Raw genomic sequence first — 123982 nt, forward strand, 5'->3', positions numbered from 1 at the left:
TATTTATTTATTTATATATGATTATTTAGTAAATATTTTTGCTCTAGCTATTCCTATTTAAAATAAAAATCTTAAATACATACCTTACCCCTGTTGTAAGAAAGAATATCCATGAATATTAGGGCTTTATGTGTCTATTACATTTTTTAATGCGCACTAAAATAAGTGCATAAATATTGAAATATATCATGTCTACACTACTACTATCTAAAATCACCTTGTATATGCCATGAGAAATTCTAACAGAGTGGAATAAACACAGGCTTTGGGGTGAGATGAACTGGTATTCATCTTTGCCACTTCCAAGGTAATATAACCTCTTTATATGAAGCAATTATATCAATGATTCATATATAGAGAGAGATAAGACCAGCCTCAGAAAATTTTTGTGAAAATTAAATATGTAAATCACCTCATGGAAGCCCTGCATAGATTATTAGGTAATCCACATTATAGCTGCTAAAATGATACATGATACATACGTCTCACCTTTCAGGACAGACTCCACTCCCTCTTTCTCCACTTCTCACTTTCTCTAATAATCTGTTGGCCACTCTTATTCTAAATATAGCCTCAAAGAACAAGTGGCCAGATGTTTTTTGTTTGTTTTGAGAAGGAATATTGCTCTGTCACCCAGGCTTGGCGCGATCTCAGCTCACTGCAACCTCCGCCTCCCAGGTTCAAGCAATTCTCTGCCTCAGCCTCCTGAGTAGGTGGAATTACAGGTGACTGCCACCATGCCCAGCTAATATTTGTATTTTTAGTAGAGAGAGGGCTTCACCGTCTTGACCAAGCAAGTCTTGAACTCCTGACCTCATGATCCACCTGCCTTGGCCTCCCAAAGTGCTGAGGTTACAGGTGTGAGCCACTCGCCCAAAGTGGCCAGATTTTATGCTAAACAGATATTACTTATAGCATTGCATGGGATAAAAAATAAATATGAACAATATAGTGTAAGAGCAAGAGACAGAATTGAGGCTTCTTCTCCGGGTGCTGCCTCCATAAGTTATCTGCCACCTCAAATATATCAAATGGGCTCTCTGAACCTGTCCCTTTATTTAATAAAATTGAAGGAGAAAATTCTTTTTCTATTTAAAAAGTTAATGAAATGTTTCAATGTTCAACATCGTTTTGCTTTCTTATTTTTTCTCTCTTCAATTTTTTTCTTATTCTTACGTGAGAGTATTTGTGGGACAAGGTTCACTGTGAAATGAAAAGCCTTCTACTGAAGTTTCACAAAAGGGTTTTGCAAGTTGAAACAAGTTTTAACTTCAGGTCTCTTAACCCTTCTCCTATTTAACCATCAATTGAGACTCTTCTCAGGGTGTTCTAACCTCCGCCTCCTCTTTAACTCAGGTGGCACTGACTTGCTTATACTTATTCTTCTCTTGTTGGAGGACTTGCACTCTCAGAGAGAAAGTCAGTTAAAAACAAGAGCAGAAATCAATAGCTGGAATCTTACCAGTGGACAGGAATTTTAGTTTACTTTTTTTTTTTCCCATAGGGAGAAGAGTGCTTAGAGTTTTGATTGTATGGTAGAGACCTCTAAAGCATTTAATTAAGATGTCTGAAGCAGATAATAACAAATTTAGAGGGCTCCATGAATGATCATCCAGCAGACATCCTGGAGACAAACACACACCAAAAGCAAAAACATGTTTCTCCTCTGCCTCTTCATCCTGTGGACTCAGCAGGCTGACCAAGCATGTCCCCCAGAGGTCAGTCCACTGTGGTTAGAAGAACATCGATTCTTCCTTAAGGCAGACCTGAATTATTATCCCGGATCTACCACTATCAGTTGTAAGACTAAAAGTTACTTAAGTTCTCTCGCTCTCAGTTTCTAACTATAAAAATTGAGTTCAGAAATAAAAATAAGATCCCCCATCCCCCAACCCACTGAACAGACTCCCTCTTGGCCAAGGCAACTCCAGAGAAACCTTCAAAACGGGGTTCCCGGCTGTAACAGGACCAGAGGTTTGATATGTATCAGTATGCCCCTTCCTCATTAAACTTTAACCAGAATTCTTTCCTAAGAAGTAAGCAGACGCAAACTCTGGAAAACTAGCAATAAAGGATTCATTTCTTTATTGCCTTTAGTTAGTCATCTCAGGCTGCAACTGGACGCCCTATCCCTCTCTGTGGTTGCAACATGACCGCTCACTGGTTTCACAATGCATCCCTTCCTAAAAACTGACACCACTATCTCCAGACTGGTTTGGCTGGCTCACAGAGGATGGACAGCGATGGTTTTCGTGTCCCCTGCTTCACCTTTTGATGTCAGAGGGCCAACCCAGCTCCCCCACATCCCTGCTGCAGATCATGCTAAGGCTGCCATTTTTTAAGCATGCAACCCATGAAGAGGCATGAAGCTCAGTTGTGCATGCCCTTGTCTCTCCTTTCATAAAATATTCATGACTTCTCCTATAGTCTATTGACTATGTAAATTCAGCCACTGCTCAGCATAAATTCCCGTTCCCTTTACCCCTCCCTCAAAGTGCTTGCTCTCATTTCTGCCAGAAGTGATGCTTCCGTGTAGGATGACCAGCCTGCAGACTGCAACCCTTTATGAGAAATTAGGCTCTCCCTTCTAAATGCATGAACATTGTCATTCTTCAGCTGTCAGAGATGATGCAGAGTTTTATGGTTTACTAATCAAAACAGTTTACTGATAAAGTGTTTCAATTATTTATTACTACATAACAAACCACTCAGGAACTTGGTATAACAATGAGTATGTTATTATGCTCATGAATTTTTTGTGTTAGGAGTTCAGATGACATAGCCAACATGGCTTGACCATACTCCACAATGTCTGGAACCTCAGTTTGGAAGACTCCAACTTGAACGGCTGGAGGCTGGAATTAACCGGAGACTTCTTCACCGTCAGGTCTGATGCCTGGGCCGGGAGGACTCACAGCTAAAGCTCACTGGCATCTCTCAATGTAGTCTCAGGGCTTCACCTTGTGATTTCTCCTCCAGGCCTCTTCATCATGTAGACGTCAGGGTGGTCAGACTTCTTATATAGCGCTCAAATGCCAACAGTGAGCGTTTCAGAAAACAAGGTGGAAGCTGAACAGCCCATGATAATCTAGCCTTGAAAATCACATAGCATCCTTTTTACCATGCTTTATGGGTCAGTGCAGGTTCTAGCCCTGAGATTCAAGAGGCACATACATACTATATTTGAAAGCATCAGTCTCACTACCTGGAATATTGTTGGAGTTCCAGAAATGTTATAGATCATATTGCCATAAACCAATTCTCTGTTGTAATAATACTGTAATAAATAAATCATAAAATATGTGAGCCTATACTTTATAAGGCACTTTTACATTCATTAACTCATTATGTCACAATGCTCCTCTCTGGCCAGATAAATCTTTTTCCTTATTTTGGAAATAAACAAAATAAAAATCCAGGAGGTTAAATTAGTTTACTAGAATCACGACAGCTAATAAGTGGTGCCATTGAGGACAAAACCCAGGATTTCTGTGGCATGGTGTGGTGGCTCTTGCCTGTGAGTCCAACGCTGTGGGAGGCCAAGACAGGGAGAGTGTTTGAGGCCAGGAGTTCGAGACTGGTCTGGGCAACATGGTGAGAAAACATTTTTAAAAACTTAGCCAGGTCTGGTAGCACACACCTGTCTTCCTAGCTACATAGGGGCTGAGGTGGGAGGTTTGCTTGAGCCCAGGAGTTACAGTGAGCTATGATCCTACTATTCCAATCCAGCCTAGGCAACAGAATGAGATCCTGTCTTTTAAAATACCACCACCAAAAGCAGAAACAGCAACAACAAACCCAAAACAAACCAGGATTTCTAATTCACGAAGCAATCTGCTTCACTTTGTAGAGTGAATGGTAAATAAAAATACATGCCGATATGGAAGTATACAGTGTCTTATATTAGGAAGATCTGGTAATCATCGACAATTTCATCTCATCAGCTATAAAACTTGCTCTTATGTGTGTGTGTATACTTATATATAATGCAAGTTCTTTTTATTTACGTTTCTTTTTACTAAGTTGTTAGAAAAATAAAGAGGTAACAACTCACATTTGTAATATGTGACAATATGTTCTGTGAAAATATTCTTTGGCTAAATCCTCCCCTTTTTGCATTACAGGAGACAAAAATTCCTGACAGACAGCCTTCTAGAAACCATTAACGGTTATTTATATGTCAACACAAATTAGTTTCTCAGGCTTCCTCTCGCTGTGAGTTATGTACCTTGAGGGTGACACTCAGTCGTCTATTCCTCTTCTCCCTCAGTGGGAACCGATCTTATATCAAGGTGTGAAACTGATGGGTAAACATTTAATCCCATCCTCCTTATTAAAGAAAGTTTCAGGAATGATCATATGACCACATTTTGGCTAAGAAGCAAGAGAAAGTTTGTTGGGGCTTCTTAGAAGGTTTTCCTCTTTTGAGAGACTCATGGGAATTTTCTTTATCTCTTTTTTTATTTTTATTTTTTTTGAGACAGAGTCACCCAGGCTGAGTGCAGTGGAGGATCTCAGCTCACTGCAACCTTCACCTCCTGGGTTCAGGGGATTCTCCTACCTCAGCCTCCTGAGTAGCTGGGATTGCAGGTAGGTGTCACTACACTCAGTTAATTTTTGTACTTTTAGTAAAGATGGGGTTTCGCCATGTTGGCCAGGCTGGTCTCTAACTCCTGGCCTCATGTGATCTGCCTGCCTTGGCCTCCCAAAGTGCTAGGATTAGAGGAGTGAGCCACTGCGCCTGGTGGACTAGTAGGAAATTTAACACTCTGACTCCCTCAGGATCCGCATAAGAAAAGCAGGTTTTCCAGGTGAGAGGGGAAATGCTGAAGATAAAATCCATGCATAGAGAAGGACATGTCCAAGACAATCAGAAAAATGCAGCCATATTAGATGCTGCGAGTGCCTCACCCTGATCTCCTAACAAATTAAAGCATACCGCTGCTAATAGCTGTTCTTTCCGCCCAAGAATTGCTCCCTTTAGATAAGAAGCTCGACTCCCCTCTGCTGGAAGTTGCGCACCTCGTTCATCCCTGAAATAACCCTCAGCAAATGTCTGACTGCCACAGGAGTACAGAAGACCACCATCCTGTTTCAAGGTGGGACTGGCTTTGTGGTGCAATTCATGCCCCGAGTTCCCTGTGGAATTAGGCGGAAGCCGATTCCAGTTGATAGCACATCTTTGCTTCACTCCTTCTCTGCCCCATCCTGTATTCCTCACTCCCTTTCTTCAGACGGCTTTTCCTCCACAAACTACATAGACCCAAATACCTGTCTTAGAGTCTTCCTCTTGGGAACCCCAACTTAAGGCAGTGCCTGAAAGCATTATTCGGCCATGCATGGCACCTGCCCTGTCTGTGTTCTGCCAGTTGTGTGCATTAGTACAATTTCTTGTGTTTGAAGACAGTATGTATAAGGTTTTTCGGTAACTTGTAGCCTGAAGTTTCCTAAGGAATAACACAGAAGTGAATGGTCTTTGACGGGGAAATCTGAGTCAGAAAAGGTACATAGCATGAGCTAGGTATTAAGGACAGGATTTGACTTTTAGTGTAGAACAGAACAAAGAATCCTGCACTCAGTGAAGGGTAAGGATGTCTCTGAGATAAATATTACTGAAGGTATGCAAAATATGTGTTTCTGTGAGGTAGTATTTGCGTGTACACCTTAGGAATTCTAGGAAGTCAAGCCAAGTCATATCCACTAATGAAACTGTAAGACAACTGAGAGAAATGAAGCAGGAGGAGTTGACTCAAATGACCAAATATCATTGCCACTATCACACATTACAATGAAGAGACAACTTAATCCCTAAAGGTGTCATTTGGGATATGGAATTTTAAGGACTGATCTTGAGTCACAAGACCCATGTCCCCATCTTTAGGGTGTAGATAGATGTAAGATCTGGGCCTGTGCTGACCGATACAATTGCCATTCATCACAGGTAGCTACTGAGTACTTCAAATGTGACGTGTCTGAATTAACATGTACTGTAAATACAAACTATAAATGAAAATCAAAGACAGTACAAGAAAATTAAAATATCTCTAATAATTTTTTAGTGATTTTTCTTTTGAAATTTTAATGTTTTGTGTATATTAGGTTAGATATTATTGAAATTAATCTTATGTTTCTTTCTATATTTTTTAATGTGGCTGTAGAAATTTTTAAATTACAACCGTAGTTTACCTCAAATCGCTATTAAACAGCACTGATATGAATAGTTTAAGGCACAAGTCTGTGTCATGTCAATAACATGAAGTTCAGGTCTGCATCAAGATACTAAAATTTCCTAAAGAGAAGCAGCTTGTATTTATAGGTAATATTAGCATGAAGACATCATGATTAAATAGATAACTAAAAGCCACACATCCAGGAAATCTAGTGAAGATTAAATCATAATATGTTCAGTTGAATACTTTACAAAATGACGTGCAATACGTATAAATGTGTCTTTTTGTGGCACAGTAAAAATGGCTGAAATAACATCAAGGTACAAGGTAGCAACAGATTAAAAAGCATTTGTCAGTAACTTACTCAGAAATTCACAGAAGACATTGCCAAATGTTAGAGCAAATCGCACGGTGTAGGAAGATGATTTACAAGCTGAATAAAAATACAGATGTGTTAACTCATCTCTACTAAGATTAGTCATTAAATTTCCTTTGTGCTGTACCAATGCCTTGAAGAAATACATTTTGGAGATTGTTAAAAGGAAAGATGTGCATAGAGGAAAAAACATATTCTTAAGATATTTTAGCAAAGCATTGTGACTGCTTGACAATTAATAGAAAAAAGATTCTGAAGCAAAATGGCAGAAACAGCATTCTCTTCTTCTGTGATAGCTGGATAATCTTCAGCTAAAAGATTATATTCCCCAGTCTTCTTTACAGCTGTGTTATGGTCAAGTGATTAGATTCTAAACAATTAGAAGTTATTGGATGGAATCTCTGAGAAGTCCCCTTAAAAGGGGAGAACACAGAAATAGGATCCTTCCTTTTTTCCCTTCTTTGGCCCAGATATGATGATCAGGGCTCTGGTTGCCATCTTATCACTTTGAAAGGGGAAGCCATATGAGAAATATGGGGACGGAAAGGTATAAGGAGCTTACGACACCATGGAGCCACCATATTGGCCCTAAAGGTCTTATTTTATATAAGGGAAAAAAGTTTGTATTGTCACATTTTATAAACTGATAAAGGCATACAACCAAATATTTTTGGAGATCCCTGGCCTGTGAGAAAGCATGGAGCACCCATGATTGGTGGTAAGGACTGGATACAGCAAAGAGTGAGTAAACTAGGTCACAAGGGAATAGGAAAAAGTTTAGGGAGGAAGAAAAATGCCTTTTAGAACTGCACCAAGCTCCACTAAGGTAATAATTGAACCTGAAAGCCAAGGAGCTCTCCTTTGCTTAGGTTCCTTCAGAGGCACACTAGAGCTTTCTTGAAAGAATAAACTTCTTCATCAGCCTTGGTCATCACTCTATTCTCACTTCCTGCCACTCCCCTTCCTCTCTTTTGCTCCACCATTCCTTTTGAAGACTTGTTCAAACATTAATTCTTCATCAAAAGGGCAAAGTCCAGCGGAAGAGTGAGAGAGATAAAAGCAGATAAATGTAGACAGGCCACATTAAAATCATTAAACTACAACTTATGATCAAGACCAAGTAGTCATATTATTGCCTGACAGTTAAGTTTTGATTTAAAAGGTTGTAAAACTCAAGAACCAAGGCAAATTTTTATACAGACAAATAGAAGAGTCCATTCATTTCAATGCATTGTGACAGTAACTTCAACAGAAGTCTCATGGCTATTGAACTCACTTTCAACATCATAGTCAAAGAATGAGTTTCTGTACTTTTCTCTCGATTCCTTGCCTGTTAACGATATATGGCATATGGTTTCAATTTTTGAATCAGAATATTTAAGTTGCATCTCCACTTTTTCACCTTCAATAAATAAATTTTTCCAAAAGCAGATTTTCCATATAACAAATTGACTTTGAGTCCTTTTTGAACTCCTTATGAAATCTTACCAAAAATCTTTGCCATATTTATTCATTCAACAAACGTAAGGTCAAGATCTTAAAAGCTCAGACTTGTGTCTTCATAAAGAAAACATAAATCTCATAATCATAAATATATATATATATATATATAATATGCACACATAGATCATTTCACAAAACATTTCATTTAAGGAAACTGAGCTCGTAGGGCTATATGATTTAAGTTTACACAAGGATCGTCATGATTTCAGAGTCCTAGCATTAGCTGCAATGAAACATTGGTCTTGTTTCCTTTTAATACAAAGGATTTGTATTTATACTCAAATCATGATTTAACTGACAACTAAAAGCAAATTAATTATACAGAGACAAAATTTTCTTTTTTCTTTAATATTCACATTTACCACTTCCTAAAATTATTAAATGTTTTGTAGCAAGCAATGTAATATTAGATATACAATTGTCATGCTTTAAGAATGTAAGTAAAAAGGAACATAGGTAATCAATGCTGTTATTATTGCTAGATAATGCAGACTGGAGCCTATATTTACCTTATTTGCAGTGTGGCATTTTATATAAAATAGATTTTAATTTAAAAAGTAATTCAGATTTTATCAGTAAGGACCCTTCATATGCATGTTATAGAAACCCCTATTCAGATTGATTACTATAAGGAAATGTATTGACTCATGAAGTTGAAAAGTTCAGAATTAGGGCAGCTTTTAAGTTTGACCCAAAGGTCCACAATGTCATCAGGTCTCATCTTCCTGGAATTCTCTTAGCTTTACTTCCTCTGTGTATTTTCTTCATCCTTTAGCTGGCTTCCCTCATGTCAGAATGTGAAGAAGAAAGCTGCCAGTGACTTCTAGGCCTCCTTTTTCGGTGGAGGAGGTTACTTTTACCACAACCATCAATTAAAAAATCACATGATTGTATCATCCTTCATCATATTATGACTTTCAAACTAAAGATGTCAGCAAAAAAGATGGAATTATCTTGATTGACTTAGGACAATTGTGACTGCTAGAGTTAGGGGTGTAGTCAATCTCATGAGAACCTTATGTCTGTTATTTGGGGTAAAGAGTGAAACAAATCTTTAGATGAGAGAGCATGAGAGACCATCAGAATGCTTCCTGCTAAGGAGATAAGCAGTATTTCTAAAGCATACTCTTTACTTGCCCTAATATTATGTCCAGTCATATGAAAACATATGGTTCTTACACCGGAAGAAATCACAATCTAGACTGTATAAATTTTACCTATAAGGAAATTACAGTCCAGGAGAGGAGATAGTGAAGTGATCAATAAATGCAATATTGTGTGACAAGAATTGCATAATCAAAACATAATCTTGGAATGACATCGAGCTTTAACTCAACCTCTGCTATACTACTGTAGATGTGAGGCCGTAAGCACATTCCTTGTGCTATACTGGTGTTTGCCTTCAGTGTTACCTTCATGTTTGCCAGATGGCTACAGGGGATGAACTATCTCTTCATACAGCCATGTCAACAGACCTCAAAGAGAAAGTTAAGAAGTTAATTATAGGGGACAGTGGGTGGGGGTGGGTATATGGGAACCCTTTGTACTGTCTTTTCATTTTTCTATAAATCTGTAACTGTGCTAAGCAATAAAGTATATTTTTGAAAAGAAAAAAAAGGAAGGTATGCATCTGTTGTTAAGAGCAACAAAATTCTGTCAGAATCCACCTCTCCCATTGACCCACTATTAGTCCCAAGCACACAGTAGGTATACAACAAATGTTCGTTGACTAAATGAATGACATACCCTAAATAAGTGGTAGCAGTTTGCACTACAATTAGATTCACTTGGGAAGGTAACCAAAATACGTCCTCCTAAACCACCCTCATGGTTAGTGTGTGGAAGGATCTTAGCATAGTGTATAGTAATGCAAAAGCTCAATCAATGGTTATTAATGTTATCTTAAAAATATTTCATCTGATCAGGGAAGCTTTCTGCAAGATGAGTCACTCTGACCATTGAAGACAGAGGCAGTGTGAAATTTCCCAGTTGAGAAATGACAAAAGAAGGAAGCCAGAATTAGTGAGTGTGGGGAAGGTAGACAATTAAGAAGATGCTAAGTACTTAATTTCCAGTTTGACATCATCAAGTATAGAAGAGGAGTCTAGAAAGACCTCAAGCTTTCTGGCATGATGGAACTAGTGTTGGTAGATGTTGGTGTCATTTGTTAAGAAATGAATGCCAGAGAAGTGTCTGGTTTGATTGCAGAGGCAGAGGTGCCAGTCCCGGGAGGAACATGATAAATCAGAGGTGTCTGCAGGACACTCTAGTGCAGATTTAATTGTAGTGCAAACTGCTACCAGTTATTTAGTGTATGTCATTCATTCAGTCAACAAATATTTGTTGTAAACCTACTGTGTGCTTGGGACTAAATTGAATCATTGATAAGCCTTCTCTTTCGTAATTTTTGCGATAGGTGGCCAGTGACCTCCAGCCATCACTTTTGAGGCCAGTTTTGGAATCCATTCACTGCCACATCATTGATAATAGTTAACTGTCTTGTTGGCAGCAACATCCTCAGACACAAAGGCCACATTACATGTGTTAACCCAGGAGTGTTTTTATCTACCTCTCATTATAATTAGAATCAGGCCTGCATCCTCATTAACTATTTCTCTTTCCATAGATGTTGGAGAACCTGACAAACAAATGCTTGAAAACGCATTGAGTGCAATTGACTGATGAAATAGCATATTCAAATACCTATTTTAAAAGCTTAATGTTATATACACACATATATATAAAACTTTTGTTATATACATGTATGTATGTGTATATATATATGTATATATATATATATAAAACTTAATATGCATCCATGCTTTACAAGTTATACAGAGTTTTCATAGATATGATCACATTTGATTTTCAAGAAAACATTGACAGGCACGATTTTTAAATTAAACTTTTATTTTGAGATATTTTTAGATTCACATATAAAGAAATAATGCAGAGAGATTCCGTGTACCCCAACTGAGTTTTCCCTCAGTGATAACACTGCAAAATATGCAGTGCCATATCACAACCAAGATGATGATATCCATACGGTCAAGATACAGAACATGCCTGTCACCTTAAGCTTCCTCATGTTGCCTCTTCGTAGTCACACCTGCTCCCTACTGCCATGCTCCTGCCTTAACTCTTGACAACGACTAATCTGTTCTCCATTTTTATATTTTTGTAATTTCAAGAGTATTATAAATAGAAGCATATAGCATGAAAGTTTTTGCAATCGGCTTTATTTTGTTGGCATATTTCTCTGGATATTTATCCAGCCTGCTGGTATCAGGCTGCATGTATCAGTAATTCATTTTCTCTTATTGCTGAGTACTATTCCCATGGCATAGATGTATCACAGTTTGTTTAATCATTCACTGGTTGAACAACATTTGTGTTATTTCCAGTTTGAGGCTATTAGAATTTATCTGCTATAAACATTCTTGTCCATTTTGTGTGTGGGGGGGGGGGAACACACATCTTCATTTTTCTGGAATAATACTTAAGTCTACTTTTGTTCTCCTATTTCTTCCGGTTCTTAGTACTCTGTTTACATTTTTCTCCTTCACTCAAACATTTTTTCCAAAAATTATATTTTGCCTGGTCTATAGCATTTTGAGCGCATTTCTTTGTACAGCTTATTTGTGGTTTTACTGGATATATACATAACTTACTGCAGTCTCCTGGTGCCACTATTTCATCAATTTGAATGACATATAGAACTATCACTTGTCTTTTTATCGTTAACCCTTCGTTGCAATAATTGTCTTAAATATTTCCTCTACATACATTTAAAGCCACATCAGACAGTGTTATATAATATGACGTAGAAAACTCTAAAGGAGAAGGAAAATTTACTGTGTTTGCTCACATTTTTACTCTTTGTATTGTATTTTTTCCTTTTCTGATTTCCAAGTTTCTTTTATCATTCTTTCTGTTTTAAAAACATTTTTAAGACTAGGTCTTTAGGCAAGACATTCTCTTAATTGTACTTCATCTATGAATGACTTGATTTCCTTTTGTTTCCTAAAGGATATTTTTATTTAATATAAAATTCTGGGTTTAAATTTTTTTCTTTGAGTGCCTGAATATATTATGCCACTTCCTTTTTACCTTCATAGTTTTGGAAGATAAATCTGCTATCATCCTTATTTTTCATCTATAAGTAAGACGTTTTACTCTGGCTGCTTCAACATTTTTTTTTTTTTTGTCGTAGGCTTTCAAAATTTTAATTATCATATATCCTGACATCAATTTATTTAGCCTTATTATTTTCAGGCTTTGTTCAGCCTCTTGAATCTATAAGTTTATGCCTTTTCCAAAAGTGGGGAGTTTTCAGCCATCATTTCTTCAAGTATGTTTGCGGTTCCTCCCTCTTCCTCTCTTTTCAAGACCCTGGTGTCATAAGTACAGACATATTATTATAGTCTCACAGGCCCCTAAGGATCTGCTTTTTTATTTTTCCTGCCTATTTCTCTTTTTTTGCTCAGATTGAACAATTTCTATTGTTCTGTCTTCCAGTTCATCAATTCTTTCCTCATTCCTCTCCAATCTGCTTTTCATTCCATCAAATGATATCCTTACTTCAGTTATTATAGTTTTCATTCTAAATGTCCATGGGTTTAATTTTTATACTTTCTGTTTCTTTGCTGAGATTTTCTATTTCTTGGTTGAGGTTGTAGTTTTGTTCCTGGCATTGGTCCTAATTGCTTGTTCAAACATTTTTATCATAGGTGCTTTAACATTTTTAGCAGATAATTTTAACATTTCTGTTTCTTGGTGTTGAAATTTATCGACTATCTCTTTTCATTAATTTTGAGATGTTCCTGGTTCAGGGTATGATGAATCATACTCTATTGAAACCTGGACATTTTTGCATCATGTTAACATGATTTATGATTTATTACAAACCATTTGTTTTAATAATTTTGACACTGCTTCAGTGAGATGGGAGGCACCACTTTTTTACTGCTTGTAGTGACCACCTTGTTACTGCCAGAAGAGGTCTGGGCTCCCCCCTTGACATCCAATGACACCTGTGTGGTAGAGGCAGGGAGGAGAGAAGCATCTCACTATTTCTGAGTACAGGTTGGAGTTCCACCTCCCCACGTGGTCTCCACGGATGTGGTAGTGGCTTCATTACTCTAGGCAATAGTGACAGTCCTGAATTTCCAATAGGTCTCTTCTGATACCACCACAGCGAGGAAGTATAGAGATACCTCGTTACTGCTGTATGTGGTCCAAGCTGCTCATGTGGACTCCACTGGCACCATGAAAACAGAGGGAAGCAGAGTGGGGATGTCATTACTGGCCAGTAGGGATGAAAATCTTTCCTTCTAACTTGGCCTTCTTTGATGCTACCCTACTAGAAGTGTTAGGGGTCCTCATTGCAGACTCAAAGGGTAGAAACCTAGGCTCTTCATATGTCTTTTACTGATATAGATAGGTGTGAGGCCACAGTATTTCACGTGGTATTTTGTTGGAGGACTTACGCTGTAAAATGTTTCTGTCTTGATAGGTTGCCTTTTTCCCTAATGTTTTGGCTAGAGAGAAGAGGCTTTTGTTGGAGCTTAAATTTTATTTACTCTTGCCTCTTGTGTTTATAGGTTTCTGGCTTCTTCAGCTTCATGTCTGAGATATGTGAAGCAAATAGGAAGCCCACAACAATTACTGCCACGTGCTTTCCCTCGGTCCAGGCATCCCAAACTGGCTTGTCTTTATCTTTCCTCCTTTTCTCGTCTTCTTCCATGTGCCTAATACATAATGTCTGGGGTTTTTATTGTACTTACCAACAGGAATAGGAAAAATGTTCCTATGCCATCTTCATGGAAATGAAAGTCTGGCATGACTATCAAAAATAAACTGGACTCAGGAATGTTGAGTAAATTGCTCAGGGTCACCCACTTAGAAAGTGAAAAATCAAGAAAGAAGTCAATAATGAGCACTCTAGAGTGCAATGGCCGGAGTTTGGATTCTAGATCTATCACGCACTCTAAATATTATTAGCACATTTTTTTTTGACCCCAGGCCCCTTTGAGAATAGGGTAAAAGCTACAATCTTCTAGTTTGAAAAACATACTTATGTAGATACATATAACAATTTGCACTTCATTTGAGTTCCTTCCATGAATCCTAGCCTAGGATCCCCTGTTTTGGAAAAAAAAGCATATTATAGGCCTGTAGGTAGGGAAGAGAGAAACCACATTTATAAGAACAGGACCGAGAAACATTCTGAAAGGCAGTTTCCTGGTTCAAGTGTGGCTGTCGGAACCAAGAGGCTCTGAGGCCTTGAATGAATGGAGAATGACCACAGGGGCATCAAGCAGTGCCAAGAGCAGTGGTTATACTACAAGACGCTGTCCTCATCCCCGCCCCCTCAGCGGTGATTCGCCTGACCAGGCGGCTCCACTGGGCTCCTCTGTATGTATAGATATCATCTGCTGACTGATGATTACCAAACTAGAGAAGCTGGAGCAATGTGCTCAGGGCACCCTGGCTCCAGGACACTTCTGGACCCTTTCTGGATAGGAAGCAAATGATATTGCTTGGATACTGATATTTCTGGATAGGAAGCAAATGATTTTGCAAATGGACTTAAGCACACCAGTGTACCCTGAGCTGGGGACAGAGATAAAAGACTGGCATAGAGTTTGACATACAGGACAACAGAAAAGAAAGGTTAAGAAAGCTATGAGGAACAGAGGAAAGAACAGTCAGACAATCAATTTGTATTTTGGCATTTACTAGCTAGGTGGCCTTGGACAACTCACTAATGTCTTTGAATATCAATGTCTTCATCTGTAAAATGTTGATAACATAAACAATAATAATTATATATTAATAATTTTCACATCATATGGTTTTTTTTTTTTCACATCACATAGTTTGTATGTGTAGCAAGATCACATACGCAGAGCTTCTTTGTGAATTGGAAAACACTATACCAATATTATTTTCTAGGTCTAGCCAGAGATTGTATACTTCATCCAGGAGCAGAATTTGATGTACAGAATTGTTACCTTTTGTAAGATATTTATGTAAAGGATTGATATGAAAACACATAACAATTCTATGGTAAAATTGTGATCTAGTTTTCTCTACTTAGAGAAAAATGTCCTAGGGAACATGGGTGCTCCCCATAAAGAAAAAATATGTTTTATTGGAGCCGATGGCTGAGGAAAAAAAAAGTAGAGTGTAATAAAAGCTATCTATACAATTAGTCAAATAAAACATTAAGTGTTACAAACATAGTTCAATGTTTTAAATGTCTTTTAAGGGTTTTACATGTGGAGGCAAAATGATGATGATGAATATCAAAGGTAACCTCTCTGAACTATTTTCTCTGCAATCCTAAAGAACTGGCAGCATTCTAATAGTCTTTAGGTGAGGAATGACTAAGTGAGGAACAGATGATTCAGTTTTATTATAAGTTGGAGACAGGCATTCACCATGGCAATTCTAAGCAATAACCAATGAGTCCTTTGTCAGATTCAGGAAGGAGGTAACCCTTTGAAATGCCTGAAGGCAAAAGTGGCACAGGGTGTTCAAATGATTCTGTGGGTTAATAATTAAAAACCTCTTGAGACTTGTGCAAATGATTATGCAAGAGCACCTATCACACTGTGCATTCCTAACCTCTGACACACTAAAGCATAAGTGTTTTGTTACCAAATAGTACTTGCAATCTTTCTTAGCCATGTATCTAAAGTTTCTGCATTTCGAGAGCTGTTGTGAATTGACAAAAGTCAATTTGTCATTGATAAATATTTAGTTAGCTTTCGTAGATGGGAGGAGTTAGAAATGGATAAGAACTCAAGGTCTCCCCACATCCATGATACCCAGGTAACGTTTAACTATAAAAATAAATCTCAGATTGAATTTTCTACATGTACAAATGTTTATTGGCAAGCCCACATGGACCTCTTCTGTAAACTAAGTGAAGACTTTGCTCTTGATCCTTCAGCATGCTGTGACAGTATTTTGCAGGAAATCACCACCGTAGAAAAATGTGAAAAATGTTGAGAAGTAGGATACAGTTAGTCTGAGATCAAATGACAGACTATTACAAAAATGGCATAAGACAGGACTGGATGCTTAGGCCTAGATTACTCCAAAGGATATAAGATTGTATGTCCTTTTCATGCCACAGGAGGCGTGCCTGTACAATCCTGTAAGCCAGTCTATATATTTTGAGCACAAATCATGTCAACAATGAAAATTTATTTCTGACCTCCCTTATGCGAATTAACAAAGTTTCTGAAGTTAAAAAAAAGAAAAGGATTGGCTGAAACAATTGCAGAATCTTTCCAGGGGTGCAGACTTTTGAGAAGACTTTCCCAAATGCTACCACATCTTTGAAATATTTATTTTTGATTATGCTACAAAATTTCCAGTAAATCTGAAGTATTTGTTGATTATAATTAATATGCACTCATTGTATATGTTTTAAGATGTATAGTATCATGAATTTGAAGTACATACCCATTAAATACAACTCTTAAAACTGTTATAATCTTTTCTCTGATAGCAACTAAATAAATCCACCTTAAGGTAAATATTTTTAAGTCCATTAACCTACATTGGTAAGTGGCGTTGTACTTTTGAGAAATGAATAATTAAAACAATTTGTTGTAATTAAAGGAATTAATTATGTTTGATGAAGTGTCTGACTTCCAAGGTTTGTGGCCTAGTTTGTTTAGTAACTATTAAACTGAATGACTGTGGCACTTGGAATGTAATGTCCAAATGGGAGTGTCATCCAGTATTTTTAAGGAAGCACATATTGAGTTAGAAAGATTGAAACTGTTTGTTGTAATATTCCTTTTTTAAAAATTAAGAATTTGAGATGAATGTTTTACCATGATGAAATTTATTAACATAACTATCAAGGATGTAAATTCTCTCTCTGGAAATGAAATCTGTCTTCATCTGCTTGTGCCATTTTCAATTTTACAAAGCATATTTCAGCATTTTAAGAAGTTTTGTGCAGGTGTTTAAATTCTGTGATGAGCATTATGACCCTCATTTTGCGATCAGGCATTGTGGGACCAATCCAGATTTTATTTCTGAAATTCACAACTTTCAAAGTCCCAGTTCTTAAATATTACAAATGCAATATTGATTATTTCTCATAGTTCTGCAAAGTGGGATCATCTTGCTAGTTCTCCTCTCCCTGGTATTTGCTGGGGCTAGAAAAATCCAAGATGGTTTCTTCACTCACATTTCTGGTGCCTCAGGTAGGAGGCCTAGAATGGTGGGTAGCTGGCCATTTCTCCACGTGGCCTCTCAAATGGCTAACTTGGGCTTCCAAGAGCCATGATGGATTCTGGCTATTCAAATTTCTTATGTGGTAACTGATTATATTTTTTAAATTGTATTTTGTTTATTATTATCATTATTATTATTTTAGATACAGGGTCTGACTATGTTGCTGAGGCTTGACTCGAATTCCTGGGCTCAAGCAATCCTCCTGCTTAATAGCTCCCTAATGGCTGGGACTCCCTAGTCTCCCTAATGGCTGGGACTATAGGTGCACTCTGCTGCATCTGGCAAAACTGGTTTCTGAGAGAGGAGGTCTCTTTTTGAGGCTAGTCCCAGAATTGGCACTAATGGTTAGTATCACTTCCACTATATTCTACTGGTGAAAGCTAGTACAAAGCCAGCACAGATTCAAGGAAAGGGAAAATAGATTCCATTCCACCTCTCATTGTGCAGAACAATGTGTGAGTACAGTGAAACAAAGAGGAGATGGTGGCTATCTTTACAGACTATCCACCATACTCAAATCATGTCTGTATTGAGGTAGTTGCTGGTATTGATTCAGTGGTTCTATGCTGATACTTTGGCCTTCTTCTCATTGTTGACAGGTGATTGGAGCATCTCAGACTGTTTTATCCCTTGCAATTATGTTCAAAGGTAGGAAACAGGTGAGGGTGAGGGACAGAGTCCTTTTCCTTAGGCACTTCTTTTTGAACAGGTAGTAAAAGAAATTTCCCATGAGCCCCCATCAGATTTCTTCTTGCAGCTCACTGACCAGAACTGGGTCATATATCCACCCTTAGACAAGGACGGGGCATTTCCTTAAGAGAAGCTGTTTCCAAATCCTAAACAAAATTAGTGAACTAATGGCAAGATGGGAGAGAGAGTGGACTTTAAGTAAACAAGGAAGGATGTTGGACATACTCTTTAACTGTATGTATAATTTAATTTGTAGGTAACCCTAAAAGTCTAAATTGTAGTCCCACTGCCTTCCTTATCTTCAGCCCCCACTACCAAACCTCATGGTAGTTCTTGTCTGCAAGAAGCTTTGTAGTTTTACCAATTGAAAATTATTTAACCTTGCTTTTCTATGATTCCTTACCCTTTATATCCCTTATATCTCTTAGCTATTGCCTCGAAAGTTCTAGATAGCAAACCAACCCAAATTTAGTGATTTAAACAGCATTGACTTATTCTTCCGCAGACCCCTATGGATGGGCTAGAGGTAGGCTTGAGATTGGCTGATGGAGGTCTGGCTGAGATTCAATCAGGAGGTTGGTTCACGTAGGTTCCACATGTCTCTCATCCTCCCTGCATTTGCCATTCTTTAATTGCCTTCCACTGAAAATAATCAGTATACCAAAGCAGCGTATTCTGGGGTGGCATTTCCTGAAATCCTTCACTGGTCAGGTGGCAAAGATGAACCATCTGATCAACTTGTTCTGGAGAGTGAAACAAGTCTGGAGCTAGACAGGACTAAGTTCAAATCTGGGCTCTGTTCTTTCCCTAGCTATGAGACCTTTGCCAAATACTTAATCCCTTTAATCCTCAAATTCTTCATTTGTAAAGGGAAAGATTAGAATAGTATTGCAATGACATGCTCCAAAATTTAACAAGGATTATCTTTGGATAAGAGGGTTAAGAGTCCTTCTAACTTCTGCCTTAAAAAAAAAAAATCTATATTTCCTACCCACAATTAACATATATTATCCTTGTAATTTTCAAAAAGCTATTTTTTCAAAACATACTATTAATGCTTTCTGTACACATGTGACATAATTGCAAGTTCTATTAATATCTGTGAAGACCTGCAAACAAGAGAATGGATTAGGAAAACTGATACTATTTTTCTCTCTATTGAAGACAAGAAACATACACTGACTATTATCTGTAGAGCACTGAGTGTGGTTCTATGTTGAAAAAGGAATATTTTGTGCTTTCAAAAACTTTACAATTGGTATGGAAGCATTCCAATAAATAAATAAATAACAATAATGCACTCCATGTTAGAATGGGGCAAACATTAAAAAAAATGCCTGAATAAACTAAATGCTCCCTGGGTTATCCCTGGGAAAGGAGTAAGCATAGTAGGTGAAGCATCACAAAATACTTCCTGGAGGAGCTGGCATCCTGGATGACCCACAAAAGGTGTATGACCCTCACAAACTAACTACAGTCTCAGTAGCTTATTGGTTTGCTTCACAATAAAAGGAAAACTGGTCAAGAGATAAGGGCTGAGAATGAGACTGGTTAATTTATAAGGAGAAGACTCTCCCTGTTAACTGCTCTAGCTGACAGTAACCTCAACAGCCACATGACAAAAAGCTCAGAGATGTAGGAAGTCCTTCCCTCATCACAACTGAGAGATGCAAGGTTTAAATAAACCACACTTAGATGCAGTTCAACTGTGTGCGTGCGTGTGTGTGTGCACGTGCACACGGGTGCGCACAGAGTTTGTAAAACTGGTAAAATAAAGATTGCCAACTTTTAAAATTTCTGTTCAAATTGATATTTACTGTTTTTCAACTCGTTAAGGGCTTAAAAATTATCTTCCTTGTTTTTCAAACCCTGAATCAGGCTATTATTCTTTTGTCCCCATTTGCAAATGGCCCGGTTTTTTACATGTACACATTAACTGCTGATACGAATGCACAAAATATTACACTAAAGCCTTATGTGGGAAAACAATGTCTTGATTGAGGGTATCAGACATTCATTTCAATAAGAATTTCAAAAGGAAGGGCATCATGACACTTTCTTTTTCTTTTTTTTTTTTTTTTTTTGGTTTTGTTTTTGAGACAGGGTCTCACTCTGTCTTCTAGGCTGAAGTGCAGGGGCACAATCATGGCTCACTGTGGCCTTGATCTCCTGGGCTCAAGTGATCCTTCCACCTCAGCCTCCTGAGTAGCTGGCCCTACAGATACACACCAACATGCCTGGCTAATTTTTTAACGTATTTTTAGTAAAGATGAAGTCTCACTATGTTACCCAGTCTGGTCTCGAACTCCTGGGCTCAAATGATCCTCCCATCTAGGCCTCCCAAAGTACTGGGATTGCAGGTGTGGGCCACTGCACCCAGCCTGATGAATTTTTAAAATTATCAAATTGCAGTGTACCTGAGTTTACATCTCTATTATTTTTATTATGATGATTTTCAAAAGACTAGTTTGCACTTGGCAATGCTGAATTCTGATTCTTCTTAATTTCACAGGAGATTAAAGATTAAATCAGAAATGTTAAGGACAAACAAAATCAAAATCAATGTTAATGATGTACGATGACAAAGAACACCAGTTAAACATTCTATGATGGATTCAAATACCTAGCGTCCAACAATGTAAAGCATCTGTCTTTGTGAAAATTATGGAAAGGAAAGCCTTTGGAACCTATTGGACATTTATTTGCCACATTGCATTTTGAGGAGAAAGAAAGTATATGTATGCAATCCAGAGGAACTTGGGCAAATGTAAGAAAAAACAACAAAAACAACAAAAAAGAAAGAAACCCACATACTTCTCCATTCTTCAGAAAAGGAAGTAATGGTGACATCATTCTCGGCTAAAATGCAGTCTGTTTATAACTCAAACTATTAGGTAACAATGTCTTCTCCAGAGCTTTGAAGTAACTAGAACGATCAATTTCCTTCTAAATTTTCTTCTAAATCTTTATTGCTTGATTCATTTATTCATCTAACATATATTTATCAAACATCGATTACATGTTAGATGCTTAGGAACACAATAGTAAGTGGAGGGAAAGATATATCGTATCTGCCCTCAAGAAATTTGGAGTTGAGCGGAGGATAGGAATAGAAATTAAAGAATGACACAAATAATTATAAAGGGACAGCTGTAGTAAGTGCTTTAAAAGAAAGGCATATGGTGCCATGAGAACCTAAAATAAAAGATCTACTCATGGAGGTCAGGGAAAGTTTGCCCATCAGAGAAGTTATGATTCAATCCACGAAGACCAGGAGTTGGCTGGGTGAAGAAAACAAGGACAGAGGAAGGAAGTCCATACTGGGGAAGGCTCTGCGCATAAAGAGTAGGAGGGATACAGAGACACATTCATGGAATTTGGAGAAGGCTTTCAGCAAGCAAGGAGAAGCCAAAGGAACGTTTACAGGGGAGGTGGAGGCTTGAAGGCACGTTCAAGTATCTGGTTTTTATCTTCTCTTTATCTCAAGAACAGTAGGAAGCCATTAAATGATTTTAATCAGAGGGTTGGTATAACCAGTTTTGTATTCAGCTCTGGATTGAGAAACTGAGTGAAAGAGCCCAGAATGGCCGTGGCTGAGGGTGACTGGTGAGAGGCTCCTACGCAAGGGATGGTCGTGACATGGGCTGGTGGCAGAAGCGGCAATAGGGAGAAGATCTGGAACTCAGTCTTCCTCTATTGCCAAAGAGGAAGGCAAGGCAATGAATTGGTGGGAAAGAAGATGCCTAGCCCTTCTGATTTCACTGCACTTTTTGCATCTTCAACATGAGAGCTGGGATGTGTCAAAACAAGCAGAGGCAGCTTGGGTGTTAGGTGGAGCAAGAGTTAAAATTCCAGGATGAAGCAAATGAACTCTTAGAATCACAGGGAAGATTTGGGAGTCGGCTTTGGGGGAGGGCTATTTACCTTTATTCCCTGGAGACCGTGGCACAAACCCTGGCCTCTTAGGTAAAGGAATTCATTGAATGAGTCGCCGGAAGATCTGACCAGAGGGCTGTACAGAATCATATCTTTGAGAGCTGGAAGTACGTTGATCACATAGTTTATTATCCAGTCAGGATGTATCTGAAAGAGAAAGGGGGTTCTATTAACATTTAAGCTATAAAACAAGTACACAGAGGAACGTCTTGGGCAAATCTGGTTGTCCTGGCAAGAAAGGAAATTGGAAAGTTTACGCTGTCCCGCGCCCATGTTACTCCTTTTGCACAGAAGGGGCTAAGTATTCTCTTTCTTGACCTGTATTAAGGGAATAAAAGCACCAGCATTCAGGTGACTCCCAAGCCACTTTTAATTTTACAGTTTCTGCTATACTGCATACATTCTGAAAATTACGTTTGCCACCATTATTGCTTCGTGATAGGTGATCATGTACAGTTAGCCCCAGGAAGAGGCGGTGCAAAGTGGGAGGCTCTATCCAGGTGCTCATTAGAAAAGCAGAATCTCAACCTGCCTCCTAGACCTACTGAATTAGAATCTGCGTTTTCTTTTAACAAGATTCCCAGGTGATCAATATATACATTCAAATGAGAAAAACCTCTAGACTTTGACCTACAGTAAGAAAAAATTTTACTCCTTGACAGCGTATGCACATACATGCATGGCTAGAGACACAACTGAAGCAAAAGTTTAATGAAGTCATACTTACCGTTACTATTTTATTCGGGAAAGAAATGTGCCCCCGACTCACTAGATTTGACTATTCACTGCTGGATCTCAACGTGTCATTTGAAAACGCATCTCTCAAGCACTTAGGGGCAGGGCAGGCTGCAGACAGCTGAGGGGAGGCGGCCGATGTTCTGATGGACCAGGGAAAACGTGGACGTTTTCTGGTGTTACTTTGTGACCTACGTGCACTTAGTCACTCCTGAGTAAATCCTTGGAGCGAGGCGCTCCTGAGTGGGGCGGGAGGGCGGTGAGGGGCAGCGGAAAGTCGCCAAAGCGCTCGCAGGGGCTGGGCTAGGAAGCATGATTGGCAGCTGCGAGAGCGCCGGGGCCGGGCGCGGAGGAGCGCAGAAGGCCGCCGGCGGAGCGAGGTCCTGCCCAGCTGTTGGCGAGGAGTTTCCTGTTTCCCCCGCAGCGCGGAGTTGAAGTTGAGTGAGTCACTCGCGCGCACGGAACGACGACACCCCCGCGCGTGCACCCGCTCGGGACGGGAGCCGGCCTCCTGCGCTGCTTGCCTCGGCCGCCGGGGGCCTCCCCGCGCCTCGCCGGCCTCCAGCCCCTCCTGGCTGGCGAGCGGGCGCCACATCTGGCCCGCACCTCTGCGCGGCCGGCCCGGCGCGGGGTCCACGGAGGGCGCGGCCCGGGGGCGCAGCCAGGGGTCCGGGAAGGCGCCGTCCGCCGCGCTCGGGGCTCGGTCTATGACGAGCGGCGGGGTCTGCCATGGGTCGGGGGCTGCTCAGGGGCCTGTGGCCGCTGCACATCGTCCTGTGGACGCGCATCGCCAGCACGATCCCACCGCAAGTTCCGAAGTCGGGTGAGTGGCCCCCAGCCCGGGTTCGGCGGGGCGCCGGGGGTCTTCCTGGGCTCCCCGCCCCTCCGCCGCGCTTGACAGTCGGGCCCGGCCACCCGGCGCCCGGGCGGAAACCAGGAAAGTTTCCCCCGCGGCACCCGCGCAGCCCGACTCCCGTAGCCGCGGGGATGTGTGAGTTTTTCTTGAGAAAGAGAAGGAAAGTTCAGCTGCCAGGGGCGCGGGGCATGTTCGGTCCCCTTTGTGCGAGCAGGAAAGGCGTTGTGCGGGCCGCGTTCGAGGCGAGCCCCCACCCCCGGAAAGGGAAGTTTGAGAAGTTGGTTATCTGAAGGCGGCCGGGAGCCGCGGCGCGGGGCGGCAGCCTGAGCTGCCAAAGCAGCCAGCACACCTGGGCCCCTCCGCCCGTGGCGATGCCGCGCGCCCACCCAGCTCTTTCCCTGCCGCCCCTTCCAAAGGCCACCTCCTCAGTCCTGAGCGCCTGGACACGGCCACGCATGCCCTCAGGCCCGCTTCTTGGCCCGGAGTTATTGGATACAAGTTTCAAGAAAATAAGAGATTTCCAAAGGAAAGTTAGCTGGCTCCACTGACGCCTTGGCAGCACGGATGGGTAGGGAGTGGAGACGCTTGGGGAAAACCGGGAATCCTTCACTAAATGCCTACTGGGTGCTAGAGGCTGGAGATTTTGCCTGCAACAAGACAGTCCTGTCTTCAGGGAGTTGATGGTTCTCTGCAATGATCGTTTGTTGGAAACCGAAGGGTTAAAAATCCCAACTAGGCTACCCACCTGACCGCTGTCCCTGAAGGTTTTGAAGAAAAAAACACAAAAAACATATATATGCAGGAAAGGGTGTTCTTAATGATTTGTTATGGAAAGTGTAAAACTCCTAAGACTTCAAAAGTTAGACTTTTTTTTTTTTTTTTAAAGATTGAGTCGCCAGGCTGGAGGGCAGTGGCACGATCTCGGTTCACTGCAACCTCTGCCTCAGAGGTTCAACCGATTCTCCTCCCTCAGCCTCCTGAATAGCTGGGATTACAGGCGCCCACCACCATGCCCAGCTAATGTGTGTATTTTTAGTAGAGACGGGGTTTCATCATGTTGGCCAAGATGGTCTCGATCTCTTGACCTCATGGTCGCCTCTGAGTCCCAAGGTGCTGGTATTACAGGCGTGAGCCACCGCGCCGGGCGAAAAGGTAGACTTTGCAGCTGTGAGCCATATAACAGTATCTGCAGCTGGTCCGCGTAACCGCGTATTTAGGCAAGTCATAGAACTTTTTCTAGGCCTTAGTTTCCTCATCTGGAAAATGGCAAGGTTAAATCTGAGTAATTTTACATCATCTTCATGTTTAATATATTATGTGTCGTGCCCCTCCCCTCTTTTCCTCCTGGCACTTCTGGTGACTTGGAGATGAGCCATGTAGACTTTGGGTGAAATGGAGAGGAGCTGATAGTCCACATCACCCTGAGGTGCTCATTTTATCTACCCAGGGGCACATTCATCTTTAGGTTTGTCTAGAAATGTTGTAAATTTCAGAGTACATGAAGTAGATTGAGAGCTTTTTAAAAATTATTGCTTACATTAAAGGTGACATGGAGATGGAAGTTTTTAATCAAATTATGAAGAAGCACTATTGCAAGCAAAAAGTCTTAACGCAAATTTGAGTCGTATGGTTTTAATAAAATCTGAGTGTTTTGTTCTTGGCATTTTTCCTACATTGTAGTACCAGAATGTTCAGCTGTCTTTCATTTTCCTCTAGACTCTTAAAACCTGAATTATATTTTGCTAATAAATATTTAAAATGGCACCCTTAATTTTCTGTGAATGTTAAAAATCATTAAAACGTTTGTTCCAGTTTATAAAAGAAGGAAATTAGCAGGCCCTGATGTTGTTAGTTAGGTTCTGTTTACAAGGATAAGATTTATGATTTGCAAATTCCAGACCCAATAGTCATGAGTCAGTTTCATTTCATCTGTATACACACTTTTAAACAATTAGCTTAAAAGTGTGGTGGCTTTTTATTTGGGTTTTTACACAGTTTTGCAAGGCCAACGGATTTCATATTTTTATAGAATTGACGTTTCAAAATGGTTGAATTAATGAATCATTTTTAATTTGTATTCATTTGATTCGAAGTAAACTTTCAAAGTTGGCTGAAGGTTAAAGACAGATATATTGAACACAAGAAACCTAATTCTACTTACATTTTAATTTTTCACGTAAGGAAATAGTTTTAGATTTTTTCTGACAATTGGTAAACTGAAAACGTTTTTCAAAATATCTTAATGCAAGATAAGATGTGAGGGAATGAGACTGTTTATAAAACAACAAGCTCCTTTTATGTCACCTATAAAAGCCGAAAACCTGTCTTCTGTTTAGTAACTTGACAAGTATGCAGAGGATTTAAATATAAGAACACATTTCACTAAGAAATATATCATAATTTTTTTTTTTTATATTTGTTTTTGACTTTGTTTAGATTCACTCTTCCTAAGTGATCAAAACTGAGAAATTACTCTTTTGGGGAAAACTGTAAAGTGTACAGTAACTCTTCAGGACTGAAAAATATGACTTTTACTTTTCAGCTTCCTAAAAGTAGATTCTTATTGAGGACAGAGAATTTGTATAAGTGTCATAGAAATACAGGTTCTTCATGCTATTTTTTCAGGGGAAGAGACTAGACATCATTAGGCCTCAAAGCTGATCTTCGGTCTACTTGTGCTTGTTTTTCCCCCTCATAAAATACATTTTCACCTTTAGGCCACTTCCTTTAACAACATCTTATTTTTAATGAGTTATGGTGTATACAAAATACTAATCACGTTTTCAACTCATTGCCTTCCTTTCAATGTAGCAGCTCCTAATGATGACTGTTGTCCGTGTAGTCAACATAACTGCTACATGTTTTCTACTCAGTTATGAACATGACTTTCTAATTTTTTCTGTAAGGTTAGTTTTTAACTCTGGATCAATACGGCATCTCATCGATATCATTGCAAAAAGTGGCGACTTTTTCTTCTACCTTCTCAATCGTATTTATTGAGTATCTCTTGCCAGGCAGGACGCTCAGACCTGGAACGTCATCTGATGGTGAAAAAGACAGACCTGGTCTTTGCCTTCATTGAATTTAGCAGCTGGGAGCATGTTATAAGCAAAGAAAAGGATACATGTTTTAAACCTTTTATCCTTGGAAGCATTATCGAATACTGGTGTTTTATTTTCTACACCTCATTTTCAAAACCCTGCTTTTTATTGTTGCTGTATACACTAGGAGGATGTACATGTTGAATGTTTCCTTCTTGGTACCCCTGAATATATTTTTGAATCCATTTATTTTCAGTTTCCTATCCCTGCCTTATTATGGAGCCTGAGTTGAGCTGCCTTTAATTGCATTCTCCATTCTGTAGCCGGCATGATGGACCCGATGCGTTCATTAATGGTTCTCTTTGAGGATCGTCTGGTGGTAGAAGAGTGAAGGGTATAAACTTTGGAATCAGGCCGTCCTGGTTCCAAACCCACTTCCCGTTTACTGGCTGTGCAGCCTGTTGTAGTTACTTTACCTGCTAGTTGTCCCTGCTCTCATTTGTAAAAGAAAATTATGGGCTGGGCGCGGTGGCTCACGCCTGTAATCCCAGCACTTTGGGAGGCCGAGGCGGGTGGATCACGAGGTCAAGAGATCAAGACCATCCTGGTCAACATGGTGAAACCCTGTCTTTACAAAAAATTAGCTGGGCATGGTGGCGCGTGCCTGTAATCCCAGCTACTGTGGAGGCTGAGGCAGGAGAATTGCCTGAACCCAGGAGGCGGAGGTTGCTGTGAGCCGAGATCGCGCCATTGCACTCCAGCCTGGGTAACAAGAGCGAAACTCCGTCTCAAAAAAAAAAAGAAGATTATGGAGTTATGGTGAGAACTAAATAAAATATTGTTTTAAAATGTTTAACATGGTGCCTGCAACATAGTAAGTGCTCAATAAATATCAGCTTTTGTTATTACTATTATTATTATTATTATTAACTCCTTAATTGGGCTTACCAAGGGTCTCCAACCTGGTTCTGATTTGACGGCTGCTTGACATCTCACCACAGCTCACACTTTCCCAGTCCGTTTGTGTCACCGTACATATACATAGTGTGAGGGATTTAGGCAGCTCTGCCTTTGTTCAGGATGTCTGGAGCTCCTGCTACCTGGCTAACTTTCACTCATCTTTGAGAGTTAGTTCAAGTGTCATCTTCTTGAGGGTGCCTGCTTTGAATGCCCCAGTTTGAGGTCAATATCTCCTATGAGATACAGACCTCTCACTTAGCTGGTAACGGTATCAAACTGAAGTCATATCTTTACGGAACTGTCTTGCCCATTAAACCTTTAATCCTCTCAATTTTATTCAGTTCTCTATCTCCGGGGTCTCCAGCAGTGCCTGACACATCATTTAGCGCCCAGGAAATGCTGAGCTGAGCCTCCGCTTCATCCTACTGTATCGAGGGCGAGCATTGAACTAAGCAGTCACTGTTTATTAGGTGTTTTTACTTTCAGTTAGAATAGTTTTAGCTCTGATCACAATAAGTAGTTTGGCTGTTTTTGAACTATGGAATTGGTTCTTGTATTCCGATGAAATATGGAAAAAGATGTTTCAACTTCTGAAAAACATGATGGAAAGCTGCTAGAAGTTTTCATGCAATTCTTTTAGCCATAAATTTTGAACTAGCATAGGACCTTGACAGCCACTGCAGAACATTAGATAAATTCACCAGAGAAATTATCCAGTAGCTACTGATTTCTCTTTTATTTTTATTTTATTGTTTTCTAGAAGGATGTCGGGGAGATAATTTTATTACTAATGAAGTGCTGCAATCTGAATTCAGTTTTTAAGTTTCTTTCTTTGTTGGGTTTTATGTTTTGGTTTACAAGGGTGAAGCAGAGATGGGTTGAACAGAAGTGTGGTCCTCTAGCCACCACTGCCTACTCTAGAGTAGCGTGGATATTACTTAGGTCTGATGCAAACCACCAAAACAGTTTTAAATAGGGTGCAGGGGAAACATACTTTCTGACTACAGCCATGGCATTATTTGGCCAAGTTCCATGTGAAAACATAACTCTGGTACCTTGTTAGCATCTACCGTCCAGATCTTTACCTACAGCTTCAGCAGATTTAGGTTGTGATTTTCAGTAGAACAGATATGCATTTGCAGCAGGAATTCCCATCGCTTATTTTGCAGTCTCTACTTTCCTGGTAATATTTTGCCCCACAGATACTTGTTGCTTGTGACTGAGGCAAGATAATGACTCTTAGACTTCTTTGCTTGGCATGCCAAAAGGGTTTGGAATGCTGTACCAGCAGATTGGCTCTTCTCAGGGAGAAGTCGGGGAGAAGGAAGAGAAAGAGAATTGACGTTTGACAACCTACCCTCAGCCAGCCACTTCACATTACTTATCTAATTTAATCCTAGGAAGAAATCTCCAAGATAAGTTTTATTATCTTCATTTTATAAATGGAAAGATGGATCCTGCTCAAGCTCTCTCTGGAGATTTGCGTGGTTGTATGTGTGTGTGGCCCAAGCTTCTCCGGCTTGTGTGCTGCTAGGTTCTTTTCTGTCGTCTCTCTGTGTGTATGTGTTAGGAAGGAGGCTGAAGAAGGGTGAATGGATATCAGATTTGAGAGCGGGGAAGCTTCCCATCTAATGTCATCAGTTCAGTGCTCCTGATGTCATTGATTTGCTTTGCTTGCATCATCTGCCTCCTTCCTGACTGTCTTTGTACCACAGAAAATCAAGATAAGGCAGAGTTTCTTTGCATAAGGAAACGCTACACCCCACAGTTTGATAGTTTGATAGTCCTTAGTGGCAGGACTCATGGTAGGGGTCCTGTGGTTTAGCCACTTATAGCAGTTGGACATACCCCATTTGCAAAGATGTGTATTGTAAACCCCAAATTCTAAGCATGTAGGAAAATCATTTGTGTACAATCACATGTGTACATCTGCTGATGAGGGCAAGAAGAGCCATATCAATATAATAGGAAGAAAGGGACAGTTTGACTTTTGAAGGGGACAATTTGAAGACTTGTAGTAGGTTAAGATCCTCTTCCTTACCCGTGACATCAGGATTACTTCTGCCTTTTACTTGCCACAGTCAACTTTTTAGGTCTTAGCATCCAACAAGGAGCAACTGTCCTCTTGGATGCAGTCAATTTAGTCTACTTAATGGCCTCTTGCTTAGACTCTTAAGGGTTCCCTAGCATCTGTGTTTTGTTTGGAGGTTTGAAGCTATCATTATTAGAAGAGATTTAGTTTCAGGGCCTGTACCTATGACTGGGGAGATTCTATCTGGGAAAGGTCAAGACATGCAGCTCTTTTCTTTTTTCTCTCTCTCTTTTCTGATGGCATATTTTCCTCCAATTTCTTTCAGCTCTACAACTAAAATACAAGCCTATTATATAAACACAAGTGGCCTCTGTCCTGGGCTTTAGATGGCACTCTGCTGTCATTCTTCTCTGGTCAGAGCCGTGCCTATGGGGTGAGGTGACTTTTGGGCCTTCCAATCTGACTCTCTTTTTATTTTTAGACTATGATTTGGTTACCTGGGAACCCAAATCCCCTACCCAGAAGCCCCTGAACTGGTATCTGCAGTTTGCATGGATCCTTGGAGCCATCCTCCTGAAGGCATTCATTGCTGCTGGTTGAGCAATCAGCAGGCAGTGGAGATGTAGGCAGATTGATTATCAGGGCGCAGGATAATGTCTCTCTTCAAACCACCCATTTCTCAGGAAGGACTAGGAATATTGTAGGAGTTCTAAAGTTGTACCTGGTCTTCCAAGCCACTGAAAAGACAGATTTGTCAGTCAAGGCAGAAGGATAAAACCTATTGTATTGAGCAGTTTGCTAGCTTGATTTGTAACTTTAAATGTTTTGACTTATGGTAAATGGGCCTCTGTTTGCTCACTTGCCTTGGGCCTTCCGATATTAGGGGTGGGTCTGCAGCAGCAACATTCCTTTGCAGAGATGTTAGGTAGAAATTAGTTTGGTTAATTGTATCATTTTTTTCCCTGGAATAGACAGCACTGAACATTAAAGAAAAAGATAATGGTTACTTTGTAGACAGAGCTGTATTTCCTTTGGGAAATATAGTTTTTCTTAGTTAGCGTTTTGATCTAGCTGCTGTTTCACTGATCTTTTTTTTTTCTTTTTTTAATATTTCCTAATGTCTTAGTTTCATTTCTTTGTGTATTGAGACCACGAGAGCAAGGAGAAGTTTATCTGAATGTTTTTTCCTCCTATTGTAAATATTTTATTTGAACCATCCATGGTTCAGATAAAAAAGAGGCTTGCTTCTTCTCAAGCCTCTTTATAGAAAATAAGGAAAAAGTCTTCCCAATGCTTTAGAAGATGTAAGATTGTCATTGCTTCATTTTAAAGAACTAGGGACTTGGCTGAACTAACATGAATGCCTTTGAAAGAAGATATGGGTTGGGTACATATTTTTAGTATATGATGTAGCAGCTCTTTTTAAAAATATAAATCATTACAAAGTCTTCATTTCCTGTGGGGGGCGGTAACATTGCTGCTTTGCGGATGACTACCTGTCATGTCCAGACTCTGCAAACTTTTCTTCATAGGGAAATGGAATTGGCCTTATGCCCCCTGTAGCTTTACTCAATAGACTTCATGGACTAATTTCCCAATAATCATAGTAGCTACCACTTAGTGAGATCTTGCTACTGCCTGGCTCATGCTGAGTACTTCAAATGTATTGACCCTCAAAACAACTCTACAAGGTAGGTTGTATTATGCTTGTTATAAATCTTCCAGAGTTGATAAACTTGCCTACATCCACCTAGTTAGCAAATGAATAGGCTAGGATTGGAACCAAGATGGTCTGTTTGGGGATCTATACTCCTAATTGTTATACTGTACTGAAACGAGTCTGCCTTAATTGACATAAACTACTTGTCCATTATAGCATGGGTATTGGAAGACTAGGGGTTAAGAGAAATAATAATATCCAACATTTTTCTAGTATTTTAGCATTCTTCCTGTATTATCCCATCGAATTTCCTTAGTGTAATAAAATAGCACTTGGTTCATACACCAGGTAGTCAAGCGTCGTGCCTGTCTTGTGACCTCAATGGGAAAATGAAGTATATACCTCAAGTGATACAGTCTTGACTGAATCACGGAACAATTATGCCATCAGGGAGTTCCGAGTAAAACAGGCGATTTATTTGAAAGAACTGGGAGAGTTCAGAGATGCATCAGATATGTTGGGGGTATATATGCTAGGGTCAGGTGGATTTGCTGTGAAGTGTTTGAACTTAATCTTCAAGGCTACCTATAGCTTGATATAGGACTTTCTCCTGGTTCTCGGGGAGGTCCTGGCAATGTGCTTAACAAGTGTAATCAAGTTAAACATTATTTACGAAATCTTGCAGTGCTCTGAATCTTACAGCTCACCTCTAAAATTAACCTGATAAAAGTTTTCCAAATTTGGCGTCAATTCAAAAAGTTTATATGACATTACCTTCAATGAGTTATGAGACTAAAAGGAACGTTTCCAAATTATTCAAGAATATATTACAAATTCTGATCTACAGTTCTAAAGAGAAGACAATTATTTTTCTATTCCCTCAATAGAGAATATCTAAAAATGTTATTGGAAGAGATGATCTAAGAGTGTGTAACCAAAAAATATAGGAAAAGTACTTCAGAGGTATGTCAGTCAGTTAAAAATATTTGTTTTTAAAACCCTTCATATTTGTAGTTTTTACAGCTTTTAAAAATTTGTTTGTATGACACTATTTTATTTTTCCTTTTTTATTTTATTTTTCCAGAGATGAGATCTCACTCTGTCACTAAGTCTGGAAAGCAGTTGCGTGATCATAACTCACTATAGCTTTGGATTCCTAGGCTCGAGTAATCCTCTAGAGTAGCTGAGACTAAGGGCATGCCCCACCATGCCCAGCTAACTTTTTTTTTAATTTTTTGTAGTGATGGCATCTTACTATATACCAAGGCTGGTCTTTAACTCTGGGGCTCAAAGGAATCCTTCCACCTCTGCCTCCCAAAGTGTTAGGATCACAGGCATAAGCCACTGCACCCGTCCTATATACCATTTTGATTTTAAATAAAGATTAACTTTATTCTTAATTTTGTATTCTTCTTAAAGAGTGCCCCTGTAATGTGCAGGCTTCAGATTCCAAAGACCTGAGTCTTTGACTAATGGTAGGATTTGTTTGTTGGTTTAGAAAATAAATGTTAAAAGATGCCTCCTCCTCCTCCCCCTGATCACAAACAAGACTGAAATCTGCATTGTTATTTCACAAAACCAAAATATTTTTCCTCCAGGTCTAGCTAAACCCCTCATCATTTTCCTGCTTTAGAACCCCTTGCCAAGTAGAAAAGAAGATGCAAAGACGTAATTATCACAGACCTTCATCTTGGATGAAAGATAACCTAGCTCTGACCCTTAGTTTGAGACTAGAAAGACTCTATGCAGGAGACAGCTGGTAAAGACCTAAGGTTGTACTGGGAATCGAGGTGTCCAAGTGACCAGGCTGTCTTTCTTCCTTCTGGGTTTCCTTTTCCTTCTATACATTGACAAGAATTGGACTAGATAAGAGTTCCAGTATTTTCTATTCTGAAACATTTTTCTTTCTCTCTCTTTTTTTTTTAAAGAGATGGGGTTTCACCATGTTGGTCAGGCTGGTCTCGAACCCCTGACATCGTGATCTGCTCGCCTCAGCCTCCCAAAGTGCTGGGATTACAGGCGTGAGCCACCGTGCCCCGCCTTGAAACATTTTATTCACTCTTATCCCTCTACTGCTTTGTTAGTAGAATAAATCATTTAAGTTGAGTTAGAAAATCTTTACTTAACCTTCAGCTAATCAAAATAGAAAACTAACAAAAGTCCTATCGGTTCAGAACTGAGAAATACCACAAACTTCCACTGGTGTTTGTTGGAGATGACTACTATTAAAAAAAAGAAAAGAAAAAAACCATAGCTATTTTGAGAATTTCCTACTACAGGTGTCTGAGCATACATCCTGACTAAATAGCATGTTTACTTCAGCTAGAGCTCACTCCTTGCTAAAGAAAAGGCTTAACTTGGCTTCAGTGGTAATATTATTTCTCTTTGGTTAATTATGGTGTTTTCATTCTCCCCTTCCTCTGAACTGGTAACAGTGTCTGTGGAAGTTTTTCCTAAGGTAGAAAATTATGAAATGCTCTGCTGTGCTTAGGAGAAATAAGCCTAAAGGAACTTTTATATTGCTTGGGAAAAAAAGGGAAACTATCCATTATAGCATGGGTATAGATATAATTAGTGTTCTGTTGCCCTTCCAATATTTCTCCACCACTTTTCTTAAAATATTCTCAGAAAAGACAGAATTTGCAGCAGATTGGCAGCTTTCAGACTGCTGTTTTAGGCAGGGGAGTAGCAGCTGGATCCCATAATGGCACTTCTGTAGAGTATTTAGACACTTGCTAGCATAGACTAGGAATCTTTCAACTTTTGCTGTGAGTGACTACCCTGTTACTACATGTTGGATTTTCATCCCATTCGCTAAAGTTCATAGTATTGGCGGGAGGGGGGAAGAAAGAAAGAAAAGAAAAGAAAGAAAGATATAATTTGTCCTTCAAGTATGTGAAAATGAAAAAATCTAATAGCAACATATTTTATATTCATTATTTTGCAGTTCCTTAAATTGCATTGTTGTAAAATCTAATAATCTCAATCCCTTTGGGTACTCCTACTTTTATTTTTATAATTTATATTTTTAGAATAAATTTCTGTTCTCTTAGGCCTTTGTTCATTCTACCTTCTTACTACTTCAGGAGCCTCCTTCCTTCCTGAGTATTACATTTCATGAGTTCATATATGTATCGAGGCCCAAATCTTGAGCTCCAGCATTCTGACCCTGAAAATGATGGTTTCCTGACATCTTCTGATAACAGCATCTGAAGATGTTCTAATACCTTGCTGCTCCTAGGAGATCCAGGGACCAGCAGCATCAGCATCTCCTGATGATTTATTGGAAATGAGAATTGTGGGCCCCTCCCCGGACCTCTTGCAACAGAATGTGCGCTTTGACAAGGTCCCCAGGTGATTCCTGTACACATTGCAGTTTGAGAAATACCACTGTAATAGCGTTAAATCATGTTCCAAAGAGTAACCAAATGATATGCAATGGTTTTAGTGGATCACATCAGGCTTGTTTCTGTCTGTAAAGAAGAGAAGGATTCAAGGAAGAGTTGTACTTATTTTTATGAAAGTCTTTTGACGCCTCCTAAGCTGTTTTAACTGTATGGTAACTATTGTAACATGCAAAAGCTAGCAGAAGACAGAAGGCCCTGGTGGCAAGTCAGCCAAATGAGTCAGTTTTTAACCAGTCTGTTTCCCCAGTCATTCTTCATGAGTCTTTTGTACACTGATTGTCCTTCCCTTGACCATGGTGAACTGTAGAACCCAAGGACCCATTTCTATGCTGAACTCACTGCATTAATCATGTTTACCTCATTAGGCATTTACTCACAGATTGCCTTGACATATGTAGGCCTTAATTCATTCCGGAGCTATTAGACCTCAGCATTTCTTAAAATACATAGCACTCTGCACCATACACAGTAGGTACTCAATAAATTAGTGATTCAATGACAGGTTTTCAGGAAGTGGTTTTACTCTCCAACATTTTTTAATCCTTCTCTTTTGTCTTGAGGAACTTATTTGTTTGATGCCGAGGAAAGACTCACTAATTCTTTCTTGAATCGCTCAACATTTGTTTTAGACTCTGCTGAGAGTGCCACTGTAGGCTTTTTCATTGATTTGCTTCTTTATTTTGACACCATAAGGCAGCTTTTTGTGCCTTGGTTACTTTTGCCTTCCAGAATTATGGGTCTCTGTCAGTTACTAATGCTCTTAAGTAACATAGTGGCCACCATAATCAGTCCTTACAGGCAGTTTCTAATGTTTCCAAATAATTTCATTTTCTGACATTTTTTGTTTTGCGTTTGACATCTGAACTATACTTGGCAAGAAAAAAAAAAACCATAAAACTTTCCATTGCAACTCATATCTCATGTTGCTTCCTGTTGCATTAAATCTCAAGTTACTCATCAGAAAAGTTACACAAAACCATAACCATTCGCTTTTATGTTTGCCCTTGAATTATGCTACAGTAACAGAAAGCTGAACTCTTATTTTTGTCATCTGTAAAAATCACCTAGTTGGTTTCTGCTTATGGACATGTTTTGTTCCTTCTCTGTCAATAACACAGGCATTGCCATCAGTTAAATCTCCTCCTAGACAGCATTCTGAATAGCTGGCAGCTGCTAGAAAGCCTTCCATGGATCCTATGAATCCTAGATCATCACGGGGCCTTCCCTTCCTCTTTGAGCATGGGGGCTGCCTCAGTGTCCCTTGGCTTCTAAGAGAGTGCCTTGTGCAGATGAGACACAGGACCAGTTTGATGACTGCACGTGCAGATGAAGCCATACATCTTACCCATCATCTGTTTCACCCTTGGCATCCCTCATGCCCTGGTTCCACTTGAACCCAGCTGCCTCACGCATCCTTTTTGCTTACAAATTTTCTAGCTTGTGTCCATTCTCCACCACTTCCCCTGAGTTTTACCATTCTCTACCTGTGCCCTACAACAGCTCCACCCTTTGAAATAACGCCTTGTCTGAATGTTACTTCTTTACTTTACTTTCTTGCATTGTGTTACAGAGCTAGAAAATTTTATGTATGAAAAATGATAATAGCCTTACACTGAGTACAAATAATACTTAAGAGCATATGAAGATGTGATCATTTGTGATGTTACTTGTAAAAAAAAAAGTATATATATACATATCTTTTGCAGTGTTGAAACGAGTACTTTATATTCTTTATCATACCACTTTTTGTAAGTGTTGAATATATTCCTGTTTATTTTTCTATGTTCTGTTTTGTAGCCTTAAGAAGTGTTTCAAACATATCTGAATGTATAAAATAAGAGTAAATGCCCTACATGGTGTGATGCTGCATTATATATAAAATTGTGTGCATATATTAAATTTTGTCTCTTGAAAAAAAAAAATTGGGTCTTCCTTGATTATCCATCCCACTGCGATTCTTTCTCCTGCCCATGGCCTCTCTAACAAGTCTTGCATCCTCATTCATATGACCTTGCTTGCCAAGCTACCTGCACTATCTCTGCGTGTTTTAAACTCTTATTAGAATGAAAACTCTTTGAAGGAGAAACGTCTGTGTGATTTTGCCATAGCTCTTCATACACATTCTCACTAATTGTGTTTGTTTATGTGCTGTGTTTGTTGCTGCTTGGAATTCATTGCTTTTAAAGGCCGAGGAAACTTGCTTTTAGATCCAAGCCTAGGAGTGCTACCTTTTTTTTCTCCTAGATGGCTTACCTCACCACCAAGTGTGAATGTCAGTGGCTTAAAGCCACCTGTGGCATTGTTTGACAGAACTGTAGGCTTGTGGAAAATCTCGTGTGATCTGCTTTGTGCAAATTGCTCTTTACAGTAGAGACTTGCTGTTTCTGCAGTCTTTAGTTTCTGTGAATTTTGGGGAGCTGTGGAGTGTGGGTATTAAGCTTGATTTTCTCTCCATCGCCAGCTCCACCTTTGATTCATTTATCCTCTCATGTGTGAATGCTTTGCAGAAGGCACAGTGCATTATGACTACAGAGGCCAGACAAAGTCATAAAGTAAATCACACCATCTGACACAGGACAGTCTTTTGCCACGCCTGCCTTTCCTCCTTATGAATCATAGATTATCTCAGTCCTTGGGATTGCTGGAATAGGAATGGCTGAAGGGGTCTTGGTGCAATGGAGAGTGCCTGAAGATACTCTTCTACCTACCTGAGGGTAAATAATCCCATGTTGCAAAGGTGACCTCCGGTTGTACTTTTTGGAAAGCCCTGTTAAAATGACACACGCTAAGGAGACTTAAATATGAAGCCTATCTTACATGGGTACTTAATAAAAGCAGGTTTCCAAAGAAGGTCTTGAAGGTGGCCTTCGGCCTTTTCCTCCACCATAGTCTCCATCCATCCGGAATAAACATGCAGTGTAGGTACCTCAAGTAGTGTTCTCTAACGCAAGCAGAGCTTCCAGATATGTCTCCTGCCTCCCTTCCAGCCAGATTATCACCCGTGTAGCCCCTCCTCTGTGGGAATTCTGGAGCTACCACTGACATCATAACGTGACATAGATTTGGACTGGCAATGCCCTACCTTCTCTGTCTATAGAGGAAAAGGAGATGAAATAAGAATTTTAATTTTTTTTTTTTTTTTGAGACAGAGTTTTGCTCTTGTCATCCAGGCTGGAGTATAATGACATGATCTCATCTCCCTGCAACCTCTGCCTCTCGAGTTCAAGCGATTCTCTTGCCTCAGTCTCCTGAGTAGCTGGGATTACAGGCGCCCACCACCATGCCTGGCTAATTTCTATATTTTTGGTAGAGACAGGGTTTTGCCATATTGGCCAGGCTGCTCTCAAACTTCTGACCTCAGGCGATCTGCCCACCTCGGCCTCTCAAAGTGCTGGAATTACAGGCATGATCCTGTAATTGTAATATTCTTAATTCTTAATATTCTGTAGCACTTACTGGAAATGGTTGAAATATAATGCTTTTAATTTAGCATGTCATTGTAGGTTTCAAAACTACTGAAAGCACTCAACATTTTAATGATGATGTTGGTGAGAATATTTGTGGTAATTAGATAATCACTTAAATTTATTCAGCACTTTACAAAGCATTTTCACAAACTCTGAGTATCCCGTTACCAGTTTATTAATGAGATGCCTGAGGTGTCTTCCGGGGACAGGAGAGAATATGTTAACTTACTAAATAACTGCTGTAGCTATAGTTAGCCACCTATGAGCCAAGCCTATTGGCTTTGTTACTCCCAAGGTAGAACTTATTTCATATAAAACCAACTTGACTTAAGTATTAGATGTCTGTGTAAGTCATTTTCTGCCAGCCAAAACCAATTTTGTTCTTCTTTATATCTTTCTTCAGATGTATATCTTTAATAAGTTCTGGGAAAGGAAGTGCAAAACAATGCCTGACCTGTGATACAATGTACTGTTTTGATTGTGATCGGCACTTTAATAAAATTTATCATCAAGAAGGTCTTTGGAGCGAGTCCTGAAAAGCTTGGGAAAGTGATCGATAGAGTGTCACTTTTCTTAACTTATCTTCCCATGTTGCTTAAGATGACCAGGGAGGCTAACTTGGCTCTTGTGCTCTCTAAATTGATGTGTCCTGAAGTTATAAGAAAATGAGGTGATCAGACTCAGCAGATTGTGTTGGTTGAAAGCAGCCACTTAGACCTCAGTTTGCTATGGGCTTCTGTGTACTTTATTGGTGGTGACCAAGATGCAATGAAAGGTCCTTATTTTGTCCACATTGCTGCCCACACCCTTTTTGGTGCATACCTTTTGGGAATATATAAAATGTCTTTCATTGTTAAAATAGCTATTAAATAATATTAAAAGCAAAAAAAAAAAAGTCATGAAAACAGTCATTTGTCTACTTCTGCAGGCAGATGGAAAATTAGTACCAGGAAAGCAGAAAAGAGAAATGATTTGAATAAGTTTGCTATGATTGAGACATACGGGTGAAAGAGCACCAGAGGGAAAAATGTCTAGTCTGATAACTTTCAAGAAAACATATTGACCCTGTCTAGTTATAACAATCTTTCAGTAATCTCACAGTAATGGAGAACTTCATTATTTCCAAAACAATTTCACTTGCATGCCATCTGTAACCTTAAAAACAACTCTCTGAGATGGATATAATTATCCTGTTTTACAGATGTGAAAATGGAGCCCCCGAAAGATGAAATCATCCGCCCAGGCTGTAATAGGACTGCCCATCCACTGGCACATAGTAAAGTATCATTAATTCATCTTTTCATGTTTCTATTTTTAGTCATTGTGCTCCCTCACTGCTTCATTTGTAAGTAAATGTAAGATAAAAATCTACTTTCTCCTCGAATTTTCATAGCTAAATTGTCAAAGAGGTGGTTGGTGGCAGTGTAGTCAGCGGCGGACCTTTCTTGCCTCAAACACTAAAAGCCCTATTTAAGACTAGAGAATTTCCTCTTTGAGGGTTTTGTCCACTAGTCATAAGAGAGTTCAGACTATGTAATGAGTCATTGTACTTTTCCCCTTTTCTTATGGGCACCGCTTCTCTTTTGTACACTGTGTGGTCTGTCCTCTTGGAAGTTATGTCACCGTTGTCAATAGACAAATGCTGCCATAAAAGGCTGCCGTAAAACGCTATGCCAGTTCAGTCCTGTAGTTTTGCTCTTCACTAGAACGTCAAGTTGCCTCACCTAATCAGAGATCTGGACATCTTTACATAGGAAGTGTACTTCTTCATCATATAGACATAGAGGTCCGGTATTATTATCTTTGGCTTCCTTTCTCAGAACTTCTTAAACATGAATGTCTGAATAAAGATACAGAGAAGAGACTAGGCGTGGTGGCTCATGTCGGTAATCTCAGCACTTTGGGAGGCCGAGGTGATTGGGTCACCAGAGGTCAGGAGTTCGAGACCAGCCTGACCGACATGGTGAAACCCCGTCTTTACTAAGAAATACAAAAATTAGCCCAGCATGATGGCAGGCGTAATCCCAGCTACTCAGGAGGCTGAGGCAAGATAATCGCTTGAACCCGGGAGGCAGAGGTTGCAGTGAGCCAAGATGGCACCATTGCACTCCAGCCTGGGTGACAGAGCAAGACTCCATCTCAAAGAAAAAAAAATAAAAAAAGAAACACTTTGATTAGCAGAAAGTGTGTTTGGCTTGCCATCTTAGAAAGCTAAGCTATACTTATGCTTTTCTACTACTAGCTTTATATCTTTATATGAATGTTATTTTTCCCCACACCGTGAAAGAGAAATTGGGTCATGTTGTTTTATTTAATTTTTGTTAAAGAGCACATTAAATTAGCTCTCATATCGTGGTATGGATGTCTTTCTCTTTTCCACCAGTGTTCTTCAGGGTGATTTTTCCATGGGCTTGGTTGGGACTGTGTGGATCCTTGTGATGCTTTGTTCTCCGCGGGGATTTTCCAGCAAAGAGGAGCTTCGTTAAACGATGACTGAGTTCATGGATTTATAATTGGAGTGATTTTCTTCAACTGTAATAAATTTCAGTGTTACCTTTTTCTGAACATCCTTTTTAAAAGGGATTCCATAGGAAATCTTCTGGAATAATACCTTTTATATAATCCTTTAAAAATTGTCATTTTTGCATACTGATTCCTGTTAAGGCAGATGTTACTGTATCAAGAAAAGACTCAAATTTTGAGCATATTAAAAATAGTGTTTCTTCAGGCCTGGTGTGTAGGTGATGCTCAATGTATATTTGTTTAATGGAATAAAAAAGAAAAATATCACAGATCCTAGGAAAAGAAATTAAGTTGCAGGGATATATTGTTTGTGTAATGTCTGTTTAGCATTGCAGTTTTCTGAAGGGAAGGCTATCCACAACTGTTAATTCTGATCTAAGGAACTATTTGCCTTCTTAACTTCTTTGCTAGATTATCTAAAGGGAGAAATGTGTTCTCACATTTGTTTCCTTGAACTCACTCCTCATGTTGCCTTGTAGGGTCAAAACTTTAGAAAAACAGCTTTCTCAGGAAACCTGCTCCTCAGATCTTTCAGACATGTCTTCCTTTAGGCTCACTGTCCCCTTGGGAATTGGCAAAGGATTTCTACCCTTTAAAAAGATAGGAGCTTATACACTAAAAAATAATCTAAAATTATTTTTCAGGAAGAATTTATACAATCACAATTAAATGCCCTGCAGCCAGTTATTTTTATGATTCCTGCCTCATCTAAATGGTGTTAGAGTTTGAGTCATATGTGAAATTATTTGGGTTGGGCTTGATTGTACATGCATGCAAACATATATAATAAGGTTGTGGTTGTAATGCAGTTTGCAGTTTTTCTAGTTACAGCTCAAGGCAGAGATAAGAAGCATCCCCTATGGGCCTGACTGCCCCTGTCCAGTACTGCCATGCCCCATCTCTAACTACTATATTTTTTCCTGTTGAGTTCTCCAATCCATGTAGGATAAGTCCCTTCCTGAACTCAGTTTGTTTTTCTAACCCTGGCTGCATGTTAGGATCACCTGAGAAGTTTTAGAAGAATTCCAGTGCCTGAGCCAAGCACCTAGAAATTCTGACTCATTGCCCTGGGTTAGGACTTTGGCATCATCATTGTTTTAAAAGATCCCCAGATGATTCCGACATGGAACCATGGAGAGAAACACTAATCTAGCCTAAACAAGTGAGGTTACAAATGAAGAATTTAATCCAAGAGGTCAAAGTACTTGATTTCCCACTGCAAAGAAATGCCATTTATTGGGTTCAAAACTCCCATCTATTGACTTTAAATCCAGTATAACATATAGGAGCAAGGTTTTAGAAGGTTTAGGAAACTTATCTGCAGAGCAGAGTCAATAGAGGCCCATCTAAAAGGACATCTCACAATAAAGATGGTTAAAAACAGAGGCAGAGCACTGTTGGTGGGGCTGGTGGTGGCGGGTGTGGTTGACTTTCCAAAAGAGAAAGCACTTGACCTGGGTCTGAAAGGCTGGGTGTGATTAAAGGCAGGCACCATTGTTCACTTGTTAGCCCCAGGGCCGTGCTACTCCACTTTCTTCAAGGAAACAAAGGGAAGCTGGCAAGTGCCTGCCTGGGGTATGTGTCTACCAACCATGTAGAGGCAGTTCTTCAGCTCTGTCAGCCATGGCCAAAGCAGGCAATATTTGGGCCACCTTGGACCCCTCCTGAGGGGCAGCGTCAGATACCAGGCACCCCCTCAGACATCATTCTTGGAGTCTCTTCCCTCCTTCATATAAACCTCACAGCCATCAGTGAAAGCACTGAACTCTTTCCAGGGGCTGGGTAGGCTGCCTCGGGGATGCTCTTCTTGACCTTAAAATCTACCTGCTAGGTCGGGTAGGGGGGTAGAAATTTTGGTGATAGGAAAGCCAGCAGTTATCAGCTCAAAGGATGTCTGATAAAAGAAGTTTTGTTCAGCAGAAAGGTAATCAAATTATAGGAGCCTTAAGTGCCAGTTTCGGCTAAATTCTCGGAGTCACTGGCAAATTGTAAGTAGGGGAGTGACGTAGTAAAACCACTGGAAGGCCTGGAGTTTGTGATGGGAAGGTGTGCAATCCCTTTCTTGTTTTCCCATATGGCTCTGCAGTTAGGTGAAGGCAGAAGAGTTTGTGCATAAAGGCAGCACCTGAACCTTCTTATTTCTGATCCCCCACAGTGGGTCTAACGTTGCATCATCAACACGTTATATTTGTTTAAAAAACAATAGTTCCCTCATTGAGCCTCTAAAGATGTGTGGGGAAGCTCTTAAGAGTATCAGGACTTTCAGTATCCCTCAATTTATTGTTAGGTTCCGTCCAGACCTACACACAGTAGCCTAGGGACATCTCTGGAACAAGGTGTGACAAAAAACAAGGAAATACATTGATTAATTTCAGAAAATGCCTTCTTATTTTTTCTTGAGCTGGAGTCTTGCTCTGTCGCCCAGGCTGGAGTGCAGTAGTGCGATCTCAGCTCACTGCAACCTCCGCCTCCTGGATTCAAGCAATTCTCCTGCCTCAGCCTCCTGAGTAGCTGGAACTACAGGTGCGTGCCACCACACCCGACTGCTTTTTTGTATTTTTAGTAGAAATGGGGTTTCACCATGTGAGCCAGGATGATCTCAATCTCCTGACATCACAATTAGCCCACCTCGGTCTCCCAAACTGCTGGGATTACAGGCGTGAGCCACCGCACCCAGCCAGAAAATGCCTTCTTTTTCCTGGGCCTCACTCATAGATATTCTCTTGACAAGTCCCTACTTCAGATTTCACAGAAATATGCACCATCCTTTGGAATTCTGAAGAAACTCAAGTTTCAATTGAGCCGAGTCTCAGTGGCATGCATTTTATTATATCTAATGCCATTGTAATATGTTTGAAACTGGGAGATGAAGACAATTGGTCCTTACGTATAAACCACCACAAAGAATTCACCTGAGTGTGGAAGGGAGCCGGTAGCCTAAAAACCCTGTATTTTGGAGGCTGTTACTTCATAATCCCTGTTACAAAATTGGGAAAACTGATGCAGTTACTCTCTAAGATGGTCTTAGATGCACAGTTCAATAGAACTTTCTGCAAAGATGAAAATGTACCTGTACTGTCTGGTGTCATAACCATCAGCTACATTTGGCTTGAAATGTGGCAGGACAGATAAGGAAGTTAATTTCAAATACAGATATAATTTTATTTCAGTTAACTTGAACTTAAATAGCCACAGGTGGCTGCTAGCTATCATCATCGATAGGACAGTTATAGGGCATCATTAAAGTTCCCATTCTTCTCACATCCCAAAGAGGTACATTGAGTTAATCTCTTAGCACCTGTAATCATAGTGGGATAGATTAAATTACTTGTACCTCTCCGTTCCTGTGCTTTGGAATTATAGGCTGCTTGTCCTGGAAACCTGGCAGTCTCATGTTTGTGGAAATACTCCTTAGTAGTGCACTATAATTATAATACTTTATTGTGGGGGGATCCAGCCAGGCCTTTTTTTATCATCTGTGTTTTTAGTTTTAATCTTAAAAGGATTGTAAAAATAGTCCTGTCTTGTGGGAGAAAAATATGCTTGAAGTCTATGAGCATGAAGTGATAGAGATTATAAACCATTCAAAGTTCTCCTGGAAATTCTGGGGGGAGGGAAGTTACAGCATAGAAATCTCCTAAGAGAAAACTTGTCCTGAAGGTTTGCTTTTAATTGGGTTCAGTTTTTATCAGAAGAACCCTGCAAAAGTGGGTTCCCTGAGGGCATTTGGATTTTCCCCTGTGAATATATTCTGCTCACCTTGGTCACCTCTGTGCTGTATTCTCCTAGAAACTCACCTTTATTTGGCATGCTGTGATTTAAACGCTCCCCCGCACACCCCCCCAAAAAAAAGCTTTGGTAAAAAAAAAGCCAGTTTTTTTCTTTTTTTAAAAAAAATGTTAATTTCCTTTATTTAGGCTTGTGTGGGCTTTGACTGGAAACTTAATCTGTGCGCCTGGGCTCTGCATTAGGTTTCAGTCATTGAAATAGGGCTTAATAAGAATTACTTGATACCTTAGGAGCCAGAGGAGCCTCACTTTTATCTTAGGCTCAGGGATTTGCATTTTGAGAGGTTGTGCCAGCTGACTTGAGCCTTTATAGGTGTCAGCTTGTTGCAAACCTAGTTGGGTCCATTTCTCTCACTTCTGAGACCTTTTGCTGCTGCCACTCAGAGCTAACGGATTTTCCATGGAACGCTACTCCTTGTCCCTAATTGTCTTCTCTCCCTGCCTCAGCAGTGACACTACAGACAGCCAATCATTTAATACTAGATACATTCCTTAAGAAGTTGGGATAGAACTTTAATTACACAAGGCGTCCAGGCCAGCAGTCATGGCCCTTTCCAGTGCGATTACTTTTCTAGCTCTGCTCTGCTTCTCCTTCTAGGTCCCTCTGGGCCTTCATTTTCAGATCTCCTTAGAAGTTGAGGAACTCAGGTCCTTTTGAATTTCTTTAGATTGGTGTTCTGTAGCACTTTCTGCAGTGATGAAAGTATCCTGTCTCTCTTCCTGGCCAGATGTGGGTATTAAGCACTTGAAAATGGTTCATGGGAATTGGAAGTGAATATTTGATTTCATTTAACTTTAGTTAATTTAAACTTATAACTGTACGTGTTCTCATGGCTATTGTGCATCTCCAGATTATGCCCTTGACTTTTACACGGTGTGTCTTAGAAGCGTTCTCCTGGCTCTGGCCCTCCACTTTCATGAACCAGCTCCTCCCAGGGGGGAAAGAAAAACTCTCTTTGACTTCAAAACTGACTTCCTTTTGTTGCTAATTTAGACAGGCTAAGCCTTGAGCCTTTTCTCTTTCAAAGTCTTCACCGACTGTTTATACCCTCCACACCTGGCTTCAGCATGTCCTCTTTTCTTTTTCTCCGGTCCTGTTTTCTCTGTGACCATATCCTTATTCTTTATCCAGCAACCGCAAACATGCATTCATTTTCTGCAAATACGAAGGTTTCCCCTGGAACTTCAGGGTGAGGTACAAAAGTTGGCTTCGGAGGACTTAGGGATAGGAAAGCTCTCAGTAAGTGTTTATGGAGTACCAGCTACTGTGTGCCAGCCGATGCTTGAGATTTGGGGAGTGCAGAACAAATTAAACAAAGTCCATGCGCACAAGCTAACAAACAAGATTCTATCTGTGTCAGCAGATAAGTACGGTGCAAGGGTCTGAGAATAACAGTAGATGCTTGTAATTTTAGAAAGGGTTGTCAAGAATGGCATCTTTGATAAAGTGATATTTGAGCAGTGATAGGAATGAAGTCAGGGGCTGAAGAAGCAGATATCTGGGTTAAGCTCATTCTAGTTGGAGGGAACAGCAAGTACAGTGTCCTAAAAACAGACTGTGCTTGTCACTTCCTCCCCTCCTCCCCCCTGGTTTCTCATTTTTGCTTCTTCATGCATTTTGCATTGCATGGCATGTTACCTTTCTAACAAGTGAACGCTTGTGTGGCGTTTTTACTGTCTAGAAGATTTTCACATGTGCTTCAAGCATGCTTGCTCTTCATCATGACACTACATTTGTAGACATACATTTTTACACTGGACATTACAGGAAATTGAGTCAGTTTGCACCTCCACTGGTGTTGGTAAAAAGATTATACTAAAATGGATAAAAGACTATGAAACATAGTCAAAATGTACTTCTCAGTCACTTCTAGCCACAGAATTTATTTTTTTTTTTTTCAGACAAAGTCCCACTCTGTCACCCAGGCTGGAGTGCAATGGTGTGATCTCAGCTCACTGCAGCCTCCAACTTCCAGGTTCAAGTGATTCTCCTGTCTCACCTCCCGAGTAGCTGGGATTACAGGCGCACACCACCATGCCTGGCTAATCTTTGCATTTTTAGTAGAGACGTGGTTTCACCATGTTAGGCCAGAGGATTTTATACATCTGGGTTCTTACCCCAGAATGAGAAAGGTTTAATAGATAATATTCAGTGTGGAGCAAATTTAAGGTACCAAAGTTAGGTACATACTAGAACTTTCATAAAGAGTTGTCTTAAGAAATAGAAAGCATTGTAGTTCGACTAGCCAAAGGTAATTCAAAACATTTCAAAGTTTAGGTCACTTATTCCACTCTTATCTCTAGAACTGAATGTTATTTCAGCACACAAGTGTGGTCATTCCCCATGGATGGAAGGAGCCAGCTGTGTTCCAGAACTATGTTGGAAGATTGCACCTTGGATACTGTGTGCATGGTTCTCATTTTGCATCTTAAAATCACGGCTGGAATCTATCTTGACTTTTCCATGGCCCATTGACAACTGTCGTCATGTAAATACTGTCCATTTTTCTCACCGACTACCATGGCTGATGTCTCCCCTCCAAAATTTGTGTTGAAACTTAATCCCCATTGTGGTGGTATTAAGAGGTAGAGATTTGGGGGAAGTGATTAAGTCAGGAGTGGATTAGTCCCACATAAGAGGGCTGGAGGTAACCAGCGCGGGTCCTTTTGCCCTTCCACTCTCTGCCATGTGATGAAACAGTGCCGATCCTCTCTAGAGGATACAGCAACAAGCTGCCATGTTGGAAGCAGGAAAGGGGGCTCTCACCAGACATCAAACTTCCCAATGCCTTAATTTTGGACTTGTCAGCCTCTGGAACTATGAGAAATATGTTTCTGTCCTTTATAAATGACCCAGTCTCACATATTGTATTATGGCAGCCAAACAGACTAAGTCACCAACCTTAGTGGGTTCGGTAGTAGGACTTGGAAGGGAGTAGATTTTTTATTGTTTTTTGTTTTGAGACGGAGTCTCATTCTGTTGCCAGGCCGGAGTGCAGTGGCGCAAATCTCAGCTCCCTGCAATCTCCACCTCCGAAGTTCAAGCAATTCTCCTGCCTCAGCCTCCCAAGTAGCTGTGACTTCAGGTGTGGGCCACCATGCCCAGCTAATTTTTGTATGTTTGATGGGGTTTCACCATGTTGACCAGGTTGATCTCCATGTATTGACCTCATGATCTGCCTGCCCCGGCCTCCCAAAGTGCTGGGTTTACAGGCATGAGCCACTGCGCCCGGCTGGGCGTAGATATTTTACTCACAGGAGGGTAGCATTGTGAAAGTTGCAGCTACTTACCACAAGGATACCTTTATACTGTTTACTGCCAATAACACCAAGGTCATGACAGCAATGAGTAATGCAGAGGAAAGGCAAAGATCAACCTTACACTTTTTCATCTAGCTGCACTATGAGAAAACAAGCAAAACTGCCCGGTTTAAGGGCAGATTCTCAGATTTTGTTTCAAATTTCCTGCCCTTTGTTGTCCTTTCTAGAAGCTTTAACAATACTTGAAACCTATTTCTTTTTTTTTTTTTTTCACTTCCTCTGCTTGAAAAACACAAAGGGGGCGGTTTCAAAATGTTTGGTGTTATCTTAGAAACCAAAGTGAATCTGAATGTGCCTTTTTGTCCTTTGGGTGTCATTTTCAAAATGAAAGGGACCTTTAAGTTCATCATGGCCAACCCACTTGTTCGACTGGTTAGCCAACAGGCACGGCGTTGGGTAATTGCTCTTGAACGCAACGACAGCTCATGGTCAGTTCAGGGCCTTCTCTACTGCAACCTGCACCCACTCCCAGTGTGGTGAATTCTCCTCCAGTAGAAGTCATACAGCAATGTTTTATAATTAACTTTTACATGAGCTAATGAGCTCCAGGAGAGAAGATTAAGGAATATTGCTTTCCATATATCTGGATGGCCAGAATACTTTTTAACTAGATATTTAAAAATCTAATACAATTATTGTTGCTCATATTTTTCTGTAAATCTTTCATCAGCTGTGAATCAAAGTATACCAGTTTTATTTCCTTGAAAAATAAGCCAAACATAATTTTCTTTCAACATTTTAGAATTCCACAATCTTAAGGCGCTTCGTTGCCTTCGCATCTCTGCGTGTCAAACTTTCTAATTTTATTAGCATGTTGTGAAATAACACACTAAGTGTCTCAAAGCCAAATTAGATCAGCCCTCACCTGATGAATGTGCAGGAGTCAGCAGAGGATTTGAAAATTGAACTCGATTCTCAAGTTACTGCCTATTTGCCAGACTTATGCTAGTTATGAACAATATTTCAAAACCAGATGATTTGGTTCTAGATGGGTTTATTAAAGATCCTAAAAACACTCTTGGCAACTTTATTGTAACAGTGATTGATTCCATTATATCTTTGAAAGCTTCAAGGTGCAGTGGTAACAAAAAGTTACTATATTTCATTTTGTCTATTCATTCATATTTCCCAAAAGGTTTTTTAGAAGTTATCAAACTGCTACATCCTAGTAATGAGTAGGAATAGATTTACCAAACTCATTCTTATCTTGTCATTTCTTTCCCGCAATTTTCTTCGGTGTGAAGAGAACACTGAATGGAATGTTACCATTCTAACAAGTGAACGTTTGTGTGGCGTTTTTTTTACTGTCTAGAGGATTTTCACATGTGTTTCAAACATGTTTGCTCTTCATCATGACCCTGTATGGTGCCATTTCATAAATCAGGAAATGGAGATTTCAAGATATTAAGTGGCCCACAGCTAATACATGTAAGAGCCTGAACTCACACTCAAATTTTTACCTTAAAACTCTTTGGCTTCACCAAGCTGACGTTATTATATATGTCTCCTAAAATAAGTGAAGTAATTGCAAAGAACCAAAGCTCTTGCCTAAGAAACTTACTGCTTCCCTGCCCCCTGTATACTTTCTTCAACTCCTAGTGGCCACACCCATGTATTTGCCTTGTACCGGAACGTGTGTAAAGTTCTACTCTTGAACTTTTATTTTGGAATATCTATTTCATTGTTGACTGTCAGGAAGGACGAGGGTGTATGTGTCACCACTGGCACTGTCTCTTACGGCTTTCTCTCATTGACCTTTGATAAGTTATTTCATCTCTTTGACCCTTAATTTCTCCATCTATAAAATGATAATGATACAATTATATGGTGGTTGTGTTAAGTAAATGAAATAATCATCATAGTACTTAGTACTGGACTAAGTATTTGGTCTGCATTCAATTAATTGTGGTAATGGTAATAATAATCATTATCACATAGATCTGATTTCTAAAGTAGATGGCCTCTTTCCTTGAACTGAAATGTGATTATCCACATAAGAGCATTAAATGCATGTTAAAAATATCCATATTAGAGAGTTAAATCGTGACTTTTTACATTCTAGTTAAACCCTAATATTAGAAGACAGAATTGAATAGGCAGATGAAATAATCATTCACTGTAAAAAGTCAGGTGGCCACAGGGGCCAGGCGGGGAGTAGGTGACATGAAGGAGTGTCCCGGAGGGGGCTAATTTGAGGACACAGACACCTTCTCAAGAGGAGCGTCACAGCTCATTGCCAGCCGACTGTTACCATGGGATGAAGTAGGCCCACTGTTGTCTTTTTGTTTTTTTAAGTGGAATTAAAAAACCAGCTTTGCATGTGAAATTTCCAGATTTTAAAACTTGGTTTGTGTTTTAGAAAGAGTTCAGGCCAAATGGAACACATCTGTGTTCTGTATCCAGCTCTTGTACCCACTGGAGCAATTTCTGCTTTAGCTTCTCAGTCTGTGCCCAGGTTATCTGGTTGGTAGAAACCAAGTAACTTGGATCTCGTTATATTACCTTTTACAGGGATGCCTTTCCCAAATATGGTAGTATTCTGGCCCTTTTCTAGAGAAAATATGGAAATCATCTGTTTTGAGCAATATTTTCACATATTTAATAAAACCATAATTGAAAAACCTTTTGGGTACCAGGCATGCACATGAATCCTGCAGCATAGTTTGAAAAAATAGAGCAAAAGCCTCCACAGAGAAATCTATCAGTAAAAATTCTGCTCTCACAGGAAATTGATATTCGGACGAAATTCCATGCTTAGTTGAGGCAAATGGTTCATTTTAAGGACTGATTTTTTTGATTCTCTAATAGTCACTACCTTTTAAAAGTCTGTTCTTACAAGATTTTGTATTAGTTTCTTCATTTGCCATTAAGCTACCTCAGTACTTCGAGATAAAGAATTGTTTAAATCCTAAATGAATAACTTAATTAAAAAATACATCTTTATTTAGACCTTTCTTATTTCCAAAGCTTTTTTGAAGAAAATCATTTTGTGCATTTAAAAAATTCCCTAGAAGGACTTAAACATCTTGAGGAAAGGACCAGGGTTTAGCCTGTCCTCCCTTTCTTCAAGGGTTAAAATACGAGGGCTCTCACAGAGCAGCACATTTTTGTTTATGTTGACTGATTTTGCTCGTAACAAATTATATTATTTGAATTGGAATGTTATAAAACTCCATAAATCGTGTGTCATATCTTACCTCTCTCAGACTGTGCCATTTACCAGTGTTGTTTTGAATGTCACCAAGAGAGTTATTTAATTATCTTTTATTTTCAATAATAAATTATTTTCCTGTTGCTACAGCACACCAAGCCCTATCGACTGAGGGAGAATTGTTTTCTCAGTTGCTATCACTTTAGGTAAAGTACCAGCTTTAAAGCACCTCTCAGCAGAGGCATAAAGTTATTATTTTGACAGTTCATGAAATAGTGCCGCATTCTACTCTTTCATTTGATGTAATAGAGGATTTGCATTTGTGCAGCTTAATTTTTTCAGCTGGCTTCCTCTTTTCCTCAGCCCCAAATCCTGTATTCCGGTTTTCAGCTCATGTCATAGTCCCTACAGTCAGTCTTTGCCAGAGAAATCCACTGTTAAAGTGAGCTTTATCAATGAGAAACTTAAAAATGTCACGTATTGATGTCAATATCTGCTATAAACTGCTTGCTTCTCCCCAGCTTTCAGAAATGTATTTTATTCACATAAGTCATATTAGAGATGAAAAAGCATGCACGATTGAGAAAGCTAAAATTGTTTTAGTTCTTTGAATATGGCACAAGTGGTCTAAAATACTGCCTTTGGCAACGATGTAGATATTTCCACCTGCAAGAGTCATTTAAAATGTTTAGGTTTTGTCTCCTGTTATGTGGCTGGTATCTCAGACAGATCCCCTGCTACTAAAAACAAACAACAGAAAAATAAAAATTCAGAAAGTATTGGGGGGACTCAAATTGTACTTCATTCCTCGCTGATACAAATAAGCAAGAAAACCAAGTATGTGTTTTTAGGATTTATTTGGAGTCATTGGGGCTGGGAAGTGTTAAATAGGAAAGGATGCAACTGAAATTCCAGCTCAGCTATTTTATGTCTGTCACTGGAGAAAGCCAATTATTTTTCCGTTCAGCTGCAGCTTGTTTCATTCTGTAGAAGACTTTAAAAAAACTTCCTTGTAGATTACATTTTAAAAATTTTGAGTTTAAAGATACAGCCAAGATTTCAGTTTAATGTACCTCATTGGATGAATCCCTTTGAAACAAGTAAGAATTCCTTAATCCCTTAATTTAATTGTTTGGTAAATACAAATTTATGTTTATGCAGTTTTCTTAAAGCAATCATAGCAAACTACTAAATTCATGAGCCAAAATGCTAGTGAAACTCAAACCTAACAAAGCTAAATTCCCTCGGCTGAACAAGTCCAAACGGGGATATCACACACATAAACACATAAACACACGCACACACTTCCTGTGTCAGCTGTCTCTCCATTTCTGACCTCATGTTTGCATTTAAAGGCAAGTAACTATTCACGATTCACAGGAGGTTGCAGTTGTTAATTTTGCCTCTCAAACTAGAATATAAGCCACAGGAGGGCAGGGACCAACCTGGTGTTTGTTTTAGATCTCTTTGTTGTGTTGAGGGTATCCCAGACATTTGATATCCTTAATTATTGGCCTGACGGTAGGCAGTTTCAGTGTGAAAATATATATATATGTGTGTGTATATACATATATATATATATATATATATATATTTCTCAATAGGTTTCTTTACTAGAATTATTTGCTCCTTCAAAGAGATTTTAGAGTATTATGTCATTCTTGAAAGGTTTTAAAAACAATATTAGTATTACAAAAACACGTGCATGAATAGGGAAATGGATGCTTCTGAGCTTATCTTTATTTTCTGCCCACGTGGTGGTCTCCCTATTAGGTATGGTTTCTCCACTTCCCATCCTGGTGCCCAGAGGCCATGTGGGACTGTCATTTGAATGAAAGCTGCATGCATCTACCATGACAGAATCTGCCTTGAGTTGACTTATTTATAATGAAAACAATTTTTTAAGTACAGAAAAATAATAGAAAATTCAAAAATGACAGAGGGTATGAAATAAAATGTTGCTTCTCAACCTCAGATTTCTGACCATTTGTTTTCCTTTTACAGGGTCAAATAATGTTTGATTTTAATGTTCTTGCATCTACTCCCAGAGGTAGTCTACATGTATAAGCATGCATGTGTGTGTGCACCTGTGTGTGTGTGTGTGTGTGTGTGTGTGTATTCTTTAATAAGCAATAATAAAACAGAAAGTGGTGATGTGTCACCCAGGGTTCCAGTTGCAAACAGATGGTACCCTCAAATTAGGGAGATTTAAGGAGAGTTTAATAAAGGAAGTACTTATAAAGGTGTGGACAGAGTCAAGGGAAACCACCACAAAAGGGGAGAAACCATAGTGCAGATACAGATACTTGGGATTAGTAATTGCTGTGTTGACTTGCTAGGCCTAAAGGTGCAAGGAGAGGGAAGAAGTAAATATTGGAAGTGACCTCCTCAAGGGAACCTGTGATCTCCAAGTAAGGGACTCAGCCAGCTGGAAAACATTCTACAGAGAGGGAGCCAGAGCACAAGTACCCTAAATGTGCTCCTCATTGCTTCTTTTATATATTGCTGGGTCTCCCCATTGGCCAAACTTAATGGAGACTGAGGGCAAGACAGCTGGTTGATGTAGTCCATAAAGATGAGCCTCCTGGGGCAGAGAGTCTGGTGACCAAGGGTGGAGAACAGATCTCTAAAGGCAATAGAAGACACCCAGCCCAAGCTTGATACATTGGTCTCTACCTTGCTTTTTTTTTTTTTTTTTTTTTTTTTTTTTTTTGAGTACCATAGGCTGGGCTTCAACACTTACAAAGATAGCCACAGGGAGCTGCCCACTGCTTTTTAATCATTCCTTTGTATTCCTTGTTTGGATGTGTCTAATTTATTTTATTACTTCTCTTGATGAATGGTTAAAAAAAAAAAAACAAAAAACCCTATTTGTCCTTACAAACAACACTGCAGTGAATTTATCAATGAATATCATAAAGTTTTAGAAGTGAAAGTGCTAGGCAAAAGGTCATTTGCATTTGCAGTGTTGATAGATATCAATAACATGTACTCCTGAGATGTTACACCAGTTTACACCCCATCATTATGAGAATGCTTGTTTCCCCGTACTTTGCCCAGCTTACTGTGTTATCTGACTTATGCATCTTTTTCAATATGAGTTAGGTGAAATATGGTATGCATTTTTAATTTGCATTTCTCTTATTAGCAATGAGGTGACATCCTTCACTTTTAGAGCTTATTCTCTGGTGGCAGGGTCAGGAGGTAATATTTAAAGCAGCATTTTTTTAACACAATGTAGAGAACTTATGTGATATGTTATTTGTTTCCAGTAAGCATTGATAATGATTTTAAATTGCATCCGTTCTTCTGGCACTTGTGAGTACTTACTATTTAAAAGCAAGAATTGTAAGGCATTGCCATTTCACAGAAATTTTAGAGTATTAATTATGTCATCCTTGAAAAGTTTTTAAAGTATTATTACTACAAAAATATTTACATAAGAAGGAGAATTGATGCCTTCAGGTCACCTGTCTCTGTTTTCTTCTTGCACGCATCATGGCCTCCCTGTTAGCTAAATGATGGTTTCTCCAGTATTGACCCTGGCACCCTGGAGACCATGTGGACTGCCACTTGAAGGAAAGCCCTGCACCTCTCTTTTCTCATGGTGCTTATAATTACAAAAAGCATTAGGGTTCAAATACATTTTTAAAAACTAAAAAGAAGGTATTGTATTAGAAGTGCCAATGGTAGTGTGCAATAGATTTTCAGAGAAAGGAAATACTCCCAAAATGTTCCTATCTTTGGCTTAATCACAAAGTGTTTTTGTTTCTTTGGTTGGTTAGATGGTTGGCTGGTTGTAGTAATTGGCCAAGGTATCTGATTGGCTTTTGAATGTCTTTCTTTCCTGAAGAATTATACAGGGAATCCTCCCAGATTGCTTGACTTGCTTCTTTGTTCTGGGTGGGAGAAAGTGTGTGGCTGGCCAATAGCCTTGTCCTACCTCGTCTCAAGGGTCAGGGCTGCTGTTACCAGCATCACAGGCTATGGCGCTGTTTGCCAGATGGCTGCCTCAGTGTCTGACTCGGAAATGCTGGAGGCAATTAAAAACGTTCTTTCGGAGAACAAGGCTTTCAATTCTGGTCCCATATGGTGATCAGGGCCTCTGAGCTTGCAGTCATTTAAGAGGTCAGGCTCAAGAGAAAAGCATATGGAAAGAACTGGCAGATGAGAAATGCCTGTAAAAAGTTGAATAATAGGTACTTAATTTCACTTAACTGCCGAAGGAGTGGAGAAAGAGAAACGATCAAAAACTGGGTTCTCCACGGCCTTCCCACTCAATACGTGGGGGGCTGGCAGTAGGGTATCACCCAAGGCACAGCACCCTTCCTATCTGTGAGGTCAGTTTTGTGTGTACGTGGCTAGGTTCTGGTGCCTACTCATCTCGATGTTGCTGTGAAGTGTTTGTTGCAGATGTGATTAACAACTAAAATCATTTGACTTTAAGTAAAAGAAGTTACTCTCTATAACGTGAGTGGGCTTTATCCAATCAATTGAACAGCCTTAAGAGCAAAAACTGAGGTTTCCTGAAGAAGAAATACTGCCTCAAAACAGCAGCACTGCTTTCTGCCTGAGTTCCCAGGCTGCCAGTCTGCCCTGTAAATTTCAGACGTGCCAGCCCCCACAATACCACTACGCTACACCTGCAGGTTAAAAATATTCCCATACGATTTGTGTGTATTAATATTTGAGAAGCAGTGCTCTAAAACAGTAAATTCTGTTCACCAGTTGCTATGGATTATTCTTTGAGACGATACATTTAATTTTCTCAATTTCAGTGGTCTTACTATGAATACATAACACTAAGCAAGACATCCACGGGTATTTGTAGAACAAATAAATTTCTAAGTTTCCCATACAAAACATTCCAGAAAAACAACAGTAGGTAGATACATGAATTCAGTGATACACAGATGCATGAATTCAGTGACACACGAATACATTTCTGACAAAGTGTTTAGGATTATTTGTTAAACGTTTAGATTTTACCTAGTGGTTCAACTAATAATAAACACCATTTCAAAGATTAGAACTAAGGTCATATTCGGAATTCCTAATATTTATCTGAAATGAGTCTAAATCTTATTAGGCTGCTCATCTGACCCTCAAAGACAATAGTGCTGTCCCAGAAATAGACACAGCTAAGCAGTCAATTCATATTCTTAAGACCTGGAAGCTCTGTCCGTAGGCAGTGAGCTTGGGGAAAATGTGAGATAAAATGGGGAAGATGCTATGACCCAGAGTGAAGGTTTTGATATTATTCAGGGCTTATTTGAAGAGAAGTGAAATATTATGGACCATGTGATAATGTCATGTGCTGAGACACGCTACCCATGTTCACTTCCTTTCGTGGATGACTTTCTAGGTGAGACACAGTCTTATTGGAACCTCTTTTTGGAGAACTTTATGAATAACAAATTTGCCTGTTAGGGGTAGAAAATTCTCTAAAGATGGTTGGTTGCTCACAGAGAGTAGGAACTGAAGTACAGTTATCTCTCAGTGTCCGTGGGGGATTGGTTCCAGGACTTCTCAAGGACACCCACATCTACAGCTGTTTAACTCTGTTATGTAAAATTCTGTAATATTTACATGTAACCTACACACGTCCTCCCATATCCTTTAAATCACCTCTAGATAACTTGTACCTAATACAATGTAAATTCTATGTAAACAGTTGTTATACTGTATTGTTTAGGGAATGATGACAAGAAAAAAAGTCACATTCAGTACAGCCACAACTATCTTTTTTAAAAAAAGAAAAATTTTCCATCCACAATTGGTTGAAACCACAGATGCAGAACCCACAGGTACAGAAGGCTGAATATACACTACCTTAATATGAGAATATCGTAACTAAAGAGACTTCAACTAATTTAACAATCTGGATTAACAGTAATTGTGAAGTTAGTTTAGGGTTTGCTGTAGGGTTAATTAGGTGGGTTTCCTATCGTTGTTTAGAGGAGAATCTTTGTTCCTAGCTAGGCACATGTATGCATTTACTTTCCTTCCCATTCCTTTGGCTTTTTAAACATTACGTATTAAACATAAGGAGATGTTGTTTGATATGTGACATCGTGACTGATAACATCTTTTCCTGTGGATTGGAGTGCACAGATGCAATGCCCCATACAGCAAATGACCATTACCCTCCCCTCCCATGGGCTCCCATCCCACTCTGACTAGCAGTATGCTACTTAGCTCGTAATTAGTGACGATTGAGGATTCTGGGGTTGGCTTGAGATGCTTTAACTGGAGCTTATGGGCCTCAGAGATTCTGCGGACCCTCTCAGATGATCTACAAATGTTGTACTTGTTTCTCTTCCCCTACTCCAAAGTGCATTCATAAGGCTTGTGTCTAACTTAAGTGACCCCAGCAAAGGTTAAGAGTAGCTTTGCCCTCTGAAGTTAACTACCTGTTCTACCAGTGCATGTGGTATGCATGGAAGGACCTGAGGGCCTCTATCACATAGAGGAAAAGAATACTGGTTTAAAACAAAGGTTGCAATGTATATGACCTCAAGGGCTGGCTGGGATTGTTAAGCTTGGGAGCCTCCTAGGGTCAACTAAAAGGGAGTCGCTGACTGGTGGTGAGCCTGTCCTGCACACAGGCTTTGCAAAAAAATTCTAGTTAAGTTGTAGCAGTGGTGGCTTTTGGTAGCTTCTGACATAGCAAGGAGAAAAATGCGGCAGGCGTCCCTGGCTGGATCCTTGTGAAGTGATATGCTGTATCTTTGGCAACTTTTCCTCATACACAGCGGGTGCTCAGCATGTGTAAATTCTTATGGTATGCTGCCCCTCCCCCCATGTGCCTATGGCTGTATTGCAGGACAGTTGCTTGTTTGGCTTTTCTTCAAAATTCAATGGAGAGGCTTTCTCTTGTTGGGTCTACCCATAAAGTGACATGTACTGTATCTCTCCCGGGGTCTACCCATAAAGTGACATGTACTGTATCTCTCCCGGGTCCCCATTACAGTGGCACGCCTGGAGCTGTGCAAATTAGTGGTCCTTCTCTCTCTCTCTCTCTCCCCCATATCCTTCCTTCCTTCCTCCCTTCCTTCTTCTCTCTCTCCTTCCATCCTACTTTCCTTTCTCTCCCTTTCTCTGTCTTTCTTTTGATGGTCCTTTTTCTCTTCCCTGTTGATTGTGTTCTGCAAGCATCAGACCTAAACCACTTGCACTTGTCAACACATCTGTGGCCACCCCTGCTCCAGCCCCCATCTCATCTGTTTTCATTTCTGCCTTATCACGGCTCACTCCTGTCACTTTTCTCACATTTCTAAGCTCTTGCTAGAAAAGGGGTGGCCGGCACAGAAAAGAAATTCTGTCTATCTGAGGTGTGAGAGAGCTAATCACCTCTCCTTAGATACATGTTTTTCACAAGGGAACTTTTTCCAGCTTCATTCAGGTGCTGTTCCCTCAGCATAAGTTGTATATGTACTTGCAGTGGTGGGAGAGAGGGTTGCTGTTTTGGTTTTTGCTTATTTTTTTGTGTTTTTTTTTTTTTCAACTAATTATAGGTCAGGGTTCTCAACCTTGGTTGCACATTTAGAATCATCTGGGCAGCTTCTAAAAATCCTGATGCCTCAGTTACCTTCCAGTAAATTAAATCAGACTATCTGGGAGTGGGACCCCTTCACTGTTTTTTAAATTTCCCCAGGTGATTGATTTCAGCATGCCCTCAAAGTTGATAACCACCAATCTTAGCTAAAATTCTAAAATGTTAGAAGGCTGAATTTCAAGTCATGGAAATTCGATTTTATATTTATAAACAACAAACCTTCCTAATCAGCAAATAGATGCTTGTCCAAAGCATACTGTGTACAAAAAATACATATGTATGAAATAAACAAAACGTGGTTTCACTTTTTTTTGCTTTAACAATGGTAAGGAAACCTAAAGGGTTAAATTGGTTGTTTCAAAAATTGATCCAAATATAACCATTTTAGAAGAAAATACATATTCATTGTTGTGTTTCTCCCAAATTTAACACACAGTTCAGAGAGCATTTCGGCCTATATTTTTAGCTAAGCATAGAGCTCTTGGTCTGGGAGACGCTGAGAATTTCTAAATAGCTTGTTACCTAAAAATATACTTCCTGAAATGAACTTGAGGCCCGAGAGGGATGAATGGCTTTATTTTTTTCTTCTATATTTACTGTTACCACAAGAAAGCAAATCTTGCATTTATATGTGTTTATATTTTTAGAGACCCAGGAAACAGGTGCTATGCCCAAGCTACAAAGACAGTTGCAGGACAAAGTATCTATGACAGAAACCTAAAATTCATAGGACAGTGAATGACTGTGGAAGGGCATTGAAAGTGCTCCTCTCTAGGCAAGAGCGTAGGGAACACGAGGCTTTGCTTATGCCTCTCTAAGGGTTGTGCCTTGGAAAAGTACCTCACAACGTTCTGTGGCCCAGCAACTCCTCCAGCACCCCATGCAGTCTAAGTGCTTCATCCTTCTTAGTCCAGCCTATAAGTCTTATTCCTGTTTGTTGGTTGAGTGCCTAGTAGCCTTGTCATACTTCACTGACTGTCCAAACTAATGTCTTTAGTTAATAACATCACAATCTCATTGAGGAACAAGATGGGGAATGGGGTGTTATACCTTTTTAAAAATTGCCCTTAGCATGCAGCATGTATTTTGCAAAGAATAGCCTGTATTCCATATTTTATTGAATGAATGTGAATAAATATCACATTTATAATCACACTCCCCTCTAAGATGAGTGAAGAAGCTCTATATCCTGTCCTACTTCACATCAAGGGCCAACCATGAACTGCTTGTGTTCATCCTGTGTTCACTCATTTATCCAGTAAACATTTTTGTATGTCTTCTGTGTGACAGGATCTCTTCTTGGCACTGGAGGCGTCGTAGGTAAATGGGTTGGATTATTAGCAAGTATGCGATGCGGATAGTTCGTGCAGACCATAAAACAGAGTCCTAAGGTAGTTACTTGCAGGTTGCTATTGGATGAAGAGGTGGCGTTTAATCAGAGACCAGAAAAGTGACAGGAATCTCAACAAAGGGAATAGCAAGTGGAAGGCCGGAGGAGGGAATGAACATGGCTTCCTCCCAGAAAGGGGCAAGAGGCTGGCGATGGTGGTGGTAAGGGATGAGATCAGAGAGGGACAGGAGGCAGATCCTTAGGTGGACTGAGTTTTTATTTGCTGTGGTCATAACTCCAATGCCTCACCAACGCTTGGGACGGTGTCTAGGAGACACTCAGTAAGTGCCGGTTAATCAACTGATTTTCCTAAAACACAGAGAGAAGTCAGTAGAACTAGTCCCTTGAAAAGAAGACCCTTACAGCGCTTTAAGAAGTTGGTCAGGAAAATGGCGGCAAAGTCTTGTGCCTTCTTCTTCTTGTGCGTTGCACTTCATGGCTCTGTGAGGTTATACCCTCCCTGCCCAGCTGGGCGGTGACACTCGCCTGGCTCCCACATCCTCTGTGCTGCCCTCTATTTTGGGTCACCCTGACTTGGTCTGTTTCCTGTCTTATTCACCCAGCTCAACTATAATTTCCTTAAGGGTACTTTTATTTGTGAGCCCAGCGCTCTGTACTATGCAGTGGGGCCATCTAGGTTTCTTTATTGAATGATAAGATTTCTGTAGAAAGCAGGCCTTATGACAATCATTGACAAAAGCAAGTGGCTACTCAACCATCCCCACCCCTCACCACCGTACAATGGATTTGATTACAAATTGCATACATGAGGGAATTCTATTCTGATGTGAAGGAAGTATTTTGCCTTTCTTCAGATTCATTCTCATGACATCAAGTTCACTTAAAATTGCATAACATCTTCAGGAATTCATTGGCAGGCTGCCTAGCAGTTGGACAATCATTTAATGTATCTTTCTCTTCCCTCAGTTAATAACGACATGATGGTCACCGACAACAATGGTGCAGTCAAGCTTCCACAACTGTGTAAATTTTGTGATGTGAGATTCTCCACCTGTGACAACCAGAAGTCCTGCATGAGCAACTGCAGTATCACCGCCATCTGTGAGAAGCCACAGGAAGTCTGTGTGGCTGTATGGTAAGAGAGCCTTTTAAGAAGTTATTCTTTCTTTCCCTGTTTTTACATAATATGTCTCATAGTACATATAGTCAGTGCATCTCTGTCCCCTAAGTATAAACATCTGTTCCATCCCCCTTTCCTTTATAACAGCTCTCTTTCGATTATTAAATGTATTTTCCAGGGCTGTTCTCTGCATGGATGTGTACGTTTATGTGGATATGTTATGGTATATAAAATGATCTTTCATATAATAAATCTGGAAATTGTTCCTTGTATCAAGAAGAGGGATTTGCCACTTAGTAGTTGTTTAAGTGGCACCTCAGTCCCCCATAGTGATACCAGGAGCTTTGTTCTCCGGAGGAAATCTTAGGTCTGGAAGAAGAGGTGATGAAAGGTTGGCTGTTGGAAAAAAAAAAACACCTGCCAAAAATGGGGAATCTACTTGGAGAGCCAGAAAAACAGCCTATTTTTTTTAGTCAGAAATCCTGGTTATATCATTCATATAACCATTGGGATAGATATGACTTCTTTCTCTTGGCTCAAAACAGCATATTTCTTTCTTTCTTTCTTTTTTTTTTTTTTGTTTTTGTTTTTTGAGATGTTACCCAGGCTGGAGTGCAGTGGGGCAATCTTGGCTCACCACAACCTCCACCTCCTGGGTTCAAGTGATTCTGCTGCCACGGCCTCTTGAGTAGCTGGGATTACAGGTGCCTGCGACTACACCTGGCTAATTTTTGTATTTTTGTAGAGATGGAGTTTCACCATGTTGGCCAGGCTGATCTCGAACTCCTGACCTCAGGCGATCTGCTTGCCTCTGCCTTCCAAAGTGCTGGGATTACAGGCATGAGCCACTGCGCCTGGTCAGAACTATATATTTCTATTTGATCACATTTTCTCCTCTCTCTCTCTCTGTCACTTTCTCTTATTCCCTCTAACCCATACACATATCTCAGATAGTTATACATACACAGCGAATACTCATGAATCATCTGGTTAATTCATGGTTATAGATTGTGAGCATGAACAAGAAATAAACAACTTTAATCTTTAGAAGAGTTGTAATTTTATAAAAGTGCATACATTTATTAATGGGATATGACATTTTGAAGACTTATTCAGATGTTTGGAATTTATTGGCCATTTCAAAAAAAGTAACTTCTGTGGTTCCTTGCTAGTTGGCAAACAAGAATATAAACCCAAGTGTCTTTCCCCCTTTTTTGGGAATTAGTCATTTGATACCCCCAGACCATGCAAAGCCAGCCTTGATGATAGATTTGGAAACATTGAAAATTTCGGTACCTACCAGGGGATGAACTGGTTTCTTAAGAACTGAAGGAATGTTAACAGCAAATACGTCATGACATACTTGCCAATATGATGTGGTACATATCCATGTCCACTTCTAGGTAACACTTTCAAAGAAGGGATTTGGACAAAGAGTGTCTTCAGAGGAAAGAGACCATTGTGGTTAGAGGCCTAGGAATCGTGCTGTCTGAGGCATGGCCTGGGCAAGTAGACGTGGTTAGTGCAGTGGAGACAGGTCGTGGGTTCTGCTGACGAAACGGAAGGGCTCTCAGGTAGAAAGTTTAATAAAGTTGTTCTGCATGACTCTGAAGGGTAGAGGGAGGATCTGTAACATTTACAGGAGGACGGCATAAGTTTAGAGATTTTCACAATCATGATTTCCAAACAGCAGAACGGGCTTCCTTTTCTGTAAGCACCAAGTGAAGATTAGGAGAGGCTGGATGACCATGTGTCAAATAGAGTGCAGGAGAGATTGAGACACCAGACTTCGATGGCCTCAACGCTTCCTTCCGTGGTTTCTTAAATATCTACCGTGGTGCGAGCGCTCACTTCTGCTACCCAAAAGGCTCTTTTAGTTAATATTTTTGTTTTGTTACCGATAATAAAAGCCCAAATCGTTGAGTGTGAATCAAGTCTCTCTAGAATAGAGGCTTTGCTAGCCTCAAAAAATGTGAGCACTTCAAAGAGAGGAGGCCTTCCTGTCTTTTCTGTGTCCCAGCTATAAAGGGTAAATACAGTGAACATTATTTTGACCTGTCTTGGCCAAAGACAATTCTCGTGTGATGTAGCGGTATTGATAATGAGAAGGGGAAGTATAGGGGGCGCTACAGTGCCCTCCATGATCCTCCTTCATGACCAAGGCACTCTCCCTGGGAGGGCTGGCTGTTGAAGTATCGCTGCCGAGTTTCCCCTCCAGTGATGAGAGCTGCTTCATTCACGTTGGACACTTTTCATGGGTAGCCAGCATCCCATGGCTAGTTGATGCAGAGAAACAAATTCCTGGTTATTTTGCTTTACTATGGGACATCTTTGAGGGACCCTCTCACTTTCAGAGCTTCCAAGGCATTCTCCGAGCCCTTTGCTGCAAGCTGCATTATAGTTTAGCTTTTTCCTTCTGTGCAAGACTGCTTGCTGCCTGTAGTCCCTTACAGATGCATCTCCAGAAACCTCTTGCACAGAACTCTCAACAGCCTCAAGGTCTGTTTCCAGGAAACCTAAACTAAGACAGGAGGCTATTATAAAAATAGCCAAATGTGGAAACTGAAAGGCTCTACTATGATTATAGATTTCAGTGTTTTTTTAAATCAGTTTTAGTGTTGTTTTATTCATTCATTCATTCATTCATTCATTCATTCATTTAACTAAGGTCAGTTGTGTACCCATTCCATGTAAAATGCTTCAGCTCCTTCCAAGGCTATAGGAATAGTTTAGAATCAACATTAATTTTATCATATTGGTTCTTTTTTCAGTGGAAATTGACAACCTCTTCAATGTCTCAGAGCAAATGTCACAAGACAAAAAATGAAGTCTGTATTTACTTGCTTGTATTTACCTTTCCTATGCTCAGCTGTATCCAAAAAGGCTTTGAAAAGTTAGCTGTGCCTGGCAGGAAGCCCTGTTACAGGAGTGAGTGAAGAAAACACTTAAGGACTTTACCAGGTCTCAAGCATTACAGTTGTTTTCTCTGTGTGAGTTTAGTTCGCTAAGCAGCTAAAAGGTGGAAAACCAGAGGCTCTGGAAGAGCCGCCCAATAATTACAGAGCTGCTTTCTTTCATGGCTCACAGTTCCTTCTTTGGCCTCTATAGTCATCACAAGGAAGAGGGACCATGCCTTTCCCTGGGCATAGCATGCCTTCATTTTATTACCCAAACCAAAAACAACCTACATACACACACACGTGCGCACACACACACACACACACACACACACACACAATGGTGGAAGCAGGGAGGAAGGTGCTCTTTGTCCCTGGCTGCAGCTGATTTTAAGACTGCACAGTAGCTCTGGGGTTAAGGATGGGTAGATTTCTAAATGTAAATCACTTGTTGTTTGATCGTGCCGACTTTCATTTAGATTCATTTGGTGTCCTGATAGCCACCCTCAGCTAAGTGTTCTGCTTGCCACTCTTCTTGTCACAGCAGGGACCAACTTAGCAAAGCCTTGCTCCTCTTGTGCCTTCTGGAGCTCTAGTTTAAGAACCGTTGAGCCCTTTCACAAGCAGACACGTGTACCTCCTCTGGAGTCCACTCTGGGCTGCATGGATGTCAACACTGGCACCGTTACTCCCTGGGCTGTCCTCACTCATACCCTTGCCCTTATCCCTTTGTCAACACATTGTCCTTTAGTGTCCTTGACTTAAGTACTAAGAAGGTGGTATTGGTTAGAGTTGCTCTTTCTCTCGTGGGGATGGCCCCATGTCTTTTACAGGTGCAAACTGTGTCTTAGCTGCTGCTCGCTTCCAGCCTGCCTTCCATTTTCCTTGTTCTGAGCAGTGAGCTTTTGTGCATGGGGCAGGGAGGATTAGGGGAAAATTGGTGAACACAGGCATGCATGGGCTCATGTGTGCACTCAGAATCTTCATAGAAAATTATGCTAGCAAAACTGACTGGACCTAATTAGCCCTTCCTTCCGCTCCAGCTCTAGACAGAGAGAATGCAATTTAAGACAATAGGTATTTTGCATCTGAAAAGGACAGAGGTGAAAAGGAGGATGTCACACTAACCTCGTTGGACAGTCATCCAAGATAGTATGTTCATGAGGGAGCAGAGGGAAGTGGATAGAGAGGTGATGCTCTTTTCCAAGAGAGCCAAAGTGTTCTTTGGGCTTTTCAATTATAATAGTAGGCATTAACCATGTCGTTTTAAAATCTAATCTATACTGAGAGCTAATTGAGCACTTCCTAGGACTCAAGGAAAATTCTGTGTAAGAAATTCTCTGAGCCCTGGGCTGAATTAGTCTTCAAATATATACGAAGGTTTACTAAATGTAAAAGTAGTTAATGACAGCTTAAACTATTTCATTGAGCTGTAAATGAAGAACACCCTGAAATCCTTTCCCATTTTTTTTTTTTCTGATTGTGCCTTTCTGTAATTTGGGAAAGACTGCAGTTCTTTATCTGGAATGGTTCTTCCCGTTTTTCTCAGCAGAACCAGCTGTTGACAAGGAGTATGCTCTTCATACACAGTGCTCTGAGGCCCAGCAAACAAAAAAAGCGGAACTGTGACTATCTCCCCAGGCATGCTCTTTGAACACAGTTTAGCTAGACAGGATAGATTTTGCCAATTAAACTAAGGGTGTGATGTGAGCTTTGCATCACATTCAGGATGGAAGATTTAAAACTATCCTGAGTACCTAGGAATGTCCCTTTTCCCCATGCCTTCTCCTTTAATGATTTAATTCAGACTTCAATGTGTAAAATTCTCCAGCAGGACTGCCCCCATGGAACACTGTCTGCTCCATGTGATGTTTGTAACCACAAATAGGTTCCGAGAATAAACAAAGGAAAAACAGAAAAAAGCAGAAAAGCACAGGAGACTGTAGGACAGCCTGTGAATGCGGGAGAACAGGAACCAAGGGCCTCTGTTCGGAACAACTTTGTGAAGGAAAAGGCGTCCAGATTGCCTTCCTGTATGGAGACCACAGTACTCATGTCTTCTTCTTCTCTCTCTCCCTCTTCCCTCACCCCCAATGAATCTCTGCACCCTAGGAGAAAGAATGACGAGAACATAACACTAGAGACTGTTTGCCATGACCCCAGGCTCCCCTACCATGACTTTATTCTGGAAGATGCTGCTTCTCCAAAGTGCATTATGAAGGAAAAAAAAAAGCCTGGCGAGACTTTCTTCATGTGTTCCTGTAGCTCTGAAGAGTGCAATGACAACATCATCTTCTCAGAAGGTGAGTTTTCTCCTCTGAAGGGACGGGGCCTGACATCTGTGCCAGTGTTCTGCGTTGTTGGTCTGAAGTGTCACGGAGCACCTTCCTCCCGTGGTGGATTCCGAACAGTGGATTATGAGCCCATTCCGCTGGTGGAAAGAGGGGCTTAGGGAGCAGCAGGGTTTGTTCTGGTTCTCCTCAAATCTAGTTGACTGGGGCAAACATTATTATTTGTCTTTGACAAATAGTTTCTTTCACCTAGGGCAGTGGTTCTCAAAGTGCAGCCCCTTGGGCAGCCAGCATCAGCATCACCTGGGGGCCTGTTATAAATGCAGATTCTCAGGCCCCGCTAAATCAGAAACACGGGTGAATCCCAGCTATCTGTATTTTAACAAGCCCTCCTAGTAGTTCTGTGCAGCTAAAATTTGGTGACCGTTATTCTAGAGATTGGGATGGGGTTGCTTAATCCTGGAGGAGGACTTTCTTTATCACTGAAGCTGTTTCTCGTACATCGTCCCAGGTAGGGTACTTGTCATCGATCCCATTTGAGAGAAACATTGAAATACAGAGAGGGAATAATAAGCCAGAGTTTACCCTTGGAGCCAGGAAAAGAGTAGATTAGATACTAGCCTTCGTCTTTGAAGTTCAGCGTTCATTCAGCTTGAAAGGAAGGCACACACTCTTCCCTCAATTTTTAATAAGAGAAGTATTCAGTGGTTGGTTTTTAATGACAAAATTAGTATATGTTCTTTATCAGAAATTCCAAACAATCCAACAATGTGTAAAAATTAAAAATGAAAGTACATTTCCCTCATCCCCTCACTCCCAATGCAACAGATCATCTGTATTGACAATGGACTGGATGCACGCACGTGTCTCTGTCATTCATTCATATCTCCCACTCTGAAACACTCCCTCTCTTCCCTTCTCCTTCCCTCCTTTCATCCATCTCTCCATCCTTTTATCTGTCCCATCCACTCATCCATCTTTCACTCCAACTGTTTGATCATATTGTAAATGTCATGTTGCAACACTTTTTACACCCAAACACATTTACAGTTCCTTCTAAACAAGACAGAACACATAGATACACTGTACATCTTTTAATTTTAGTCTAGAATTTCATATTATCTTCTGTGATGGATCTAGTCATGACCCTGTTGATGGATTATTTTGGTATCTTCAGTTTTTCCACTTCATGCTACGTTGAATATCTTTGTAAAAATATCTCATGCATTTGTGCTAATATTTCTGCAAAACAGATTGCTAGAAGTGAAATCTCTGGTTTAGAAATATGTGTATTTTAAATTTGAATAAGCACTACTAAACTATTATCCTCCCAAAAAAGATGTAAGCATATGAATTTCCATGTACCTTCTCCAACACTGGGGATGGATACATCTTTTAATTTTACTATCGTGATAGTGTAAATAAATATTAATAGTACTCTTTTGGTTCTAGGAATGTAAATTCAGGGAAGCCAAAGGTTGGTTTAGTCAACAATGGGTCTGATTTAATTAAAAATCTTTCGGAGCACAAGTGCTGGCACTACACCCTATCTCTGCTGCCACATGTGTTCCACCTCCGAGAAGGGATGTGTCCTCGGGTTTTGTGTTTGGTGCTCAGCAGCAGTGCACATCCAGCTTGTTCTCTTCCTGTGTCCTTCACCTACTGCCATTCTCCCTCTTCCTGTCCAACTCCCTCCAGGCCAACTTCTCCGTGAACTGAAGGCAGGCACATCTTGTCAGGGCAACACTTTCCAGATCACTCTTCCTTCCTATGTTCCCTTCCTACAAATGGTCTATTTCTTTCATTTTCTTTCTTTCTTTCTTTTTTTTTTTTTTTGAGATGCTGTCTCGCACTGTCACTAGGCTGGAGTGCCATGGTGCAATCTCGACTCACTGCAACCTCTGCCCCCCAGGTTTAAGCAATTCTCCTGCCTCAGCCTCCTGAGTAGCTGGGATTACAGGCATGTGCCACCACGCCCAGCTAATTTTTGTATTTTTAGAAGAGAGGGGGTTTCACCATGCTGGTCAGGCTGGTCTCAAGCTCCTGACCTCAGGTGATCCACCCACCTTGGTCTCCCAAAGTGCTGGGATTACAGGCGTAAGCCATTGTGCCCGGCCTCATTTATGTGATTTGAGTTAGGAGGGAAATCTAAATGATTCAATCATACTAAACATGGTAATACCTGATATTCTGACTTACCATATCAGCTTTCTTCAGGTAGTTCACCTTTTAAAAGAAGGCCTAGGCTAAGCCAAAGGAATTAATCTCTAACACTAGAATACCCAGGCACATTTACTAGCACTGAAGAAACTTTTCTCTCCTTATGTATACTGGCTTGTCTGCAGTAGACAAGTTTATTTTATCCAAAAGGACAAAAATTGATAAATGGCCTACAAGTTGGATCTATATTTTAGTATTGAATTTCTTTGTAAAAACATCTCATACATTTTCTATTTTACTATAAGCCTTTCAGATATTAATGACTTCCGTTTTCAGAGTGTTTCAACTTGGGTGATCATCGTGGGCATCCATCATATTTTTCCTCCTATTTATTCTCAGACTTTCTTATGAAGCGAGATAATAAGCATAAAGGTGATTTCTCACTGTACAGTTCAGGAAGCCTTTCACAGCTGATGACTCAAATGTCTTGGTGATTTCAGAGTCTTCTAAAATGTTCCAGGAGGTGGGTTGGTGGGGTGTTTGCTGTGTAAGCATGTCTCTTACCTGTGGTGGGATATTTCTTCCACCTAAAACAGCAGACAGTAGGAGCAACATTTTGTGTTCCATTTCTCCTCTTATTGTCACCATCTCTTCTTTATACTGAGGAATGAAAACTTTTTTTTTTTTTTTTTGAGATGGAGTCTTGCTCTGGCACCCAGGCTGGAGTGCAATGGCACGATCTCAGCTCACTGCAATCTCTGCCTCCTAGGTTCAAGCGATTCTCCTGCCTCAGCCTCCCGAGTAGCTGGGACTATAGGCGTCTGCCACCATGCCCAGCTAATTTTTGTATTTTTAGTAGAGACAGGGTTTCACCATGTTGGTCAGGCTGGTCTCCAACTCCTGACCTCAGGTGATCCACCCGCCTAGGCCTCCCAAAGTGCCGGGATTACAGGCATGAGCCACTACACCCGGCAGGAATGAAAACTCTTGATGTTTATATCTCTGCTCCAAGTCCAACAAGGTGGTGAACACAAAAGCTACGAAGTGCATTGTGGCTGTGTTATTAGTGGTACAACACTCTTCTTGCTGCCAGTTTTCTGATCTGCAGCTGCACAATGGATGATAATTACGTACGTCTTCCTTTTCTTAATATGTAAGGAAAAAAGGGTTGGGCTGCAAGATTTTCTTTTTAAGTATGGACCTTTATTTCTAGTGCTACTATTAATGATAGTTAATATTCCAAGAAAACACACTGTTGCTGTGTAGGGAGCTCAGCTCTTTCCAAGCATGACCTCATTTCATAGCCACCCCATGCGGGTAGGCACTGTTAGCATCCCTATTTACGCACGAGGAAACCAGGCTTGGAGAAATTTAACACTTTGTCTACGATCACACAACTATTGAGTACCAAAGCTCGGATTTATATTGGGATATGTAAGGCACTAAAACCTGTGAAGGTTTTCCTTTTTTCCTTCTTTCTTTCCTTTCTTCCTCTTTTATTTCTTCCTTCCTCTTTATCTCTCTATATGTTTCTAAACAGATAATATATGCACATGAGAAAAAAACTCAAATGCTAGACATATTCAAACACCTACACTAAATGGTGCAGAGGTTTAACATTTTGTTTTTGTTTTTTGTAAACTAGGCTTTGTTGTCTATAAAGGCAAAGGAACATAGTAACATCTTGACATCAGAGACCGGGTACCTTTTTCATAGATGTCCATTCTTCAGAGGACTGACGTCATGGTTTTTAGAATGAAAGAGTTAAAGAAACCTCGCTGTTTTTTTTCTTTAAACTGGGTACCTAGCGTTAACCGTGAAATCCCCCAATGGGACCTAGTGTCAGCTCCCCTGCCTCCCTACAGTGACCAAGGACAGGCAGGAGTCAAGAAGCAACTAGAATGGGGCTGGGGTGTGCCCTGCACAACTATTCTCTCACAGTCATGCTTCCTTCCCAGTCTCTCAAGATTCTCTCCTGCCAAAACATTTTGTGTAGCATTCTAAGGAAATCAGAATCTACTCCTGTACTAAGCAGCATATAAAATTCCTGTCAGAAGAGAGGGTGTTGGGTTGGTCATGATGGGTGGCCTGGTGACAGCTGTCAATCAGACGAGACCTGATGGGCGCCAAGACTGAAGCCAACACAGGAGGTAGGAGAGGAAAGAATCATGAGCAAATAGCCACCCTGTTTACTTGCAGATGACATCCTCGCTTTGCAAAGACTTGATGTGGTTATTGAGCTCTCAGTGAACCTGTAAGAATCAAACACAGCAACTCAGTTTACTCATTTCATAAACGGTTTCCAAGTGCAGTGAAGACATTTAATTTGCAGAACAACGAGTGAAGAGGTGATTTCTGCTGGTTTAGGTAAGAGAGAAACAGTCTAGTGGTAAGGCTCAAGAATGAGGCGATTCTCCTGGATTTAAGGCCTATTCTACGGCGCATTAGCTCTGCTGTGTTGGGTCAGTGACTTGACATCTCCATGCTTCAGTCTCTTCATCTGTAAAATGGAAATACAAAGCGGGTGGGAGGTGCTGTGAGGATTGAGTCGATTAATGCATGTAAAGTGCTTGTAGCATTGCCTGGCATGTCACCATCTGTTAGCTGTTAGCAGTAGTTGGCCTTTTCATAGAGGTTTGGGGACTTGTCCTGGTCTGAATACAGGACACCGGGCCTGTTTAGCCTAGGTCTGTTCTGACACTGAGGTTTTATAGTTGAGTGCTGACTCTGGTGCATAAGCCGAGCATTTGGATACCTACATATCACACCACAAGGTTTTAGAGGGGCTCACTCTGCTTTAATCCCTGTTTCATCCAGTTTCTTTTTCACTCCACATGCCTTCACTGAGGCAAGGGGAGCATGCTGAGTCTAGAATTTCTAATCAAAGCTAACCACATCCCTGACATTGTTGGATAATATTACAAATTAGGCACGTTGTTCCTGTTTTGACTCAGAATCACAGCAGGAAGCAGCTAAATAAAACCGAAACAACTCACAAGTGCCTTTCACATCAGTGATTAGGGTAATCACAGTTCTGTACTTGCCAAAGGGATTCATTCCCTCTTCATTTTTTCCATGGAAAGCTTGCTTTGGGCCACAAGGCCTTGTCTTTGAATGACTGTGCCATTATTGGCCAAGTAGTGCTGATAAATGGTACCTGTGGGTTGTTGTGGGATTCAAGGAGGTGATGCTTGGGAGTGCCCAGCACAGTGGCTGGCACACAGTAGGTGCATCCTTTCTTACTCCTTCCCTGATCAAAGAGAACGCTCTGTGCCAAGGCACATACCTCTTCTGAATGGTATAAACCGTTGCTACTGAAAGTGTCTAGACCAGCAGCAGCAGGATCACCAGGGAGCTTATTAGAACTGCACAACGTCAGGCCCTCTGGGGCCTATTGCATCAGCATCTGCCTGTAACAAGGCCCTCGGTGATTTGCTTGCACATCGAAGTGTGAGAAGCACTGTTGTGAACTCACCAGGTCGGGATGGAACCAGAGATGGAGGTCTTGTTAACTTCATGCTAGTAACTCCCTGAGCTAATGGGCCCGTGAGGAATAAATTGGATCTAAAACCTGGTCGTTTGGAAATGAGCATTACTCAGTCAGCTTGTATAACAGAAGCCTCCAGTGGCATATGGGTCTTTTTCAGCAGTGACAATAAAGGTTATTTTTATTTTTATTTATTTTTGTTTTTTTAATTTTTTGAAAGGGAGTCTCGCCTTGCCCAGGCTGGAATGCAGTGAGTGTTGTGATCCAGGCTCACCGCAACCTCCACCTCTTGGGTTCAAGAGAATCTCCTGCCTCAGCCTCCCGAGTAGCTGAGATTGCAGGCATCTGCTATCACACCCAGCTAATTTTTTTTGTATTTTTAGTAGAGATGGGGTTTCACCATGTTGGCCAGGCTGGTCTCAAATTCCTGTACTCAGGTGATCCACCCACTTTGGCCTCCCAAAGTGCTGGGATTACAGGCGTGAGCCACTGTGCCTGGCAATAAAGTTTATTTTTTAAATATACTCCACAACTGTTGTTCTAGTATGGATCTTAATGTAGAGAAAATCAGACACCTTTACAGTAAGCATTTCTGTTGTTTCCATGATCATGTTCATGTTAGTTTATTGTATTTGTATTAGTTTATCTGTGAGACTGTCCCCTGCTATTTCTCAAAGCAAGAAGACATTTGTGAATGTTTTCAAGATGCATTTTACAAGGCATTGTTTTGAATTAGATCACAGAGGAGATGTTTGGTAGCCCTGGAAAACCCTGGAGAGTAATAGTGTGATGCTAGGAAGAGTTGGCCTGAATCAATGCGTTCCTGTGTTGTTTGCTAAGATTATCTGCTGGAGGTGGGCAAATGGAAAGCAAGACGGTGAGCCAAGGAGGGTGGAGGGAGGCATGCTGCTGGACCACTTGAGCTCCCAAATGACTGGATCTTGGCCATCCTGCTTTTCCTGCTAACTTAGACATGAACTGCTTATTCTAGAAAATGAAAGGCACTGGGGCCACGTAGGAAAGGGATAGCACTGGACTGAAGTCCTGGACTTTGAGTAGTTTGTTTGCAAAAGCAGTGTCCCACCCTTTTCCAACTGAAATGTAGGCAAGGTGGCGGCAAGCCCATGGCCTAGGTTGTGGGAACTCAAAGAACAACCATAGTGACAACCGCTGCCTTGGATTGCAGCTTACTCTGAATGTGCACACCTGTGCTAACCACTTTCAGGTGTGTTGTCTTGGTTGGTAGAATCATTACATTTTTATAATGAAGTGAAACCGTTAATTGTCTCTTCCAGACTGTTCATTTTAATGACAAAAAAGTGGGTTTTCAGAGAGGCACTGGAATTTTCCAAGATCCCATAGTTGGTTCCTTATTTTTTGTCCATAAGAGAATCATAGACGAACCAGCTAATCCCATCTCTTCCTGAAGGAATACCCTTACCCTTCCACATTCCCGTGGTGGTGGTGTATTTGATTTTTTATCAGTCTTACACCCATGGGAGGCTGCACACCTTACATAAGAGGCTACCTTTCTGTTTGCTGAACAGCAGCCCAGACCCCCACTTAGCATGCTCTTGGCGAGAAGCACAACCTCAGGCTGACACTGTTTCCATGTGTATGAGAAATCATGTGTATAGATGATGACCAAGAAGATGCTTATCTATTGGGAAGACAACTGAGGGCAGGGCTGAGAGCATGGCTTTCCTGCTGAGATTATGTGTGTTCAGATCCCAGCTCAGCCATGTTTGAGCTCTTTGTTCTTGGGAGGACTGCTTCACCTGTTTTCCTCTCTGAAAAATGGGAGTAGAAATAATGACTACTTTTAACAGGATTATTTTGAGGATAAATGTATTTATTTATGCAGAGAACTTGGCATGCCAACTGGCATAGAGTAAGCACTTAGTAAATTTTGATTGTAAATAGTTATTACTGTTCCACTAGATTCAAATTTCTTATCTTTGGCTTTAGTCAGATGAGTGAGGAGCTTTGTACCAACGTCATGTATTCTCCTCCTCCCTGAAAATTCCTTCACCTGAGTCACATTGAGGTGCTACCCATCATAAGGAGTCCTGTGAATCAAAGGGATATGTTTACTGTAAAGAATGTTGGGGATGTGGTTCACTGCATTGTATTGTTACCTTTATGAGGAAGCCAGGAGAAATTTCTTTTGGCTTTCTGTTTTAGAAAGGTGTTTTCTTCATGAGGACCTGTTTGCTTCTTATCATAAGGACGCTTTGAAGCATACCGAGCAGGGGTCAGCAGACTTCTTTGATAAGGGGCAAGATAGTAAATATTTTCAGCTTTGCAGGGGATAGAGTCTCTGTCGCAGCTACTCAGCTCTGCTGTGGTAGCAGCCACAGACAATGTGTAAGCCATTGGATGTGGCTGTGTTCCAGTACGACTTCATTTACAAAAACAGGCCTCAGGCCAACCCCTGATAGAGATGTTCATGGTTTTTGTGTTTCTCTCTCAAATGCTAACTACCAGCAAAGCTTAGAGTCAAATCTGAACCATGCTTCGAGCAAATATGTACCTACACATTTAGTATACTAATATCAACCTTGCTTACCAGTTTTTACCCTGTTTTCTCACATTTATCATAATTCTAGCGTCTATCTTGATTTTATCTTCTTTCACTGTGGGTTTTGTTTGTTTGTTTGTTTTTTTGGAATGGGATAGGACTGTAAGTAAATAAATCGATTATATTTTGCTAGCTTTGAAACCAGGACTTGAGAAACCACTTCTGACTCAAAGTTCAATCTGTGTGGTTAAATAGGGAAGCAGACCATAAGATGTATGCTGTCACCGAGTGGTGCACGTTGTGACTCTCAAGCTATGTGCAGGCTTTAGCAGTTGGTGTGCTAATACACGCTGTCTAACTTGAGAAGTTGAGGCAAGGGCGGAGAAGAGGACTTCTTGTAGCCACAAAGTTTCATTCCTTCTTCTCTGATTGTTATAGCATTTCTTTTAAGCGAAAACAGGCTTTTTGGTTTGCAAGCCTAACTCTGGCAGGAAGACAAATGATTTTTTTTACAGCATCAGACACACGGTTTCCTGTCTATGTTTAACTTGCTAGCAGAACATCTCAGCCAGCTGGTTCCCTCTGGACCCGTTGTATCCTTAATGTCATTGCTTTGCGACATCCAGCAAACCCACCTGGTGTATTGATCACATGCCTTGAGCATTTTCTTGACTTCTGTTGCTTTCTGAGTTAGGGAAGTCTTAGCAATGTTGCCCTCTTTCTCCCAAATCTCATTTTGTGTTTGTTCAGCTCCAACATCAGGGAACTGGCTTCTTGGGGAAACGCTTAGTTCTTCCATGTAAGAAATGAAACGCGTAAATGGTGTTTTGGTAGCTCTGGGGGATTTTAGGTATGCTGCCTTGGAACTGTACACTCATACTTCAAAATAGCTGGCTTTCCAGCTGTGCATTTTTGTTTCAAAAGAAACAAACCAGATTTACTTTCTGGTCTAAATGCAGACAAAAAAAAAATAAGTGTGGAAATATGGTAGAGAAAAGTTGTTAGAAGAGGAAGAAAATTATGGATTAAAGTTGCTAGTCTCATTCCTGGGAAGAGAAATCAGTCATTTGAGGTGATGACTCAGAGCTGAAGTAGCCTTTGGTTGTGAACCAGCCGTGGTTAGAAAGCACACTTTGAATTCATCCATATGGCCCTGTGTCTGGCCAAGGAAATAAGAAAAGATTTTGTATGCTAAAGGACACTGTGACTCAGTTGAAGGAAGCTTAGAATGTATTTGAACTGACTTAAGGCAAAAGCAACTCGCTTTTCAAGATTTTTTTTTTCCTAAGTAGCAAAGTAAACAAAACTGCACGGTGGCCAGATGTGATTTCTGGTTGTGAATATTTGTACTGTAGAACCTCATTCTGATGTGAATCATGGCAGAGTAGAATCCAGTATGGACACAGATGGTCTCAAATTCCATCCACTGGATATGAGCGGTCAAGAAAGCAATCGGACCCATACTGCTGGTGCTGTAGCAAGGTTCTGGCGTTTCCTCCGAAGTCCCAGCCTCTCCCACTGCGGCATCCATGTGTTGCATAAACTGTACACCCATGAGTAATGGCCAGAAGGGTCCACTGAGACTTTTTGCTGCTTTGAAAGTATCTCAGTGTCCCACCAGAAGGAAAGAAAAAAGCTCAGGTTAGCTAACCACAGTGAAATTGGCTTTTCTTTCCACCCATATAAACTCCAGCATTTGGACATCTGGGGGACTTGCCTTTGGAAATTTTTTTTTTATTCTAAATTTCTCCTGCATGTTACCTGTTATGTAAAATATCAATTTTACCGTGACAAATTATGCTTATTTTTTAAAATGAATGTTAACTTTTAAAGGAGTAATGTATATTTGCTTATCTACTTTTAAAAATATACATATATATGCTTTTTGTTGTCTAATTAGGATATAGTTGGTTCCACTGTCAAGAACAATTTATCTGAAATTTAGTCATTAAAATTCTTTCCATGTCTTCCATTTTCCAGGCCCCATCCTATTCAAAATACCTATTTCTTCCACCAGGCTGATGTAGTCATTCTCAGCTTTGGCTGCACATTGGAAACACCTGAGGAGCTTTAAAAACGACTCATTAACTGGGTCTTACTCCTGCAGTTTCTGACTTAATTGGTCTGGGGCCTGGTATCAGGAATTATTTTTTAATTCTTCAAGATATTTTAATATACAGTCAACACTGGGAACCACTGGAGTCAAGACAGTTTGTTCTGCCAAATCTTTTTATATTTTTCATCTTGTTCCCCATGTAAGCTGGAAAGGGACAGTAGCAATGAAAGAATGGCAACCACCACAGGAAGGAGCCAAAATTCTGCCTTCTAAGGTTAGAGAAAAAGAAAAACCAATGCCTGTTTTACCCCATCCACAGAGGAATAACAAGATTCTGTAAGAGAGGATATTATTTTGTTTTCTACAATTTACAAACAATTGCTTTAGAACAAGATCAAGGTCCTCATTGGGAATAGGCATCTGAGAGTTTAAAACTGATTTAATTATACATTAAAGGAAAGCACATTTTAAACCTCACTGTGTCCAAAAGGTTGGATGGCAAGGTTTGGGTGCCATCACCTTGACAGAGACAAGGCAGGGACCAGGAAGGCTGTGTGTGTGGTTTTAGGAGGTGAAAAAGCTCAGGTGGGAAGGAATTGCAGAAGCCTGTGATTCACATGGAAAACCGGGGAGGGAGAGAGGTGTATTTTAGTGACCTAACAGGTATTGTGAATAATGAAATGTGCTTTTCCAAAGCGGTCTGGTCTCCCTGTTGGAGAGGATCCTAAAATAACTTAAGAAATGTATCTTGCTTTCAGGTTTCCTGAGAACATGAGGGCCCCTAGACAGAGTACAAGGTATAATTCAGACAGGCAGCCAGAAAAAGAATTATAGAATCCAGGCAGGTGTGGGGATCCTAACAAAACCTCAGCTTTCAGTAGTCAGAAGACTGTAATAACACCGAAAGGAAAATGAAAAACAAAATCTTGCTCCAAAGAACATGTATCAGGTATGAAGCTCTGTCTGTGGAGGGATAGATGTGTCATCATTTTCTGGACAAAGCCTGGTACCTCGCAGGCACCCTCCTAATGTTGCTTGCCCTCCTTTTAAAGTCAGAGCAAGAGAAGTAGCAGGAATCTATATCCTAAGGAGGAACATGAAGGGTGAGAGCACAATGGAAGGGGTGCCTAACAAAGCAAAGGCTGAATCAGGGTTTTAATTGCCTGAAATGACCAGTTTTCCACAATGGGACAGGTAGATGTAAAGTCAGACACATAGGTTCAAACCATCAATTGCAAAGGAGCACTTATCAAAACACTGGCTGGGTATCTGCTCATGTAATAAAGACCCCAGGGCTTAGAGATGAGTTAAGGTCATTTTGAAATCAGGATGATCTGGCTGAAAGAATCAAAACAAAACTGAAAGAACAAACCATCAAGAGCCTTAAACTTCACTCAGTGGAAAGGAGGTGAGAGTCTCCCGTCATCTTGGCTACACAGATTACATTCCAAGTATTGTATCTGTGTCTAGCAAAACGCATGATGAAGAATCTTAAATAGCAAGCGTGGTTTCAGAGAACAGATCACTTTACCCTTAGAAAAAAGGTCCTGGCATTTATTGGGTGCTATATGCTGGGCAGGCTGACTTTAGGGTCTGATAAATATGTCAGACTTCAGAGTCTCGTAAATACATCTCTTGAAAAGTAACTGAAGAAAACATGGCTGTTCAACCTGAAAATGAAATGATTTAGGGGATATGAATTTAATGTTCAGCAGGAGTTTAAGAACTCTCATCCCATAGAAACTGGATGCATTTGGTTGCCTTTGGCTTCGGAGAACAGTAGTAGAAGGGTCAATAATAGCAGTACACGGAGGCTACATTTGACTTAATGTAAAAAAAATCATTTAAAAAATATCCCAATGTTTAGACTTTATGCCAATATATCTGCAGCTAGACATATTGGAATTTGATTATGGAATGAGAACAAAGGAGTGGTGTCTTTCTACCATAACATTTTCAGGTAGAGATTTTACCTCTACCTCTCATGGGTATTCTAGAAGAGGTTGTCATACTGGGTTAGAATACATGCAAGGCTTTTCCATCTGGGAGGGAGGCAAAAGAAATAATACAATGGAGACTGTGCCTTGGGATAGGGGATGTGGGGAATAGCTTTGTTCTGAAATATGTGCAGTTGGAATAAAACAACCACATTGATTGGTGAGAAGACTTCTTCCATCATTTGAAGAAAAAATACTCTGAAAGTGTATCCAGAATGTCAAACAATACTATCAATAGCTGGAAGTTAAATTCTATCCTGCATTGCTAGTGAGCTTGTTGTCCTTCAGTTGTTTAATTAAAATGATTTTTTATTGTTTGCCTAAATTGTGTGCTTTTTACTGGGATGATGGATGGAAAATCATATCTCATTCTACATTCTTCCACCAGTTAATTGACTCGCAAATTCTCATGGACCATTTTCTCATTGGCTGGTACCGAATACAGTTGTACGAAAGCTTTGCAAACAATTCCGCTAAGAAATTTTTTGTAGGAGGAAAGCATCTCTATGGCAGATTACCAAGAAACTTTATTTTTGCTAAAGTCTTTAGCAAAAATAAAATTTACCTCTGAAACTTGAATGTGTAAATGAATCACCAAGAGAACTTTTAAATGCAGATTCTGATTCAGTTTGTTGAGCACAGAGCTATGACTCTGCATTTCCAGTAAGTTTCCAGGGGATGCTGTTGGCTGCTGGTTTGGGGGCGCACTTAGAATAACAAGGTGCCAAGTTATTCTTTCTGTAACATGCCAACAAAATTTTTTAACATGCAGAAAACGGTGGTGACATCTTTGAACTCTATGTGAAGCATATGTGTGAGTGCTTAGCTCTCTCTGTCTCGCTGTGTGTGTGTGTACAGACATTCAGACACAGATACACTCACTTATATACATCTAAATGTATGTTACCGTCCATATTCAAATTTCTTCAGTTATGAGTCTGTTGTTTAAATTCAGAATCCAGTCAAGGACAACACATTCAACTTGATTGTTGTGCCTCTACAGTGTGTTTTTTGGTTTTCATGGCATTGACTTTGATCTGAATAGGCCAGGCCATTTATTTTATAAAGGCACTTTCTGGATTTGTCTCATGGTTTGATTAACTGAGATTAAACATTTTTGTAAAGATTCTACCAGTGTTTTTATTGTAGGAAGTTTTTTAAGAAAAGTAATTCTGCAAAAAAACAGGGTTTTCCATTTGTATTCAGTCATATTAGTAGCAAGATGACTACAGACGCATACTTGGATGATAAAAACAGTTTTAAAAAGACTCAAGGGCTGGGCGCACCTGTAATCCCAGCACTTTGGGAGGCTGAGATGGGCGGATCACCTGAGGTCAGGAGTTCAAGACCAGCCCGACCAAAATAGAGAAACCCCATCTCTACTAAAAATAAAAAATTAGCCGGGCGTGATGGCACATGCCTGTAATCTCAGTTACTCTGGAGGCTGAGGTAGGAGAAGCGCTTGAATCCAGGAGGCAGAGGTTTCAGAGAGCCAAGATCATGCCATTGCACTCCAGCCTGAGCAACGAGAGCAAAACTCCATCACAAAAAAAAAAAAAAAAAACCTCAAGAAAATGATAACTATAAAAAGTCAGGAATAGTGACTACTTTTTAGAGGAACGTAGGGATCTCTGATTGAGTTGGGGAACATGAACAGTTCTGGGGTGGCCAGCAAAATTATTTTCTGTTTTCTCAGAAGTAAATTTGATTCAAAACACAGATATAGAAAAGTGCATAAAACAAGTATCTGGCTTAGTGAATTATTGTAAGGTCAACACTCTTATAACCACTGGTCAGGTCAGAAAATATTTTTACTGGCCACCCCAGAAGTCTGTTCTGAGAAACATTAATTTTCTCTTTCTTTCTGTGTGTATGTGTGTGTGGGTACAGACATTCAGACACAGATACACTCACATATATACATCTATATATATACATATATATATATGTATACACACACACACACACACACACACATACACATTACAGTTTAAAAGTCTGTGTTTTTCAATCAAATTTAATGTATTGTCCTTGACTGGATTCTAAATTCAATTATCAGACCCATAACTTTGAAGAAATTTGAATATAGACTGTAATGTATATATATATATATTTAGATGTATATATGTGAGTGTATCCATGTCTGAGTGTACACAGAGAAAGAGAGAGAGGGTTGATGTTTCTCAGAACAGACTTCTGAAGTGGCTAGCAAAAATATGTTCTGACCTGACCAACCAATGGTTATAAGAGTGTTGACCTTGTAATAATTCACTAAGCCAGACACTTGTTTTATACACTTTTCTATATCTGTGTTTTATTTTGGAATGAATTCTTTTTCACAAGAGAGAAATCAGAATAATAATTTATGAAGGCTATCCCGTGCTCTTGGGCTAAGTATATTTATTATTTTAAATATTCTTAGGATAAAGGAAAGAGGGAGAGAGAACTAACTGTTGGAGACAGGGTCTCATTCTGTTGCCCAGGCTAAAATAGATTGGCGTCATAGCTCACTGCAGTCTTGAATTCCTGGGCTCAAGTGATCCTCCTGCCTCAGCCTCTTAAGTAGCTCAGATTCCATGCCCATACCACCACATCCAGCTACTTTTTTATTTTTATACACACAGGGTCTCACTATATGGCCCAGGCTGTTCTCAAATTCCTGGGCTCAAGTGATCCTCCCACCTCAGCCTCACAAAGTGCTGGGATTATAGGTGTGAGCCACCATGTCTGCCCCCTGTATTTTTAAAATCATCTGAGTGGCTTCAAAGCTTTTGTTCTTTCTGTACTACCAAGCTGTCTCCTTAACAATGAACCCAGAGATACATTTAATAATTCTGAAAATATCCAACCACTTTGGTCACAAATAGAGGCCAGACTTAGCTGCAGATAAGGAGCCATTTGCAAATGTCAGAGTCTTGATACATAAATATTTTTTTAAAGACAAATGTCAAATTCTTTTTTTTTCTGTCTTCCAAAGATAAATGTTAGTATGCCATAAAAAAATACAAACTGGCAGAAAACCTCAAGGGGAAATCCTATGATATACTTTCCTTTGGAGTGATTGAAAAGTAAACAATTTGTCTTACCACTTGAATATGCACGTGCACACACACACATGCACACACGCGTGCGCGCGTACACATTCTCCCAGCCTTTTTTAAGTCCTTTGTTATGCCGACGTTAGTTTCTAAAAGGAACTTAAAACTGAACTTCCCTAAATTCACTTTGAAATAAAAGTCATTTGGATCAAAAAATAAAAACATTCAATTAAGGCCAACTTGGTAAATAAAATCCTATGTGGATCAGTTAATGTGTCTTCGTAAAAAACAAATCAACATAGCCGAATCTGGGAGATAGGCTCCTACTTTAATATTTGAAGCAGGTTGGCAATTCCTCCACTCAATAAAGGAGGTGAGGGCAAAAATTTACTGGGATTCTGATTTATCCGAGCAATAGAAAGGGACATGGATGATAGTTTTTCACATACCTTGGTGTATTAGTACACAAACAGGCATCAGATCCCAAGAGAGATACTTGTGAAGTTGGCAGTGAGGCTGTAACCACAGGGATGTTCACATGCCAGCATGTTCACCTAAAGCAAGAGTGTAGATGCAACTGGCTGAGATTCAAAGAAGGAAACTGTGCTAAAGAGAGATAGCTGAAGAGAAGGAAGAACTTCCTGTCTCAAGTCATTATGTTAATTATAACATTAAAAGGACTGCATTCATTTATTGAGTGCTTACTAGGAACAACTTTTACTTAGCAAGAATACTTATTTACCAAGCAGACAAAAACGTAGATGCAACCAAGACTTAGTATCCTCCTTTGTAAAATGGGGGTAAGAGAATCTGACTCCTACATAGGGTTGTTGGAGAAATAAAGTGAGATCATGTTTACAAAATAAATGGCTCAATGCCTAACCCAACACTGCACATTGTATATGAGTTATCTTTCTTACTGTTAGAAGATTTTGAAGGAGGGCTTCTCCTCATTCTCCACTGCAGAGCTCCCTTCCCATTCCACAGAAGCTCTGACAGCATCCAGAGTTGTCCATGCACTGGACAACAAATCAAGCCGGGCAGATCTACCACTACCTCTAGTTACCAGCTTCCAGAGAAACCCATCAATCTCACAGTCTCTGCTCTAGGAAGTTCTGGAGAAGAGATTATAGCCCAAATGCCTTCACTCTGCCTTTGGAACTTCCCTTTTTGTGTGTATGTGCCATGGACTTCTTTAAGTAAGGAAGCCTGTGGACTTCTTCTCACAGTGATGTGTTTTAAATGCATAAAATAGAGCATAGAGTATTTCAGAGAAAACCAATTACATTGAAATACAGTGATCACATGTCTTAAAAATGAATTTGTATTACAGTAATCTATAGTAATGCTTTAAATAACAATAGCAGATCTAAACAAGTGAAATGTCTAAGTGATGAGTGTCAGTCGCATGCTGAGACATCTGCAGCAACAAAATCATAGGTCCAGCTAATACTAGGAAATATTAATTTTCAATTAAAGGTTAGAGAAAATAAAAAAGATACAATTTTTGCCCATTCAAATTCACAGACCCACTGAACTCTATCGAGGCCAGGCTAAAAATGTTTACGATTATAACCTCATTTTTTATGGGCCTTGAAGAAATTCCACCCTTGTTTTAAATGCCCTTCAGAGCTATATCTAGTATGGAGGGTCCCAATAGTGCAACAATTATGTTTTGAGCCCTGCTAAGGTCTAGGCCCTGAGAATAGGTTCTGAGAAAAGATCAAGGTTTTAAGGTTCTCCTTCACATAAACCTTTATTTTCTGGCAGGAAAAAGATGCATATTTATAGAGACACTACTAAAGTGTGGTTCTTAGTTCAGAACAAAGGAAAATAATCTCTAAACCCAAAATTTATTCCTTTAGACACATTATACAAGAATTGCCAATGTCACTTGGTGGATGGCTATAAAATCACTTGGTCCAGGCTGCACTAAAGACAAACACTTTATCCAATTTGGTGGTTATGTAAAGTCATTCTTTTTTTTTTTAACTGGGACTTGCTCTGTTTGTTACCCAGGCTGTAATGCAATGGCAGGGTCATAATATGCTGCAGCCTTGAACTCCTACCTTAAGTAATCCTGCAATCCTGCCTCAGCCTCCCTCGTAGGCAGGACTACGGGAGGCACCACAGTGTCTGCCTAATTTTTTTTATTTTTATTTTTAGTCTGTCTAGAGACAGTCTCACTATGTTGCCCAGGCCGGTCTCAAACTCCTGGGCTCAAGTGTCCTCCTGCCAAAGTGTTAGGATTACAGGCGTGAGCCATCACACCTAGCCTAAAGTCATTGTCATTCTTAGTTGGTTCTCACCAATATGAAGTTTAGAAGTCAGGCATGGGCTGGAGATCGGAAGTCTCTCCAATCAGGCAGTGCTCATTTTAAATACCAGCTTTGCTGTTGCCTAAATTTATCATCTTGGAAAATTACTTAGCTTCCCTATCTGTACAATGGGGTTTATAATAATAGCAGTTTCTACCTCATAGGGTTTTCCTGTCAATTAAATTTAAATATTCTATAAAATCCTTAGCACACAGCCAGGAACTTAGTAAGTGTTCAGTTCATGAATTTCCCTGTAATTGGCGGCTGATGAAAAGAAACATTTCCTGTTGGTCTCCCAGTAAAAGAGATGCTGGCTTGTACACCTACGGCTGTTGGTTTTTCTAGTAGCAGCCCAAGGGTTAATACCGCCAGAAGATGTGGGTGGCTCCTGTTTAGATAAAGCCACATCCCAAAGCTTCCTTCCAGCCTTGGTTGCTATTGTTAGAGTTTTTCACCACCTCTTTGAAGTTTCAAGATTGATAAGATTGATAAATGTTATTCAAGAATTCCGCCCCCCCCAAATTTATTAAGTGCAAGTTTTCTAAAGAAATCACAGGAAATTTTAGGAGAAAGTAAAACTTTAGTTTCTGACATTGAACTGGGGTTTTCTAGAATCTTCTTCAGTCGGTGCTGCACATAAGGGGATTTCTGTTCTTGTGTTTCCTTTAGGCTAAAAAGGAATTGAAATTAGCAAACAAGACTGTTCTTATAGTTAGGAAGTATAAAATAAAATTGTCCATGATGAATCAACATTTCATTTGGATGTTTTAGTGAATTAAGGACACATCTAAGTAATTATGAACTTAATATTTAAATTTTTTCAAATTTCATTTTTATATATGTGAAAAAAAAATTGACTACATATTCACATTTGGCCAAAGTGAAGTCTCTCCAGATTCTGCCAATGAGGTTATCATAATAACACCTCTAGGACAGGGTCTAAATATTTTAGACTTTCTGGGCCAGATAAGGTCTCTGTTGCATGAACCTCTTAGTTTTATTATTTTTTAAACAACTCTTTAAAAATGGGGGAAAAATCGTTCTTAGGTTATAGGACTGTGCAAAAGCAGGCCATGGGCTCTTGAGCCATAATTTGCCAAACTCTGCTACAAAATATAAAAAATTGAAGAAATATTATTTCACATAAGTAATCATTAAGTGTCTAAAACAAACGTTTGTTGAACACCATAAATTGCCCCATTCCGCCACAGGTGCTGGGTATATCTTGGTGATCAGAATAGATGGCCACTACCCTGCTTTGTCCGGAGAGAAGCAATCAGATAATTAATTGGATTTATGATTATAAGACATTCCATGCAGTTACAGACACAGAGAATGGAGACAAGTGGGTACTTCAAGCTAACACATTCATTGGATACCTCAGATAATAGAGGCAGAGTTTCAGGGAGGGAGCATTGTGGAAGTGGTAAGCCTAAGTGGAAATGCCGACTGCTCGATTGGCTGTTTGAACATTAGTTCATCTGCCCCCTTGATTTTATTCTCCAGGTTTATACTTTGCTGGACAACAGGGACAGTCCGTACATCTCCACAGGAGCGTCTTTTTTTCTTTTGCATTCAAATCGTTCTGCAATTGCTTTATCCTACCCCGTTTCTTTCCTACTCTTGTCTGTTCTCAGTCCCAATCCCAGCCTCCCAGAGTAAGAATTTATGTTTTTAAGGGTCAGTCACCGAATTTTCTCACTTTCCTGTATTTTTAAAATGCATTCATGTGGCTTTCCAAACAAATGATTTTTTTTTTTTTCTCTTGGAATTCCCTTGCTGGAATTCTGATATCTTGGGGTTACTATTCTAGTTATTAGACCCAAGATTTTCATCTAGAATATATACTCAGTGGAAGTTGGCATTTCTACTTAAGAACAAGTGATCATATTAGACTTAAACCTTAAAAATTGATATGTACTAGCATCATTTCTCACAGTGTTTTGTTAAATCAAAGTATCAGATGCTGAAAGAGCTATGTTGTCTGGGGTATATAACCTGGGCTTCATCATTATGAGCCAGGAAAATTTAGGACATGAACACACATGAGGAATTTAGGAGCATAGGTTTAACAGGCAGAAGAGAAGAGAAAGAGAAACAACTCTATAGAGAAAGGAGTGTCTAGCAAGTGGAAAGGACAGGCTGGTGGTGAATGCGCTGGATTTTATGGTCCAGTTTGAGGAGCCAGTGTCTGATTTGCATAGGGCTCACAGATTGGTTCGATCAGGTATGATGTTTACATAATATGTGGGGAAGGCTGGTCACCCCACCCTAATTTTATTATGCAAATTGGCCTTCCACTTGATCGGTGCCTCTTTACCGTACACATGGCTGACAAAGAGAAGGGAAGATGGAGTCGCCATCTTGAACATGTCTAGTCCTTAGTTCCTGCCGGCATTCACCAGTACAAGCTCCCAGCTTGCCTGTCTATGTCTGCAGCTCGACTTTTCAGGCTGCTGTTTGTTAGAAAATGATTTGGGGCTGCTTTTTATTACAAAGGAAAGCCTTACTGAGGACTCTCATGCCCTTATTATCTGCCCAAGTAATTTTGTCTTAACTCCTTTATCAATACCATTTAGGCAATGGATTCCCTTTGAGAGAACATGGTAAGCCTCATTCCACCTGGACCATATTCTTATCACCTTTTTTTTGTTTGCTTTTTTCCATTCAAACACCTACAGTAGGTAAAAGCTGACAATTGAATAATCGAAAAATCATTCTTTGACAAGGAATTCAGTTCCATACCACCCACCCATTTTTTTTCCTTTCTACTCCCCAGGTGCAGAGTGGTCAGTATGGGAGAATTGCTCTTCCTTAGATAGATCATATATTCTTTCTCCTTAACATAGCACTATTTCCAGTCATCGCTGACTTCTCCCATTCTTCAGAGACCGACTTAAACGCAGTTTTTGCTGCTGTGCCTTCCACGTTTCTCTAAGCTTTTCCACATCCCTCTAGTACACAGATTGCACCGTACATTTAGCCCTATCCCCGATGCCATATACTGCTCATTTGTATATATGCCCTAAGTCCTCTACTGAGTACTTTTTGAGGGCAGTGCCGTGCTCATCATAGACACTCAGTAGTGATATATTTGATGAATGATTCTAGCATCTGAGCATGAGGCCTCCTCATTAATGGGTACTTTGGAGGGCAGGTGGATGACACATAAAGCAATAGACTTCTGGCATGTTTGCCCAATGAAAGCAGCCCAGCACAAGCTCTCATTGAGCTAGAGCCGCCTTTTGCTGTCTCCTGCTCACTGTATGTTTCTATTCATGTCCTTCTTCCAAAGAGGGAAAACTATTTCACCAGTACCAACAAGGCCAGCACATGAACCAAAGTTTGATGTACAAGCTATATAGTTAGATACCTGGTGCTAAGGACTCTCCTCATCAGCCCACAGGGGCCTGCCTGCATCAGTATTCCAAGTCATAAAACTGCAGCATTTCCATTTTTAATTCATCTTACCTTTGTGACAATGTTTTCATTGTTACTATTCTATGAAACTGCAATTTGCATGCACACTGAAAAGAGGAATGTTGAGTAGATGTAACATCACTGTCCAAAGAGAGCCTTTCCACAGACTCCTCCCCTTTTCACCCATAGGCCCAGAGCTGTTGTTTCAGGGTCGCCTGAATGCTGATCAGAGCAGAACAAGTTGGAGCGTAAAAAAAAAGCAAAGACCATTGTGGAAACTGTGGCACTCCCTGTGTTTTTACCAGATATCATACCTGTAAGTTTTTCGAAGGCAGAAGCTGTGTCATTTTTTTCCAGATTCCCATGCCCTGAGTTTAGGTAACACTCAGTGAATGCTTTGTCTTTTTATTCAGAAACTACGTCTTTTTTTTCCATATTCCCAATGCCTTTAGTTTTAGATAACACTCAGTGAATGCTTTGTCTTTTTATTCGGCACCGTTGAGGACCTGCTGTGTGCTAAGTGCCATTTACGGTAGCGAAGAAGACATGGTCCCTGCCAGCATGGAGTTCCCCATCCATGGGGGATGGTGAGAGTAAGGAAAGACAGATGTGAAATCAAGAGGTGGAGTCAGAGTTCACTTGAGTTTAAGTTGTACTGAATGGTTACCTAGGAAAACTATAGGGTGCTATGAAAATGTGTAAAATAAGACAATTTTCCTAGTTTTTCTAGGCCTCCCTTGAGGAGTGACATATAAGCTGAAGTTTGAAGGAAGAGTGGGAGATGTCAAATAGATGGCCAGAGGCAGAGAAGACAGAATGAGTGTGCACTGACAACTCTGAGATAAAAATTAACAATATAGTATCTACAAAACTATGCAGATGTTAAAATCTGTAGATGCGCGGGCGTGAACCCACTTCCCGATAGTACTCACCTACTACATCCAACTCCTTCTCTCCTTGTTTTGTTTCCACATCAGACTATAACACCAGCAATCCTGACTTGCTGCTAGTCATATTTCAAGTGACAGGCGTCAGCCTCCTGCCACCACTGGCAATCGCCATATCTGTCATCATCATCTTCTACTGCTACCGCGTGAACCGGCAGCAGAAGCTGAGTTCATCCTGGGAAACCGCCAAGCCACGGAAGCTCATGGAGTTCAGCAGCGAGCACTGTGCCATCATCCTGGAAGATGACCGCTCCGACATCAGCTCCACGTGCGCCAACAACATCAACCACAACACGGAGCTGCTGCCCATCGAGCTGGACACTCTGGTGGGGAAAGGTCGCTTTGCTGAGGTCTATAAGGCCAAGCTGAAGCAGAACACTTCAGAGCAGTTTGAGACAGTGGCAGTCAAGATCTTTCCCTATGAGGAATATGCCTCTTGGAAGACGGAGAAGGACATCTTCTCAGACGTCAACCTGAAGCATGAAAACATACTCCAGTTCCTGACGGCCGAGGAGCGGAAGACGGAGTTGGGGAAACAGTACTGGCTGATCACCGCCTTCCACGCCAAGGGCAACCTACAGGAGTACCTGACGCGACATATCATCAGCTGGGAGGACCTGAGCAAGCTGGGGAGCTCCCTCGCCCGGGGCATTGCTCACCTCCACAGTGATCACACCCTGTGCGGGAGGCCCAAGGTGCCCATCGTGCACAGAGACCTCAAGAGCTCCAATATCCTCGTGAAGAACGACCTGACCTGCTGCCTGTGTGACTTTGGGCTTTCCCTGCGACTGGACCCTGCTCTGTCTGTGGATGACCTGGCTAACAGCGGGCAGGTAAGTTAGAGCTAGTGCTGAATCCCCTTTACCTTGCGCCTGGCTTCACCCTACCTCTTGATCCCTATCTCCGGGCTCTCGTCTCAAACAGCCCCGTACTCTGGACACTGGTCTAGGGAATCTAGCCAAAGTGTGGAGTCTGCCTTGCGCCTGCTCTGCTCTCTCCTGCCTGAGCATTTTTGCTAATGGACAGCATTTCTCCTCCCCTCTTCAAATCCCCTCCAATTCAGCACATTTTCCCTCCTGGATCCATCCTATTTCTCTTCCAGCAAATGTTTTCTCTTTGCTTCAAGCACTGTTAGTACTTTACCTCTGTTTTCTGCCTCTGTTATGGTTATACTCAGTCCTTTCTACGCTGTACTAGCTGTGGCTGTGTTGGTTTCTCTATATTCATAGCATCATGGAAGGTAGTCTCCCTGAAGTCGAAATCTACAGCCACGTGGTCACCCAAGATATCTAGCACAATGCCTTGAACAGTGAAAGTAAAATAAGTACTTGTTGACTGAGGGAGCACTTGCACTCGTGAAGTACTCTCACAGATTAAAATGGAAACGTTTTTGGCTCAGAAACTATCAGAAGGTGATGAGAAATCACCACAACATCCCTTATAAGTGACGGGCCCAGTGTTCCTCACACAGTGGGGTCCGTGGAGAGTGGCACTGTCTTCTTTTTTTTTTTTTTTTTTGAGACAGAGTCTCACTCTGTATCCAGGCGCCAGGCTGGAGTGCGGTGGTACAATCTCAGCTCACTACAACCTCCGCCTCCCGGGTTCAAGCAATTCTCCTGCCTCAGCCTCCTGAATAGCTGGGACTACAGGTGTACCACCACACCCAGCTAATTTTTGTATTTTAGTAGAGATGGGGTTTCACCATGTTGGCCAGGATGGTCTTGATCTCTTGACCTCGTTATCCGCCTGCCTCGGCCTCCCAAAGTGCTGGGATTACAGGTTTGAGCCACCGCACCCGGCCGGCACTGTCTTCTTGAGCCAGATGGCAGGACCCTCTTTGAAGCGTTCAGTTACTGCTCAGTCAGCCCTGTGTCCATGGCAGCGCACACAGTGTTGAGGTAAACATGTCAAAACACGGACAGACTAATGTGCCAGGATAATGAGCCATGCACTGACCTCTTGGGAAGAAAAACTTTTTCTAATACATGCCAGTAAGAAGCATTCCTTGGCATGATATCAACTTACGTGGCTTCCCTAGATCCTTGGGAAGGGAGGACTTGACTGTTATTGCGTCAGTCGATACATACTACAATACTAAGTATTTAAGTGACCCATTCCCTGGAACATGTATTTTTCCTTTTTCATATGGATCTCATGTTTGCATATTATCAGTCAGAGAGATTACCACAGACCTAAATGTCAGAATAAAAGTACACGACCCACACATCAAAATGATAAAGTGATCCAGATTTGGTCTTTTACTGTGGAAATACTTTTGTACAATGTAATTTAGTAGAGATGTTATGCAATTATATTATATCCTTTGCACAATGGAATGCGCCATGGGATAAACAAAGATTAAGGCTCAGTCCTAAAGTGATCAAAACTGATAGCAATTATTATTTTTACCGTAAGTCTTGGGGCTTCAGGAATTAAAAAAATATTTAATTTTGAAAAGCAAAAGTAAACATTTAAAATATCACAAATATTGTCTCCCAGGTTATCTGTAAGGATGTTATTGAAAAATGTGATGACATAAGTCATGGGGTTAGATAAGGCAGTCTGGGGTTTGGCACTTCCTTATCTTGGCATGCTTTGTTTATAGTCTTAAGCGGGTTTTCAGGGAGAGAACATCTATTTTTAAAAATAGTCATCTCTCTGTACCTTTCTGTGCATTTCTCACTATTTAAAAGAGCACTGTGATTTTTTTTTTAAAGATCCTCTGCACATGTCACGGACCAAAATCAGCTATATTGTGAAAATTAAAATGCAGCTGGAATTAAATGATGGGCCTTACTGTCTGTTTTTGCTGTAGGTGGGAACTGCAAGATACATGGCTCCAGAAGTGCTGGAATCCAGGATGAATTTGGAGAACGTTGAGTCTTTCAAGCAGACTGATGTCTACTCCATGGCTCTGGTGCTCTGGGAAATGACATCTCGCTGCAATGCAGTGGGAGGTATGTATGGACCAGCATCACTGTGTCATGGTAAACTTGTCTTCAAAATAAGATCTTGTGTTGCTTCAAGCATCATTCCAGGGGTTACAAAACAGTTATTAGAGCTAGTTGAGATCTGGTATTACACAGCTGTTCCAGAACTATTTGGGGTTAGGCTAAACAGCCTGGGTTTTTAAGCTGAAAGCTACATTTGGAGCATAAAGCTTTGTATCTCCTTTCATAAAGCTTTGTATAATTACTCTTCTCTTGACACATCTCTCCACAATTATTAAAATATCTGGCAAGAGATGAATGCTAATACAGTGTATAAGAATTACCTCTAATGATCATATGGATAATATTCAGATAAGCATCTGATTTCTTTTTCTTTGTGTTTTAAGGTTTTTCAGAATTCTGTCTGGGAAAAGGATTTGATTAAAAATTTACTTTTATGGACATGACATTCTTTGGTTGGGAAAAAAAAATCATTGTTTGAGAGATTTGTTTAGGTTTTGAAAATTCTAGTGAAGAGTTTATTGAGGAAGGCCATCCTGTCACTCGTTAAGGCTGCAGGACTAATTGGGAGATCTAGTTTTCTCCTGCAAAGCCCAAGGTGTCCAGCTGGCTTGCCCTTTTTCTCCCCAGTTCAGCCACCTACTTACCTTTCCTTTTAGGATCATTTCTCCCTGAACACACTGCCATAGCCTCCCAGATGCCCTCTGCTATGTCTTCTCTGCAGGTTGTATGCTGAGTCCTTTTCATTGTTAGAGGCTATTACTACTATTGACCATGAGGCTGTAGATAGCATGAGCAACAGACATCTGGGGCGCCAGGGTGAGGCTATTGTTTTAGGGAGTATTGTCCCCTGATTGCAAGAACAGTTGAGGTTTTCATTGCTATACTGTTTCCTGACTCTCTCCTCAGTACCTTGGAGGGCAGATGAATGACACATAACGCAATAGAATTCTGACATGCTTGTCCGATGAAAGCAGCCCAGCGTAGGCTCTCATTTCACTAGAACTGCCTTTCGTGTATCCTGTCCACTGTATGTTTCTATTCATGTCCTTCTTTATTTATCAGGTGAGACAGGGTCTTAGGTCTCACCTGAGTAATCTGTGCACTCAAGTTGGTCCTGGTTGGCTGCCACGTATGAGGCCAAGCTCACTCCATTTCATTTTTAACTTTTTGTTTTGTGATAATTTTACACTTACCGAATAGTTGCAAAAAGAGTGGAGTTTCCATATACTCTTAACTTAGCTTTGTCTGATGTTAATATCTAACCTAAACCATAGTATGACTATCAAAAACAGCAAATGAACCTGGGTTCAGTGTTCTTAATTAATCCTTATGCCTATTTGTACTTCCAAGTTCCCAGTAATGTTTTTTTCTGAAACGGGATCCAGTCTGGGATCCCGCATGGATCTAATGTGCAAGCCTCCTTAAGTCTCCTTGACCTGGTGACAGTTCCCCAGTCTATTTTTACCTTTTATGACCTTGACACATGAAAAATTTAGAACAATTATTTAGACCGTCTCTTACTTTGGGTTCACTGATGTTTTCTCATGATTAGATTGAGATTACGTATTTTGGGCTAAAATACCAGAAATGATAGCGTGCCTGTCTTCAGTGCGTCATGTCAGGGGGAACAAGACGTCTGTGTGTCTGATTCTTAATGTTAAATGTGGTCCCTTGGTTAAAGTGGGACCACTGGGTTTCTCCTCTGTAAAAAATACTGCTTGTCCATTTGTAAGTAATACATGCCTTTGACCCATTTCTAAAGATACTAAATACCTGTTTAGTAAAGGTACTAGAACTTTCCTCTTCATAATTTACCCACTAATTTGATGATGTATGACTAATTCTTGCCTATAACAATTAATACTATAATGTTTGCTTAAAAAGAAGATTTTCTATTTTTCTTGTTCCTTCCTTATTTATTAATATGCATTCTAGTTTAAGAAAGGTCTGTCTCTTCAGTCACCATCCCTGTTCTTTACATATAAATACTAATTATGTATTTATATCAGCAGGGGATTTTGGATACTTGTTTTATTATATGGGTATCCAGTATTGCCATTATTTATTTTGTTGCTTAAGTTGCCACAGCTTGGGTGACTGGTCTAAACTACCCAACATTTTGCCCAAAGCAGGTTGGTACCACTGCTGGCTCTTGATTCTTCATCCTGTTCAGAATATGCATAGCCAATTCTCCAGCGTGGGTCCAGGTCACCCCCTCCCATCCTGCACCCTGCTGAACCTCATGTGTTTTCCTAAGACCCTGGCATGAGGAAGGCACTTCCTGTCTAGCTGACATATTTTCTAGTTTCCTGACCGAGATTTCTTCCCCAGCACACTTCCAAAAGTTAACTTTGTTTTTCCTTGCACAGTGAAATTTGTTTAACCAAGTTTCAACCACTGAGAATAATTTTCTGCTTGAAAGCTTTGACAGTTCCAAAATGAATCTTTAGACGGGTATGAGCTGTGTCAGAGACAATGCTGTTGTCACTGTCAGAATAAATTTACCTAGATTTCAGTATCGTTTCCTATCCTTTCAACCCTGTTCTTCTATAAACATGAGCGAGAGATTGTGTCTCTGTCTTTCCCTCTGCCAGTGCAGCCAGCTGATTAAGGCCCTAGGTGAGCTCCCAGCTTTCATTGTTATCACTGACAAAAACCCTTTCCTGTTGATATTTGCTGAGTGTGGAAGAATTTAAGCTAATGAGGAAGAACGAAGTTCACCAACTTTTACGAGGTCTAAAAACAGATACAGCATAAACAAATTTTCCCAAGGAAGGAACTGGTTTGTTCAGCTAGTCTCAAAAAATCTTTCATAACCTTAGGATAAGAACAGACAGCCCTAGGGAACCGGAAAGAGGCCATCCCACTTCTCATTTCCTTTGATCTGAAGCCCGCGGTCCTGTTTCTCCCGTCTTCACTCAGGCTGCAGACACCAAGGCTATTCACCCATCCTCACGCTCGTCCTGACACAAAGCTCTTCACTTGATTAACTGTGTGCACTCACGTAGTAAGCTCCTTCTCCCATCTTGATTTCTGCTTTTAAAGGCGCTAGTGGTTTTTGTTTGTTTGTTTGCTAATTTTTGGTATGTCTCAAAAACCTCAAAGACAGATTTTCAGCCTGGTTTTAGTTTCAGAGATTTCCTTTCACATTTACAAAGTCCTTTAGAAAGTACACGAAGCCTGAAGACAGATACATTCCCTCCAACTGCCTATATCTTTCTGCTGTCCCCACTGTAGCTTTTGTAGAAACACAGATGGAAAGACAGGTCTTGACCTCAAGAAGCTTGTAGTCTACAGGAAACAGTCATTTGGGTGTTTTCTTTCTTTTTTTCTTTTTAAAAAATTTACTCATGCAGATATGTTTCCTACCTTACAAATCAAATAAATAATGAATCCCTCTATTTGAAGTTAGACTTTAGTTTAAGGTATAAGGAAGAGGGAAGGCTGTAAAAGGTCTTTACTAAGCTCGAATTTTTGTAGCTTGCAGTACAACATATGTAATTACCATTTTTTTTTAATCAGCAGTCTCATTCCAAAAAAGGAAACGTGCAATATGCTTACCTTTGTATGACAAATTATAGATGGACAGTAAAGGGAACCAGATCTCCAGGGTCCTCTCTGTAGCCTCTGAGTCTGTGTGTGCTTATGGGATCACGGATGGGGGCCGCTTCTGTGACATGGAAGGCTTATGATCTCACCCATGGAGCCAGCGACCAAGCACCTACAGAGAAGCCCACTTGAGAGGTATGGTGCACCTCGACTGCGTGCAGAAGGATGGTGGGATCCAAGTCTCCAGTGGAACAGCTAATCTACTTGACAAGTGTAGTGATCCACCCGCTGCAGGAGGGTAAATGTGGCTGCTTGGATTTCTTAGGATGACTGCCACTGGTCATATGGATGTAGCACCCCATCCTGTACTGGGAGAGTCCCCAGTTGTACTGAGGACTTTTTAAAGCTATGGAACATTGACCTTTCTGTTACCAATTGTTAATGAGCTGTTGCAGAAGTGACTATTTGTTTTAGTTTCTTAGATGTTAGCATTACACTACTCACTACTTGAAAAAAAACGTTCTAAGTAGCAGAAGATCTAACTGAATGAAGTAGGATCCAAGCATTAGGGACAGAAGGTTCCACAGAAGAATGTGAAATCCCACCTCTCCTGCCTTTAAGCGACTCCTTATGTTTCAGCCCAGACTCTTCACATGGAGATTAAGGCTCCAAGCTCACCTCCATGCCCCCTCCTCATTCTGTGTTCATCTGTTCATCATCATGAATGTACTGTAGGTCTCACCTCCAGGTCATGCTGTTTACTGGCACTGGTACACTTAACTAGACCATTTTGAACAGGCAAGTGCAGTTCAGTTATGATAAATGCTTAGGAAGGGAAGGCAGCAAGCTCAAGGGACTGAACACCCAGGTTGGCTACAGGGAGGGCAGTGTTAGGGTCAGGGAGTGAGAGCTGGGTCAGCTCCTGGAGGAAGAGGAAGACTGGGACGTCCTTCTGAGTTACTTCTTATCAGCCAGTCTCTCCTCTGCGCAAGGGAGCACAGGGAAAGCAGAAAGAACAGCACTGCACTGGAGAAGCCCCACTTGTATCAGGTGAGAAAATAAACAGATGATAATAGAGCTCTTCAAAACTTAGGTGGTACAGCTTCATTTAGCACAAAATCCCACCAGGGAGCTTGGGAGATGTGTTGCAGTTAAGTGAAGAGAGAGGTCAGAGAGAAAGGCTTCTTACTGAAAGTACATTTGGTCCAGACGAAGAAAGCCATAAAGGAATAACTACCACTTCTTGAACACTTGCTCCAGAAATTAACTCATTTAATCGACCAAAACACTTTGAGGTATGGACTGTTATTAATCCCATTTTACAAAGAGCAAACTGAGGCCTCAGGAAGTGGGAAAGTTGTTGAGCCAGGAATCAAAGCCTTGTTGTCTGACTCTGGAGCTCGCAGGGCTTACCATTCCTGGTATACTGCTCTGGAGAATGTGTTTAAAAAATAGTAGCTATGACCCATGGAGAATGTGTTTAAAAAATAGTAGCTATGGCCGCGTGCGGTGGCTCACACATGTACTCCCAGCATTTTGGGAGGCCAAGGTGGGCAGATCATGAGGTCCAGAGTTTAAGACCAGCCACCCAAGATGGCGAAAACTCATCTCTACTAAAGATAACAAAAATTAGCCGAGAGTGGTGGTGGTTGCCTGTAATCCCAGCTACTCGGGAGGCTGAGGCAGAGAATTGCTTGAACCTGGGAGATGGAGGTTGCGGTGAGCTGAGATCGTGCCAGTGCACTTGAGCGGGAGCAACAGAACGAGACTCCATCTCAAAAAAAAATACACACAGTAGCTGTGATTCCTATGCTCATTATGAATAGGGTAGTCAGAGCTACTCTCTGCATCCTGGCAGTTGATATGAAGCCTTCCCAGCAGTAGCTGAGGAGACAGTCACACATTTGAGGAACATTTGGTGACAGCCTCACTTCTCTGGGTGAATCCCTGTTAACAGCCCCCAAGCCTGTTAATTTCTATAGCATGTCACAGTATTGATGCCTTAAAATTTGAGATAACTGCTTTATGTTGATTTCTCTAAAGATATATTTATTCATTCACTCACTCAAAAAGTATTTATTGTGTACCTATTGTGTTGCAGGCATTATTTAAAATGCCACGGATACGGCAGTTTAAAAAGCAGTATCTTTCCTTGAAGGACAGGAAGTCTAGTGACGAGCCAGTATTTAGAGACAGGTAGTGAACAAAGAGATATGTAATATAATGGTGGAGGTGGGTGGGGTGGATGGGATGATTTTAGAAAGAAAAATAGACTTGGGGGATAGATAACGAAAGAAGGTGTCATTTCAGACATTTTAATCCTCTGAAAGAATTCAAAAGAAAAAAGAAAACAAATCTTTCAGAATTGTTTGAAGTAAGAACAAGACAGAAGAAGGTGATTGGTGTGTTACTGTTTTATGAAAAAGGAGAAAATCCTTCTTCATGAAATCGCTGTTCAGCAAGGACAGAACTGGAGACTGGTTCTCTTTTACAAAGAAATCTCTGTCCCAGGCGTTCGGTCTGTTTGCTGTTCATGCAAGTGTTTGTGTGTTGCGTGGGAGGCGGGTGAAGGCCGTCCATTCAGGGCCCCCTTTGGTGAACACAGCAGGCACAATACTCACGTCATCCCCAGCCAAACTGGCCTACAAGCACACTGACTTCCACATCCCCAGTCATTTAGGCCTTTGAATAGAAGCTGACACACAGCAGCCAGCTGAGCAAGTATTTAACGAGGAGTAACACAACTCCAAGAAGGGGTCCTTAGCGTATTGGCAAGTTGCTGCAGCCTTGTGAGATGGAAAAAAACAAAGTGCAAATGAACCAAAAAGAAAGGGAAGGGGGTGGGGGGAAGAAAAAGAGAAAAAAATAGGGAGGCGTTGGAGAGAAGGCTGAAAGAGACCAGGATTGAAACACTTCCTTTTCCTGGATTTCAAGGGATCATGGTTTGGAAAGCAGATATGAAAACTCGGGGGTACCACTTTAGGGAAAAACATCAACAACTTTGCTGCCCTGTGACGTTAAACTACAGTCAACGCGACAGCTGTGCACCAGATGCTGACTTTCTGAGGGATACCATTGCTGTCCCAGAGACCTCCCCTCTGAGTGCTGCGGAACTGGGAAGAGACAGGCAAGCAGAGTTTTCTCTCAAGAGCCCTTTGAGACAAATTATAAGAAGCTGCGAGGGCCAGGCAGTTGCGGGTGGCTTCCATCCACGAAAACACTGCAGGGAGAGATGGCGGGAGAGAGATGGAAGGAAGAGAAAGTCGTTTTCAAGCAGTGAAATAAAGAGGTTTATTAGAAAAGATGCTGTTTGAGGCACTCAAGGAGATCTTGAGTGTTCAGCTCTGCTTGTCTGGCTTCAGAAGCAGTCTGAGGGTGAGACAAAGACTTGGCTTGATGAACTAATTCTGCTGTGTAGGCATATGTCTTGGGTGGAGTGCCTCCCACCCTGGAAGAAGAATTTGAGTGCAAGTAGTTTATTTGGGAAGAGATTGCAGGGAACGCCAGGCAGAGAATGAGGAAATGAGTCAGGAAAGGGAAGGAAGCCAGTAAAGGATATCTTATCAAGCGAGTTACCACCATGGGCAACTGGAATGTCCCGGCATGCCGTGCGGAACACATGCCTCAGTGTCATGCCACCTGACTCAAAGGTAGCTGGGTGTTTATCTTTCCAGCCCCCATCGGTCTTTGCTGGAGGGTTCGTTCCCCAGCCCTCCTCGCCTGTTCCACCTGGAGTTGTGCCCGCCTAACTGGAAGAGCCAGTGCAATGGGGCTGGGAGATGGCGGTGCAGCTGGCACTGCAGGGTCACACTGAATGATGGCGGGTGGCACGTGTGACTGGTCTCATTTTGTGGATACAGGAAGTGAGGCACAAACTCTCCACATCTCTTTTCCAAGTCCTCATACCTACTTTTTGAAGGAGTTAGGGCGGAAACAACAATACCTACGATGCGTATTGTTAGCTCTACCACTTTTTAAGTGCTAAACTCAGTCTTACTCTCTCAGCCCTTTGCTTTTTTCCTTAGCAGCAATTCCAGTTTTTTTAAAAAGGTGATTCTTACTATAGGTTAGCCAGGTGTAACATTTTCTGCAGACTCAGCCCACGCACTCCAGAACTTGCTTTCTCTGCAGTTCTTCACAGGAAAAGAGGCCCAAGGTCAAGCATCATTTGATCACATGTGCAAAGAGGAACTGCATTAATTCTGTTGCCAGCTATGCCCTGATCTGATGCCTGTGATGAAAATGAGATTTTCATCCTTACCTCACCACCAGTCACATCTACTTCCCTAAACCCAGAAAGGACAAGTGTTTGGGCTTAATGTGGGTAAATAATAACAGCTAAGGAGAGGGCTGCTCTTTGCACTTTTTTTTTTTTTACATAGCTTGTTTAGAAATGACAACTAATAACCTTCCACGGTTATATGCTGAGAAGGGCCCCATCAAGGAAGGAAGGGACACACTTGTCATGTTTGTGAAGGGCATATTCCTACTGGGGACTGCCCCAGCTGTACTTGCTCTGGTTAGGGGAGAAATCTCTGAAATGCTTGGCAGAAATGAGCAAGCATGAAAGCTTCCTAAAAAGGAAAGGCAAATTTCTTCAGAGTAACAGTAATACAGTGTATGATTCTAAATGTTCTTCCTGGAATCCAGTGTACTCTTTGGGCCTCAGTTTTCTCAACTGTAAAATGAGGATGTTGGATCACGTCTCTGAAGACTTTTTCAACATTCTTTGTCTGACTCATCTGAAACCCTTAAAATACGTTTAATAACTTGTGTTCTTTTTCCTGTGTCAAAACGCATCTCACATTCCTTATGACGCATTTAGAGCGATGCTACCCCAAGTGTGGTCTTTGGAAGGTGCTGGGTCCTCAAACTCTCTGTTTCTAATTTGCAGTATAAAGACAGAAACCAAGATGTGTTTAGTAATTTTAATAGTTTGATGTTGCGACAACACTCAAGTGGGATTCATTTTTTTTGTAATTCATTTCTACTATATTTTACCAAAGCCTTTATCCCCAATGAATGGATGGCAAAATACCTTGGCTTGTATAAAAAAAAAAATAGATTGAGAAGTGCTCATTTATAAGTAATAAGGGAAAATATTTAATCACTTTGATTCTCACTATTCAACCTAAGCCACTTTTGTGAAAGAAACAGTGGTTAGCAACTGGGGAGAGAGTTGCATTTCTTTATACATAATTATTTAGTAATTTCATAGTTTTAATCGCATACATTTTCCAAAATAAAAATATTTTAAGCACTATCATGAAAAATAAATGAGATACACAGTTTGGACCCAATGATTTTGCCAAAGTGGATTAAACATCCCCGTCTCGAGCTACCTGAAACCCTAGGGGAAAAGTTGGAGTGTCAGAGGTCTCAGGCCATCCACTTGTTGCCAATCGCCAGCTCTTCCCAGTTTCCCAGGACTGCCTGGGTTTTGTTGCATGAGGTCTCATCCTAGGAAGGACCATTGGTATCCATCTGGCTGGCAGAGGGCTTTCTGCCTTCTAACCTCCTCTCACAGGGTTCAGAGTTTCACCCAGGTGTCTCTGGCCACCTTCTTCTTCTGCTGCTGAGTCAAAGCAAATGTCTGAGGCATTCTGAGGGATACTTACAACTTAGGAGCAATTGAGAAATGCCATCCAGGAGGGAATGGCCTCCGTGTTACATGGTCATTCTACAAGTCCTAATGGAGGCCCTGGGAATGACATTGCCTTAATGGCCATAGAAGGAAAAACAAGCAATGTTGCCTGATCATTGCAATTGAATAGCAAAGCTGTTAACTGAGAGGCACGTGTGTAAACACTACCAAACATTAAACCATCTCCATACACATCACAGGGCATCAGGAAAAAAATGGGGGTAGGAGTAGGATGTCCAACATGAGAGAGAAGGGTGAAGAAGAATTGCAAAGATCCATAGTTAGAAAAAAAAAAAGCAAACGTGTTTAGCTGTTTTGGAAAACCTATATTACATAAATAGGACATTTTTAGAAGTTAAAGAAAGGTCAGCTTAAATCATGCACACACTGCAGGTCCCCATCCCTACTCCTGATCTGAAAAACTAATATTAAAATATTGGAGTATGACAGTTTCGGTCAAATGATGATCCCGCCTCCCCAAACTTGTCAATTTTAAACTTAAGAGGAGCCAGAAGAGCCATAAATTCTCCCAGTGGGACACACAGAGCCAGTCCCTTTGCCAGCACCTTTCAGGCTACCCGTGACCTCCCTTCCTTGTGAAATTACCCATAAGTCTAAGATGGGAAGCAGGCGTTGTATCCCTTGGGAATATTAGGGAGTCTCACAACTTCCCAAGATTTTAGGAAAACTAGGAAGTGACCCATTTATAAATCCCTTTGCTCTGGGAAGGGATTATTGCCTTTGTCTTCCTTTCTCAAAAAGCATTCATTAATTTTTCTTTAAGTAAAAATATGCCTAGTGCTGTCTCGTCTCATTCTCCATGAAAACTTGCTTTGATCCACAGAGCACTTATACAAAAATTAAAATAAATTCTGTAGTTTATGTAATTTGGAAGATTAGGACTTGAATTGAATGGGCTCTGGGTTTATAGTCTCAAGGACAAGACTTTTTCTTTGTTCTCAAGGACCGTCAGCCATGAGATTGACAGCTGGGTTTTTTCTGATCCCAGCATTTTCCTCCCCTGATGTTAGTCATGTCCTCCCCTGTCACTTCTGACCATGAGTATAGGGATTATTGTTGTTGATCGGAGGAGAAAGAACTCTCTGAAATGCTTATTGGAAAGGAAGAAGCATGAAAGCTTCCTAGAAAGGCAAAGGCGTTTCATCAGAGTAACTGTAATACAATGTGAGATTCAAAATGTTCTTCCTGGTTTAGTAATTTCACCTTCACGAGAAGGGGCTACATCAAGGCTTCCCCAGGGTAACTTTGCAGCCACAGTCAGATTGTGCAGATTCGCTGAGACAAAGGCTTGGGGAGAAAGGAGAAAGCACTTCCTTGGAAGTTGTATTGGGCCAGCTTTTCTAGAAGTAGAGTCTGACACAGAGACTTTTATCCAATAATTTATTGAGGATAAAGCTCTCAGGAGAAGGAAGTAAGAGAAGCAGGAAGAGGCGTGGAAGGAGTTAAGTAAACTTGTAGTTCGAGAGCGGTCTAACCTCAGCCTGATCGCACAGGAAGCTGTGGAGAGTGTGAATTGCACCAAGAGCCAAGAGAGCTGGTCTGTTAAAATTCAACATCAATTTGTCATTGGCCATAGGCTGTCTGTGACAGTAAGGCAGTCATGTCCAGGAATCTCCAGGATAGGCATCTCCCGTCAGCCAAGGACAATCTCCCAGAAAAAGGCGAAGGTGTGAGCCCTTAGGAGCCAACACCTGTGGCAGCTGGAGGCTATTGGCCCTAGCTTGGTAAAGGAGACCTCGGCAGGTACCAACTAAAATTGCTACAGAAGCAAAAACAATTGAAGATGGAAGGTCTGTGGACTGACTGTACCATATGTAAGGAACAATTTCCTTTTTATGTGTCCTTTACTATTATATTGTAGTACACACATCTCAAGGTATGGTATCAAGAGGGCATCATATTTGATTAGACTGGATTACAAGATAAATTTAGAGAGGAACATGGAGGTAGATCAGTTCAGTCTATTCATTTTGTAGAAAAGAATAAGTATGTCAGAGTAAACACTTCCTGGAAACCAGATCTGATTCTCAGTTTTCTCTTTTGCTTGAATTCAACCCAACTCATATTTATTAAATTCTTACTACGTATAAGGCACAGTTATAGGTACTCAGCAGATAACTGAAAGACAGAAAATTAAGCCGCTGCCTTGGGCCTTAGGCATTTACAGTCTGGTAGAAGATAGGGAATAGAAGAAAAGAATAAGAGTGTAAATATTATTCAAATCACAATTCAGATCTCACCCAAGAGCAGTGTGGATTAAGAGCTTGGGCACTTGAAGGCAAAAGCATGACACACAGGAGGATGGTTTGTGCTTGTCTCAATGTGGTGGGAGGCCTTCATCCCAAATTCCCCTGTATTTAAAACTGTAAAAGAGAAAATATCCTGGCAGCTCTCCTATTTGGGAGAGGCTGAAGAAGATAAATATGCAAATAGGGTTCTGGGAAAGGGGAAAAAAGAAAACAAACAAAGAACACAAACGAGCCATCCCTTTTCAAAATGTCATCTTGCCATGAAAGCTTCTTCAATTCTTAGCCTAGAAGTGCAAATTTATTGAAAGTTTTACTCATTAAATAAGATTATTTTGAAGCGAAAGGCTAAAAATGCTACTTACTTTGGAGAAAAGTGTTGACTCTAGACCATTCTCTCCTTTCAGCCCAGATATGTTTTAGAACCTGGGTGTTTTCTGTCTTTTTAACTATCCTGTGCTCCGTTGACACCTGTATTAGTCTGCTCATTTAAATTGATGTTTTGTTGTCTTGGTCATCCAGAATTTATGTACTGCCGCTTTAGAGAGAATCTAAGATTCATTCATTCACTCACTCAACAAAGCATTTGTTGACAGCCTGTTGTATGGGAGACCCTTGCAATTGTCACCAAGAATACAAGACTGAGACAGGGACTCAACTTGCATCCAAATGCCCACAGTCCAGTTAGATGAAAAAAATAAGCAGGTGAATACATTAAATAAAATATGGTACATGCAAGAATAGAGCCCTGCCCAGAGCGTCTAACCAAGATTGTCTCTAAGGATGTTCAAGGAAGTTTTTTTAAAGAAATTGACCTTAGTTGAAGCCTGAAGCCTTGGTGAAGGGTTACCTCCTCCTCTGTCATTTTCTTTATGGACTACACCATCAGAGGAAGATTATCTTTTTAAAATTTTGTTGATGTTATTGTTCATCTGTCCCCTCTGTCTTCCCACTAAAACAGCATTTTTCCTTTTTTAAAATCAGTGATATAATAAGGAGTCTTTGTAGACAAGTTTTTTGTTGTTGTTGCTTGTTTTTTATTTTTTATAGATACGGGATCTCACTATGTTGTCCCGGTTGGTCTCAAACTCCTAGACTCAAGCAATCCTCCTTCAGCTTCCTAAAGTGCTGGGATTATAGACATGAGCCACAGCACCTGGCCTGTAGACAATATTTTTTTCTAATCACTACTCTCCATGATTTGTTTCTATAGTAAAATAGACATAAAATTCATCTTAACCATCTTTAAGTGTTCAATTTACTGGCACTGAGTACATTCCCAGTGTTGTACAACGTTATTCATTTTTCTGTAACATTTTCATTTGCCCAGCTGAAATTCTCTACCCATTAAAGGATGACTTCTCATTTCCCCTTCCTCCCAGGTTGCCCCTGGATAATCACCATTATACTGTCTCTGAATATACCTGTTCAAGGTGCTGCAGATAAGCAGATTCATACAATGTTTGTCCTTTTATGTCTGGCTTATTTCACTTGGCATAATGTCTTCAAGGTTTATCCATGTTGTAGCATGTGCCAGAGTTTCATTCCTTTTTATACCACAATACCTACATGACACTTAATACCCCATTTTAAATCTCTGTATATTCTGGGCCTTTGGAGGCTCCCGAACCATTGTAATACGTAAGATGTTTCCACTTCCCAAGAACCAGTGTCACCCTTTTGGTGCAGTATCACCCTGTAGAGAATGCCTGTGTTCAAATGTAAGCTCCGTGACCCTGTCAATCTTGTTGTCCACTCTGTCCCCAGCTGTTAGCATAACACGGAGCACACTTTAAGTACTCAACAATCAGTTGTGGAATGCTTCTCTAGCTCTTCCCCTAACCACTCCTTCCTTCTTATTTCAATCCTTTATTATTAAAATTTGCTCTTCATCACAGATGTATTTGTTACTTTGCGCATTAAGCTCCCCAGCCAGGCATCTCACCATGCTCATCTCTTTGGCTGCACATGCCACTCTCGGTGACCCTGTGTTTGCTGGCTTTCTTCACAGAAGTAAAAGATTATGAGCCTCCATTTGGTTCCAAGGTTCGGGAGCACCCCTGTGTCGAAAGCATGAAGGACAACGTGTTGAGAGATCGAGGACGACCAGAAATTCCCAGCTTCTGGCTCAGCCACCAGGTAAGGGGCAACTGTTGAGAAAGGTCAGTAAGATTCATCCAAAGTTGTCTCTTAGGTGACAGAGAGTTCTGGAATATTGGGCTTAAATCTGAGGGCAGGTCCCATTGTGTTCTACGATCCTGTTAAATTTTGTTTATAAAGAAAATTTCAATGAAGGGGATGACCCAATTATTATAGATTCCAACCAGCTGATATATACTCTGAGCGCTCACAAATAGGCATTTGGAGGGCGTTTGTCACCTTCTCCAAGCCCCCTTGGTTCTGGGTTAAAACATTTTGTTCGTAGCCTCTGCTACTTACTCACTCCTGGGCCTTCACGTCAGGAGTTTACATTTCATCCCCTCTGGATTCCAAATGTTTTCTTCCGGAATCTTCAGCTCCATAAGGAAATACTTAGCAGATGCAGAACAAGCAGAGTTTGTCAGGCAGCTGGATGGAGAAGTGACTGTGACATGCAGAGGGTTGTGGACAGGTGTCTGCAGGCTGTGCTCACAGACTTTGGAGGCCTCAGAGAGCACACGTGGGAAAGAAGAGACCCACTCCTCACTCTGGAATTAAGGAAAGCAAAGGAGAGGAGAATGCTGGGGAAGGAAGGAGAAACCTGTCTGCTGGGAACATCCTAACTGCCTCTTATATTTCCTTGTCTAGAAATGGTAGCTAAGGCTGATGATAGCAGGGCAGTCGTTCTGGTCTTAGAAAGAGGCCGATCCAGATTGTTTGAGGGCACTTGGGTGAGGGCAGTGGTCAGAGAAAAAAGAGCACGATAGTTTGTGAGTGAAACAGAAGTGGCCGTGTGTCTGACACACCCAGGAAAGCGCCCTTCGTGGAGAATGAGAGAGAACAGTGTGGCCCAGCTCACTGAGAAAACTGTTCTTCTACTAACTAAACCCTCTTATTGCCTCTTTTGGATGAATTCCCTCAACCGTGAAGGCTGAGGCTAAGTCGTAGGTTTCCCTAAGGGCAAGGCACAGTCAGATAAGAAACAGGAACAAATCAGGCACAATCGGGAAGACAAATGGAGCAGGAAGCCTGGTCTCTGCCAGTCCTGGCCCAGAGCCACTTCAGCAGACAGACCTTACTAAAGTCCGTGGAGGGGGTGGGGGTGAACCAGGCTGTGGTGGGTCACGGGCTGCTCTGTTTGGTCAAATCCTCTTTGACTCTAAAACTGTAAGAATGTTTTGCACACATTCTGAAATCAGAATGTGCTGGAGTGTTATGTTTCTTTCAAACCCTGTGGCCTCCTCTGCTGTATAGTTCTCGTAATGAAGCCATTATTCATGATGATAAAATTCTGAAAAGAATTTGCATAATACATTTTTTCTCATAATGAGGTTTGTTGCCCTATTGATTTCAAGTTAATGCTTAATATTTAATTTAATTTACTGCCTGTAATTACAGTGCCAGAATAAAATAAATGTTACTTGTATACCAACAGTAACACTCTACTCTTAACGGGGCCATCAGTCAATGCTGTCAATTAGGTGAATTATGCAATTAATTTAACATTATGAACTCATGGGGTGGGGAGGGAGAGAGAGGCTCCTAGGTGTGTTTGGAAAGTTGTTGGTATTAGAAGGCAAGTGGAGAAAGTGCCAGCTCTCCCAGGTAGTTTAATGATTTGTCCACCCCGCTCCAGCCACCTGCGTGAGGGCTCGCCATTGGCAATGTTGACCTCGTAACCGGGGGAGCGCACTCTGTTTCCACCTATCACAGCATTTATTTAACTCCCGCCTGCTTTATTTCCAAAAAGGATTGGAAATGATAGCGAAAATATTTGCAATGCAAAATGAAAGTTAGGCCAGCGAGAGAAAACTCTTGCCACTTCCTGGGCAGGATCTCCTGGATGGGCTCCTTGGATGGGGCCTTGATTGGGTTGGGGTGAGCCCTATGAAATGGCATAGAAATGGCTGTGGGTCAGCACGCCTGACCCACAAAGGCGGCTGTTTCATAGGGTCCAACCTCATGTTGTGGAAGAGGAATGGAGCATCCCGGAAGTCATCCTTGGGAGCTCGTAGATGCTGCTCCTGAATCACGCCACAAGATGTGTGGCCTTTCCAAATAAAACAACGCCGAGGCCTGCATACAACTCTGGGGTAGTCAGCCCTGTTCCGACAGAACAGTGTGTGTGACCCAGCTATATGACACTCTGGAAAAGGCAAAAACTACAGGGACAGTAGAAGATCACTGGTTACCAGGAGTTTAGGGGAATAGAGGGAGGGATGAATAAGTGGAATGCAGGGGACTGGCGGGCAGGGTCAGATAAACTACTCTGTATGATACTATAATGGTAGATACGTGTCATTATACATTTGTCAAAATCCATGGAATATACAACACCGAGAGTGAGCCCTGATGTAAACTATGAATTTGATTGATAATGATGTGTCAGTGTCAGTTCATCAGTCATAACAGATGTACCATGTAGACGCATGATGTCGAGGTGGAGAGGCTGTGATGTGTGGGGAAGGGGTTTGTGAAAGCTCTGCACTTGCCACTCAATTTTGCTGTGAACCTAAAACTTCTCTAAATAGAAAGGTGTGAAAATGATATTAGGGGCCACGACATGGGGAATTTTCAGGTATTGTGAGTGTTAGTGTACCCCAGAAGCCCAGCAGAGGGTCACTGTGCTGTCGGCACCTATTGTGATCAGGTAGTACCAGAGCCAACAGGTGTGGCAGGTCTCCATCATGGCTGCCACCGGCACAACCCCCGCTTTCCATGTGGAGCTGCTGGCCTCCAGCAGAGGGCACTCCGTCAGCACGCATTAAATGCACAGGTACTTTTGGACCCTGCCCTCACTATAGCAACAGGGTCAGCAGGCCACCTTGCCCCTCAAGGAGCCCAGCAACTCATGGTGCCCTTTCCCACTACAGGGCATCCAGATGGTGTGTGAGACGTTGACTGAGTGCTGGGACCACGACCCGGAGGCCCGTCTCACAGCCCAGTGTGTGGCGGAACGCTTCAGTGAGCTGGAGCACCTGGACAGGCTCTCGGGGAGGAGCTGCTCTGAGGAGAAGATTCCTGAAGACGGCTCCCTAAACACTACCAAATAGCTCTTCCGGGGCAGGCTGGACCAAGTCCAAAGAGGCTGCCCCTTTCACCAAAGAACAGAGGCAGCAGGAAGCTGCCCCTGAACTGATGCTTCCTGGAAAACCAAGAGGGTCACTCCCCTCCCTGTGAGCTGTGGGGCTAGGCCAAAACAGCAGCAGCAGGGAGTGGGTGACATAGAGCATTCTACGCCTTTGACGTCGTCATAGGATAAGCTGTGTTAGCACTTCCTCAGGAAATGAGATTGATTTTTACAATAGCCAATAACATTTGCACTTTATTATTGCCTGTATATAAATATGAATAGCTATGTTTTATATATATATATATCTATATATTTCTATATCTATATATATATATATATAGCCATACCTTGAAAAGAGACAAGGAAAAAGATCAGATATTCCCAGGAAATTGGTTTTATTGGAGAGCTCCAGAACCAAGCAAAGCAGGAAGGGACCCATGACAGCATTAGCATTTGACAATCACACATGCGGTGGTTCTCTGTAAAACAGGGAACTTTGCACGGGGAAAGAGGCTCCATGTCTCACAGCCAGCTTTGACCACGTGGCACTTGCTTTTGCAAAATAATCATTCCCTGCCTAGGGGTTCTCTTCTGGCCATGGAACTAAGTACAGTGGCACTGTTTGGGGACCAGTGTTCCTGGGGTTCCTGTGTGCCTTTGTTTCTCCTGGACTTTTCAGTTAAGCTCCAGGCACCACATCTGAGGGGCTCCCTTAGAAACTCTCTCTCAGCGTAGTTTAGAAACTCCACCCCATCTTTAATACCTTAAAGGTTGTGAGCCCCACTTTTTACCTTCTTGGGTTGCAGAAAAATCAGAACAGATTTCCCCATCCTTGCAGTTGCCCCACCGTCTACTAATGAAAAATAGGTCTTTTTTTCATATTCCCCCAAAACTTACGTTACTAGTCTCTGCTCCCAGCCTTCATCCTTTCGTAAAAAGGAGCAAATCCCCACTCAAGGCTTCATCGTTTTCATTACTTTTTTCATTACGCTTGACTTGATTCTCTAGTTTTTTATTGAAACACCCATCAACGGGTTCCATCTTTCTGGGCTCCTGAGTGTTCAAGCACAGTGTGGCCGCATGAAGAGGCCTTGAACTGAGCAATACTATCACTGTCAGGACTAAGACCTTGGGAACTCTAAACATATGTGTTGTTTGGTCAGCTCAGCGTTTTAAAAAGTGAAGCCATATTATAGATATTTGGAGATTTTGCAGAAAAATCTGGATCCCCAGGTAAGGATGGCAGATGGTTTTCAGTTCTCTCCAGTCCACGTTCACAAAATGTGAAGGTGTGGAGATGCTTACAAAGTTGCCTCACTCCTCACTGTAAACATTAGCTCTTCCCAGTGCCTACCCGACCCTAGTCCAGGAATTAAATCTGCACCTAACCGAGGTCCCTTGTAAATCTGCATCTAACCAAGGTCCCTTAGCATTTATTCTCTGGCTAGATATGATTTTGACTACCTTGTCTGGTGTTAAGATTTGAAGTTGGTCTTTTATTGGACTAAAGGGGAACTCCTCTAAGGGTCCCAGTTAGCCCAAGTCTCTTTTGCTTCTATAGTACTAGTTTTACCCTCTGCATTGGAGAGAGGAACCCTTTACTCCAAGAAGCTTTTCTCGTGGTTACCGTTCTCTCGCCATCACGCCAGCCTTCCCTACCTTTGCAGAAATTGCTGGAGGACTTGAATGTGGGACACATAAGTCCCATTTTGCAGTTAGGAAATTTGTGTCCACAAGGACAAGAACAAAGTGTGAGCTTTAATACTCCATAGGAAACTTGTTAACCAACAAAGAAGTGTCAATGCTGCAAGTAATCTCTTTTTTAAAACTGTTTTTGAAGCTACTTATTTTCAGCCAAATAGGAATATTAGAGAGGGACTGGCAGTGAGAAAATCAGCTCTGTTTGGATGCTGGAAGGTCTCATTTTATTGAGATTTTAGGATACATGCAAAAGTTTGGAATTAGGCGGAACCTCTGGGCACCCTGCTCCGTGTGGGTGGGCTGAGAGTTAAAGCCAGTGTGGCCGCAGTCGCATAGATGTGCCTAGAAATTCCACTTGCACCGTTGAGCATGCTGATACCATCCCAATAGCTGTTGCTCATTGACCTCTAGTGGTGAGTTTCTAGAATACTGGCCCATTCATGAGACATTCAAGATTCAAAAGAGTATTCTCACTTCTGGGTTATCATCAGCATAAACTGGAATGTAGTGTCAGACGATACTGTGGCGTGTTTTATTTATGTTTTTTTTTCTTATTCAAGAAAAAAGACCAAGGAATAACATTCTGTAGTTCCTAAAAATACTGACTTTTTTCACTACTATACATAAAAAGGAAGTTTTATTCTTTTATGGAACACTTCAGCTGTACTCGTGTATTAAAATAGGAATGTGAATGTTATATACTCTTTTTATATCAAAATTCTCAAGCACTTATTTTCGTTCTATGCATTGTTTGTCTTTTATATGAATAAAATGTTTATTAGAGCGAATAAAGCAAAATACTCAGGTGAGCGTCGTGCCTCCTGTTCCCATTCCTAGTCGCTAAGTCCATTTGCCTCATTTGGTTATTTTGCAACTTATGTAGAAAACATCACCAGATAAATCATCTCCAACTTTTTCATACTTACCGTCTTCCTCAACTGACAGTCTCACACTCCTTAAAAAAAAGTCACAGAAGGCCGGGCACGCTGGCTCACCCCTATAATCCCAGCACTTTGGGAGGCCAAGGCGGGTGGATCACGAGGTCAAGAGATCGAGACCATCCTGTCTAACATGGCGAAACCCCATCTCTACTAAATATACAAAAAAAAAAAAATTCGCTGGGCGTGGTGGCGTGCACCTATAGTCCTGGCTACTTGGGAGGCCGAGGCAGGGGAATCGCTTGAACCCGGGAGCCGAAGGTTGCAGTCAGCTGAGATCGCGCCACTGCACTCCAGCCTGGGAGACAGAGTGAGACTCCATCTCAAAAAACAAGAGTCACAGAAGCTCAGTAATATGAGATGAAGCGGATGCCGCTCATGCCCTGTTTGCCATGCTGGCATTGTGGCATAATGTCCCTCTGAACGCCCGGAAGACCTCTCCCCACAGTCTCAGGCGCTGTCTCTATCCACATGGCTGTTTCTTGCAGGGATTTTCACAGCCAATGCTGCTTCTGTTTTCTCCATTTCTCATGGTAGCAAGCTGTTGGCTTTCTTCTTGACTCTTGTCATATTCCATGCTTCCCTTTTCTGCCCAGATACCACATTGGTGCTTTTAATCGAATAACCTGAATGGTGAGATGAATATGCCTCAGGAAATTGGCTCCAGGTCATTCCTTGTGACAAAGGGCATGAGATTTTCTGCGTGAACTTCATGCTACCTGTTTTGGAATCTGAGAGATTCTGTGGCTTTTCTCTGTTATCAGCTGAGCTCTAAATAGGTAATGTCATAGTGCCTGCACCAGGGTATTTCAACCTGAGCACTGCTGACTTATTTTTGCATTGGATGATTGTGTGTTGAGGAGGGAAGCCGTCCTGTGGACTGCGGGGTGTTTAGAACATCCCTGGCCTCCACCCACTAGATGCCAGTAGCACCCACCCCACAGCTGTGACAACCAAAAATTTTTCCCGATCTTGCCAAATGTCCCCTGAAAGACAAAGTCCCTCTCAGTGGATAATCACTGAGCTAGATGATGTGGTCCTACTATGGGCCTTAGTTACAGTCTTGTCTTTACTAGTAGCAATTTTAGTCATGACTAGCTGTAGAGGTCACTTGCTCCTCCATTTAGCAGCTTTGTGATCTCCAAGAATTACTTAACCTCTCCATGCCTCGGTTTCATCATGTATAAAATGAGATTTTACAAGCCTCATCCTATACAAGATACAATGTGGCAAGAAGACACACTAGGCTTTTGAAGATGGCTCTTGAACTTTTTGGAAAGCCTTCACTACACGCTGGCCTATGTTAAGTTGGTTTAGTATGCCAAGGACTGCTTAGGCAAAGACGCCGATTTTTAGGTAAAACCTAGAGAACATTTATAGCAGAGGAGAATGGGCACATTCCCCAGGTCTGCAGGACAGGAAAGTGCGTGTCCTGTGTGAGCACTGATAATCTGAGAACGCTCACTCCCCGAGTACTCGCTGTGTCATTGGATCGGATCCACCACTAGCTTGGTGAAGTACATAGTCTGCCCATTTAACAGACGAGGAATCGTATGGTCAGAGAGCTCAAATGAGACGCTCAGGTCTCAGCAGGTAGAGTCTAGAGGCAAGGCCAAGTTGTCTTGGAACTGGAATTTGGAAAACCTGACATGCTTGGTTCTTTACTTCCTGCTGTTTCCTGAGGGATCGACCAGCCCAAGCAAGACCAAAAGGCAACCCCATGAAGAAGCCCTGCTGCTGCATCACTGTTGTCATCGCTCTCTGGGTCTCTGCTCAGTGGAGGCAGGAAGGATGCTTTTCCACTTGGATTGCCCGACTTCCTCTGCATTCACATGATATGTGTTGTCTAGATGCTTGCTGAGAGAACAATGGAAGATGAGTGAATATGTGTACACTGCGTTTCCTAATGTGTGAAATGTGTACTTGTATCTGCGATGATTTAAGATTGTGCCACTTTTATAAAAATAGATCCACCTTTATTTTAGTGGATCATTAACATGTATTAGAAAAATTCATTATCACAGTAGGTAAGCCTGGGCTTTCACAAATAATGTTGCTTGAAATATGGCTGAGATTAAAAATTTGAATTGATTTTTAAAATACATTAAGTAAATGGTACTTATTCATGGCAACTACAGGAGGTGTGAATGCAAATGACTGAAATTAGGGAGCTCTACCCAAGGGGGCAAATTCATATTAATTGCTAACATTTATTGAGCACTTGGTAAAGGCCAAGCACTATTCTTTTACCTTTTTTATCTGCTTGAAGGCCCTCAACAACCCTGTGAAATATCTTACCCTTATCTTATAGAGGAGGAAACTGAGGCAGAGAGCAAGGTCTTGCTAAGGGCCACAATCGTTAGCATGAGAATTTGAGCTGAAACAGCTGGACTGCAGAGCACAGACTCCCACCTTCAACACAAGATAAAGCTGGGTTGAGGGGGTAACAACGTGGAGCCTCTGGAGACCTCAAGGGTCTGATTCACCAGTCCAGAATAAGGAGGAGGCAGATGCAGTTAGCACTGGAGAGGAGGGAGTTAGCCACGAGGGAGCCCAGGGAGGAAAAGTTATTCCTCAAATGCACATGGACTCTGGGCTCCAGCCCAAGAGCTTCAGCCAAAACAGGAGCCAAGGTCTTCTAACCCCTCTCCCTTCTTCCACGCTCTGTTTTGCTGGGGTTAGTTCTTGCTACTGCAAGGTCAGGAACATTCCCAACTGGCAATTAGTCTCCAAGTGCCCTCAGCACGGACTCAGTCCTTTGCACCAGTCAGCATCCTTTGAATGCAGTCTGTTTTTGTGCCCAGGAGTTCCTATTTGTGGTGGCTGTTTTTATTTTAAGCTCTTTATGCAAATGACACGCTAATGGTCCTGTCCTAAGGAAAATTCTGTCTTCAGGTGACAGGGAACTTTTCATTTAAACAAGTGTATCTATCCTTTTCCACTGAAGTCACAACAGTTGGTGTCTGCTTATTTTGTTCATTTTCCTCCTCAAATAGGCTAGCTCATCATTGCTTATCACATTTCCAATTAGTTTCTTTTTTTTACCTGAATAGTTATAGCTCCACACTCTGGGTTTGGGGCCATGCCTTTCAGGCCTACTTTGCAAACTGTGCTGATAAAGACGAGATTGTGAACTTACCCACATTACCTGGGCTGCCAATCAGCCTCACACAGTGTAATTTAATTCTAACTTACCTCCTGATCTTTGGTGCATTTAAAAATAACTTGTTAATAGTCTTCCTATTCTAATTAAGCTAAAATTGCACACACTGTGAAATGCTTGCTCTCTTGCTCTCTTGTGTCCTCTCTCTCTCTCTCTCTCCACACACACACACACACACACACACACACACACACACACACGCACGCACACACACACACACCATTGATCCTTAAAAATCATTTCTGTAAACAGCCTGTGTAGCACAGTGCTTCTGAAATTCTCCTCAAAATCTTCCCCTTACCTATGCCCACAATGATAGCAGAATAAAATAACTGTAGCCCTGGTACCCTACGTTCATTAAAATATTCATAATAAATTGTCTAAATATTTATAACAAAGTGATTAAATTGGAACCTCTAGAACCAAATCTCCTTGGTTCAAATCCCAGCTCTGCCACTAACTGTAGCTTTGTGCAGGCCTTTTAACTGCTTTTATTTCTTGGTTTCTGAATGTGTAGAATGAGGACACTGATAAAATCTACTTGGGAAAGTTGTAAGGGTTAAATGAAATACTGAATTTTTAAATGATTGGAACAGAGACCAATGCAGGTAAGTATTTATTGCTATAATTCAGTTTTGCATTCTTTAAAATGAAGCTGTGTTGTTGCAATATTTTAAAGATATATCGTTCCCAAAATTTTTGGGTAAAATTTACTCTTAAGGAAGATAAGTCATGTTTAAGCGTAATTGTGAGCGGACCACCCTTTTTCCTTGAGGGGCTTTCTTAATTGGGTGAATGGCATGGCTGTGGTGGGACATACAGGGCTCTGTGAGACAGGAAATCTGGGGGGGGCTGTCGAGCTCCATTACCACTCTTTTTTAAAAATATATTTTATTGTGTTTTAGGTTTTGGGGTACATGTGAAGAACATACAGGATTGTTGCATAGGTACATACATGGCAATGTGGTTTGCTGCCTTCCTCCCCATCGCCTATATTTGACATTTCTCCCCATGTTATCCCTCCCCAACTCCCCACCCCCTGCTGTCCCTCCCCTAGTTCCCCCCACCGCCCCAGACCTCAGTGTGTGATGCTCCCCTCCCTGTGTCCATGTGTTCTCATTGTTCAACACCCACCTATGAGTGAGGACGGGCGGTGTTTGATTTTCTGTTTTTGTGTCAGTTTGCTGCCACCCTCTTCTTTTATGGATTCAGTGTCTTGTTCTTTTGTTCCGTGTGAGAATCATCCCTGCCCTGCCTACATTAGCAAGCTGGAGAAAAATGAAAGAGGTAAACACACATGGAAAATGTACTAAAATATTAATGCAAGGATGCAAGGTATAAGCTTTGCTGGCACATTAGCTCTTCATTCATGAGTAACGTCACAAGCATTTGGGAATATGTATTTTATGTAGGACCTATATTTTACATATATGCTAATCATCCTAGAAGCCCTGCAAGGTACATACTATTTTTTTCCATTTTTCAGTTACGGAAATTATCTAAGTTTGCACAACTTGAACCCAGGTCTCTGTGAGTACAAAGCTATCTACTCTTCCAAACTGTTTTATCCGTATTTATTTCCTCCATCAAACATTAGTTGAACTCAAAGTGGTGTATCACCCAAGGTCGGCTGGCATCTTGACAGCAATAACTATGTGTTACTCAGCATCTTGCCACAGCACCTAGCAAAGAGTGGAGAGTGTAACAGTCTTTCAATTAAGTTTTGCTGAAGAAAGAAATAAAGGCCCTTGGTCTTTAGAAATTCACAATTCAGCTGAGGTGACAGACACATACTAACCAACAACACAGCACGTGATTAGCATGTCCGAATCAGTAATGTCTCTGGAATAAAACAGCCTGTGAAATGTCTGACTTTCGCTGAGAAACTACCAGTATGAGTTGGACTGCTGACCCACATCTGCTTATGTGGCCGTAGTGCTATAGCCACTGTTGATACCCTGAGAGGACAGCCTTGTTCTTCCAGGGCTCTTACAACTCTCTTTTAAGGAGCTTTTATTAGATCCCTGGAGCTACTGTAAAACATTGCCCCAGTTTTGGAGACATAAACCAACAGAAATTTATTTATTATCTCACATTTCTGGAGGCTAGAAGCCTGAAATCAAGGTGTCTGCAGGTTTCACTCTCTCTGAAATTGTTTATGAGGACATTTTTCATCTGATTTAGGACCCCCCTGGATAATCCAGGATGATATCATCTCAAGATTCCTAACTTAATTACATCTGTAAAATCCATTTTTCCTCATAAGGTCACATTCACAGGTTCTGAAGACTAAGGCATGGACAGATCTCATTGGAAGCCGTCATTCAACCCACTGCAAAGCGTTAGTCAATTCCCCTGGTATGAATGCTTCCACGATGGAAGGATATCGAGCTCAAGACTCTCCCTTGTTCACTTGACGCCTTCCCAAAGATGACTGACAGCTTCACAGATTTTATTTGGTTTCATTTCCTGTCTTAATGAAAAAAAAGTAGGAATGGCTATACTGTATAATGATTAAAACATCATGTAAGGATTACCCCTTATCTAAATGTTTGCCCATGCTTTGTGAACATCTATCATTTTTCCAGCAGTTACAATTTTTTCTTTCCAGGAATATGGGAATGAGGTGAATTTGACAACTTCTCCCCCACCCATTGTATCCTCTTTTAATGTCACCCTGTGTTTAACAGTCCCTGACACAATGTAGGAGCAATCCGTGGTACTCAAAGAATATTACAGAATTTAACAACAGTGCCAAAGTTAGGAGTAAACTATGACTATGTAAATATGTCTCGATCCAGTCTCTTCTCATTAGATTACGCTGGGCCACAGGAATACCCTGGGTGAGAAGGGAAAGTTGGGTTCTAGCCCGAGTCCCGTTATTAAGTCTCTTAGCTCCATGACCCTTGGATATTCTAGTTATTATTACTACAAAACTTAGTGGCTTAAAACAACCTTTTTATTTTGCTCAAATTTTCTGCATCAGACATTTGGGAAAGGCTTAGGTTGGATGGTTTTCACCTGGAGTTTCTTCTACCATTGCAGTCTTTCTTCTGATGGCTCAGCTAGGCTGGATACTCCAAATGCCTCACTCTAGTAGTTAGTGCTGGTAGTTGACTGGGAGCTCAGTTGGGGCCATCGTCTAGGACACCTGCACATGACTTTTTCAGCTGGCAGTTTAAAGACAACAGTTCTAATATGACATCTGGCTTCCTCCAGGGTGAGTGTAGAACCTGTGGAAACTGCAGGGGTATTTATGACATAGCCTCAGAAATCATACAGTATCACTTCTCCCATACTCTATTGAGCCAAGCAGTTGCAAGTCACCCAAATTTAAAGCAATGGGACCTAGCTCCCCACCTCTCAATGGGTGACGTGACAGAGAATTTGGGAGCAATATTTTAAAATCACCACATGTACTTTATACTATGTGAGAGCCTTATTCTTATCTGTAAAATGGGACTACATTTCTCTAAGGCTCTTCTGGGACTTAAAGTCTATGGAGCATTCTCCTTTAATAATCTTAATTTATAGGTACTTACATTAGTATTCATATGCCAATTCTTTTCTATCATAAAATACTCATAGTACATAGAATTTTTAAAAATAGTAAAAAAGCTCAGTTTCAATGCCTAAATCTTTATATATTTATACATTTAGAGTTTTTTTCTGTGTGTAGTGCTTACGTGTCTCTGTGTGTGTACGTGTGGTGAACCTACCAGTACATCATTTTGGCATCTTTTTCTCATAATTAAACAAGCCAGAAAGACATTCTAAAATTTTGTTTTTAAGGACCATCAGTTGCCATTATAACCAAACATACTATAAAACAGTAACATTTAATATCCTAATTAAATTGTAGTGGTCGTTGACCTCAGATTGCAAACTTGGGTGTGCGAGAAATATCTTTACTGTAAATCTGTTTTAATTTTTATTCTGAACCCCTGTCCTGCTGAGTTGGTGGGAAATATAGCCCTTCATTTTTGAGACAACCTTCCCCACTAACTCCTGAGGTTATGTCATTCATCCAGGCCTCACGCAGTTGGAACAAAGGGGAAGGGGCTGAGGAGTTGTGATACTCAATTGTCCATGAAACCGAATTCACCCAGAAATACCCATTATCCCTGTTTGCTAGGCTTGCTCAGGTCTGTCTCTCCTGTGGTTCCTTGCCTTGCAGGGAGTTTGTTACTACTCTCCAGGAAACAGAGTATCTCAGGTCTAGACTAGCTTTCTGGTACAGCATAAGCAATTTCCTTATATCCTCCAGGTCCTCAGGGTCCTGCCTGGGAGCAGTGGGCAAGCGCCCTCTGCTCTGAAGGTCACCACAACTCTCTCTCCCTCAGGTCCTACAGATTCCATATCCTCTGCCTTTTGCCTTGCCCAGGCTCTACTCCTGTTCTTTTCTCAATAGTTTTTGATAGCCTATCAATATCATTAGCAACCAAATAACTGCTTCGCTTCATCCTGAAACCGTCCCTGGGAAAGGAAATATTTACATTCCATCTTTCTACTGCTTCAGAGAAAAGAAGAACCAAATGACTATTTTTTCCACAATAAGAGTGAATGTTCACATCCTGCTACAAAAGAATACATCAAGCTAATTTACATGCATTGCATATCCTCTGGTATATAAAGGGAGTCACGCTTCCATCAGATAGGTTTTTGAGTCTGTGTTCAACTGCTTCCTAAATCTCCTGGGTCTAATGGGAGAACAGCCTCTTTCATGACTGATGACACTGAAGAAATGCCAAAGAAAGAGCAAAATGGCAGACTTAGAGTTTATTGCCAGGATGAGATAATACAGATTCATAATCCCGATGTGCTGTTTCACATTCAAAAGCTCAGAAAAATCGAAATAACTCCCAGCTCATTTGGCTTCTAAACCTGACCTGGAGTAATATGAGGCTACTTTTAAGTCTTTATTTATCACAATGTGGGTGCATATTTATATGTTATATACCAGAAATATTAGTATGATTGATTATGGGAGCGTGACCTACTTTCTGCTGCAGGGTTTCACATGTTGGGGCTCAGAAAATGAAATGCTGAAATATGCTGCTTTGAACTTCCAACTGAGAGGACCCGAGGAACCCCAAATTCTGAGTTCCTTATTTGACTAAGAAGTTCTTCCAGAAGACATTCAGTTGTCTTGCCCCACCCCACCCCTTCACCCCCGTAATTTCATCAAACAGAGGAGACTAACTCATAGGAAAGAAGATTGGAGCTGACTCCACACTTGGAGCCCATAAAGACGTTTTCCCAGGCTATTGTCTGTTCTTCAAGCCCATAAAAAAAAATATCACGTATTCCTCCTCAAAAATCGTCTATATCTTCCACTTTTCTTTCCCCCATGAAAAGTGTTGAGATTTATTCTGCGCCAATGTGAGTGACCATGGCCTGAGAATCGTCTCAAGAGCTTTTTCAAAAGTGTGACTGAGCTGGTCAGGTTACAATTTGATTTTATACATTCTAGGGAGACAGGAATTTTAGGTAAAATTATAAATCAATATATAGAAGGTATACATTGGATCAGCCTAAAGTGGTAGGATATCTTGAAGGCAGGGTTGAGGAGGTGCTTATAGGTCATAGGTAAATTTAAAGATTTTCTGATTGGCCGTTGGTTGAAAGAGTTAAGTTTTATATAAAGACTTGAAGTCAGTAGGAAACAAATGCTTGGGGAAAGATAAGGGCAGTTGTGAAGGTCAAGGTTTTTGGTGTGTAGATGAAGCCTCATAGATAGCAGTCTTCAGAGAGAATAGATGATAAATGTCTCTTTTCAGACTTTAAAGGTGTCAGACTCTCCGTTAATCTCATCTAGATCCAAGAAAAGCCTAGAAAGAGAAGGCCTGACTCTGTTAATGGAGATTTCACTCTACAAGTGAAAATTTTGCCATTTCAAAATATGTTAAAGAAATGTATTTTAAAGTAAAATATGTTCACTTCCTTCACGTGATGCTATACCAGTCAGGTTGGAATTTGGTGTCTTATTGCCATAGTCTGTCCACTCAGTTTTGTGATCTCCATTTTAATGTTAACGCTGGCCAGTTGTGCCTACACTCCAAAGGGTGGGGGTATGATGAGGCATATCAGATCTTCGTTCCCATCATAGCTGGGAATTCAGTTTTTCAGGTTTCTCTGGGATCTCCCTAGACTAGAGAGGTTTTGATTGAAACTGCCTTTGCAAAGATTGTGACAGAGAAATCTAGCATGGCTGATTCCAATTTGTGTCTAGCCTCACAACCTGGCTGTTTTTACTCATTCTTCAGTGTAGGCCAAGCTAACCATGAAATGGGACTGAATTCTGCTAAGATCTACTCTCTATAATCCATTATTGCTCAAGAGTCAGCTGGCTGGAGGTCACAAGATTTGTGACTTACAGCTCCTTTAGATAGCATCACTATTGTAGAACCTAAGATTGCTTTTTTGAGATGTTTTTCAGACTTTTGCATTCTGGCAGCCACTCACCACACCCAGACTCAGGACTCAACTGGTCCTGTGGCTGTTTACACAGAGTGCCCCTCCAGCACACAAGGACTATTTTCCATGCCCCTGTGATTGCATCCCCAGCTAATCAGCAGCACCCATTTATTAGTCCCCTGCCTACCAAACTATCTTTGAAAAACTCTAACCTCTGAGCCTTTAGGGAGGCTGATATGAGTGATAACTGCAGTTCGTCTGTGTGGTCTGCCTCATGTCAATTAAACTATTTGCTTGCTACAATACCACAATCGCAGTGAATTAATATTGTCCATGTAATAGACAGGAAAAGCTCACCAGGCAATTACACGTTTAGTTAGCTGAGGGGGCTTGGGATTTTACTTTTGGTTTATAAGAGGGGATTTACGCTTCAACCATCTGAACTGTCTTTGAGTTTTCATACTTTTTGTGACTACTGTACATTTGCTTTTTAATATGTTTGTGTCTTTTATCCTGTTAATCTGTTTATTGTCAGTTTATTTAGACAGACTCAATTATCAAAACTTCAGAGAAGTTTAAGCTTCCCTGCACACATAATATCTACCATATTATTTTTTCAGAAAGTTGCCCAAAATTCTAGCTTTCTACACCTATCTTATTCTAGGGATTTGAGATAAGGTTTGGGATATATATGTGTGTGTGTGTGTATATATATATATATATATATATATATATATATAATCAGTAAGTCTCTTTTTCATGGTATTTCTTCATGGGCCCATTACAGGAACAGAGAAAATAATTCTTCCTCTACCCTTGTAAATTCTCAGCTGGGGCCCCAATATAAAAAGACAGTTACAAAAGAAAAACAAACGGAAGTTCATTAACATGTATAACATGTATATAATGACATTTTCTGTAACCTCTGCCTCCCCCCCACCCCCGTCCCCCCAATCTTTATAAACTCCTACATTTAAATCATGAGACTTAAGGTTTCAAACACGAGCTGCCTGAAACTTCTTGCTTCATACCCTACAATAAATGTATACATGACAGACACCAAGGGAAAAATGAGGAAATCTCAAAGAAAGAGCTTAGAATTCAGGCATAAATACTATCTTCAGCTAAAGACAAAACAGAAAAGCCTGTCAGGGAGGAGAAGGTGGCTAGGAAAAGCAGAGTAAAGAAGAGTAAGTTTTGTAATGCAGACATAGGTCAGTACCTTCTCCACTGATAACAGTCTTTAGTGATTTACCCATCTTTCTCTTTCTTATGCGGAGAGGGAGACACACTTAACAAATGGAGATTTCTTTCATAAATGCAAATTTGCCATAAAAAAGGGTTTACTTCTCCTTTCTTTTCAGAGCTTCTCCTGTGTCTGCTGTTTCTCAAAATAATTCTTACTCTAAAGAGGCATATTTTTGGGTGGCATATTCTGGTCTACATCATTCAAGCTAAATCACGGGGCAGGATGATTTTCAGCATAACGTTGTTAAAGCTGAATACCAGGAAAGACTATTTAAAATTTCAAATGCTTGTGTTTCTGAATATCAAGAGGCAATCTGTGAAGAGATTCAAAGCAAGGAAGAAGGCAAGAAGCATAAGAACAAAAACTTCTTATTTCCCCACCACCAAGTCTAGTTAAAATTTTCCAGTTGAAGAGAGACAAAGGAACTAAAATGAGGTAAGACGTTCATGGGGCTGAGGGGCAGTGTGCTGCAGACTTGCAGGAACCATGGAGGCTGAAGGTAAGTCATAATCCAGGGAACAGCCAGCCCCCACTGGAGTAGCACTTTATCCTGTCAGCCCATGACAACAGCATGGTCACTAAGTCAGAAGCTCCAAACTTCCGGATCCATTCAAGTGAGAATCATGTCTCTTGTGCCGAAGAATGACATCAATAGTTTTTCATACTAGCAACTGGTAAGAAGCTCCCATCCATAGCAGCGTACTGCCTCCTTAATGTTATTCAGTGCCGTCTCCAGTGGCCCAAGAGACTTTTCTCAGGCTTTGTTGTGAATTAACCTAACTCAATTTTGCCAGTCAAAATTATCAGATTCTTTTGGTTATCAGCAGTTTCAAAATGCTTGGAAGCCGACTAAGGTTACAAGACTCCTCCCAGAAACCTCCCCAACAGGTTTCACTGAAAACAATGTCAGATTGCTAAAAAAACAGTCACACAATTGAGATAGAGCAGGCACCCCTCTTAGAGGCCTGCAGCTCACCCCCCACCACCAAAACATGATAATAAAGGAACATCTTGAGTTCCTTTTAGGGAAATTCACACCTAGCTAGCCCAGGGAAGTAAATGAGCAACTTGATAAGCAGAAAGGGAAAGGTAGCCTAAAACAATTGCTAAAGAAGTTAGCATCACAAGATGTTTTGTTCCCTATAGAAACTGAAGATAACATCTTAACCTATCTTCCTGAGTTGGTTTATAGAAACCCAGACTCCCACCAAATGGATCCATTGGCGCACAGACCTCACATAAGGGGGAACTGAGGACTGAACTATGATCTCTGTTCCTCGTTCTAAATTTCTTTCTGATGGAGGAAGTTAAACCCATGAGCTAAAGCTAAAATTCTTTTCTGCTGACCTCAAATTTTTAGATGCAGCTTTGCTTCTTGATCAATCACAATTCAGAAAGTCTTTGAATCTATCTTTGACCTACAGGCCCCTGCTTCAAGATGTCCCACATTTTTAGGTCAAACCAATGTATAGTCTCAGTGTATCGATTTATAACTTTTTCTGTAACCTCTGCCTCCCTATCTTTATAAACCCCTACTTTTAAACCATCTGAGAGCTCAGGTCTTAAACATAAGCTGCCTGAATCTTCTTGCTTGGTATCCTGCAATAAATACCTTATTTTCTGTCATCTCCATCCCATTGTCACTGTTTGGCTTTGCTGCACTGGGTTAGCAGACCCCAGATTGGTTTGACAGATTTACCATAACCTCAAGGAAGTCCCAAGTCCCTCTTTTTAGGTACCATCACCAGACCTCACACTTGAGAAGAGCAGCAACGTTTTAAAGTTAGGGGGCAGCAACTTTACAGTTGGTGTCCAACAACCAGAATCTAGTAAATTAGTACCTGGACATTGTTTCAGAACCGAGCTTCAAATACCATTATAAAAGATCCAGATGTCTAGGCTAGCTGGATTCTATTCACCTGAAGATGGAAGGGATCTTCACAATATTTTTAGTCCATCCACATATTATATAGTTTGGATTTTTGTCCCCCAAACCTTATGATAAAATTTGACCTCCAATGTCAGAGGTGGAACCCAATGGAGGTGTTTGGATGATGAGGGCAGACCTGTCATTAATGGCTTGGTCCCATTCTCATGATAATGAGTGATTTATTCCTCTCTTAGTTCCCATAGGGAACTGGTTGCTTTTCAAAAAAGGGCTGGAAACTCCCCTCTCATTTGCTTCCTCTCTTACCTTGTGATCTCCGCACAATGCCAGCCTCCCTTCACCTTCTGCCATGGGTGCAAGTGGCCTGAGGCTTCAACAGAAGCAAATGCTGGCACCATCCCTCTTGAACAGCCTACAGAACTGTGGGCCAAGTAAACCTCTTTTCTTTATAAATTACCTAGCCTCAGGTACGTACTCCTTTATAACAACACAAAAATAGACCAAGACATACACCTTGAACACCAAAATTTCAGCAATGAGTGTAAGGGTTATTGCCGAGTTTAAATTGAGGAAACTGAGGCCAGTATAAGAAAATTAAATGTCAATTTATTCAGCTCCCGGACGAGGTTCTATGGCCCGGGAAAGGGGAGCCAGAGAAGTCCTGCTGACTTGCAGGGTTTTTAAAGCTACAGCGAGTGGGAAAGAGCAGGGTGCTCTGATTGTTCATGGGGGAGCGGGATTGAGACGGGACGAGCTGCCATTGGCCGGCGGGCTGCTGGGCAGACTCCGCTGAGCTAGGTACTGAGTGCAGAGCTCAGTGCCGGGTGCAGGGCTGGGTGCTGAGTGCAGAGGTGGGTGTGTTGCCATGCCAGGAGAGCTACGGGGCAGAGCCGGGTGCCGAGTGCAGAGCCGGGTGCCGAGTGCAGAGCCGGGTGCCGAGTGCAGAGCCCGGTGCCGAG

The 123982-nt window shown here is 41.0% G+C and overlaps 1 protein-coding gene and 1 long non-coding RNA gene across 6 annotated transcripts; one reads left to right on the forward strand and one right to left on the reverse strand.

Annotated features, from left to right (window-relative positions):
* Positions 1-5891: 5891 nt before the first annotated feature.
* Positions 5892-23018, reverse strand: LOC116543066. Of its 4 annotated transcripts, none has more exons than XR_004265460.1 (4): positions 22667-23013; positions 21928-22086; positions 13029-13309; positions 5892-8971 (listed from the first exon to the last, which is right to left on the reverse strand). It is a non-coding gene; the product is annotated as an uncharacterized LOC116543066 (long non-coding RNA). The 4 variants fall into 4 exon arrangements; XR_004265463.1 differs by having other exon boundaries at positions 21928-22040; positions 22667-23006; XR_004265464.1 differs by lacking the exon at positions 13029-13309 and having other exon boundaries at positions 22667-23018.
* A 3-nt stretch (positions 23019-23021) lies between these two features.
* TGFBR2 (transforming growth factor beta receptor 2) lies at positions 23022-110179 on the forward strand. Of its 2 annotated transcripts, XM_032268359.1 has the most exons (8): positions 23022-23497; positions 39299-39373; positions 60756-60924; positions 65919-66109; positions 88072-88874; positions 90857-90998; positions 104467-104594; positions 107468-110179. In XM_032268359.1, exons 1-8 carry the CDS (start codon positions 23404-23406, stop codon positions 107645-107647), a joined length of 1782 nt encoding a protein of 593 aa, XP_032124250.1. In that variant the 5' UTR covers positions 23022-23403; the 3' UTR covers positions 107648-110179. The 2 variants fall into 2 exon arrangements, with proteins under 2 accessions (XP_032124250.1, XP_032124261.1); XM_032268370.1 differs by lacking the exon at positions 39299-39373 and having other exon boundaries at positions 23031-23497.
* Positions 110180-123982: the final 13803 nt, after the last annotated feature.

This window comes from Sapajus apella, unplaced genomic scaffold (genome assembly GCF_009761245.1).
Source record: "Sapajus apella isolate SASKATOON/1434 unplaced genomic scaffold, GSC_monkey_1.0 scaffold4, whole genome shotgun sequence".
Taxonomy (NCBI): domain Eukaryota; kingdom Metazoa; phylum Chordata; class Mammalia; order Primates; family Cebidae; genus Sapajus; species Sapajus apella.

What these genes read in the sequence shown, in the direction of transcription:
- TGFBR2 (XM_032268359.1), top strand. Translation starts at nt 23,404, where the DNA reads ATGGGTCGGGGGCTGCTCAGGGGCCTGTGGCCGCTGCACATCGTCCTG. An exon ending in TGCCCATCCACTGGCACATA is followed by an intron (nt 39,374 to 60,755) that starts GTAAAGTATCAT and finishes CTCTTCCCTCAG; the next exon opens with TTAATAACGACATGATGGTC. An exon ending in ACCTGGCTAACAGCGGGCAG is followed by an intron (nt 88,875 to 90,856) that starts GTAAGTTAGAGC and finishes TTTTTGCTGTAG; the next exon opens with GTGGGAACTGCAAGATACAT.